The sequence below is a fragment of the Archocentrus centrarchus genome, chromosome 21 (assembly GCF_007364275.1).
Source record: "Archocentrus centrarchus isolate MPI-CPG fArcCen1 chromosome 21, fArcCen1, whole genome shotgun sequence".
Lineage (NCBI taxonomy): Eukaryota > Metazoa > Chordata > Actinopteri > Cichliformes > Cichlidae > Archocentrus > Archocentrus centrarchus.
The window spans coordinates 28,160,342-28,299,807 of NC_044366.1; the positions used below are offsets into that span (position 1 = coordinate 28,160,342).

Genomic DNA, 139,466 nt, shown 5'->3' on the forward strand with positions numbered 1-139,466 from the left:
AATTAAATTGAATTAAAAATGATTCAAACGCAGTACCTGAAAGTGTTGAAAAGAAACCTGGGGTTGTTCTTATTTTCTTCAATCAGTTATGAATGGTAAGATGTCTTAGCTTCACGGAGGACTTTTTTATAGAGCAATAAACTTTTTCCAGGCTAAATGAAGATCTTACTTTAACTTAGTTACAGCACTTTCAGAAATACTTCTACTATAATAAAATGCATTCCCCACTGCTGTGTAATCCATTAAAGTAAATGTAAATGTTATTAAGAAAGATCAGATACTGTTAAGTCTTCAATTTCTATGCCATATGTTAGGACAAGCTTGAGTATGATTAAAGTGGTGGGTGAGAGAAGCCAACTGAATCTAATAATAGCTTAAATGCAGTGTCTACACATCAGCATCTATATCTACCAGGGTTATTATAGTTAACGAAAACGAACGAAATAACGAAAACTTAAATTGAAAAAAACATTGTCGTTACCTGAAATAAATAAAAACTATAATTAAAAGGAAAAAACGATAACTAATTAAAACTGAATTGTGAGTTTACAAAACTAACTAAAACTAACTGAAATTATTTATAAACTGACTTTCATTTACTTGTTTTTTTTTTTTTTTTTTTTTTTTTTTTTTTTAAGCCTTGTGGATTGATATGAAATCATTTTTTCCGCTCTCCGAGTTTCAGCTGGGAGCGCCACAGGACAACTGTGTGAGTGCGCATGCGCGTGCGCTCACCGCGCTGGTCCGCAAAGTAATGGCTGCGGTCTGCCGAGAAAGCGGCAGAGTCCCGTATGGAGGTTCTTTGAGTACAAGAGCACAGATAGAATCGAAAGTCTTGTTGTGGATGATGAAAAATGTGCGGAACACCTCTCAGTCAGGAAAAACCAGCAACATCAAAGTCCACCTCAAACTGTTGCGTCCTTTTGCGTTTCCGGCTACTTTATCAGTGAGAGAATAACAATCAGGAATAATAATCAAAGCATAAATATAAGGACTCACAACTGTCAGCAAATTCCTGGTAGGAGACTGCTGAAACTATCGAAATGGACGTGAAGGAATGAAGAAAGTGAAAAAAAACAGGGACAAATATGTTTGCAGCCGATAAACTGAGCACAAAGAGCGAGGACCAAAAAAGAAGTCCCAGCCTGCACCACATATAAAACACCTGCACACGACCACAAGGTAATTAACACACACAACAGCTACACAAGCATAAATGTGGGCATGAGGTCGGACACTTCCGTAGGTTGTGTACAAAGACCCTGCAAGTTTAATTAGCAGCATCTAACAAGCTAGCTCCAAAAGAGAAGCAGCTTCAGGTGGTGAGAACATCAGGATGCAGCTGGATTTGAGCTTTGACTCCTTCAAAGAGTTTGTTTTTGTCAAACACCACATGTAGGTGTTGTTAATCTGCTGCAATGATGCTGAACTTTATTGTGGAGTTTATTGTAGAATTTATTGAGTTTGGGAATTTTGGGAGTTTTTCTTTGTTTCTCCCTGTTGATGCTCATGTGTGTCCTTAATATTACACACATTTAGCATGTCTTCTGAACAGGTGGTTGTTGAATATATTTCTTTAAACAGTATCTTTTTTCAAGTTTTCATTACACAATAGTCACTTTTGCGCCTTGAATCTTGCACCTGATTAGGTATGAAAATACTAAAACTAATACTGAAACTAACTGAAACTAAACTAAAACTAAGCATGAAACAAAAATAAAAACTAATAAAAACGAGAAAAAATACTCTGAAAACTAATTAAAACTAACTGAATTAGACAAAAAAAAGAAAAAACTAACTGAACCTAAACTATAATGTAAAATCCAAAACTATTATAACCCTGATATCTACAATCATAATTATCTTATCTAATAATGCATTTCAAAGCATTATTAGATAGCGCTTTTCAAAGTACTCAAAGACACTTAACAATTCATGCACACCCCAATTATACATGGTGGTGGTAAGCTACTAATGTAGCCACAGCTGCCCTGGGGTAGTCTGACAGAAGTGTGGCTGCCAATTGGCACCTACGGCCCCTCCAACCACATTCACTCTTGGGCAATGTGGGTTAAGTGTCTTGCTCAGGGACACAATGACAGCATGCACTCAGACGGGGACTTGAACCAGCAGCCCTCCGGTTGCAAGGGGAGCACATACCCACTATTCCACCCACAATTACTTGAACTGAGCACTAAATCAGATAAAAACTCTGAGTAAGGGGCAGGTGGATAATAGATAATAACAAATAAAATTTTTGAATTTTCCAATCAGGCTATACAAGGCTAAGAGTCAGGCTTTCAAATGAATTAAAACTCTGTCTGGGTCTATGGTTGACTAATAAGCTGGGGTGGAAGATTGCTGCTACTCCTCCTCCTCGACCTGTGCTTCGAGCATTCTGACAGTTACTGTGACCCAGGGGCATTGATTCATTCAAACTAGCATATTTATCCTGCTCTAAACAAGTTTCTGTAAGGCAGAATAAATCAGTATATGGATCAATTATTAAATTATTTACCAAAAGGGACTTAGAAGAGAGAGACCTAATGTTTACTCATCCACATTCAACTATGGTGCATTTGAGGATGTTATATTGTTCTTTTTTTGTGAATTTTGATAAATTAAATTTTTGTTGGTTTTTGGTTTGTTTTTTGGTGGTCTGGCAGCAGACAAAGTCTCTATGATGATGGGGATTTGGGGGGATGGCAGGAGGAGAGAAGGTACAGTGTGGTGTGTAAGACTGCAACTCTGCTTCATGGTCTCAATCCTGGATAGTCACGTTTTGGTGGGGATGGGGGGTTAATAAATTTGGCCATATTTCTAGAAATGAGAGCTGCTCCATCCAAAGTGGAATGGATGCTCGCTCTCCTAACAAGACCAGGTTTTCTCCAAAAACTTTCCCAATTACCTATAAAGCCCACGTTGTTATTTGGACACCACTCAGACAGACAGCAATTCAAGGCTAACCATGTCATGCCTGGTCCAATCAGACATGAGCCACGCTTTGTGTGAAAACAAAGCTAGCTGTGATTTGAAATGATTACAGATAAGGTTCCATTAAACGTCACTTGCTGCAATAAGATCTCTTACATGGTCTCTTCTGTAGTGCCCATGTAGCTGTTGACAGCATGTCATGCTTTTTCTTTTATCCCGGTGCTGTGTCCCTCTTCAGCAAAGCTAAAATACACAGAGGCAAAATGTCTACACACATTTGTTTAGTTTTTCCAATGGCCACTTGTTGCTAGGGGGACCAGATAAAAAAAAAAAAAAGAATTTTGTTTTTGTGGAAACATGACTGATTTGTAATTTAAATAAATTTAACTTAAAAAAATAAACACACACAATGCAAGTGTGCAAGTTACAGGGTGACACTGATTCCTAAAGCCCCTCCTAAATAAGTACAATAAGCATAAATGTAAGCTGACCTGTTAATGTAGGGAGTTGGGGTTGGGTGCCAGCTACCCTCACTGTATACATGCAGAAAAAGTCAGCCTATCTCTAACTAAAAGTTCAAGTCTATGAGCATCTCTAAAGCTCACTAAAACATTACATTATTCAAATATTAATAGAAGACAGAAAGATAAGACAGACTCTTTTAAAATTGCTTAAAATGTCATTGGTTGGAAACCTTTTGCATATTTTACACAATACCTTAAATGTGATAAGCCTAACCGATGCTTTATTTGCATGAACACTTTCTGCTCAGTCTTTTTTTAAAAAGCCCCTTTTTTCTTATCTTGGTCATTTTATCTGTCTGTACCTTTGGCATCCTGTGCTTGTGGTTTTTTGGGTGGTTGTTTTTGCCTATCATTTTCTCTGAAACCTCTGGATCGCTGATGTAACATTTTACTTGTTGCCTTCATTTTCTTACTGAGGAAACCAACTGTCTCATAATTTTCTGAGCACTGACAGCTATAAAGGGAAAGAAATGACACAGATCAAAAGCCTTACCACTGCTGAGCTACATGTGGACCGATGCATATCAGTCCACATGTACGTTGGCCATACAACACCTTTCTGGGAGATACCAAACATAAGTCTTCAAACATCAATCAACAAGCCCTTTGTCACTTTTAATTCCCCCATCAAAAATGGAACAGACAAAGTTAAAATTGTGTTCATCATATCAACTTGCTCTCACATAAGCAGTCATTGTGCTGTGCCAAAAGGAAGGCCTTATTCTGGCTATCACGTATTTCTCTGAAAACTGTAACCCATGTCTTAACCTGCTTGAGTGAAAACAGCAAAAACCCACTAAGAGTACTCTTATCTGAAAGAAGTGTTGCAACAGGATATTAACACGCTAAACAAATTAAATCTGCTTAGCATCAGCGTATTATCAGCGTGTGAATATGTTATCATTCTCATGATGGTGTTTAGCTCAAGTGTCCTGCTGTATAAACTTTCCACAACCTCAAAGAGCACAAGCTCAGAGCTGCTGTGTGGGCTGAACTTTATATGATATGCAAACACATTATTACCAGATATTAGAAACTGAGTGAAGACTGGTGAGAAAGTGAGATTAGACCATTATGCACAAATATTACTCATAAATGACTCTGTATGCATATTTAAGCAGGTCTTGTCTGTTGGTGGGATTATTGCTTGAACCAGAGAAAGTGTATTTACAATTTTGGGCGCTCTAATTAGTAAGCATTCAGTTAACACTAGTTGTATCAACTCATGTGACTAAGGAACGCTTACTTTTTATTTGATTATTTACTGCTAACACTGAGACACATTAGTTTCTCATAGCTGACTGGAACACCTGTAACCACTTAAATATAATCTGAGGTGAACAACAACAAATTTCTGTGTCATCATTTATTATTATTAAATGTGTTATGACGAACTAAGTACATTTTTACTGCTTCCATAGGATTTAAGAGGGTGAGTAACGGCCTGGTGCTGCTAATCTAATACACTTGATTACTTGTTAATCGGCAAGTGTGAGCACCTCTAAAAACAGAGGTTTTGGCAGTTTTCTGGGCTGGAGCATTTAGATATGTGTTCATGCCAAGGAGGAAGGTCATCAGCAATTACCTTAGAGTAGCAATTATTGCTGCCCATGAATCTGGGAAGGGTTATAAAGCCATCTCCTGTCCATCATTCGACAGTGGGAAGGATTATTCACAAGTGCAAAACATCAGACAATTTTCCAGTCTTCCCAGAAGTAGATGTCTCAGCTAATTTACCACAAGGACAGAGTGTGCAGTGCTTAGAAAAACTCTAAATAACCCAAGAGCTACAGCTCAGCATGTTTAGCATTAAAGTTCATGACAGTATACAATTAGAAGAATAATGGCTTGTTTGGAAGGGTTGCATGGAGAAAGCCTCTTCTCTCTAAAATGAACATGAGAGCGCAGCTTAGGTTTGCAAAGTTTCATCTAAACAAGACTTCTGGAAAAAATGAGAGGTTTGGCCAGAATCCTCAATGAGCTGAAGCAACGTTGTAAAGAAAAGTGGGCCAAACATGCCTGCCACTAATTCATACTACGTCTCCATGAAGCTGTGAATGTGATGTGTTGCTACAAAATATTTAAAATGATTGGAACTGCTTGATAAATACTGCTATCTAACAACAACAACAACAACAACAAAAATCTTTGTTATTGAGGCATAATCAAATATTCTTTTTTAAAACTTTGTTTTTCTGACCAGCAATTCATTATTAATTCATCTGTAAATTGAATTTACAAGTGTTATTATCCTGGCAACAACCCAGCCACAAGCCAGTGTACTCCTAGTGCTGGCCCTTACTGACTGTGAGTGGTGAACATCATATACAGTCATCTATTTAAGGAATCCTCTAAGTGGAAAGCACTCACAGACAGTGCATACTTGAAATGAATATTTGTCCACTGAGGGTAGTTTCCAGTCATGTAAAAATACCATTATAATTCCAGGAATAGCATAACCCAATAATCAAATGGCTTGTGTCTGTAATATCGGCAGAAATGTCGTCATGAGCAAATCCCGCTCAATTCCCAGGTTGTCAGATGTATTTCTGCACTTGATTTCTCTGCTATTTTTGCCTATATGGCATTTCTTTTTCATGCTATTCAGTATTCCTTGGAATGGTCTTTAAGTACACAGACATATATGTTGATGCCGCATTTCCTGTTGCTGTGATACGTGATACTGAACTTCATCCATCCACTTCCGCTCATCACGGGGGGGGGGGGGGGGGGGGGGGGGGGGGGCTGGAGCCTATCCCAGCTGTCATAGGGCAAGAGGCAGGGTACACCCTGAACAGGTCGCCAGCCTGTCACAGGGCCAACACAGAGAGACAGATAATATTTCACACTCACACACTATGGGCAATTTAGAGTAGCCAATTAACCTAACCCCAGTAAGTGCATGTCTTTGGAATGTGGGAGGAAGCCAGAGTACCCAGAGGAAGCCCTTGCAAGGACGGGGAGAACATGCAAACTCCACACAGAGAGAGGGAAAGGCCTGGGCCAAGGTGGAATTGAACCCAGATGTTATTCTAACTGTGAGGCAGCAGTGCTAACCACTGCACCACCGTGCTGCCCTGAATTTCATAAAGCTCCTATTTACTTAGTTATTTAAGTTAATGCCTCTCATTCACACATTCAAATATGCACCAATATATACTGGGAAACTGATAGGCACCAAAAATAATGTAACCTTCTCTGATAATTATCAATGTTAAATACTCCATGTATGTTAAGGTGCAGGCGTCAAACCAGTGTATGTATTTCTAATGTGTTTATGAATGAATACAGCTTGTAATATGCTTGTAATGCTGTTACTGTGATGATAAATGTCTACAATAACCAGATCCTGACATGTAAATATAACATCTGCAGGTTTCTGAATTAAAAAAAAAATGTATTAAGTGATTTTTATCAATTTAAGTAATGAAAAAAAAAAGAAAAGTTATTATGACAATCTTTAACACAAAAAAATGAGATTTTATGATTAAAAAGCAAAACAAAAAAAGGATCTATATCCAACCTTTGTAATGTGCTTCATAAATTAAATGTATTATTATTAATATTATTATTATTATTACACAAAAACAGCAGGCCAAGAAGAAGGTTTGGAAGATCAATCAGTCCTTATTTGTAGCAGAGTAGTTAAATTAGGCCGGTGTGGTTAAGTAAGAGTTCCACTGACATATGATTCAGCGCTCAGTGTGGCATCTATGTATATATATCTATGTTTGAGCATGTCTGTGTTTAAGGCGTGTGTATGGGCTCATGATCCTGTTGTAAAATGAATCCTGTTATTTACATAATTTTAATTAAGAATTATTGCAAAATACTTGCTGCTGGATCACAGAGTAAAACGCATAAAGAGTTACTGAGAAGCATCCTCTGGCTACAGACCTCTGCCAGTCATGATCCTGGGTCCACTGACTCGGCGTTTTCTGTTTGATTTTGATTTCAGTGTTCATTTCCTGCCCTTATGCCATGTTCATGTGTCCTAGTCCTGGTCGTTGTGTTTGGTTACTTCCAGTTTTATTTTGGTATGTTTTGGTTCTTGTGCTTTGGGTTTAGTTTTGCTTCCTGTCTTTCCCGCCCAGCTGTTTCCCATTTGTCTGTAATTTCACTTGTCGTGACGCCATCGTTGATTTTCCCCACTGTGTGCCTCTCTGTCTGAGTCAAGTTATCAAGTGTGTTTTCTAGTTTATGCTGCTGGCCCCGTCCAGTCCCGTCCTGTGTTCCAGTAATAAAGCTGAGTTGTTTGAGCTTACGTCTGTGTCCAGTGTCCTGCGCTGGAATCCTCAATCCTTCCTGCCACAGTGGTTGATGACACTGCCTCCTTTTTGGTTGCTGTGTTGACACACTCACCTTGTTTTGACCAATCTGTTACCTTGGAAATGACGTTTTTGGAAACAACACAGTGACATTGTTTTGGTTTTCTTTCATTGTTTTCTTTAGAAAATCCTGGCTCCAGGTTCAGACATCTGTTGCCATGGTGGCCATGATGTGTACAGACACAGTCATAAATTACACAGTTTTTTCTGTGAATCAGTCACAGCTGCAGGTGTGTCTCCGGCAGGTGTGGCTCCCACATTACACAGCAAAATCATCTTGAAAATGAACTTTTTGCAGTTTTTCATCTGCAAGAAATGATCCTGTTTATTCCTACGATGTAATGATTTGATAATTAGTTGTGTAACAGATGAGCCCATCTGGGATAAAACGTGTTTAAACTTGTATAAAAAGTAACATCAGTAGAACATTTGTAGATTAGATGACACCTAGCAATTGTTTCACTGCTATGTCATCTGCTACATCTTTAAATTATAATAAAAAAATATATATATTGCAAGTAGTTGTGACAAGACAATCTAACATGTGGGGATCATGCGTGTGACTCTAACATTACTAAGTCAGATTCTAACTTCTTGGGCTTACAACATTTAATGTACCAAATGTCCAAATGCCACAGAATCACACTGCCTTTGTTAATAAGGCAGAGCCGGTAAAAGCTGCAGGAAAGTCACAGCACTAAAATCATCTAGAGATAAGTGAGCTGTTACCTAATTGTCTCAGAATATCTTAAAAATCTATAGTAAATTCTCTTATGGCTCAAATACATTTAAATAAATAAATTGAAATTCGAGTGGCTTTTACTAATATTACTCAGTTGAATAAATAAATTCAGAATGAATAAACTAATCCAGACTCATATAAATCAGTAATCAATAATGGTAAAGGTAAATCATTCTTGGTGTCTTTTGTAAATATGTGATTATTTTTTCATTTCAGAATGCTACTTATATGCTACTTATTGTCAGAATTTGTAAAAAAAAAATATTGTCAGGGGGGCTGGAGTCTATCCCAGCTATCATAGGGCGCGGGGCAGGGTGCACCTTGTACAGGTCGCCAACCTGTCGCAGAGCTAACACAGAGAGACAAACAACCATTCACACCTATGGGCAATTTAGAGTGATCAATTAACCAAACCCCAGTAACTGCATATGTTTGGACTGTGGGAACAAACTGGAGCACCTGGAGGAATCCCACGCATGCAAACTCCACACAGCGAGAGGCCTGGGCCGAGGTCGAATCGAACCCAGACCATCTAGATGTTATTCCAGCTATGAGACAGCAGTGCTAACCACCATGCCACCATGCTGCCCTAATCAGTAATGGTAAAGGTAAATCATTCTTGGTGTCTTTTGTAAATATGTAATCATTTTTTTTACTTCAGAATGCTACTTATTGTCAGAAATTCTCTTCCACGGGTCAAAAAAGCACTTTGTCTTGCTTCATGTTGGATCATAAATTGTGAAGCACTTCTCTCACCTAAACGTAATGTAAGGAAAGGAACAGAAGTTATACAACATGCAAAGGTTACCCCAACACTCGTGTTTGAAGACCTTCACGAAGTCTTTGGCCACTCGTCTGAGCTGGGTGTGTTTTTACTGTCAGCAGGCTCTGAGACATCCGACCTCGGCCCATCCTTCACAGACTCTCTGTTGGACAACAAGACAGGAGAAAAACACACTAGTGGCAAAGTGTATGAGTGTGTGTGTGTGTGTGTGTGTGTGTGTGTGTGTGTGTGTGTGTGTGTGTGTGTGTGTGTGTGTGTGTGAGAGAGAGAGAGAGAGAGAGAGAGAGAGAGAGAGAGAGAGGGAGAGGGAAAGAGAATGAGCGAGAGAGAGATATAAAACCACGTAGGGGAGAAGAACAGCAGCGCAGGCAGACTTCAGCTGAATCCCTTCCAGCTGCCAGCACACACTTTTGTGAGGTAAGCAAATACTTTCATTGGTACTTTAACGATGTTTACTTAAAACTGCACTGTACTGCGAGGCTTTGGGACATGTTAAGACTCTAATAAGTATAGTCCAAGTTCAGTAGGTGCCAGAGTAACAGAAACTAACAAAAACTAGTGTGAGAAGATGATCTGTGATGCATTTTATTTCAGTCAGTGTTCATCAGCTTTCTTCCATAGTTATTGCCACAGCATCTACAAAAAGCTGTTACAGCACGGTTAAAGTATTTTAGATTCGTGGTGGATCAGATCAGTGTGTATAATGTAAAAACTGTGGCAATTTAACAAAGAATTCTTCAGCTTGCTTTGATTTGTTATCAGTTTCAGTGATACGAATGTGTGAATTTCCTGTGTAGCAGATTTCTTTGGACCTGTTTCTGTGGAATATCAGTTTCCTCAGTTAAAGAAGATGTTTGTCACTTCAAAGTGCACCTTGACTGAGCAGTTACACTGAAAATATCTGTGACTTCTGCTATGTGTTTGACTAATGCTTGATTGGTTGTGTGAACGGGTCTCTACTGAGGAAGTATGTGTGTCTCTGTTGCAGCACTGGGGATGACTGAGGTTATCCAAACATGATAGAGAAATGCTACAACAATAATTCTTCACAGGCAGATTATCATACTGTTGACACTGCAACACAAAATGACTTGTGTTTTAGAATCACTTGACCCCTTCTCTGTAGTTGTTGTTATTTCTTATTCTGCCACTGAGACTAAAGTAAAGTCAGAATTACTTGACAAAAAATCTAGTCAACTGATCAGTGTTCTATTCTGCAGTCAGTCACCAACTTCTCCTGTAAAGGCCTAATGGTAACTCCTTCCAGCCAGTTTGAATGTCATCAGTCCACAGAAAGGCTGTTATCACCAGATGGCAGCTTCCTCCACGTACTGGCAGACTCAGTGGGTAGATAGGCAAATGTGTATTCCTCTTAGTGAGTCATCTGCTTATTTCTTCTTTTTTTTCATATAAAATTATTTCTTTATAATATAGACCTGAACATGGGCCTGCCTTCTGAGGCCCAGCAACTCCAGACAGATATTGATAAATATAATATAAATGCTCAATGGGAAGCACCATTCAGAAGCAAAGATTTGTCTTACTGTGTTATCTGTTTATTTTTTCTGCCAGTTTCCGCGGTGCTCAGAATCAGAAATCTGAACTGATTTCACAACTGTCACAATATCTTTCTGTGGAACAGGAAGACACTCTGAGCCACTTTCATCTGTCTGCACTGTAGTAAAAGCTTTGGTGCAGGTCTGACGGTGTATGAGTTAGAGCAGTTAAACATGATTAAATATGAATTATTGCACAAGATTTCAAACTGTTTGGTTTGACGTTGAATGTTTTTTGTCTCTCTCAGATAATGGATGCTTTCCAACTTCTCTTCCTCGTTGCTGTGGTGACGTCCATATCAGTATGGAAATCAGGTATGTATAGTATACAGTACATGATGATGAAGAATATGATGAGAATGAATTCATCTGCTTGTGCAGATTAACCATGCAATGAACCCAGAGTGAAGCTGCACACTCAGTATCATTCAGGCCCACCTAAATGAAGAGCTACCACTGTAAAATGTATCAATCCAAAATAGAAGGCTGACCAGATTTATCCTCTTTATCCTCTTTCAGATTTATCCCCAGATACACAGAACATTTTTAAAGTAAATTATATTTATACTGTATTTTGACAGGAACGCTGACATGCTTACAGATCAAGGCTAAGTATGATAACTCATAGTTTGAAAGAGTGCACACACTTTAGATAAGTTTCAATATTTCTGTCTTCAGTAGGAACCAGGCCAGTCAGGAGGAGGGAGACTAACATTTTATTGGCTTTGCTGTAACATTTACAGATCATGTAAATGCTAATGAAAAGTGCATTTTCCATTCATGCCATAATCTGCTGATATGTTTGGAATTTTCAATAACAGACTGTTAAACCTACAGGTGAACTATGCACATGACACTGCTGAAATAAAAACGGCTTCTTGTTGAAGTATTATTGCTTTGCATGAAGAATGTACACTGCTCAAAAAATTAAAGGAACCCTTTAGAAACACATCAGATTTCACTGGGAAAAGACACCATGAGTTCATGCTCCTAATGAGATGACAGACGGTGTCTTAGGGGATCTCCTCGCGGATCTGAACCAGGGCATCACTGAGCTCCTGGACAGTCTGAGGTGCAACCTGGTGGTGCCAGATGGACTGAAACATAATGTCCCAGAGGTGTTCTTTTGGCTTTAGCTCAGGCGAGCATCCTGAATTGGATGGAAAAGCTCTCATTTCTAAAAATCTAGTGAAATGTATTAAACCCCCAAAATGTGGCTATTGAGATCTTGTTCTGACTTACTGCATAGAAAGTGAGCATTTAATAGTATTCCTGGAAAACCCTCTTTTGTCTGATCCTTTAGTGACAGTTAAATTTGCAATTATGGAGTACACAGCAGTTGGAAATAATTGTCATTACAGTAAAAGTGTTTCTGGAAGTGTGGTAACCATGGGGTATAATTTATCCACTGTTATAGCTTCAATGCTATGTGCCAACACAGTGCAGAGCACCTACCTAAATGCTACTCCCACAGAGGTTGATTATCTCATTAATAGTGTTACATCCTCACTGCATATGACTCTGAATACTGTGGCTCCTCGGAAACAAGAAAGCCTCAAATCAGAAGTGCATGACTCCCTAGTATACCTCACAAACAAGACAAGAGAATTCCTTTAACCTTAATTAGTAATGACTTCATGAATTTCTTAAAAGAAAAAAATATGCATTGGAGAAAGAAAAACATTCATAACCATCTTACAGATGAATTCTTACATACAGCTACTTTCACTACTACTGATATTTTAGACTCTGTCTCTGCTCTGAGTTAACTTCAGTAATTATTTCTTCCAAACTATCATGTATATTAAACCTGGTTCCTAAAAGACTGCTCAAAGAAGTCCTATTATTAATACTCCAATCTTAAATATGATCAAACTGTCTCTATTAATGGGCCAAGTACAGGCAGTGAGTAAACCATTACTTAAGAAGCCATCATTTGACCCAGCTGTCTTAACTAATTATAGGCCAATCTCCAACCTTCCTTTTATCTAAAAAAATCTTGAAAGAGTGACTGTAACAGCTAACTGATCATCCGCAGAGGAATTGTTTACTTGAAGAGTTTCAGTCAAGTTTCAGAGTCCATCACAGTACAGGTACTGCACTGCAGTGGTTTGAATCATGTTAATCTAACAGACTCCATTTTGCTCATGTAAATAGGAGTTTTCTTCTCACACTAAGGTTAACTATGGAGTTCCACAGGGTTCTGTGCTGGGTCCAGTTCTATTTACATCATACTTGCTTCCCTTGGGCAGTATTATTAGAAAGCACTGCATTTATTTTCTTTGCTATGCAGATGACACCCAGATTTATCTATTCATGAAACCAGATGGCACACATCAATTAGTTAAACTGCAGGAATGTCTTAAAGACATATAGGGCCTGGATGACCTCTAATTTCCTGCTTCTAAATTCAGATAAAACTGAATTTATTGTATTTGGCCCCACAAATCTTAGAAACATGGTGTCTTACCAGATACTTACTCTGGAGGGCATTCCCTTGGCCTCCAGTAACACTGTGAGACATCTTGGAGTCCTTCAATGCACATATTAAACAAATATGTAGAACTGCTTTTTTGCATTTGTGCAATATCTCTAAAATTAGAAACATCCTGTCTCAGAGTGATGCTGAAAAAACTAATTCATGCATTTATTACTTCTAGGCTGGACTATTGTAATTCATTATTATCAGGCTGTCCTAAAAGATCCCTGAAGAGCCTTCAGCTGATCCAAAATGCTGCAGCTAGAGTACTGACAGGGACTAGAAAGAGAGAGCAGATTTCTCCCATATTGGCTTCTCTTCATTGGCTCCCTGTTAAATCCAGAATAGAATTTAAAATCTTTCTTCTCACATACAAGGTCTTGAAAAATCAGGCCCTATCTTATCTCAAAGACCTCATAGTATTATATTACCGCTACCCAGACTACCCAGACACCCTCTCTATTTTTAATATTAGGTTCAGGTGACCCTGAACCAGCCCTTAGTTATTCTGCTACAGGCCTAAGGCTGCTGGGGGGTTCCCAAGATACACTGAGTGTTTCTTTTCATTCACCTCTTTTTGCTCTGTCTTTATACACCACTGTGCATTTAATGATCAGTTATTAATCATTTCTGTCTCTTTTCCAAGTGTCCTGTGTCCTGTCTCCCTCTCCTTACCCCTAACTGGTCACAGTAGGTGACTGCCCCTCCCTGAGCCTAGTTCTGTGGAGGTTTCTTCCTGTTAAAAGGGACTTTTTCCTTCCCACCAGCTGAAACTGATAAACAACCCTCTCTGCTACTTAACAGATTAATGTCCCAGACGTTTAATTGACTGATTCTATACTCTGATTAAAAAGTGTTCCTTTAATTTTGTAAGCACTGTATATAAGGACTCTTAATTAATTGTTAAATGAACAAAGTAAATTTAAGGTTTGCTGTAGTTCAGTTTGCATTAGTCATATTTGTTCCTGGATACATTCCTTGACATCATGACAATTTTCACCAAGGTCAAGGAAAAGTGATTAGAAAAAGGAGGTAGGAAGTAACTTTTAGATTATTTAACTACATCCAAAAATCTAATCAGACCCAAAAGGAAGAAGCCAAAAATGTTTGGCAAAAAACATAAAAGAAAAGAAACATTTTAAAAACTATTTCATTATATTGTTCATCATTTGTAGACTCTGTAACTCCGTCATTTACCAAGAATGATTTACCTTTCACATTTTCATTTGCATTCATCATCTATCGTCCTCTCCCTCAATTTCAGATTCCACCCAATCAGGATGTATAAACTTGGAGAACTTTAAAGTTTTTGAAGATGAATCTTTTTTTTTTGTGCCTTTAATTCTGGACCACCCACACTTCAACAGTAAAAATTTTACGTGGTATAAAAAGAGCACCCAAATTCAGAATATTTCCTCTGATGAGAAAGACAGGGTGCATTACAATGGTGGAGCACTGTTTCTTTTAAACGTCAGCACCGCTGATTCTGGTGATTACACTGCTCGGTAAGAATTATTTCTAAAAATGTTTTATTTTTAATTTCAGAAACTTGGAGAAGTTTTCTATCTGCATTATCTAACATCTAACATTAGTGATGCTCTGGTCTTTTGAACACTAAAAGAATTTGTTATCTCCTTATTTGTTAATATGTTCCTCACTTATTAATTCCCTTTAGGGAAATAAGGACTTCAGGACGACGTTTGAACCATTGTGTAAAAATCGAAGTCTTCAATGCAAGTTACAGGGGAAGCAAGATGCTCAACTATGGAGAAATCAAAAACTCTGATGAGAACAAAGAGGTCCCATGTCCAGATCCAGTCAAATACACATGTGACATGTTAAAGGGAAACATCACCTGGTACAAGGTGAGGCTACAAATCCCATTTGTTTGAGAAGTAAACTTGCGTTTTGAAATTTGCTGTTATTCTGGGTGTTTTGGTGCTGGGCTATGTTTGACTACATGTTTTTTCTGGATTTTCCAAACTTTACTGAAATTGTTTTGGATCAAAGACATTGGATTAATTGCTAGAAAACTATAGTATGACCCTGCCTGCTTTACAACTCTGGCTGCTGGACAAAAAAGGTAGCAGAGCAAGTTTCTGACCAGCACTCAGCTGCAAGACTAAAAGCTGACAGAACTAACAGTACTGACTACCGGTGCTTATTGGTTACATGGGACCAAAGAGGATTCCAATGGCCCAGGAAACTTGTAACATTAAAATGTTACTTGACTTCCTAACAGAAGAAATTTCTGCAATCAGGCTGCAGCACAAAAGTATCCTCGACCTTGTCATGGAGGTAAAGTTGCTCCTATGGGAGTGCCACGTATTATCAAGGATTATACAGGTATAAATTTCTCCATGATATAAAAGTGTTGTGTCACAATATCATTTCTCTAGCAATGCTATGCATTCAAGTTTCTGAGTGGGCACAACAGTGGCACAAACAAATGCATTTCTGAGAGTAAGAGCTGCATGTCAGAATCCAATTAAAATCAGTACTTTGTAAAATATGCAACAAATCTGTTCCTGCTAAAGGTAGAAACAATAAATTTGTTTCACCATTTTGGGCAAAAAACACTGTCTTGTACAACCATCCTATGAAGGATATTTACTAACAGTCTTGCTCATGCTGTAGGTGGCTTCACCCATGAAGCACATAGCTGATCAGACCTCCTAAAGGCCTCTGTCATTTGAATATAAATGCATAAAGCCCTCACTGGACAAAGAGCATGCAGGTGCTCGTTCTCAGGGGGAGGAAAAAGAAGGGGGATAAAAGATCTCTAACTCGATAGTAGTGCAATGAAGAGAAGAGTATTTGAGTGAAAAGGTCGCATTTGGCCTGAGTGTGACCCTTGAATTATTCTGTGAACTGGGTGGGCTGTTCATGAACTGTTGGTGTGTGAATATTGCTGAAGCGTTTTGCTGATGTAAGAGCGAGCAACAGCTCCATCTTTAAATGGAGAATTTTCAACTTGACTTAGTGTTTCAAACTGAGGCTGTGAAAATGTCTCCAATACCGGGGATAAATCCCGTCTAGGGATGAGCAGAGCCATTGTGCCCCTTTCATAGGACGACAGCGTAGCAGGTGTTGACTATCTGTGTAGCCCACATGGCGGACCAAAACGACTGCTAGATATACTGGAAAACGCCTTGTCCCGGCCTGCAGGCCACTTCTGGCCCTGCGCCGTACTTCTGGCCCGTGATTTGATGTTAAAAATACAAGACAATTTGGCCCTTTAAGACATTTTGCTTTTCCCTCCAATCAAGAGGAGTTAGAGTTCATCCAAGTGAGATCTTTAGTCTGAACTGAAGTTGAATCTGAAATGAAACATTACTCCCACTGTAAACACTGCATCCAGATAAACAGAATCATCTTTCTGGGGTGTAATCAGCTGTAGATGACAATGAAATGTCTTTAATTATAATTATTATATCTTCTGACTATAATGATCTTGAAAGTATTTTAAACCCTTTAATTTTTGCTGTGTTACTGAGGTTTATGTCGATAATGAAGCTGGAAAAATAATGACATATGGCAAAAGGGTGGGTGCACTTCTTCCAACTTATTTTCGGATCTATCAACTAAATCAGCAAATGTGAAGCAATATTGCAGTGTACTTTATTTGGTTTTTGTATAGCATTTTTCCCTAAATGACTCTGTGTACTGTTTAAATGTCCAGAATAAATTGAACAAAACAAAAAAACCCAAAAGAAGGTTACAGTGACACCTGCTGTTTATGGAAGTGAACATCAGTTCCACTTCTCATCTGATCCTGTCAGAGCTGATGCTGATTTTTTTTTGTTTTGTCCATTTCCTCCATTACCTTCACGCTACGACAAATCAAATTACATGGAGGTGGAAACCTTGTGCTTTTAAAAATTCACTTATCTTTCCCAACATGATTGAGCCTGCATAAATTCATAAGTACAAGGATGTTTTCAGGACTGAGAAACAAAATGTGTTACCACGTTTGGATTGCAACGCTTGGAGTGAGTGTACTTCAAGTGCTTTGAATGCCTGGAACACTGAGCAGTTTGCTAACGTTTGTGAGCTTCTTGTTGCAGAACTTTACTCTTCTTGAAGGTCGGCATGAAGCCAACCTGTGGGTGAATACTGCCACCAAAGACGACCAGGGCCTCTACACCTGCATTTGCACCTGGATGCACAATAACAGGGTGTACACCTCATCAGCTTCCAGGGAACTTATACTGCAAGGTGAGACAGCATTTCTAGGTGTTTAGTTCAGGATACCAACGTAGTTCATAACGTGGTAGGGAATTCATAAATTTGTTTAAAGGCACAGTCAGTCGTGTTTTAAGGTTATTTAATAAAAAAATACTGCACCAATAAATATACATGAATTAGTGTGTAAATACATTAGAAATTATTTAAACATTATGTAATTACATTATTAAAAACAGCAGCACTTTACTGCATAAAAGTTCAAGATATCCTCAGCGACTCACCTCAGTATCGCTGTCATCGATCAGAAGTTTGGTTCATCGAGTCGTATCAGGCTCCTTTCAAAGTTTTACAGCCTCTTCCAGAGGAAATAGACATTGATTCTTCTTATTCAGCATTTTAAAAGCTGAGAGAAACAGCAGACTGACAGCCTATCAGAGAGTGAAAGACTGTAGCTGATTCAGTCCAGAGTGACTATCTGGGTATACTCACTCCAGATGAACAGCAGCCAGAGGTTTTCAGGTGACCCAGGGGTAAAAATGTAAAATACTGTAAAATATTTAATTGACACATCCATTTTCTATTCCTGATTTATTGCTAAGTGTTGATATTATTTAAATATGTTAAAAAACTGTGTGTGCAAAAATGTTTTATTGCACAAATAGTAGTAGAAACACACCAGCCAGCTGCTGCTGTTGTTGTGGGTTACAGTCTAAATTTAATGTTTGTGAACTCTCTTGACTGACTAAAACCAAGAGTGATCATCACTACAGCAGTTAGGATTATGCACTTGAACTAGGAGGCGTAAGAAAACAGAATTCAGTTGACTACTGTCTGCAGTCTATTGACATCTGGTCATCATATTTGAGACTGCAACTTTAAGTATCATCATAATGGGTTGTACATTTAATGCATATTTATTAACAAGACAGAGGTAAAGATTTAAATTATCTACAACACCAATGTGTTAATTCATAGATGTACAGATTCTGCCACCACAACTGTCCCTGAGTTTCCAAAACAATACTTTTATTATAACATACAAAGTGTCCTATTAGAATGAAATATTGCTAACTCACCACTGTGTTTTATTTTTGTTTGCTTGCAGAAAACGCTGTGCACAAACTAGTAATTCTCAACCCAACTAACAAGTCGCGGGAGCAGTTTGCCGATGAAGGTAGAAAAGTTTGAACACAGAGCTGTCATAACACTGCAAATACACTTCCTGTAGCATTGAACATATTTGTTACTCTTTATTGTAGGAATTGCTAGAAAAGTGGTGCTTTTCACTGAAAGAATAAATGTTGGTACTTGGTTAATAACAAATAGTGATTCTTTGAAAGCGAGTTCTAAAATCAGAAAGTATTTATCAGGACCAAAGCTGCGTCCACACAGGGAGTGATTAGCTCGTCACGCATTGCTGTGAAGATGACGGTTGGTCAGTAGCAGATATTTCAGACTCCAGCTGCCTAGGTAAACATCTAATGTATTTACTAACCTGTCAGTTATTGGTTTCCTTCACTCTCTTTGGCAGTCGTATGAATCACTTCTGATTGAAGTCTTAAGAAATAATTGTTCATTTAACAACAGTACCACATGTAAGAACCATACACAGCCACAACAGCCCAGCAGCTCCTTCTCATGCTGGTCACCAGCTTGGTGACACACTGCCATGGGATGGCATCCATTCTTCAACCAGCTATAATCAGATCCAATAAATTACACCAAACAACAGTCAAATGTATAGTTTGTTTTGAGAAGATGGAAAAAGTAATTCCATCCATGTAGTAATTTCTTTCTTTCTTCCAGGCTCTACGATCAAGCTGAATTGCTCAGTTTCATGTGGGACTAATGTAAAACATGACTGCAATGCCACCTGGAAGATCAATGGAGCTCCTTTCAAAAACAAGGATGGGTACAGTCAAACTATCAAAATGTAAGTCTGTGTATAATGTTATTACACATTCACAATGTACAAACAGATACATGTGCTCTTATTCTTTAGTTCATAAGTGTTTTGATAATCCTTCTTTAGGTATTTTACAGAATAAGTTAACATTACAACCTTTTTGGGCACCATTTTTTCAAGACTCACACTTAAGAGAACCAGAAAAGTCTGTTGAAAACATGAGAAATGTAACTTTTGTGTATTTGCTATCCTTAGTTAGCTGATGCAGTGAACCTTCCCGTTGAACAATAACCTTGGTCTTCTTTCTTTAATAAAACAAACTCTTTTCTTTTTCTTTTTTTTAGAGAAATTGATGAACGGTCAAAGACTACCACTGCCAGAGCAATCCTGACCATTGAAAAAGTATCTGCAGAGGATTTTAAACATACGTTTGAGTGTTTTGGCATGGGCTATTACACAAAAGAGACTGCGCCTTTAATTCTTAAGCGGAAAGGTCGGTGGCAGGACCCCTAATTGTTGTCAATGAATATGATTGTGTCCAAACAAAGATGACACTTGTTTGTTTCCAATATGATGTACTGTCATTTTTAGTGAGTCTCATGGAATTTATTGATCAAAATGTTGAATATTGTTACTTTAACTGAGGCATTTTAGTTTAAACTCTAATTTTGTGTTTTCTAGAGTCCATAATTCCACTCGCCATTGGAGGATTATGTGTGTTGTTTATCGGTGCCTTAGTTGTTGGGCTGATCAAATACTTTGCTATTGACTTAGCTCTGTTATTACGACCCTACTTCCCAATAAGGAGCTGCAATAAAGGCAAGAAAGTAATAACTTTTCTTTGTGTTTTGTTATCTTAGTTTTGTACCAACAGTTAAAGGAATTAGGTACAATGTGTTAATCAGTCTTTAGCAGGGATGTTAGTACTGTATATATTTGAGCCTGTATGTATAACTTTGCTCCTGTGTTTATTAGAGAAAATCAAAAATAAATCCAAACTTGTACACGCAGTTCTTGTTTTTTAAAGTCATTACAGATGTTTGTTGTATAGTCATTCCACCCTGGAAAAAGAACTCTTCAAAGAAATCATTAAAAGCCCCAAATTACCATCAAATTCACGCCCACGATGAGTGGATGTAAACTTCTGACCACTACGGTACAACTTCAGATGACTCGGTTGTCACATCAGCTTCCATGGATTTTTTGTTTCTCAGATACAAGGATATATGATGCCTATGTGGTCTATCAGACGCAGAGCATAGACAAGGTCACGGAGGACACGCTCTCTCAGTTCATCACAAAGACTTTGCCCTCTGTCCTCGAGGATAAATGTGGATATCGACTCTTCATTCACGGGAGGGATGACGTACCAGGAGAAGGTCGATATTTTATCTGTTCTACTTGTAATTTTGGGCGTTTAAGACTAAACATATTGTATGTATTTGTGATTCTGATTTTACTGTCTCCAGTGTTCTTTGTAGACCACTTTATGTGCTGAAGAGATGCCATATTGTACTTTTTGTTGTGCCACAACAGACCGCCTGGAGTTGGTGGAGAAATGCATGAAGCAGAGCAGGAGGCTGATGGTCATCCTCACACCAGATTTGGGATCAGGGCCCGTGATCACAGACAGACGGCCCGCCTCACCCGAAACCTCAGTGGTGGGAGGGTTTGACTGGCAGGTGAGACTGGCGTTAGTTTCAATACCTTTAACTCTATTTACATAATAGTGAAAAATGTTGAGAAGGACTGAGTATGTGCCAGTAGTTGATGTCATGGCTAAACCAAAACCCAGATGCAAAACACAGACAATAACTTGTAAACTTAATCTGGAAGTTTATTCACACAGTTACTAGCAGCTGAGATAATAAGACTTGGATGAACTTAGGGGCAAACTCATAGCGAAAGAGCTGGGGTGTAGGGTGACTGATTAAGGGAAAGAAGCCAGAAACAGTGATTTAGGATAATTTTACTGGACTCAAGAACTGAGGCAGTTACTGCCTGAGTGGATGCTCATTGGTTAATGCGCTAATGTGTACTTTGTGTTTTGCTGGAGACTGGTCTTCAAGTTCACCCTCGCCTGCCTCTAAATGTCTGCATTTGGGTCCAAATCACAACTATCAGTCAGCACATGGTGGAACAGGAGTTTCTCATCATGGATGTGCAGCTGACTAATTTGTGTGATGCCTTCAAGTCCATATGGAACAAAATCTCTGAGGAATGTTTCCAGCATGTTGTTGAATCCATGCCACAAGGAATTAAGTCAGTTTTGATTGTGATAGGGGCTCCAACATGGTACTAGCATGGTGTAACTAATGAAGTGACCAGTAAATGTTAAATATTAATGCCTTAGCCCAAGATAATGAGATAATCAACTGTTAATCATTCTACAACTGTTTGATATCATGGCATAATGCTTCTGTACTTGATGGAAAGTACTTGTGTTAGTAAAACTCCAGTGTTCAGTAAAGGAGTGACCAGAGAGCTGTTGATCATTTACCAGGTGGGGCTCCACCATGCACTGGTCCAGAGGGAACTCAGTGTGATTCTGATCCAGCTGGGGGACATTGGGCCACAAGGATACGCACACCTTCCCCCTGCCCTGCAGCACCTGATTCGTAGGAGTGCCCCTCTAAGGTGGCCCGAGGGCTCTTGGAGCGCTGCAGCATGGAACTCGCGCTTCTGGAAGAGAGTGAGATACCTGATGCCTGCCAGACCTGCCAAAAATGTGCACAGTCTGCTATAACCTTTAAATGATTTACTTTTAATTAGCTGTACATATGTAAGGAAAGGGTGATCCCAATTTACATGCTTTGTAAATCACAAGCAGCCAGTAATTACAGACATTTTCATACATGATCATTCATTTGTTTTACTTCTAAGCCGGCTAGTGACAAATACACTTCTGGCGCTGTCTCTGAATCTTTTTTTGGTATTACTCAGCTTCAGCCTGACCTGTCAGAGGCTGCTTTTTGTTCACCAGTAATGGACCCAGTAGTCTTGCCCCCTCTGAGGTGAGGGAGGTCATGATTGATGCTGTAGAAATGTGATGTAATGAGTGGTTGATTGGGCCTTCTGAGGAGTATAAGGAAGGAGTTGTTGTCAAACTCCAAAGACTGGTTTCTGGCTTTCCTCAACTATTAGCTCTTTCATGCATGAATTATGAGAAACTGTGTGACAGGCAGGATTGGACCGCAATATGCAGACTCTGGAAACAGGAAAACGTCATTATATTAATAAAAGAGACACAAACTAGTACTGAAACTAATTTGATTATTATTAAAACTAAAGTGAAACTAAACATTTTCAAACAAAAGAAACTAAACTGAATGGAACAGAAAGGAAAAAATTGAAAATTAAATTTAAAAAAATGTAAAAAGTTCAAAATATTAAATTATGCACAAACTATTTAAATGTGTGCAACTGCTTGTTTGCTTATTTATATTCAAATAAAGCTGAGGCTGGTCATGTAGAAAGCCTAAATCCAAATACTTTTGACACAAAAAGCTTTTAACTGTGAAAATACATGAAAAACATTTGCAGCAATCTTTCAGTACAAGAGTAAGAAATACTTTATACTTGTTTCAAAAGCTGGGAAACGACTGTGTTGCAGCACTCATAACATGAAAAACAATTTAGCTCAATAAAATAACTTCACAGAAGAAAATGGTTTTGTTCAAGATTAATATAATAATCTATGAAATTTACTGTAATGGTTGCTTGTGATTCATGAAAGGTGAATACAGTGGGATCACCCTTTCCCTCAGTGATGGATATATGGAGCCTCATGAAGCTTTGAAGCTTTCCATCTAGTTGGTTCCAAAAAGAGTTGTTTCTCAAGGCTTCATGTGCACCCCCCCCTTTTTGCTGGTCAAAAGCTTTATTGCCTTCATTCAGCTACTGTATGTGTGATGGCCTCTTGGCTGTTTTGCAACAATGTCAGCATGGGAATAATTACTGTCAAGAACAGAAATAAAAACAACTTAACTTGATTTTGTGTGATTCATTCATCCATTCATCAGTTTCTGATTAATGTCTGGGTGATGGTAATAGATGTCAAAAACTTGTCAGTTTGATTTCAGTCAGTTAAGTAAATCCAATAGGACACAAGATGTTCATGTTACAACTGCTGCAGTTTTTTTTCAAAAGATGGGAGAGTAATTGCGTTTATAACTACTGGGGTGATGTTGATGTTATTAAGATATAATTTTTCAACTGTGCATGGACTCGGTCATTTTCTCTTTTTGGAAGTAATCCACTCAGTTATGAATCCTCCTCTTGGAGGCCACTCCAGCCTTAATCCCTGCCAAAAGTTGCTAGATCTAATGTAATTGCTAAGCAGTGATGGAATAGTTTCCTTGAAAAAGCAATCCAATTACTGATTACTCCTTTAAAAAGTAACTTACTTTACTGATTACTTAATTTTAGAAGTAACTAAGTTTGATTACAAGTTACTTTATTAGTTACATTCAACAGCTGCCAGTGTTGTGCCAAAAAGTGATCGTCTGTCATAAAGTGATTCTGATGTTTCTGTGTGCTTTTATGTGTAGTGTGAGGTGAGATGAAGCAAGCCACGGAGGTGTGCAGGTGGATAGCCAAATGACCAATTGGTAATATTCCACAAAAGCAGTGCTTCTCAAATAGTGGGGCGCGCCCTCTTGGGGGGACCAGGGGGGGCACGTCTGACCCCAGGGAACATGCTTTTTTTTTGTCGTACTAGAATAAAGTGTAATTGCACATCCACAACAGTAGGTGGAAGTGACGCTCTCATTGTCAGAGTGTGCGCAGTAAGTTTTTTTTTTTTTTTTGCTGTCCCACAGCATAGAGCAGACTCCATGGGGGGACGCAAAAGGTTTTCTTCTTCCTAGGGGGGCATGACAGAAAATAATTGAGAAGCACTGCACAAAAGGGTGGTTTATTCTGAACATCCAAAAAATACAGCACTGGCTTAAGCTATAGGTTACTGAGGAGCATACCATTCCACGCACACACAGAAGGTCTCTCTCTCTCTCTCTCTCTCTCTCTCCAGAACAACGAAGAAGGGTAACTTAACAGTCACAATAGACAAGAGGTGCCACCATGTGGTAGTACACAGCATTACAATAACAGTGACTGTTACATAGTCCCCCTGGTGAAAAAAAGGCTGCCCTAGCTGACCCCAACAAATCATACTTAACAGCACTTTATACATAGACAGTACAGCTAAGCTAGGTTTTTTTTTACACTTTAAAAAGAGAAACAAATCGCAACCTCCCCCCAACAAGGAACACTTGGAAAATGAGAGCAAACCAAACAGTTGCACGTACTCAATGCAACCTACAGTGTACTAACGCTGTCCGAATTTGTCCAAACGAAAGACGGCCAATTACAGGTCAAGCCTGGCAGTTTGAAAAGCATTAGTCCATCTGTTAAGATCCCAGCCAGATGTGATCCTAGGGTCACGGCTGGGCCTGAGGTTGCAACGACCAGCAGGAAATGAATCCGCCTCGGACCGGGGAAACGGATCACTGGCAACCATGTCAGCCATACTGGAGGGAGGGTTGACGACAAAGTCGATATCCGACACCCTCCCCCAATGGGAGAGGACACAGAATATTCATTCGAAGCGAGGGAGTCCCAAGTGTGAAACTGTTGCATATTCACAGCATGATAGACACCAGGATCCACGCCTGAGTCCACCCAAGTGAGCCTGTAGTTAACATCACCAAGCCTCTCAGATACACACAACGGTCCCTCAAACAAAGGTGTGAGCTTGGCGGTAAAATTAGCGTGTGAGTCAGACTTAGGGTGGGTCTTACTCCTAATGAGATTGCCAACACGAAAGGTAGCGTTTCGGCGTCTGAGGTCATAATAGCATTTTTGTGTGTCATGACTATAGTCAAGTGCTGCTCAAAGGAGGGAACATCCTCCAACCGAAAGCGAATCAAAACATCCATGTGTCCTTTGAGGCTCCTCCAGATAGCACTCGAGGACCGTGGTTCGGCAGCTTGACCATCTCCAGTCAGTGCTCTGAGGGCCACAGGCAGCCCTGCTCATGGGTCTATTACCTGAAGGGCCACTGCCCCGAGTTATCTTAAAGACATGTGGACATACAGAAGGACACAGAGGCCAACATGAAGATAAAGAAGTATTCAAGAAGTCAAGAATTCAGGCCTTGATTGCCAGATTTTATTTATGTTTATTTATTTAGTTATGTTTGTGTTGTCTATCTGAAGTCTGAACTCCAGAATATCTTGTTGTACATTTGTGTGATTAAAATACTGACAAACAAACCTGTTAGTAAATACTGAATAACTGACTGCAACAAAAACTTGCTCAGGCCTATCATTAGTACCACATGGGGGTGACTGTCAGGTGATTTGACCAGTTCTGGTCCTGATGGGTCCAGATGGCTAACATACCTGACTTTACTTTTTACCATCATGATAACCTGTAATCTTTCCACCATAACTGAATTCATCCAAACCAGCACATTGCAGGGAAGACTGCGGAAAGAGCAGAGCTGGGTTAGAGCTGTTGCATCACACATCATCCTCTAAGCTGTCATAGGACGAGAGGCAGGGTACACCTGGACAGGTTGCCAGCCCGTCACAGGGCTCTATTCACAGTTGTTGGTTCATCAGTCTTAAAGGAGTTACAGGACTGCTTCGGGCTGATTAAGATGAATATTCACTTTTTAACCTCAATTAAAACCAAAACACTTATGAATTATGGTCCATAAAAATTTCAGGGCCTCTAATTAGCACATAGTATGAGTATGTAACAGCACAAAGTAAATTACAATAAAGCATAATTTAGGTATGAATGACTTGTAAATTCAAGCTGGCGACCTGTACAGGGTCCACCCTGCCTCTCGCCCTGTGACAACTGGGATAGGCTCCAGCCACCCCGTGACCCTGAACAGGATAAGCGATGGATGGATGGATATAAAATACATATATAAATGAAATATGCCCATCTTTCCTTAAGACAAACAGCAGAACACATTTTGGTGTTGAATTAGAGGCAGAAACAAAAAGGTCTTCTCTGTTACATGAATGTGATGCCATGGTAGAAGCAGCAGACAGAGTTGGACCAGTGGACGTCTTCAATGACAGTGATGTTTTCATATGGCAGTTGCCCTTTGATGGTGTGCTTTATGACAGTTGTGTTTTAGTTAAGTGTACTATCAGTGAAGAGAATTTAATAGAAAGCGACCCTGACTGTATCAGGATGAGATCCTTGGACCCATTGTCAGATACTGGTGCAGTGGGCCCTGGGTTCCTCCTCACCCACCCAAGCCTCGTGTGGCAAAATTATGCAGGCGGTTCCTGGAGGATGCAGTTGATACCACAGACTCCACCCCAGTTGCACAGCTTTTGCGTCAAACTGTCCAGGAGCTCAGTGATGCCCTGATCCAGCTCTGGGAGGAGATCCTCCAGGTTCTGGACCATCTGTCGTCTCATTGAGAACATGCCCCAACATTGTCAGGCATGCATTCAAACACTTGAGAGCCATACAAATACTTTAAATACTTTGACCCACATTCAACCATTGATTCTTTGTTGCTTTTACTCATTTAGTGTTTAAATCAGAACTGAGGAGAATCACTTGTTGTGGAAACTATTTTTTTTAAGGCATTGAAACTAACAGGCATAATATAACCCCGAATGGCCGCAATATGTAACCAGGTAACAGCAGAAAAGATCATTAGCATTTATTCAGTCAAACTGAATTTGTGACGAGTATATGATGTAGTACTGCATGCAGTTTTGTAGTGGCAAGCAAAGACAGAGCAACTCTGACAACTCTTGATTCATAAATGCATACCTTTTATCATTAATTTAACTTATTTAATTTATAAAGAAACAAGGATCTGATCACAATTCCAGGGAAATTTATCACTTCACGTCCGAGTAAAACCTTTCACAAAGACATAAATAAAACAGCAAATTCTGTGACTTACTCTGTTTAGACAGAATCTGAAGCCTTTCCAGCTCTTTGGTCATTTCAGTGTAGTTGATACGCAGCTGGTCTCTTTCTGTTTCTCATGGCGGAGACATTTATAGCTGAATCGTGTACTGAAATAAATCACGACCAAGAGAAGGATGCTGTTGAAGACCTTCTTCCTTCATAGTTAGACTGTTTAGTTCAGACCAAAAACACCTGGAAAACCAAACTGCATTCACTGCATCAACTTCAGCAAAACAGAAGAGAAGGTTCAAATCTGATGATGTTCACCCCAATGACTGTATGAAAGATGTTTTCTACTGTTATTGGTGATAGATGACAGATCATTCTATAAAGGCTAAAGGCTAAGCTACCATATTAGATACAGTACCAGTCAAAAGTCTGAACACACTGGTACTGTACTGGAGTTTGCAGTCCAGAAGATTTTCTTTTGTCCACCTAAATGCAACATTTATTGTGACTGTACTGCTGTACTGTCCTCACTAATTTAATCAGCCATCAGACAAATTATGTTGATTTACAAAGAAGATGATTTTGGGCCAAATCTAGTTTAGTAGCAGGAGAAATCTTGCCCAGAGGGCAGCAGAAATCACAACAAATATAACATTAAAGTTCTACCAAGATATTTTAAGGGGCCAAAAAGGACTGGATTGATTATAATGACAGCACAATAACACAGTCATAACGATACCTGCAAAACAGCTAATTTCTTAATTTTATAAATCCTGTTGATTGCACTCTTTTTTACCAATATAAGCAAAGACATTACACATAAAAGCACATAGAAACATCTCAAATCACTTTATGGCATACTATCACTTTTTGGCACAACACCGGAAACAGGAGCGTAGGTCCAAAACAACAGGTCACAGCTGATGGAGCATTTTAACCAGTTTAAGCGCAAAGGCGGAGGCCCGGCACGACTTTGACACAATTGTAGTGGTCATCTGCAAAAGTGGGTTCAGGTTTCACTTCTGAAAAGATGTTTACTGGAACATTGTCCCCGGTGTAGCTGGAGCAGCTGTTACAGCACAGACTGCAGAAAGTCTGGGATTTACTGTTTTTTTGGCTTAAATCTGTTTCCATAAAGTTGTACTAACAAATTCCACTAAGTGGCAGTAAAGGCCAGCTTACTCAGCTTACAAAGATGGGTTGATAAATAAAAGCAAGTTGTGCAAAAATAGAATATTGTTTTCCATCTCCAGATGAGAGAAACTCTAAATGAGCTTGAAAGCCCTGCAGGCACACAGCAGAATCCTTCTTAAATACTTGCTGACGTCTCCACACAGGATGCAACTGAAGAAAACAGAAATATGTTGTGCTGAGGCAACAGGTAGATGCCTTAAAGCAAAAATAAATAAAGTCAAGAAATTCAGATTATCAGTCAGAATTTAGAAAGTCTAACTGCTGTTAAGACAAATTATGAAAAAAGTGTGTTACCAGCCAGAACAGCACTCTGCAGACGGAGCCTGAGGGGCTGCAGTCAAAGCTCATTAAAGAAGAAGCTTTGAAGCAGAAGAAAAATGAACTTAGAGCTGAGATCGAAGCCCTCAGCATGTCAGCTCCTGCTCTGCAAGCTGAAACCACAAAGTTTACATGTGTGAGTGTGTCACACTGTAACTTCCTGTTTTACTCTGGTGGTCTTTCATCTGTGGACTTTTGTGTCTAGTTTAACTTCCCTTGTCTCCTTATCTGTGATCAGTTTCAGCTGCTCTCCCACCTGTTACCTTGCTGTTCTGTGTGTGTGTGTGTGTGTGTGTGTGTGTGTGTGTGTGTGTGTGTGTGTGTGTGTGTGTGTGTGTGTGTGTGTGTGTGTGTGTGTGTGTGTACGCACTGTCTCAGTCTCCCCTCATCCTTTGTTGTGTGCTCCTTGCTGAGTTCTGTGTTACAGTCTACTGTTAGTGTTTCACTTTTGTTTGATTTTGTTTATTAGCTGTTTCAAAGGTTGACAAAAATATTATATTCATCTCAACAACATGAAAATGATGAAAGTGCTCAGAAGAAAAAAAAAGCCTAATAATGAAATAAATCCCAGGAATATTACAGAAGAGGGCGAGTAGTTGTTTATCCAGTAGAGGGAGACAAATCTCACTGTTAGTGTGTTCATCAAGGATTTCTTAAGACAACCTGGAGGAATCTGCCTGTTTGACAGCGGTGTCCTCACAAAATATATTTCCTAAAGAGCAAAGGGAGACTGAAAACATTCAACAGTTTGTTTGGAGAAAGCAGAGTACGTCCAGTTGATATTTTTTGTGTTATATTTATGAAGATATTGAAACACCAGTCCAGTTACAGTTACATTTTTAAGCACCTTACATTGAGATTATCACCGCAAAGTATAACACACCGTCACTAAGAATAGAATTATCCAGGCTCTAATGGGAAAACAACATGAAATCATTCAATGCTCAAACTGCAGGATAGCGACATATTTTATGCATGTGCTTTCCACACTAGACTGCTGTTTGCAGCAACAGCAGCAGGGAATAACTGTCCCTGCAGCAGCTGTAAGAAACCGACTCAAACAGATGCAGATCACCACCGCTAGGTGGCGACTGTCAGGCAGTAATGAGGAAACACACTGCTCTGCTGTTGCATAGATTTCCTCAATGACACACGAACTGCAGAGAGCAGCTGCTGCATGCACACCCTGCTTTAACTTTAGACTTTTACAGGCACACTTTTAGTAATACGCGATGGAGAATTAATTGAAGCCGGGGTGGATGCCGCGAAAAAAGTAAGTGATCATTTTAACATAATCAATGCTTGTTAATTAATATAGGCGGGAAAAAAAACACAAATTAACACCATGAAATACATTTAAGAAGAATTCTAAAAGACTGTCTGATTGACCAGTTTTATTACACTGCATCAACAAAAGTGCAACAAGAGAATTCTTACTGGTTGTTCTCGGTACAGTGTAGATTCAGGGAAACCAGAAGGTAATAATATTAATTAGACAAGTGATTAGTCTGTTAATACGTCTCAGTTCACTGCACTGTAAGAGCTGAAGCCAAGAATATAATATACACAGGACATATTTTAACTTCAGTTTAAAGGGATCATATATAATGATTGTGTTGGATGAACTGATGTTCAGTGTAGCTTATAGTCAATGCAATCAGTGCAATATGCAATATATTTAGTTAAAGTTGGAACATAATTTACTTCTTACTGAAATAATTCATCAGTGACTTTGTTCAGTTTGCTTTCTTATTTTTGAACACACACACACACACACACACACACACACACACACACACACACACACACACACACACACACACACACACACACACACACTTTTCCTCTAAGCCCTTTGTGTTCAAATTTGTAATTTAAGTTGGCAACAGGAACAAGAAAAGCTGATCTGCAGCATCATCCAGTGACACAAGGCAAACCACTGTACCGAGTTCATCAATTTAACACATTTTAAAGTATAATTTAAAGATGTTGATTTAAGCTTTAGTCTCATTCAATGAATGGGATTTTAGTCCATGCTGTGAATTTGCACCATACACCGCAAACGGTCATAGCTGCCTCAGTGTTTCGGTTTTTACCGCCGACATGTTTTTGCTAGAAGTGACTATATTTAGACCTTATCAACTACCCACCAAGTGTATTTACCAAGCTACAGCCATAAACTGTACAGTATATGTGCAACATCTGTGCAAAATATTATAATTTCACAAAAACTGAGTCGTCTGTACCACAGAGCATATCATTTTTCAGCTATTGCAATTAAAAATGCTCCAAAAGGCACAGACACCACAAAAATGATAAAGAGGTGCAGGTCATTTATTTGAATCAGTGGACATGATGCCTATCAAACAGCTACTGGCCACAGCTGCCTACCAATCGAAGCAGTGAGGCCCGTATTGTTAATGCTCAGCAAAATCCAAACAGGTGAGTTATATATTTGAAATAAATAAGTAAACAATAACTGTGAGTGAGATGATTTTTATAAAGGGGAACGTAGACTATAAAAGCTTTGATACCACACTGTAAGCATGGCTGATGCTGCACTATGAGGACTGGCTAGAATTTGGAGGCAGACTCTGGTAACTTTTAGAAAAACTGCAGTTTTTTGGTCCTTCAGCATCTGCTTCAGGTTTCAGCCCCGAAGGCTGATGCTTGATTTGCACCCATACACGCTCTGCATGGGTCTCCACATGACCTTTTACCTCCTTTGCCTGCTGCAGTGAGCTCCAGACATGGCTGTGGCCCGCCAGGCAGGACATGTGTGTGTCTGTGCGTGTAAATGTGCATGTGTTAGCAGAAGCAGGGCCGCGGCACGCTCCCATTGAAAAGGCGGGGTGACGGGAGGGGCAGAGGTTCCTGTCGATGACGTTTGGCCCGGCAGCTGGGAGCTGCTCCTCACTTTTGTTTCCCCTGTGACCCTTCTGACCCGGCACTCGCCCTGATGTCACACACACACTTTCACACACCTGCACATAGTCAGACACATGACCCCGCATACGCACACACATGCAGGGATGTGCAGGCACATATGTAAATTTGGATATTTACTGAAGCACCCTGTAGACACACACACACACACACACACACACACACACACACACACACACACACACACACACACACACACACACACACACACACACACACAAACTGTGCTCTGTGCTCCTGTGTGTCCTGTGGGGACAATCCATCATGACTTAATCAGAGAGCTGTGTGTGTGTGTGTGTGTGTGCGTGCGTGCGTGCGTGCGTGCGTGCGTGCGTGCGTGCGTGCGTGCGTGCCTGAGTCACTATATATAGTATTAAGAAAATCATAAACCAACACAACTTTTTAATTTCCTGGTTTGTCATGAGTTTAGATCATTCCCACATTTCGATTCTCACAAGGTGCTCAAAAGTTTTTACTTTTTAAAATCCCATTACCATAAAGATCAACATGTTTAGAGCTGAATATTTAAGACATTTGCTATACCTCTGCACGTAGCAGCACAAAGATTGCCACATCTAAACAGTCTCCTGATATCGGCCTGTTTGACATTAGCCTGTTGGTGGCATGCATCAGAGTCAGAGCTGAATTTGAGCTGGTTTACATGTTCAATCATGGCATGGTTAACACCTTAAATAAATTGCTTTATTTCCCTCTAACAATGGGGACAAACACAACATACCGATATCAGCATCTGTTACTTTAAACATTGGCATTGGCTCACAAGTTTCACAGTTAGTGAAATCCATGTTGGAGGCACTGCTAAACGAAGTTCACCACAATCTCTGATGGTAGCTGGGTTGTGTGTTGCACTATCCAGCATCTTTCATGTGTTAGTAGCTTCCCAGCAAACAGTTCAATCTAATGCTGAGAATCAGTTGGAACAATTATAGATTCATGGTGAATGTGCCATTTATCGCATGTAGAATTCACGGTGCTTCCTGTGAACTAGTGATGAAAACGTTTCGCTCTAGGCTGACAAACCCATAGAGAAAATTGCCCTTATTTGCGACCCTAATCTGCCTTTTGAAAACTGCAATTACAAAGATGCTGGCCAAGTTGCCATGGAGGTTTATGTGGCCTCAGTTATGTGGTAAATCTCAGTAATGTGTGGCTGCAGAATCACTCCATCTCCATTACACCAAATACAAGCCTGCAGGAAACAGCAGGTGGTGTGTGTGTGTGCTAACATGTTTTCATGCTGCCTCCTTAAGTGACCCAGAGGGCACTGGCCTGAAGGCCAACCTATTGTGCTTTCAAAGTCCTGAGTGACCCTGTCCCATCCCCCTCTATACACACACACACACACACACACACACAAACACACAAACTGGTTTGTTTGACTACCCTCTTCATAGGTGGGAGCATGTGTAGAGCCTGTTAGCATAGTATTATGTCCATGTGTGTGTGTGTGTGTGTGTGTGTGTGTGGTTGATACCAGCTGGACTACTTCTTCCTCTGCCTGTTTCCACCCCTCAGGCCTTGTTAAAGGCCTGGAGTAATCCTTGCAGCCTGGATCAGTGTTTATCGAGTGTACTGTTTGAAGATCTGCTGTAGCCCCTGACGCTCATCCTGCCCCCAGCAAGGATTACCTTTACACCCACACTTACTTGCATCCATTTTTTCCTGCCTTTATTTTTCCTCATTGCTTAGATGATTGATTTTAGAGTAAAAAAGGCTGCACTGGACATTCACCCTGTTGAAGCATGTTAAAATGATTTCCTGATGGAAATGCTCCATGCAGGTGGTTTAATGCATTTTTTAAAACTCTGTTGGGTAGTGTGGCTGTGATGCATGTGCTAAAATGGCTTTACATACAAAAATATAAATATAAATATGTACAGTCCTAGTCTTACAACAAGTAGTCTGGGATATGCTGGCACATAATTAAGTGGAGACATTGAGCAAAACTGTGTAGTTTTGAAGAGAAGCATTTAAAAGACATCCCCTGTAATAAAATGCTGGACATTTTAATATTTATTCACTCACCAGCTGGTATTATCAGGGTCATACATGCATTAACTTGTGCCTACATGGTCCTGCTGCACTGTTTTTATGTGGTAGTTTTCAGCATAGAGGTGGAGTGTGTCTGCATGCATTTCCTCATTTTTATGTTACCTGAACCAACATTTGTGTATTAGTTATCTGTTTAAGGTTCAGAAGACCCAGTGCAAACTAACCACAGAAGGAAAAAGGTGTCTGGGCTGAAACTAAAGTCCGATTGAGATCCTGTCCTGTAGTGGGTCACGAACACCACACAGCTGGGTATAATGTAGACAATATGAATCTGGATTTTCTGGATTACAGATGCAGTATAGGAAAAGCTTAATAAAACACAAGAACCTGTTTTAGGAAACATTTTAGGAGCAGATAAAAAAAAAAAGGAGCAGGTTTGCCTCAAACGTGCAGTAACAGGCTATCATGGCTGTGATTGTGCTGTCAGATTAGGTAGCACTTCCATATGCTTCCTCTTTTGTTCGAGGCAGAAATGCTGCTCAGGTCAAACAAAACTACTCCGATTTATCTTGTGTACACAGTGGCGGCGGCTACACCGCGCAGCACCGTGCCGCGCTACGTTTCGACAGGCTTGGTAAGGTGCAGGCAGGCGGCCGGGAGCAGGACACCTGTTCATCCTGCGACTAGAAGCAGATGGTCCACATGGTGCCTGCTTCCCCAAGGGGAAACACTGTCAGCTGAGCCCCAATTAAGGAGTCATAGGGGAGCGGGTGTGGGGGTGGATGATGGAGAGTCGAGAGGAAAATCAGTCTCATAATCAAATAACTGTGATGTGATAATTGAACAAATCAGACTTTGAAATTAAAAGACGGTTAAGCTAGTATCCCTTCTTTACTTGAATTTTTCAGAGGCTGAGTGCCCACACTGATCCACACAGAGACAGATGTATGATACGCTTCTTAAGGCCCTGCCTTTGCTGTAAAACCCTCTAAACTGTGGAATAAGATATCCTGAACTAAGTTTGTTCCAGCTCATTTCATTTGGCTTTTATTCAATTTATTTATTTTTTTTGTAAATTGGAAAAGCTTATGTGAGAAAAATGTGTGATATTAATGAATTTGGCATCATGAGTAAATGTGAGCAGTGGTTTTCAAACTTTGTGTATCCAAGGGAAAACAAAAGGATCAGTTCTGCTTTTGTTGCTTTTCTCTCAGCCCATTTGAGGCACTGCAACTCATCATTACTCTGCAATTTTTTTTTCTCATTTATTTATTTACTTATTTTTTGCTAGCACACATCAGGCTTCATTTGTCTTATCAAAGAGTTTCACACAATCCAGGATGAAGCTGTGCTGCCTTTTGTTCAGATGATGTAGGCCTGCTTCTCCTCTGAAGGGATGTTTGGTTTCCAAGTGCTTCTTTCACTTATTGTGAGGATTAGTATTAGCCAACGTTTCCCAAATGACCACAGAGAGCTTTGCATGTTGAAGCTGTGTGCGGTCACTCAGGGACAGTTTGGGAAACATGTGAAACAGCTGCTCTTGTCTGCTGTCGGTCTTTTAGCTTGTCACTTGTTGCAGAGAACACAGAAGTCATAACAGAAGAAAAAAACCTTGGCTGTAGTGAAGTGAAACCTTGTTAAAAAAACAATTAAGCCATTGTATGTGCTTGCCTTCAGTGGTTTCATTCTTTGGCTCCTTTCCCTGTACAGGCCAAACTTTCAGTCAATTTGCATTCAGAGTAATATTATTGCTCTTGGGCAATGTGCTTATTGGAGTAAGGCACACGTGCTCGTCTCCATAGCCTCTGCATTGGTCGAATTCTTATAATCCTTCTCTGAGTTATGCAAACAGACACAAATGTGGGAGCATAAATCTCATGTTTCCCGACCTGGGGAGTGTTGAACTTTAAGACAGGTAGTTTCTGTGATACTTTTTTCTGCTAGTGATTCATCGTGGCTTGCTCCGCACAAGATCCTCGCTGTCATTAAGGGCCTTTGATGTGTCACACTCTCGAACTTCCCATCATCCAGGAACCACGCAAAGGGACTGGGGTTCTCTTTGATAAAGTTTTTTTTTCTTTTCTTTTCTTTTTGAGGAAGTGTGTTCAAAGGATCGATACAGTAAATTAACAATTCACACCGTATGGGAACTATCGACTTAGACAATAGATAATACAATGCTGCATTATTTTAGCAGAAGAAGTCAACATTTCAGACTTTTTGACATCTAAATCATCATCGTGACCCCAACCTTAACTCTTCATAGGCAATGAGAATATATAATTTTTATCATGTTTTATCATGTAATTGACACACACCAAAAACAATGCACAAGTCTGTTTTGCCTTTGTCCAAAATATAGGGTTACGATGGGGTTATGGTGCAGTTATGGTAGGGTTACGCTGGGGTTATGGTAGGGTTAGGGGCAGAGTTACCACCTATGATCACTCAAAGCTTTCAGTGTTTGTAACTTTCAGAAACTCTAAAACATTTGCATCTTTTTAAATTCTTCCTTGTAGTCAGAGAATAGACTACAGAGGGAGTGACACCATAATTTGGCGGTGTTTATCGTAGGCGGAGGCAGAACAGGTATTACTGCTCGATGTGGCCAGATTTACATTTAAAGAGTCAGTGACATTTACTGTATAAACAAGGTGAGTGCTCAACCCTGAGGGATACATTCTGAGGTTTTAGACAAAAATGGGAACAGGAAGAATACCAGCACAACTGAAAAGGAAAGCAAAGAACAAAGATCACTGAGGCAAAGAACGAGGGGATGCATGCTGTAGATTGTGAGTTGAAGAAAAAGAGATGAAACAGAAATGGCTACGGGACAGCTTTGTGATAATGCTTTCTCGTAACTAACTAATAATAAAGACGAGGGAGTGCTGGGAGGCTTGAGCTTGCTAGGGGAATGGTAGTTCACCTTTTTTCCTAATTTTTCACAAAAACACTATTAGCATGAATAATCATTTCTGCAGCCATACAACCATGTGTCTAGTTTTTTTTATTTATTGTGATTCGTGTTGTGACTAAATAGAATTAAGAAAATTATTCAAATATAAAATAAGTTTTACCTTTGGGCAAAATAGTTCAAAATAGTCCTTATTTATCTTATATTGATATAGAGTGTTATGGACGAGGCTTCTTTAAGCCAGCTTTGTTCTGATTGGCTGTCCCACATAAATAGAAGGTGTAAACAGTAGGTTGGTGGTGTGCATCCACAGTGATAGTTGGGTGTCTGATCCAACCTTATTGCAGATATCTCCTCTCACTGATGTCATACAGAGCCAAGAGTTGGAAAAAACAACAGAGCATTTAGAGCAAGAGAAGTTTGAGCTTTTGGCTCAAAGCATTTGCTTGTACAGTAATATTTATGTGCTTTATTTGCATGTGTACTTGTGTAAAGATGTGTACATGCAGGCAAGTTTGATGTATATTGCACAGCTACAGTAGGTCAAGACTTAATTTGTAAAAACACCCTACACCATACAAGGTGTGCAGAAGCGGGTGCCACTTCTGTCAGCTAATAACAGAAAACTGAGTCTAGAGTTCACACGGGCTCATCAAAGTTGTACAGTAGAAAAATGCCTGATCTGATGAGTCCTGATTTAAGATAAGATAAGATAGTGTTTATTTGTCACATGCACAGTTATACACAGTACAATGCACAGTGAAATGTATTTTGTACCTGCAACCTAATAAACACACACATATAAATAAGAAGAATAAAAATAAAAAAAAGTAATTCACACTATACACTATACTCTATATACTATACACTATACACACTTTTTAAATTATAATATTTACACTGTGCAATAATGGTCCAGTTAGGGCTCAGAGTTGAGCAGACGGATGGCTTGTGGGTAAAAACTCTTCTTCAACCTTTCAGTCTTAGCCCTCAGGCAGCGGTAACGCCGGCCTGATGGGAGCAGGGAGAAGAGAGAGTGTCCAGGGTGGCTGGGCTGTTTTAGGATCTTCATGGCCCTCAGCCTGCACTGCTTGGTGTAAATGTCCTGCAGGTTGGGGAGGGTGGTTCTGATGGTCCGTTCAGCTGAACGAACCACCCTTTTTAGGGCCATGAAGTCCTGCTTGGTGCAGTTTCCCATCCAGGTGGTGATGCTCCCACGCATGATGCTCTCGATGGTGCAGGTGTAAAAGTTCCTGAGCACCTTGAGTGGGAGCTTGAAGTCTCTCAGCCGCCTGAGGAGGTAGAGACGCTGTCTGGCCTTCTTCACAGTGATGTTTATGTGATGAGTCCAGGACAGGTCCTGTGAGATGGTCACTCCCAGGTATTTGAAGGTGTCCACTCTTTCCACCTCAGCACCACTGATGACAAGTGGATGGTAGTCCCTCTGCTGCTTCCTGCTGAAGTCCACGATCAGTTCCTTTGTTTTGCTGACGTTGAGCAGGAGGTGGTTCTCCTGGCACCAGTTCTCCAGGCGGGAGACCTCTCTCCTGTAGGCTGTCTCCTCATTGTGAGAGATTAGTCCCACAACAGCAGTGTCGTCAGCAAACTTGATGATGACGTTGGACTCTGACGTGGCCTCGCAGTCATGGGTGTACAGTGAGTACAGCAGAGGGCTGAGCACACAGCCTTGGGGGGATCCAGTGTTGAGGGTGAGGGAGGATGAGGTGAGGTGACCCACTCGTACCACCTGTGGTCTGCTGGTCAGGAAGCTGTGAACCCACCTGCACAGGGATGGGCCCAGGCCCAGGTCCAGCAGCTTAGAGACCAGCCTGGAGGGAACTATGGTGTTGAATGCTGAGCTGTAATCTACAAACAGCACTCTCACATAGTTCCCCTTACCAGTGTCTATGTGTGAAAGGGTCTTGTGGAGGAGGAAGGATATGGCGTCGTCTGTGGATCTGTCTGGCCGGTATGCAAACTGTAGTGGGTCGAGGGTGGTGGGCAGTGAGGAGGTGATGAATGTCTTGATGAGTCTCTCAAAACACTTCATCACCACAGAGGTGAGTGCTATGGGCCTGAAGTCATTGGGGCTGCTGGGGTGTGGTTTCTTTGGGACAGGGACTATGATGGACTTTTTAAAGCAGGTGGGAATCACACACAGTTTCAGTGAGAGGTTGAATATCACTGTAAACACAGGTGCCAGCTGGTCAGCGCAGGTCTTAAGGACACGTCCACTAATACCGTCTGGTCCAGCCGCTTTCCTGGTGTTTACACGTCTAAACGCCCTCCTCACGTCGCGCTCCGTCACAGTGAGTGTCTCCGCCCCTCCGGCCGGGAGCGCAGCGGGCTGTCGGCGTCCCGACTCAAAGCGCGCAAAGAAGATGTTGAGTTCATCAGCCAGAGAAGCGTCGGCACTCACCGGGTGTGTGTGTGGTGCTTTGTAGTCCGTGATGGTGCGTAGTCCCTGCCACAGTCCCCTGGGGTCAGACTGTTGTAGTTGCTGTTCCAGTCTGCGGCCGTAGCGATGTTTTGCCTCTTTCACCGCTCTGCGGACGTTGTATGATGCAACCTTGTAGTCCTCCATGTTCCCAGAGGCGAGGCCGGAGTTGTAGGCAACGGTGCGGGACCTCAGGGCGTCGCGGACAGATTTATCCACCATTTATCCACCATTTCTGCTGTGACATTTAGATGGTAGGGTCAGAATTTGGTGTAATCAACATGAAAGCATGGATTCATCCTGTATCCTCGTATCTGTCATGTCCTGGGCCGTTGGCCCAGCGTTTTGTGTTAGTTTATTTCCTAGTGTTGTGATATGTCTGCGTCTCTGTCCTGAGTCTGTGCCTGTTCCCCGTGTTTAGTCAGTATGTTCCTTGGTTTGTCACTTCCTGTTTATTTTGACAGTCTGGTTTTCCTGTGCTTTGTGTTCAGCTTTGCTTCCCCTGTGTAATTAGTTTCATTTGCCTCACCTGTTGTTCCCTGCTGTTTCCTCTTGCCCTGATTACCCAGTGTGTATTTAAGCCCTCAGTTTTGTTTTGTTCTCTGTTGCGTCGTTGACGTTGTGTGTCCGTGTGTTCCTGTGTTCCCTGCGCCTGCCCTTCGTCTCCCTGTGCCTCCCTTCCAAGGTTTTTGTATTTGTGTTTCCCCGGTGGAATAAACGCCCTTTTAAGTTACCTCTGGAGTCCTGCGTTTTTGCCCTTCCTTGCCCGTTTCCTCCCCGGCCATGACAGAACGACGCAACCATAGTAAAGACCCTGCAAGCTCCGGCCGCTACAACGGCACTCGCCTGGCGCTGGGGGGACCAGCTTTTTTGAATGGTCCCCGGCGACGCCGCTCACCGCCCCCGCCTAAACCGCAGGTCTGCCGCGTGGGCGGACTGTTTTTGGCGCCGGCCGCTCCCTCACCTGCCTCTCCGTTCGCTCGCCCCTCTTCCCTCTCACAGACGGAGCAGCAAGGGAGGAGGAGGGTTTCCCGGCAGCTGCGGGAGGAGTTTTTTCCGGCGCCGCGTGGTATAACGCCACGGCTATCCCAGCCGTCTGCACAGGCGAGTCTTCAGCCTGCTTCCGTGGGGTGGAAGTTTGGCTCTCAGCAGCAGAAAGAGCAACTTCAGCCCGTCATGTACTCTGCTGCTTCCTCCCTCTCAGAGGAGAGCAGGAAAATTCTGATCCGAAGAGTGGACCGATTATGCTTGGACTTGTTATCTGACCCGTGTAAGGAGGAACAGGAAGCCATCACCACCAGGCTTCAAGACCTGATTGCCAGTTTCCCTTGGCTGTTGGACTCCTTGCACGGGTTAGTGAAAGACTTTGTAATCACCACCCTTCACCTACAGCCAGCACCACAGACCACTGCTGCAGCCTCTCAGCCACTCCTGTCAGTTCCCTTAGCTTCTTCCCAGTGTTCCCAGTCAGCTGTAGCTCCAGCTCCCCCTCAGTCGCAGTGTTCCCAGTCAGCTGTAGCTCCAGCTCCCCCTCAGTCGCAGTGTTCCCAGTCAGCTGTAGCTCCAGCTCCCCCTCAGTCGCAGTGTTCCCAGTCAGCTGTAGCTCCAGCTCCCCCTCAGTCGCAGTGTTCCCAGTCAGCTGTAGCTCCAGCTCCCCCTCAGTCGCAGTCCCAGACCCCTCAGTTAGCTCCAGCTCCCTCTGCTCACCCTGCTCCAGCTCCCTTAGCTCCAGCTTCCCCTGCACCCGTACCTGTTCCGCGGGTGGGGGCAGCCACGGACGGGCTGACCTCTGCACCCGTACCTGTTCCGCGGGTGGGGGCAGCCACGGACGGGCTGACCTCTGCACCCGTACCTGTTCCGCGGGTGGGGGCAGCCACGGACGGGCTGACCTCTGCACCCGTACCTGTTCCGCGGGTGGGGGCAGCCACGGACGGGCTGACCTCTGCACCCGTACCTGTTCCGCGGGTGGGGGCAGCCAGGTCCAAGCCTTCGCATCGGTCTTCTGTGTTAGCTGCAGCAGCAGGGTCTCAGTCAGCCTCAGTCGCTCTCTCTCGCCTTCAGTCAGCTCTAGCTCCAGTCGCTCTCTCTCGCCTTCAGTCAGCTCTAGCTCCAGTCGCTCTCTCTCGCCTTCAGTCAGCTCTAGCTCCAGTCGCTCTCCCTCGGTCCCCAGTGTCAGCTGTTTTAGTGCCCTCTCAGTCAGCTCCCTCTCAGGCCCCAGTGTCAGCTAGCTCTCACCTCTCTGTTTCCACGCAGCCAGATCTCCCTAGCCCTCAGGCTGCTCCCACGCAGCCAGCAGCGCTGTCTCGCACTCAGTCTGCTCCAGCCCCGGTAGCTCTCCCTCGCACTCAGTCTGCCCCAGCCCCTGTCGCTCTCCCTAGCACTCAGTCAGCCCCAGCTCCTGTCGCTCCCCCTAGCACTCAGTCAGCCCCAGCTCCTGTCGCTCCCCCTAGCACTCAGTCAGCCCCAGCTCCTGTCGCTCCCCCTAGCACTCAGTCAGCCCCAGCTCCTGTCGCTCCCTGTCCACTCCACTCTCAGTCAGTTCCAGTAGCTCTTCCTCGGTCCCCAGTGTCAGCTAGTTCCTGGCCTGCTTCCACGCAGCCAGTCGTCTCCCGGCCTGCTTCCACGCAGCCAGTCGTCTCCCGGCCTGCTTCCACGCAGCCAGTCGTCTCCCGGCCTGCTTCCACGCAGCCAGTCGTCTCCCGGCCTGCTTCCACGCAGCCAGTCGTCTCCCGGCCTGCTTCCACGCAGCCAGTCGTCTCCCGGCCTGCTTCCACGCAGCCAGTCGTCTCCCGGCCTGCTTCCACGCAGCCAGTCGTCTCCCGGCCTGCTTCCACGCAGCCAGTCGTCTCCCGGCCTGCTTCCACGCAGCCAGTCGTCTCCCGGCCTGCTTCCACGCAGCCAGTCGTCTCCCGGCCTGCTTCCCCGCAGCCCCCTGCACCTCGGCTATTCCCCGAGCAGCCCCTGCAGCTCAATAAAGCAGCAGTGTGTCCTGTTCCGCGGTCCCAGCCTACGCATCCGGTGCCTCACTATGTAGGCCCCGTTCAGCCCATGGGCCCCGCTCAGTCCGAGCCGGTGGGGGTCTCCGCTCAGTCCGAGCCAGGGGGTCCCGCTCAGTCCGAGCGCCCCGAGCCAGGGGGTCCCGCTCAGTCCGAGCCGATGGGGTCTCCGCTCAGTCCGAGCCAGGGGGTCCCGCTCAGTCCGAGCGCTCCGCGCCAGAGGGCCCCGCTCAGTCCGAGCCGGTGGGGGTCTCTGCTCAGTCCGAGCGCTCCACGTCGCCCGAGGGTTCCCCACCAGAGCCCGGGGTCGCCCGTCTCCGCCGCCGCATGCCCCGCGGTCGGCCTCCAGTGACCCCTCCTCGTCTCCGCCGCCGCATGCCCCGCGGTCGGCCTCCAGTGACCCCTCCTCGTCGCCGCCGCCGCATGCCCCGCGGTCGGCCTCCAGTGACCCCTCCTCGTCGCCGCCGCCGCATGCCCCGCGGTCGGCCTCCAGTGACCCCTCCTCGTCGCCGCCGCCGCTGGGAGCGCGGTCGGCCTCCAGTGACTCCTCCTCGCCGCCGCCGCTGGGAGTGCGGTCGGCCTCCAGTGACTCCCCCTCGTCGTCGCCGCCGCCGCTGGGAGGGCGGTCGGCCTCCAGTGACTCCCCCTCGTCGTCGCCGCCGCCGCCGCTGGGAGCGCGGTCGGCCTCCAGTGATTCCTCCTCGTCCTCGTCGCCGCCGCCGCCGCTGGGAGTGCGGTCGGCCTCCAGTGATTCCTCCTCGTCCTCGTCGCCGCCGCCACTGGGAGCGCGGTCGGCATCCCTCGTTGGGACTTTGCTTTGTGGCCCCTTGGCCCCTGCGGCCTCCTGAACTGTGTGTTTTTTGTTTTGATTTCCCACTGACTCCCCTGAACTGTGGACTGTTTTTTCCCCTGCTGTTTTTGTTTTGTCATAGGTCCTGAACTGTTCCTTGTTTTGACCCCCTGTTTTGGACATTGGAGCTCTCCGGCCTTGTGCTGTTGCTTTTTATTTCGTCCGGTTGTTTTTTGTTTTCTCATCCCCATGTTTTGCTCTGGGTTTTGGACTGTTATTCAGCTTGTGCCATTGCTTTTCTTTGTTCTGTTCCTTTTGCTTATTGTTTTTTGCCCTCGTGCTCTACCCTTGCTCCAGTGCTTCCTTGTGTTTTTGGGTTTGTTCCTGACTTTGTTTGCTCCCGGTCTGTTTTTGTTTCGGGCCCTCCTTCCTGGTCCCCCGCCTCCCTCCCTGGTCTGGTTTTGTTTCTTGTTTTGGCCGTCGGGAGCCGGCCTTTGAGGGGGGGGTACTGTCATGTCCTGGGCCGTTGGCCCAGCGTTTTGTGTTAGTTTATTTCCTAGTGTTGTGATATGTCTGCGTCTCTGTCCTGAGTCTGTGCCTGTTCCCCGTGTTTAGTCAGTATGTTCCTTGGTTTGTCACTTCCTGTTTATTTTGACAGTCTGGTTTTCCTGTGCTTTGTGTTCAGCTTTGCTTCCCCTGTGTAATTAGTTTCATTTGCCTCACCTGTTGTTCCCTGCTGTTTCCTCTTGCCCTGATTACCCAGTGTGTATTTAAGCCCTCAGTTTTGTTTTGTTCTCTGTTGCGTCGTTGACGTTGTGTGTCCGTGTGTTCCTGTGTTCCCTGCGCCTGCCCTTCGTCTCCCTGTGCCTCCCTTCCAAGGTTTTTGTATTTGTGTTTCCCCGGTGGAATAAACGCCCTTTTAAGTTACCTCTGGAGTCCTGCGTTTTTGCCCTTCCTTGCCCGTTTCCTCCCCGGCCATGACAGTATCAGGCTGGTGCTGGTGGTGAAATTGCCATGTGGGATATTTCTTAGCTCCCTTTGCTGCTCACTGCACTCAAATGACCTCCACAGTTACCAGATCTAAATCCATTAGAGCACCTTTGGGCTGTGGTGGAACAGGAGACTCTCATCGTGGATGTGCAGCTGTCACATCTGCAGCAACTGTGTGAACATTTAGATAAAAAATAAAATAAAATTGGATCTTCTGCTCAGGAAGGTAGAGTACGTTCTCCTTAGGTGTTTGACATGTCATGCATGAGTTGACAAGAATTCAATTTGCTGACTCATCAAGAATTAATGGATTCAAATGGTAAATTCGACCTAACAAAGTGTCCAGGGAGTGTGGATGTAATTTAAAGATGCTATACTCACATTTTCTATACTCTAGGCTTTATGAATGGCACTCCACATACATCACCTTTCAGCGACACTGTGTGGGTTTTGCTGGAACATCTTCCTGACCACGTCATTCGCAGGCAATACTGACTGTATTTCAAATGGAAACATGACACGCACACACATCACCCTCCATGAGACTGACTTTTGACCTTTAATGGTTCTCTCCCAGGATCAAACTGAGGATCTTTTGCTGCTCAGGCAAATGTTTAAACCACTAGACTATCAAATATAGAGCATGAGTTACAAAATGAACTTCATGCTTTATTGAATGTGACATAAAACAATTAAGCCTGTAAAAAGTTAAGGAAAGTTTTAACTGTGGTCTTTTTTGCAACCATGCAAATTTTGGTCTTCCACTCAGGAAGGAAGATATAATACAATCTTCCCAACAAAAATCCTTTTGTTCTGAAAGCAAAACGACCTGCTAACTGAAACTGTTTAAGTCCAGCCTGACGTCCTGTGAGACTGAAAGTAAAAATCCTTCTAGCAGTAAGGGCAGAGTTCCCTTTTTACTGTGTTAGTTTGATGTCTTTGGCTCACTGCAGCTTCCTTCCCCACCTGCTAACTTTCCATCAGACAGATACACACACACACACACACAGGCGCTCCCACTCTTGACACCCATTTTGGGAAGCACACACTGCTTTTAACATAATTGTCTCATTGTCTGAGTCAAGCCAGTCCCCCACCATGAAACAAAGATGTAGAAGGCAACAGCCGTCTCCACTGAGCCAGGTGTTACGCAGGGCTCAATTCTCTGTGCTGTTTCTTTCTTTCTTCTTTTTTTTTTTTAACTCATTCTTGTGTATCTGTATTTGTATGTGTGTGTGTGTGTGTGTTTGGGTGTAATGGCTCTAAGGACGGTGTGTCCGTGTGCAGCTGCCCGCTGAGGGCCCTCCTTTGTGTCCCCCTCCCCTCTATTGTCAACTCATGCCTTCTCGTCCATTCATGGCTGGAGCCGGCGGATGGTCTGGTGATGTGTGCGTGTGTCTGTGAGGTTTGGGAGGGGTTGGGAGATTGGGAGTGGGGGAGGGAGGGGGGGAGGGAGGGAGGGAAGGAGGTGGGAGTTATCCTACTATATCTCAAAATCCCTCTTTATTGGTGGAGAGGTAGGTGATTGGCATGTGTACAGAAGGAGCTTTGGTGAAGAGAGGAAAGTGAGATGTGTGTGCTCATTTCTGCATTCGTACTGGCAGGCAGACTCAGCGTGAGGAGGGGATAGTAGATGCCTTAAACTCCATCTGCTGTCAGTAACACTGCTAACCCTTCAGCTTCAGGACACAACACTCTGCTTCTCATCAACAACAAAAAAAAAGGAGAACTTCATGGTTGATCACTTAAGACTGCTGCTAAACTCGACCGGGAAGCTCATTTTTTTTGCTCAGCCCCACTTGTACTGACGGCTTTCTCCAGTTCTCTAGTGGATACGGGAGATTTTGATTTTTCATTAAAAAGGAACTGGGCCATACTCCTGGGCTTATTTTCTCAGCACCTTTATTGGAAAATTCTCTTTTTAGTTTTTCTCATGTTGCGCTTTGCTGCTGAAATGAGCAGCACGTCAGGAGACACTTTGTAGGAGTTGTTGGTTCTTCTCTGCTTTGCTGCCTTGCTGTTTTTCTTGGGACTGTTTGGTAAGTGTTATTATTTTTTTCTTGTCTTGTGATCATACTACCTAATAATGAATACATTCTGTATATGTGACAGTGAACGTATGTGTTGCCTTTGCATTTGCCTTTTTTATGTGTTTAAAGCTGCAAATTCTTCATTAATGTAACACTCAGACGCGTACATTTATAGACAAATAATGCCAGTTATTTACTGAGTGTGTTTTTTAGGGCTGTGTTATTCACTCTGGAAGGCTGTTGTGTACATTTGCAGTACAGCATGAGTTCACAGGTGAAATTAAGACAAGTTTTTTGTGGTTTTTAACCAGGGCTCTTTGGGGGATTCCTTGGGGTTCCCCCATCACACGATTAGTGGTTACATTTCTATCTGATTAAATTCATCTAAATAAATTATAGAATATTGATGATACTGATGTGAGTGTGTCCAGCCGTGAGCAACAGTTCTGGGTAACAGCTCTGGACCGCTACATCTCTCCATATGATGACCTTTTGGTTGGCAATGAGGAGGCAGAATCAGACATAACCGAGAGTCTGCACGGCTCAGAGGTGAAACTGAGTGCTACCCACTACCCCTACCTAAAAGGTCACACGACAGACAGTGGTGCTACGTATGATGAGGATGAATCTGGACACCACCAGTTGCAGTCAGGGAGGGTGTAAGAACAGGATGCTTTCAGGGAGGTCCCCTGTGGCTTCAGCAGGCATCTGTTGCCCCTCTGCCTATATGCACCCCCACCCCCATTCTCTGCACCCTCTTTGTCCCCCCCGCCCAGCCGGTCGCTGGCGTGGCAGACTGGTTCACTGCCGTACTGAGCCGGCAAATGGCAGCCGTGTGGTGGCCCTGAGGGACTAGTCAGGGTCTGTCCTCAAGGGAGCTCATCCTTCCACACACACCCAAGGGGGCTAACCCAGGATCACGACACATATAGTGATCCACACAGTGCACTCGCAGGATGGGCAGGATAGGTCACTGAAGTGCAGACTGCAGCATCTGCTCAGTGTGGCAGGACTCACAGCCTCCCCTCTATGAAACACAGACACGCAGAGTTCACAGTAGCTGGAAGTTTGTAAAAATCTTTCTCAAATGAGAAACTGATTATTTTATCTAAAGGGACTGAAAGGATCTTTATACAGTACCAGTCAAAAGTTTGGACATACTCACCCGAATGAGTAAACGTGTCCAAACTTTGGATCGGTACTGTAGTTCTTCTACATTTTGTAATACATTACTGTTTGGAGAATGAACAGCATAAACCAGGAATTTGGGAGAGTGCAATAATGAGAAAGGCCAGTGATTTGATATGTCGCTGTGGCAGAATAAGTAAAAATAAGTAAACAGTATATAAACTCTCCCAGTGCATATTAGCACTATACAGTCACCTGATTGGCAGACACTGTTGGTGCTGAACCTTCTTCTCTGCAGCCAAGTCCAGATTTAAGCAGGAGAGACTTCAAGAAGGTCTCTCGTATGAACAACAGTGAATCTTACAGAAGGTTCTATCACCACTAAAGATCAGCGTGTGATGGGATCTCGCCAGCTGTGAAACCAGTACGTTGCTGGAACGCATCCACCCTCCTTTTCATGTCGGCTGCACACCTGTAAATTATCGTGACTGCATCTTGCATTGTGGTGACGCTGCCATGTCAACAAAGACTGACAGATATATAAACACCTGCCAACGTACTCTAAATCTCCTTTGTAGCAGCTCTTTCTGCAGTATGCGCCTCTTCGACTGCATTGTTCCTTTATGATACACAGCCGCAGACAATAAAACAGTAGCAGCCGTGCTGGTAAATAATGTCGGTGTGTTACATTGCAGGTAAAGTATATCGAGAGGTTTCAGCACCAGGAAACTATACATATACTATTTTAAAACTACTTTATTAGGATTTATGAGTATAAGCATCAGCAGTTTGACACAGTAGATGCTTCTGTTTAGTTTTTCTTTTTTATGTTCTATGTTCAAGGCTTCAAACTTTAACTGCAAATTTTAAAATATTGGACAAATCCAACAGTGGTATTAATTATTTATTGAGCATATTTGACCTATGATGCACAAACTATGTAGCTTTAGTGTCATCCATGTCTTTGTGTAGTAATAAGTTATCAGCATTAAAACACAATTAAAATGTTTCATATAAGGAGAGGAAATTTCTGGATTACTTCTCAGCTTCTTAGAAAGAAAGGAACGAGTAAAGGCTTTCCTCAACATTTGTTGCTGTTCCTTTTTTTTTTTGCATAACGCTGTCTCTGACATGTCCTGGTTTTCCCAAACCGTTCATGTAAATACCTTTATTTATTTATGCACTTTCATATAGCCCGCATTGCCGGACTGCCCTTTGAGTGGATTTTCACACTCGCTGTGTCACTTTCATATTTCTGCTGACTCCTCAAACATTCCGTCTGCCAGCCTGCAAGTGAGATCTGTGCGGCTGATGCATTACCAGGCATGTTTTGCATGTTGGTGGAGGGTGAACGGGTTTAAAAAGCCCCAGCCTCCGTCTGTGCATGCTGCTTGGGCTGAGAGAACAATACTCCCATCACAGGAGGACAGATTGGGTGGCAGCTGCATTGTCGAAGGACAGCAAGCCAGACACACTTCTCTCTCCAACCCCCCCTCCTGATACACACAAACTCACTCTCGCGCCTTCCTATTGTGCCTCGTTTTTGGGGGGGGTGGTCTAAATTATTCCAACTCTCTTGTGGCATCCAGGATGACAAACAGCGACGGCGCAGCTTAGACGTCGGGGGGTCAGGGACATTAAGAGGCCCCCGCTTTCCGGTGCTTTAGCCTGAAATCAAAGAGGATTTTTCATTAAAACTGTGGCTCGAATATTTAACCACAAACAGGCGTGCATGCAGAGTGCAAAATGAACTCACTCGAATTGATTTGCAAACACTGGTGAAGAAAAAATGTCAGTTTTAATTAAAAAATAAGGTTAACCTTTGAATAAAGGAGCCTATTCTCTTTTGAAATCATTGCCCCTGCAGGTTCTAGTGTTCGAGCCCTCTCAGTCTTGTATGATGAGCAGCCTGCTTAAGCCTTCAGATATCATCGGGTTTATTTGTAATAACGTATTTAAAAAAGCTGTTTCAGTAATTAAAGAAACTATCAAATTAACAGTTTTTTAATAGTAACAAATTAACAGGACCTGCTGTTTAGCAAAAATCAAACTTATATAGTCTGTTTTATTTGTCCAGAGGAGCAGAACAGAGAACAGAAATCTTTCTTTCTTTTTACATCTGGGTTTTAAGAACAACACTTAAAGAAGACGCACAGAGGTTGTAAATAACATTCCAATTTACTTCTCACAGACCTCAGGGTAGTTTCACGCAAGTGGAAGTACCCTACGTGGGTATTTCCACAGATAAACAGCCCTGCTTAAAAACACAGTTACTGATATTTGTTTGTGATGTGAAGTGTTGTCACTGAAAACCAAAGCAGGCCCACTCCGTCCACATCATACCAGCTACAGGTGGGGTGTTGAATCAAGTCATCGTATGACTGGTTTTTAACTGTCACTTCCTTTTTGTCTGTCTCTTTTTGAAGAGAATGTTTTTGTACTGAGCAAAAACTGCAAGCAGAGGTACCCAGAAGAATGATCTGATTTATGCACAAAGCCAACTAAACTAAACTCAAACTAAAGGGAATCTTTATAAAAGAGACTGATTATAGTTTTTCTTATTTTTGACCATGTACGTATATATTGTTAAAATGGTGAATTAAATAGGATCATATTAAATATGAGACAAACATTAGGCTCCACACTCTGATTCACATTGATTTTTCTTTTTCTGCTCTTGGATCTGTATGTCAGTGAGAGTGGATTTTATCATCATGATTTTGTCATCTCAGGTGTGCAGCTCACCTGGTGTGCAACCCTGCTGTTTACAAGGGACAGCCAATCAGAAGAAAGCTAGCTTAAAGGGAACAGGAACTAAAACCACTTGTTTCAGGCAGAAGATGGATTGAGGAGCTAGCCCCAGTATAGTATTTAGTATAATATAGTATTTTGCTAATTCTGATTTTAGGAGAACTGTAACTGACAGGATATACAAAAAAAAATCAACTTTTCTTTAATGCAAAATATTATTTTCATAATAAAAGAACGTGTTAAACTTTACAGTTTCCCCCAAACTGCAGGAAGTTACAGGATCTTCTCTTCAACATCTCTGCTACTGGAAAGCAGTACAAACAATTCACTGAAAATGAGTTGCTGTACGCACACCTTTACCTGACACATTTGAACTTACTAAATAAAAGCAGGTGAAGCAGATTTAGTTAACAAAACTAATGTCAAGTACGCATCATTTTCCAACATGTTTATAAATTCATCAGATACCAGGACATTGACCCTTTTCTCTTTCTCACTCGTCTCCATGATTTTCTTCTTGCCTTCTTTGCTCGTACCGAGGCTGCTGCTGCTGCTGCTTGTGGCTGGCTCTGAACATTGGATAGCTTTAGCTTTAGCCGCTTTGCCTTTTTTAGTGTCCTTAAAATGTCCATGTTTAGCTGGCTGAGGGTGATTCAGGTGTGCAATTAGGTGTGGTGGTGGTCCTCCTGCATTCACTGTGAGTGAAGATACAAAGTAAATAACTTCCATGCTAATGGCACATTAGCATCTGCCTCTGAGTGCACTCATGTATGTGTGTGTGTGTTTGACTGTGTTGCTGTGCGTATGCTGCACATCCATAAAACAGACATATGTGAGTCTGATGGGTGGGACACTGATCAGGGCTGATAACAACTAGGGAGGACTTTTTCGTAAATTGCCTAGATTTTAGGGTTTTATAACCTGCCTTAGAATGTGTAGCAATTGCATTTTGCTTCCAAGTGCATGAAAAAATGAAAATGTGTGCCCATGAAAACAAATGAATTATTTACATTTCACAGACTGTGTTGGAAAAGTACACGCATGCAAAACAGTTCAAACTGCTGCAGCTCATTGACTCTCACACTGGTCCAAATCTTAAAATCACATTTAAAAAAAAAAAAAAGGAAATGCACACTCCTCTGCAGTTTCTGTCACAAAACTGTCGTAGGTAAAGATCCAGCACACCAAGTGCTGACTCAACATTTGATACAAGTAGCCACATCACCGCATGTTGTTTCTGTAAATAAGAAAATGACATGGTGTTAAATATAGTATAGGCTTGAGTTTTGCCTGTACCTTCCCTTGAAGTGCATTTAAGCTTTTAAAAGACAAACATGCCAAACAGCTATGCCAAACATAGCTGCTAACAGTAAAATCAGCTTAAACCCTGAAGCTTACAGTGTTTTTTTTTTTTTTTTCATTTACTAATGAGACAGGAAGTTAACACAGGAGTTATCATCGAATGTGTGCCCAGCGACTGGCCACAAACTTTGTACATCTTTGTACTTACTGTACCATCAGTACAGTATTGCTCATATTTATTTATAAATATGAGGAAATATTTTCCTCAAAAAGAAGTGCTTTTCTTTGTTTAAGTCTGGAGTCAATGCACCACAATGACCCAACCTAGACATTAACAGTGAGGCATGAATGCATGCGTAGATCAGGTAACCGGAGAGTCTGTCTGCAGGCCACACAAGCTGAAAGAAGGCATTTATTTTACTGATGTGAAGCATCTCAGAAATGACACTTTCATGTGGCAATATAGTTGGCTTATTTTCATGCAGCTGTTATTTCACAATGTAAAATGTTTTGCAAAAATTATATATATATATATATATATATATATATATATATATATATATATATATATATATATATATATATATATATATATATATATATATATATATACTCAGCCCTCTACTTAAGGCAATGCTTTAGACAGCACTGCTGTCTAAAACATTACAGTTCTCAACTTCTTCCTTTTTAAAGCTTAAGCTTCATAAAGCGTGCCAATCGAGGTACGCATTCTTCTTCTTATTGGAATCCTGCAGTAAGATCTTAATACGCAAATTAGCTAAATGGAGCAGGCAGACTTTGTCAAGACACATCCCAGGGCAGTGGAAGTGCTGCTGCTTTGTGCCCTGCATTTTTTTTCTTTTGCTGAAGAAGAGACTGCCTGTTAGCTTTTGCAGGGCATGCTTGAGATGCCAGGAAGAAGCAGAATAAAAGGACCTTTCAGCTGCTGGGGAGATTTTTTTTTTCCATTACTGCATACTTTAGATAAACAGATTTTTATTTTTAATTTAGAAATTAATGGAGCCACTAGAATTGACCGTATTTAATCAGAAATACAGTGTAATGGCTGTATAATAAAAACTGGGCATAATTTTGAGCCTCATGTCCAACCCTGTGTCATCATAGGATGGTTGTTTGTCTTTTTAAATCCAAAGTCAACTGCCACTGCATGTCCCCACATAGTCGCCAGGAATTTAACCAGTTGCTTTTTATGTTTTTAATTTCCAGGTACTCTCTCAGGACCAGTCAGTGAGCAGTTGAGTATCAGCAGAAACAGTGGGGTCAGTCAGGTGCGGAGCTGGATGTATGAGAAGGATTCATGGGCCTGAAGGACCATCTGGAGGATGGGACAGGCCACATCCTCAGCCCGGGGCTGGATCTGGACTACCTACATGTGGAAGGTGCTGAGCGGCAGGCTGGGAATTTAGGAGCAGGTGCCACAGTTAAAAGCAGTAATACTGCTGGTAGCAGAAGCATTAGCTGTAGCATTCATTCAAGCAGCAGCAGCAGTTGCAGTAACTTTTCTGAGGAGAGTGCCATCTCTGACAGTGAAGATGAACGGCTCCAGACTGGGTCTGGTTCTGAATTTAAAACCCCGCACCACGATCAGCCTCGCCTACACCAAAGGGAGTCCTCCTCAGTCTGTCAGCCAGTCAGGCTGGACCTGACGCCAAATCAATCCCCTGGAGACCCCTCAGAAACAGCTTTGACTGACCCCATCACAGACTGCCGCACAAAGGTGGAGTTTGCTCTCAAGCTAGGCTACTCTGAAGAACTGGTGTTGCTGGTCCTGAGGAAACTTGGCCCTGACGCGCTTATCAATGATATGCTAGGAGAGCTGGTGAAACTGGGAACCAAAACAGAGATGGATCAGCAAGGAGGTCCAACTGTCTCTCAGTCTCCCTCCTCCTCTTTGTCCTCCACAACGGCCTCGTCCTCCTCCAACTCCTGTCTGGATTCTTCTCGGCCGCTGTGTCCATCCCACCTGCTGGAAGACAAAGAAAACCTTCGTCCCGTCGTTGTGGATGGAAGCAACGTAGCAATGAGGTGAGGAAGAGAAGTTCTGGAAAAATACTGTTTTTTGTTGTTGTTAACAGAAAAGAAAAGTCATTGTTTTAGAAAATTAAAAATAGTGGACGTTCATGACTGTTTTATACCTTTAGCTATTATCTGGCTGTTAAGAGGCTGACAGCTGGTAGCCATATAAGACACACTGGAGCTTTGCTTGCTGTGTGCTGGAAACATGCATTGTTTGGCTTTCTCATTGCAGCTGGTTGTGTGTGTGTGTGTGTGTGTGTGTGAACTGCTTTAATGAAAACAGTTGAAGTATACAGTACGTGTGTGTGTGTGCATGCGCGTGTGGGGGTCCAATTTTTGTCAAAAACATTTATGTTGAACTTTTGCAGATTTTGGATTTAAACCACTTAGTTTAAAAATATGAGCTTGAATTCTTACATCCTATACATGTTGAGGAGCAGCAAGACCCCCTGCATAGAACAGAGCGGGCATCACTAAAAACAGATTCAATAAATCAGACATGGATTTAAGAGTTAGGATAGAGGTGGCTTGCAAAGTGGCTTGTATGAGATTTGCCAGTTGGATCAGCTAACTCTAAGTGAGTTTGAGATCGTGGCCTGCATGAACTAATTTGGGTTACTGTTACCAACTTAAACCTCATTTCTTTGCTACTTGATTATAATTCAAAATACATGCATAACCTGCTGTATTATAATTATAAAAAGCAAACAGGCAGATGTTTAATTGTTGTGGGGCTACAATTCTGTTTGCATCACTGATTGTGTCCTTAACATTTCCTTTTGTTTGTGCAGTCATGGGAATAAGGAAGTGTTTTCCTGCCAAGGCATCCAGCTGGCAGTTGATTGGTTCTTGGAGCGAGGTCACCGTGACATCACTGTTTTTGTCCCTGCCTGGAGAAAGGAGCAGTCGCGTCCTGATGCTCTTATCACAGGTAACCGCTACAGTAGCTGTTACAATTTAAAGTCCCAGTAAAACAACCGTGTAAAGGATGTGTTTAAATGTTCAGCTTTTGGAAAGAGCAAGTCCTTTTCTCCATGTTTAAATATTGCACCCTCTCCTCGTTCAGACCAAGAGATCCTGCGGCGTCTAGAGAAAGAGAAGATCCTGGTTTTCACTCCATCTCGACGTGTGCAAGGACGTCGCGTGGTTTGCTATGATGACAGATTCATCGTCAAACTGGCCTACGAGTCAGACGGCATAATTGTTTCGAACGACAACTACCGCGATTTAGCCAATGAGAAGCCAGAGTGGAAGAAATTCATTGATGAACGCCTGCTGATGTACTCGTTTGTAAATGACAAGTAAGCAAACTGCGCGAACATGAGAAGTAAATCTGCTGGATTCTTTTGACCTTTAGTATTTCCCTGCACCTTTGTGCCACTGAGAATATGTTTTTGCATTTTTTTTTCTTGTATTGCTTGACTTATTTATTGTAAGAAGGGAGAATTTCAAGTTGTCTACATTTGGAAGAACTCTTAATTTGGATCTAATTTGAGTCCGGTAAATGCATATTTAGATTCATGCCCCCTGATGACCCACTGGGACGCCATGGACCTAGTCTTGAGAATTTCCTGAGGAAGAGGCCTGTTATTCCTGAACACAGAAAACAGCCATGTCCTTACGGTAACACATGCACTTAAAAAGGCATCGAAAATGTTTGCATATCCAATTATGATCAATGTTTTTCACAATTGCATAGTAAAATTAGATAAAGATTGTATGAGGATGTACAAAAACTAGTTGTTTTTCATTCCAGTATAGTTGTGAAACATGTTCTTATTTTTTCTTCCATTAGGAAAAAAGTGCACATATGGCCATAAGTGCAAGTTCTATCACCCTGAAAGGGGTAGTCAGCCCCAGCGAGCTGTGGCAGATGAGCTCCGTGCCAGTGCCAAAATTTCATCAGTATCTTCCAGAGGCCTGCTGGAACATGCCCTGATGGCAAAGAGCCAAAAAAATGGTCAACCAGAAGGAATGGCTGAGGCCCAGCTAAGTCGGGACACTGGGAAAAAAAAGCCAAATCAGAGCCCTCGGAGCTCTTTCAGTGAGCACAAGCAGGACAAATTCCAGGTCTATTCCAAAGCAGAAGAACAGAGGGGTGGGAGCAGTAGTAGCAACATTGTAGGGCATCCTGCTCCGGGGGGGCCGCCTTCATCAGGACATCTGGAAAGATGGGAGCACCCTGAGGGAAGTAGTGGAGGCAGCTCCAGTGTTGTTGAGGCTTCAGGATCAAGAAAAGCAGACTCTTATCACAGATGCAGCTCTCCGGAGGTGGGCTACAACTCACTAGTAAAGGCTTATTCAGGTCTCAGTCTTGTAGTGCCACAGACTCCTGAACGCTTCTTTACAGGCGATCTACGCACAAGTTCATTGGCTTCAGACTGTAGCAGTGACAGCAGTGTCAGCTCAGATTCTTTTTCTCCTGACCCCGTGTTAGATGATAGCCCCAAGTGTCATCACCATCATCCTCGCCACCATCATCATCACTACTCTGGTCAGTACCCCTACCAGGCAAGACTTGTTTCTCCTAGACTGAGCCAGCATTCTCCTCGTAGCCATGTCCTTCCTCAAGGACTTTGGAGACCACATGGTTTTGGCATAGAAGACCTTCCATCTTCTATTACCTCTCATGCCTCGCCACAGCATGTCAAGGCCCGTTCAGTCTACATCCCACCCCAGCAACATGTTCAGTTGCTGGGCAATTGCCCAGGGGAACCATCTCGTCCACAACATCCACCCCAAACTCCCACTGCTCACTCCCACTCTCAGAGCTTCCCTCACAGCCACAATCCAATGGGCTCCCTCTGGCAGGAACACAGGCTTCAGGACGCCCGAGTGTGTGAAGGATCACCAATTCACCCTATAAGAAACTACTTGGGGCTAAACCAACAACCTCAGCACCAGATGAACTGGGACCCTAATTATGAGCCACCCCCTAAGCCTTCCTATGATCTGTTTTCCTCCAAGAGTCTTCCACAAGTCCATGGCAAGACTTGGCACTCTCCTTGGGGCCAGCAAGTTCATTCATCACCCCATGGCCTTTTAATATCAGGTCTTTCATCACTCCCACAGCAGTCTCTTCCACCTGCACCTACCCACAAGAGCCACATGCCCTCAGCAACCCATCACCCAAAGTCAACTGCCTTGGGTCAATACCAAGACCTTAGGGAGAGGGTGTTTGTTAACTTGTGTGGGATCTTCCCTCCAGATTTGGTGAGGATGGTAATGACTAGGAATCCACATGTGACAGATGCTCAGGAGCTTGCAGCTGCAATTTTAATGGAGAAATCACAGCAGAGTTCTTGAATAAAGACAGAAGTTGAAGGAAAGTCTTCATCCTAACTAAACTCATATTTGCAGGATTATTCGCTGTAAGCTTAATAATAAAGTCAGGTTGGACATAATTACAAAATATGAGACTCCTTAAGCTCACTCACTTTTTTTTAAGTCATTTTAATGATATTTTTGTAAAGGGAAATACCAAAATTGACATACTTTTTTTTCTAGAAATATGCCTGCTATTTCAGAACCTAAGACTGGGAAAGGTAAAGGTGTATTTGCAAGTTCCAGCTATTTTTAATTATGAGTCAAAACACCAGTGTGCTTAGGAAGGCTTTTAAGGTGTTTCAAGGTTGGCAGTATAGCTCATTTTAAAATTAAATTATTTGTTACATTTTAAGTTATTTGTATAGTTTTAAAATCAATTTTGTCTTTTGTTTTTTTTTTTTTTTTTGGCACTTTTTGTTCATTTTTTCCTGATCTTTTCTTTTGGCAATCATTTCAGGGTATATTTAGAGCTGTTTGTGCTGTTTATCCTTTTTTTTTTTTTTTTTAGTAACGGAGATGGCAACGGGGCTATGCAACTCTAGCATTTTCAGCATTATTATGGCACGCGTGTATTTGCCGCATTGCAAATACAGTCCTACTATATTTAACGCTCAAGTAGGCTTAACAAACGGATCAAGGGTTTCTTTCAGTGCAGACAGGTGGCAGATCAGTGGTTGCGAGATTTTGTGGATTTCCCCCAACAAGGAAGTGAAACTCAAACGGCACCCACAAAAGAAGATAGCAAAAACTCCACTTGAAAACCCCAAGCTGTTGTTCACTTCTGAATGAGAGTTATTTCCTCTGCTAGGATAGCCCTGTCAGCTGACTGCACGGTTCATCACGCGCTGTACCTTTCCATCGCTAAACCATTATCAATGTTCTAAATCAGGCTGAAAGTATGTTAACTGGAAATGTTTAAGTAGAACAAAGATTGTTGGTATTATATTGATTTAAATTATGTGTTAATTTATTATTTTTAATGTTTGTGAATGTCTGTGGTGTGTGAGACCCTTTATCAGTGGTGTCACCACCACAGAGGCTTTATCTGCCTCTAACTCTTTGTAAACCATTGTTAACTATACACAGATCCGCAGTTTATAGGAAGTTGGAAACAGACTGGTTAAAAATCAAAACCTCAAAATCACTACATTGCCCCTAGCAGTTGTTGGACCATGGTAGTTTTTTGTTTTACAAATTCAGGCTCAATTTCAAACTCTGGTTTTGTAAAGACAGCTAATTTTAAAAAAGGGTTCAAATAACTTTAAATGATTTTCGACCATCACATCACATCACTGCTTAAATAACAGCAATGGGTGTGTATAGATTTCCAGTAATTGTTCAGCTTTCAAAGCATCATTTTAAATATATATCAATTATCATTAAATAAATGTGTGCATGTAAATAAATTATAATATATATGAATTCCCCCACTCGCCCTATGGGTGGTCTTTGTCCTCCAAGCTCGGGTCCTATACCGGAGGTCTGGGAGCTTGAGGGTCTTGTGCAGTATCTTAGCTGTTCCCAGGACTGCACTCTTCTGGACAGAGATCTCAGATGTTGTTCCTGGAATCTGCTGGAGCCAGTCACCCAGTTTGGGGGTCACTACCCCCGAGTGTTCTGATTACCACAGGGACCACTGTTACCTTCATCTTCCACATCCTCTCTAGTTCTTCTCTGAGCCCTTGGTATTTATCCAGCTTCTCGTGTTCCTTCTTCTTGATGTTGCCATCACTTGGTATTGCAACATCCACCACTACAATGTGCGGTTGGTTAGCCATCACAAGTTTGCCTGTCTGTATCTGGAAGTCCTACAGGATCTTAGCTCAGTCATTCTCGATCACCCATGGGGTGTATTCCATTTGACCTCGAGACTTCCAGGTCATACTCGGCACTATGGTATGCCGGCCACTTGATTATGGTGTTCCATGTATGCCCTGCTTGCTAGCATCTTGCACCCTGCTGTTATGTGCTGGAATGTCTCAGGGGCATCTCAACATATATATATATATATATATATATATATATATATATATATATATATATATATATATATATATATATATATATATATATATATATATATATAATTTGAATTGCCTGCCCCCCATCCCACAAAAGGGGGGGGGGGGCTTTTAAATATATTTTTAGTATTTTAAAAGTATTTTTAGGTTGTGTTTTCTCAATGCAGCTTGCTTGGAGCTGTGTGTGTTTTTGAATGAAATTATGATAATTTATTTTTTACTATCTCTGCCAGTGAGGTTATTTTAATACCTGAGGAACTGTTTGGAAAGCTAACTCTCTTGCCTGGTTAGCTTAAGTTCATGTAACCCGATGACACCTCTCTTAGTTGATACAAATTGTATCCTATAAACTTTTTTATAAAAAAAACAAAAACAAAAGAAAACATTGTTTTATATGAAAATGTGTGGTGAACAAAAATATTTCTAGTTGAATATTTTTATGTGGCAAAACATCCCATGGTACAGCCCATGGTACTTAGGCTTTTATATTACAGGGATCCTCGTTCCCTGTTTCCGAGTGCAGTAAAGTCTCAAATGCACTTTTTGGATATAGTTATTGTGTGTACTGTCAGTGAACTACCCACAGTGTAACTCAAAAATGATGAAACCTCTAACACTGGTTGGGTAGTTGGCATGAGCTCATAAAACAGTAAATAGTAAAATAATCAGGGTGAAAGGTGTAAAGGGCTTGTTAATGTTTTGAGATTGACCGTTATCCCTGGCATCACACTCCATGGCAGAAACAAACACTGGAGCCAGCAAAAACACAAGAGGTTTTAATGTTGAACACTTTCCATGAAATGTATTTTTTGTTTCTGTTTTTCCATATTTCTCAAAACCTGGACAGTAATATGCAAGGCATGAACAAATGTGAGTAACAGTCTTACATTGTCATCTGCTGAAGGTAAATGCTAAGGGTGTCATAACCCTGCAGGTCTGGCACTGTGTGCTAATGTTTGCTAAGCTGGTCGAGACGCTGCAGTATAATTTAACAAACTTTTAAAGTTATTGTGTTTACATTCTGATGAATATTAACTTTATCCAGTGTAGAAGGACAAACATATTTTTCTATTACTGCAAACTTTTTTAAAAAGGTATTTTTCTAAATATATATTTTTTTCCTCATAAAAATATTGGGAGAAGTCATCGCTAACTGTGCTAACATCATACTTTGAATGGATTTCTTCTTAAATGTTGCTTTAAAAAGTGAGTTCAGACTTAACATGAAGCAAATTTCTGTCTTGCATTATATACTTAAATTTAAGTGCATCTAATGTGGTGACTATAGATATAAATGTTCATTAGCTAGCAGAATGAACCATCTTGGTGTTTTCAAACTGGACTCGAAAAGCTAGTGAAAAGATACCCTAGATTTTTTCAAAGGGGTCATCACAGCAAATAGAGCCACATGTTCAGTTTAGTACAGATTATATGCCAGATGCCCCAGTAACACAGACCTACAAACTGGTCTGCAACCATCAGGCAACCACTGGTTGTAAGGGGAAAATTTAGTATTCTTTGACCGGTTGGTGAGTAGTTTCTGGAGGCTGATGGAAATAGACTGCTAAAGCCTGAGTCACACAGGCCTCAGGACCAGTAAGTGAGCCCTGGCACGCACCGGTTGCTCGGGAAAAATATGTACTCCTCTACTGGCTGATAAAAACCTCCTTGCGATTGCTTTGGTTGCTAGAAGATTGTCTGTAGTTTGCATGGAACACACTGACTCGTCTGTAGCGCTGAGGTACAACTTTTACTTTAAAAGCAAACATTCTTCATTTAGGGTTTGTATTACATTTTTTCCAAGTTTTACTACAACTTAGGCAGTATTTAGCAAGTGTTTGCAGACAGGTAGGCAGCTTCCATGCAAACTACAGATGGTAGAATAGCTGAAAAAAGAGCCTTAAGATATGTTTAATTTGAACAAAGTCATACAATACTTTCTTTCCCAAACTACATACATTTTTTTCCTAATCATTATTAAACTCTTACAGGCAAATCATCACAGAGCTTTTGAGCAGATAATATGTATATCAACTCGAGGTAAACACGTGCATGAATAGAAGTGATATATCACATAGTGACCTTACATTTGGCGTCTAAAATTTGCCTCCAGTTCAGTCTGAATGCACTTTTAAGGATTTGCATATGGGGTTTATCTGCAGAGAGCCAGTTGTTATTTGTTGCTCATTTGACTAAAATCCGGATGTGTATTTGTATTTTATTAGGTGTTTTATCGATAGGAAAATTGTAAAATGCCAACAGTCCCTGTTTATCACAGTTTATTCACATGTTTATTTTTAATGTGCTTTAACACAGCTTCATTTCTGCAACAGAAATAAGTGCCATCTCTTCAGGGACCAAAGCCAAGGAAAAGGCTGTTTATTCCTTATCTCTCAGGCCAGTCGAGCTTATATTAAACCAAAATTAACAAAATAAATAAATATCAAGTATTTGACCGTTGCTGCTGTTTCACTGTACATCCTGATAGGAAATAAAAAGATTCATTCGAAAATATGATCCAGGGCTGTGGTGCCAAATAAGTGTTGAGATTTATATATATATATATATATATATATATATATATATTGAGGTGACAAAGGGAAAAACCTAAAAGTCTGACCCCTCAATGAGGGGTTCTTGCTGTGGGGTGGAATTTTTTGGGGTGCACTTCTCCCCTTTGAGGAATGTGTCATGGCAAATAAATAAAAAGTTGTCCTGTGATGGAACGTTTCACTTTTTGGTTTAATGTACAGTACATAACAAACCTCCTGAACTGGCTGACAAGCTTTTCCCTGTATGAGTTTTACTGTTCATCTTTTTCCTTTGGTTCTACAAATCCATCATTGTGGAGTAGCGTTCTACTCGATTAAGCTTTAGAGATTGAAACCCAAAACAAAAGCAGATAAAACAAATGTGACATACCTACAGGATCAGGGAAAATGTGGCTGAATAAGACTTGTTGACTGTTCTTGTGAGTGATGTAAAAGTGACTAATAAAAGCCTCAATAAAGCTTTCACATGTTGCTTGGTCCATGTACTGGGTATATTTTGCTATAGGACTTGTAATTTACCTCTATGAACATTTTTTTGTATTAAATAAAGCACTGAACCACAGATGTCACCAAAGAAACTTCCATGATCAAAAAATGGTTGTGTTTTGAATAAAACGCTGATTTTAGAAGAGATTTTTTTGACACAGTAAGTGAAGCGACACCACTGCTCCACTGCAGTTACTGTTCTTCCTGTTTTGTTTTTTTCTTTGAAGATTTAGCTGCTGTAGCAGGAAGCAATGAAAAGTGCTGCAGAATGAAAACATTTCCGTTACATCTTGTGAAGTTACTTAAAAATATAGTTATGTGAAAAAAACAAAATTTCCACTGGGCTCTTTGCAGTCCTGTGAAAAACTTAAGTACATTCCATGATTCAATAACACGAAGCACCTTTAGCAGCAATAACTTTTCTGCATGACTTTCAGTCATATCGTGGAGGAATTTTACTCTTCTTTACACCATTGCTTCAGTTCATTGTGGTTTGCAGGCATTCATGCCCTCTTAACCCTAGAACACCAACACTGGGGGATTTTCACCTGCATGAAAATGAGCGACTGTTATAAAACTCAGTGTTCTATCTAAGGCACAGCGATCCAGTCAGGTTGAGTTCTAGACTTGGACTGGGCTATTGCAAAACCATTTCATTGTGCATTTGCTGCTGTGCGTCCTGTTGCATGACCCAGTTTGACATTTGACTCTACAATACTTTGGTATACAGAGGAGTTCATGATCAACTCGATGACTGCAACATGCCCCGGCCCTGTGGCTGCAAAACAACCCCAAATCATGACACCTCCACCACCGTGCTTCACAGTTGGTGAGAGGTTTTTGTGGCAATATGTCGTGTTTGGTTTCTGTTCATTGTTCTTTTAGAGAAAAGATCCTTTCTCCTGGCAACACTTGCAGGAGAAAAACCTGTCATGAACTTTAACATTTCACTGAGGCCTGTGGAGCCTTGGGTTTTTGCAGTTTCTCTAAACATTGCATGGTCTGACCTCGGGGTGAATTTGCGGGGATATCCACTGCCACAAAGATTGTATCAGCACACAGCTGAAGGCTCCAGAGCAGCAAACTGCCAACACTTCTGCTTTTATAGTGGTGCACAAACTTTATGATGATCAATTAATCAACTGATTAGCAGCACCTGGCCGCTACTTACCCTTGTAATTCCTATGGAGGCAGTAAGGGCGTACTTAGTTTTTCACATGAATGCATGTTGCTGTCTACTTTGAATCTAGTGAAAAGTCATACATGACACATGAGCTTCAAGTAGCAAATTCAGCAGTCCTTGAGTTTAATGACAACAGTATCTTTGAAGGTGCATATCTGGCACTCATTCTGTCTGACAACTGAGTCAGCACTAAGATGATTCTATATTATTGGAAATATAAATTCATTCTTTATTGTGGGACAAAATATATACTGAAACAAATGCCTCAATAGACAGAATGCCAAGCAAATGTAGTTTGCTTATCTGCCTGCTCACAGCTCTTTGCGGGCATTTGCGAGCTGACAGCCATTCAAGAACATAAGTTCACTGCTGAACGTCACAGACAGCATAACTGTACCAAAACAAAATGACAGTAGTGAACGGGAAAGAAATAACACGAGTAAGACAGCTTAAAAAAATTTAAATTGTTCAGCTGAAGACAAAATAAGTAAAGGTACAGATTAAAGCGTGCTCCCAACATCAATAAGCTATAGCTACAAATGATCATTTTATTTTTGTTGAATAAAAGAAACCAATTCTGTCCAGTCACATTTTCTCTAAAGGTTGTGATATTGTTTAATTATCAAACATGCAAGCATTTTAATTGATAGAAATGTACAGGGGAGGATATGTTGCTTGCTATTTGTCCAGACTGATTAAAAGACGTGTGCTTCATTGGGGTGAGGGCAGAGCTCTAAAAAGCAGATAGCTGAGTGTGTGGCTGGCCAACCGCTGCGAGGCAGAGCTTTGGCGAGGCGGAAGCTACGAAGCCCGGTATCCCGTCTTTCTCCTGGGTAGAAAAAAAAAGGTAAGATATCCTGCAGGGGCAGCAGGTTTTGGGCTTTACAAGGAGAACGAGGCGTTGGCATGGCAATGAGACAAACTAGTTTGTCTCTTCATCTTTTCGTGTCCATCCACGTTTCCGGCTCACATGGACTCAAACTCATCTATGCGCTGCTTGGTGTTGCCCTGGCGGATCTGCCGTAGGGTTTTGTACTTGTCTCTGCCCGCTCTGACATTTTCAGCGTGGAGCATGTCGTTCTGTGTTTTCTTGGTATCATCCCGAGCCTCGGCCAACTCTGAACTCAGAGCCTGGACAGAAGACAGAGAAGAAGGTGATGAGGAAGCGTTCACTTAAGTCCAAATGTGTCTTTGCTCGCATGAAAAACATTTGCATGACTTTGGTTACATTTCCATCAGTTCCTACAGGAAATTTTGGCTTTTGTCTATTCAGTCAGCTTTTAAGAACCAGGAACATAAAAATACTTCACTGTAAAGATCATCAAAGTGACTCATGACTTGTGTACATACATTACTCCACTCCTGTGACTGCCCAGTAACGTTGAAATAAATATTTATCATGTACGCAAAATTACATAAAAACCATACTGCACAACTCCAGTAAGATTCAAGGCTCACTACCCTTCCCAGAATGCCTCATCGCTGACATACAGTCACCAGATCTCAATCCGATACAGCGCCGTTGGGATGTGGTGGAACGGGAGATCCTCCTCACTCACATACGGCCAAGAAATTCTGCCAGCTGTCAGCTTGTGTTTGCTATCATGTCATAATAAGCATCTTCTTTGAAAAGCGTTTCACTGTTACTGTGCAACAGGACATCGGTACATCTGAGTCATCTAAGAAAGCAAGGTGCCAGCCTGTCTCATGCTCCAAATGATTTGAAGATAAAGGTGGTTTTAATGTAGTGTTCACAGCTGCTTTGAAGGCAGATAAACTGTCACTGTAACCAAATCTGCTATCAGATCTCTGCTGCACATTCAAATGAATGACAGTAAAATATACAAGCTTTCACCACACAGAAGGTGCTTGAACGGGCAAGTTTCTGTGAATTTAACTACAAAATTTAGACAAATTTTCACCATCTTTAATTTTCAAAACGGATGCAGCCCTTCCACCAACTCTCCACTTTAACAAAGACATACAGATCGTAAAATGTAAGAGAGTGCAAACTTTGTTTTTCCAATAAATGCACATGTTGAGAAACATGTACAGTAGTTCCTCACTTTACTCACTGAAAACATTAGAAATTTTTGGAGAAATAGAAAAAAATATTTTGATGTATATTTGTACCAAAAAAAACCTGTCAAATTGTTCTTGAGTTTTGCTAATAAACTAAGTAAATACTGTACTTTTATTTTGTCCTTTAGCATTATGATAGTTGCAAATGATTCCAAATATACAGATTTTTGTTTGTTTGTTTGTTTTTTAAAAGGCAGAAATTCACCATAACTTCAATATTTATTGTGATGCCTTAAGAGGAAGGGTACAATAACTCTTTGTGGAGGTTCCGACCTTGCATTTGCACTAACACTCAGCTTTAAAGCCTTGGCACCATAAACACACAGATCTGTTCTCTCACAGGTGGTGCTTCCATAGCAGCAAACTGGCAGGGAGTGTATACGTGCCTGCCAGATTCTGTGCTTCAAGTTTGATGATGTTTGATGATCTCATTAAATTGCAGGAAAAAAAATACCTACAATTTATGTTGAGTGCTTCTAAATCTTCTCTTTATAAAGCATATGTACACTCACTGGACACTTTATTAGGTAAATCTGCTCAACTTCTCTTAATGTCTAATCAGCCAAACGCATCTCAGCAACTCGCTGCATTTAGGCACATAGACAGGATCAAGATCACCTGCTAAAGTTCAAACTGAGCATCAGAATTGAGAAGAAAGGTGATTTAAGTGACTTTGAATGTGGCATGGTTGTTGGTCTGAGTTCGTCAGAAACTGCTGATCTACTGGGATTTTCCCCACACAGCCATCTCTAAGGTTTACAGACAATGGTCTGAAAGAGAGGAAATATCCTGTGAGCAGCAGTTCTCTGGGGTAATGTCAGAGGACAATGGCTAGACTGCTTTGAACTGCTAGAAAAGGCAACAGTCACTCAAATGACCACTTGTTATAACCAAGGTACGCAGAAGAGCTTCTCTGAAGGCAACCATGTCAAACTTTGAAGCAGCACACTGAGCAGCAGTCCTGTCAGCTAAGAACAAAAAAGTGACAGTGACCATAACAATGAGTTCACTGCACTCAAATGGCCCCCACAGCCACCAGATATCAATCCAATAGAGCACCTTTGGGATGTGGTAGAATGAAATTCTCATCATGAATGTGCAGCGGGCAAATCTGCAGCAACTTGATGCCAATCTGTCAACATGGACCAAAATCTCTGAGGAATGTTTCTATCACCCTGCTGAATCTGTGCCATGAAGAATTAAAGCAGTTCTGCCCTGGTAGTAGCAAGGTGTACATAATAAAGTAGCCAGCGAGCGTGGATCTCTGGATGGATCAGATTTCTCCCCCCCCCAATAAAAACTCTAGGCTCACTTCTACCTGTAGCTGTTTTTTTACGCGCTCGTTCTTCTGCGCCTCAGTGATTCGTTCCTCTTCGCTGCGGTGGCTCGTGACGCCGTCGCTGAGAAGCTCGGCGCTGGCCTCGGCATTCGTTTCGTCCTCCTCATCGTGTTCTGGCGCCGGTGGAGATGTCATGGCTGTCTTAAGTTCTTCCCTTGTTTTCTCCAAGTCCTCTTGTGCTGACAGAGCCTGGAAAAAAAATACACATGCATACTTACAGAGATGGAAACCAGTACAGACACTAAACATTAATAGATTCATATTCTTTGCTGCTCCATGGTTTGGTTATTGTTCAAGTACCAAATTTTTGTTGAACTGTTTCTACTCTTGGCTCTGTGTGATGTCAAAGAGGCAAGAGAGCTGCAAATTAGAATAGCAGGCCTATTTTAAAGCATAAAAAAAAACACCTTTTAAAAAGAAACACACATATGGAGGGGTTACGTTACTTTGTGTTGCCATTCTGTTGCTTCCTCTTCTTTTTTCCTCTTTGCGTCCTCAAGCAGAGCAATTTTGGCAGTGAACTCTGCTAACTCAGCAGCCTGTTGAGAATAAAGGAAAACCAACAGTCCAAACATGCAAAGCTGATTACAATTTAAAATAATATGAAGCAGAGATAATGAGCCAGTTGTCATATTTCAGGGTAAGTATAGTTCTGCTTGTTAAATTCTGCCTTAGCCTCATGCTTTATGGTTTTAAGAGATTTCACAGGTGGATTTAAAAGTAAGAGTTGTATAATTTGTGGCACCTAAACTTATATCTGTTTTTTAATCTGCTGGCTTTTGCATCAACCATTAGTTACAGTAGAAGTAGAAAAATGAGAGAAAATCTGAATAAAAGGTGGAACATAATGAATAGTCACTGAACTGGTTAAATATGAACCGACATCCTTCACAGTCCTTGTATCTCAGAATGACTTTTATTCTATAACAAAAAAAAATATTACATGGTTTTTCACAGATATGGTGGCATCTTCACCTGACCAGCAGCACCAAAGTAGGTGTGTGTGTGTGTGTGTGTGTGTGTGTGTGTGTGTGTGTGTGTGTAGGTACCAGTTGTTCCTGGGTCTTCATCTGGTCAGCAGCCTGTTGAGCCAGTGTTGCCTTGGCCTCCTCCGCCGCCTGCCTCTCCCTCTCCAGCCGCTCTGCTTCTTCCTTCGCTCGCTTCCTCTCCTGCTCCAACTCCAGGGCTCTGCGGGTCTGCTCCTCCAGCTCTGCAGGTACACACACACACACACACACACACACACACACACACACACACACACACACACACACACACACACACACATGATCATCTAAATATACACTGCTGACTAAAAAATCCAATAAGATTATCATAAAGGCACCTTAAGTGACCACGGGACCACTTGTTGCTCCAGTACAGGTGAGACAACTTTAACATGTGAGAGCACAGCGTCAGAGGATGCAGCCACAGGCTTTAGCATTAGGTTTTATATTGTTTTGAGTTTTTCCTTTTCTATTCGCTTTAGTTTCAGTTAGCCTTTAATGTCTGGAAATATTTCATTTTTATTACTTGCAGTTTTTTCATTTTCAAAATTATTATAAAATGGAAGTTTGTTTTTTTTTAAGCTTGTAGGCATCTCAAGTCTCAATACAGAAATGCATCAAAGCCACCTCCGACAGGTTGTGATACAAAAAAAACCCCCAAAAAAACAAAATTTAAATGACCTAGTTTTTATTATTTTTATTTTAGTTAACTTAAATGTTATTCCAGTAACTTCTGTTGGTTGAGTGAAAATGAAGCCTGTTCCTGCCTGCTGTCTGCACTGGAGCCTCTATGTTATATCATGTTACACAATTTACATGACTTGTAAATAATATTAATTATAACTTCACTGTTAAAAGTGAAGCAGCTGCTTATCAAAGTTTAATTCACAAATCAATTTCCTATTTATTGATGATGGCTAATATAAACTGTTACCAAACATTTTATGGTTTAAATCAACTTGAGTCCAGTCAGTTTTTGATGTGATCCTTTGCTTTTATGTTCAGTAACTTTAGAGGGAATAATCCAGCATTAAAAAATGTGAAAAACAAAATTATACAAATATATAATATAAATAAAGATAAATATAAACATTTATGGAAGCAATATGAGTGCAAACACCACCTGACTTTGTTTTTTGCTTGTTTTTGGACCTTTCATTTAAACAATATGGATCCCCCACCCAAACAAAACAAAAAAAACCCCCAAAAATTCAATAAACCAGTAAAAACTGGAAAAAGAAAGCATCACTCAGTGGCAGCTTGTGTTTTCATTACTTGTCTGAGCATAAAGGGTCGCACCGGTGCCAAAGGAAGCGTGGGCCGAGTCCAGACTTGTGCAACAACGTTGTTACTTAAGTGAGTTTTTTTTTTTTAGTGAAAGCGAAAGACAGTTTTCTTTCATTGCTCACATGTTGAGCCAACAATCAGTCATCAGTGTTGAGTACTAGCTCACCATAACTTCAAGAACTGATTGTCGTTGCTCAGAGTGAAACAGGTTAAACTTAAATGTTTTATTCATGCTTTAAGCCTCTAATGACTCCCAGCAGTGACGACAGGAGAGAAAGAAACATCTACGCCTCACAGGCAGCCGATCAGACGGGCGTACTACGAAGTGAGATTAATGACTTAACGAGCTTCACCTGGCAAAATCACTGTGGTAACTTGTGCTGAGTGCACAACCTGGTCAGAAGCAGGTCATGTTTAGAGTCTTGGTTTAAAATCAGCTGGAAGTGCCGCACTGTCACTTTTACTTACAGCAGTAATATAGAGACTCTGTGCCAGTTGTTAATCTGTATCTCACTAAAACCACAGAACGAAACACAAACTGTGCACATATGCATTCTCTGAATATGCATGTATTCAGAGAATGCATAAATGTTGTATTTTTTTATGTTCATTATAGATTGTTAATCACCATCATCATCATCAGATAATGTTTCTAATTGGAGTTGGAGGACCCATGAAATGCCCACAGAGCCTGAGGCAGAAAGCTTAACAGAGAAAGTTGCTAACCATGATATCGATCATCTCCGAGTGAGGTTTTAGGCTTTGCTGAGGCAGCTAAAGCAAACAAAGCCTGGCTGTGTTGAACTTCATGTGCAGTATACCCCTCTGTTGCACACAGAGGGGTATACTGCGTGCACACATACACTGCATGAGTGAGCTGCAGGGTGCAGTCCTACCTTTCTGAGCTCTCTGCGTTTGCTCTTCTATCTGCCTCAGCCTCTCGATCAGCTCATCCTTCTCTCGCTCTATTCGCTCCTTCTCTTTCTCTGCAAGCTCTCGCTTTTTCTTCTCATTCTCCAGCTGTGCTCTGTCCATACCACAAAGAAAGCAAACGACACACAATACAGGTAGTGAGCAAATCATCAGCAGATGACTTTGTGCGGAGAAAATTCAAGAAGAAAAGTTCTGAATCTTTGGGTTGAGTCTGGCTTCCTGCTGCTGTGTGGCTCTTGAGTACATGTGAAGCCACATTTTTCCCCCAGGTTTTGTATGGACAGTCAGACCAACTGACTACTCAGCTTACATCATATTTCAGTGTTATACTGCAATATGATGCCAAATTTACCAGTTTATTCATAATAACCACATAATATTGCCACACACAGAAAACAATGTTTTAGAATAAAACTAGAATTTAAAAAAAAAACAAAAAAAAAACTTAGCATTTTGTTTTTTTTGAAGTGAAACTAAACCCACCAACTGCCTGCCTACATACAGCTGCACACACTTCAGTACAAACTGAAACTAGCGCTGGACACACTGAGGGCAGTTATGAAAATCACCACATCACTTACTAACAAATAGAAATCTGTGGAATTTTCCAGTTAACAGAATAAATCTATGCTGTGTTTATTCTAACAGTCACAGGGTCAGCCCTGCAAGACTATGATTTTCGTTCACAGCAGCACTGACCCCTATTGCTCACAAAGTGTTACTAGTGCACAGTCACTGCTGTAGCCATTAAAACAGGAAAACTCTTTTTTTTCCCCAGGTGGGATAAATGGAAGCACGCATACTAATTAAGATCATAAAAATGGAAAAACAAGCTGTACCTCTCCATCTGTTTGTGGTGCTTCTCCTCCCTGGCCTGAGCTTTCATCTGCTGCACCTCTATGGTATCAGGCTTCCTCCTCCTCATGTACAGCTCATGGTTTCCCATACATAACGCTAGAATACGCTTGTTGATCCGCAACCGAGGGGCGTAGAACACAAAGTCCTGGAGGAAGCACAGATGGCATAAGAGAGGATTATTGAGTAGAAATTAGATTCCCCTGTGGGGTGGGGGACCCCCAAAAAAAACAGTCATACATGAATTCATCAGCACTTACTGGAGCCTTCTTGTCGATGGGCTTGATGACAAATTTCTTGTCGTTGAAGGAAATGTTTCTGATCTCGCTCCACGGGAAGCCGATCTTTGGTGACAACCTGAGGCAGCAGACACACGGTTTTCCATATTTTTAAGTTAAAGCCAAACATTTTAGTAACTTAAAAAACAGCAACAGTGGCTTTCAGAAGTTGGGTGCCATTGTTTGTATGTTAGCTGTGTGCACCACTTATAACCACCAGGGGGCACTCCAGAGCCACATAAAGAGCTGGTAAATTCCCTCATTTACTCATTTATTCTTTAACCTAACATGATAAAAGTAGAAGTATGACGATTTAGAGAGCTGGAAAATAAGTGAATAAAGTTTTCTTGTGTGATTAAGTTCTAAACTGTATTAGCACATCAGCCTCATCCTCTCTCTTCTACCTTTTCCTAAATCAGATCAAAGATGCCTGTCCAACACATACTGTGACCTGTGTTACTGATCATTGTGAAATAAAGATCATATCCACAGGACAGCACACAGTATACATCCACATAAGTGTGTAGATGCGTTACTTGTCTTCATGCTCGTAGATGTTGAGTCCCAGGGCGTCGACCCCGAGCCACAGCTCTGTGCCCTTCTTGTTTTTAATTTCAAAGTAGTTGACGCCGTACATCTCCAGGTCCTGAGCGATCTTCAAATACTCCATCATGGCGTCCTCCCTGCACACACAATAGCAGGTGACAGTTAACAGAGGCTCATGCAGGTGCCAGTGTCTTAAAAACCTTAAAACTCACCTGAACACTCACCTGAGCATGCTTCTGTGCTCCTCGTGCCACGTCTGTATTCTGTCCTCCCACTGCTCCTTTGTCAACTTGTGCTGCTCCAGAACTCTACAGGAAACCGAGGGAAAAGGACACACAGGACAAAAAGCAAGAGTTAACAGTATAAATAATAATGCAATCATAAGTTATCCTGGTGTTTTAACCAGGCTAAGAGTTGCATGTTTTTATTCTTAACATAAATAGGAGGCACTAGAATCAGAGATTTCAGTGAGGGTCCTCATTAGTGTAGTTTAGTTTATTAAGACCCTCATTAGCTGCAGCAATGCAGCAGCTATTCTTCCTGGGGCCATAATCTTTACACTTTCACAGAGTACACACACACACACACACACACACACACACAAACACACACACACACACACACACACACACACACACCATATAACAAAACAAAACAAAACAACAAAAACAGCTCATAACAATAATTATGCCCCATATCAGGGTAAGCATTGAAAACATGACATTTAAATTAACCATAATTACTGGAGCACATGAAACAAAAGAAAACAAACAAAAGACAAAAAAAAAAAAAAAAATCTAAATAATTAGTAACTGTGGTCAAAATTCATGGCAAACAAATATTGTTTTAAAAGGTTTTTAAATCCAGTTTTATCAGTTTCTTGTGTTATCTGCACTGAACTCCATTCCTTCACATCCTGTATAAAACTCTTCTTTTAATTCAATTAGTTCTTGCTATGAGTAACAGAAATAGTCCTCCTGTAGTCTGTCTGCTAAAATATTCATGTCAATATACACTGAAATACAAATTTTAATAAATAATAATATTTCCCATAAATAGTAGTGTAGTATATTGTGTAATTGTGTACATGTCTCCGTTTTACCTCTGTGGCAGTAGCCGGTCAGATGCCAGGTATCCAGGCTTGTGAACATCTTTGTTGTAATCTCCGTATTTGGCCTGGACGGCGTAAGAGGCCAGCAGCACAGCTGTCTCTGGAGGACAGTAGTTCTCATCATTCAGAATGGCCTCCTTCACCTGCAGAGGACACACACACACACACGTCAAGAGTTTCTGACTCAACCATTCATGGGTAAAAACAGAAATGCTGTTTTTCCAGCAGAGATGAGGTGAACTGCTGTTCTACAAGAGCTTACAGCAGTGGTGTGTTTAGAGTATTCCAGCACTGGGTGGGTGTACATCGAGAGAATGGGTGTAGTAGGGTGAGGTCTAAAGTCCGAAGTCTGACTTGTTGAGTTCCATTAGAATTTTTAACTGGAGCACCACCTCAAGTGAGACTTAAAACTCAGAAAGTTGGTACACCCCCACCAACCGCGACTTAACAATACAAGATGGCGGGGGTGTAATTTTGTAATCTGCACTACTCCTTTTATGTATTTATGACTCACTAAATAAGCTCTATGCAGAGCACTGACCAGGTTCTCCTGTATCAATGAATGTGCTGCATTAGTAGCTCTACCTTCACCTTCACCAAGGACCAAAACAAATCCTGTTTATCCTCGCTTTTCTGACCTTACTACTGGTCACTCCCAGCTCCAACACCGGACTTCTGAGGCAAATGGGACACAGCACTAGTTGTACGGAAATATCACAGCTGAGTAATCATTCCCGTTTAACCTGGATGGAAGTACACCACCATAGTTGGTGCATTGTAATGTAAAGTCTCGGCAGATACACGTGGACATCCCCAGAGTCCCCTCACTCTCACATCTGATGATGAAATTTACATCATCCATAGAGCAAATTACAGTGCACCAACTAAGCATGCACCCCAGGCTGCGGACTTCAAGCACACTTCAGAGAATAACAGGAATGACGACTCAGCCGTATAATCGAAGCCTCGTACTGATATATAAGAGAACTGGAGGTGACAACAATCAGTTGGTGAAGTACAGTTATAGGACGGTGTTAAACAGAACAAACCCAACAAGGGTCTGGAAGACAACAATGACAAGAATAAAGATCAAAGGGGTGACGGGATAACCGATCAAACACTCCGGGAGGTAGTGTTTGAAAAGGTAGGTTCATAAACAAAATTTTCATTGCATTTTTTTTCTTGCCTAAAGAGAAATAAAAACATTCAGAAAAAAAAAAATCTTGACTAAGGTTCTCATAATTCATGCATGAAAGGGCTAACATAAAATTTAGCTGACAGTCAATACAGATAGGGAATAAATAAACACACAAAATGGAAACATTCAGCTCTTCAAACATTGAATATTCAGCCAGGGAAAAAAAAAAAAAAAGATATCATCCATAAATACTCATATTTGATGATCTGCTGATAGGTCCATATTAAGCTAATATTTGGTCCTTCTACTGACACAATGAAGGGGGAGAGCAAATGTTAGCATGATCTATATTAGCCACAACAGCCACATTAACAGGCCATACGTCAGGTTAAAAAAGGCCATAATTACTCTCGGAGATCAGAAAGGCTCCTTAGTCATCCAGACCATGGCTGTAAATCACAGCTCAGGTCTCATGTAGGTCTCGCTTTGGCGAACTCTACCCCCAGATGAACTTGGCAGCCTCGGGGGTTCACAGTACCTGCAGGAAGAAAAGTTTCTGTGTGATCTCCTGGATGAGCTCCTCAGAAACATCCTCGGGGAAGAACTTTGCTCTGAACTTGAACTGCAGAGGATTCTCCTTCTTGACATCCTGCTGGGTCACCTGGAGAGAACACCCAAACACTGCACTTCACCGTCTGCCCTTTATAGAAAAGCATATATAGTAATATGAAAGTCTGGGGAAAAAAAACCCCTTTGATTCTCCACTTTAAAAAAAAAAAAAAAAGGTAAAAATCTTCTACATATTATAAAGGATTAACAACATGAGGATGACTGGTTACTATTTACAGGCAGTCATAAGCTTAAAATAATCATGATTTCTTGATGTGAGAATAAATTTATCTTCATAAATGATATAAACATAAGCTTACTTAAGCTATGACAAGTGACAGATTACTTCCCGTGGGGCTGATTGAAGTGTTTTGAGGAGATGTGCTTGGTGTCTCTCACCTTCTTGTTGAGTTTGAGCCACGTCACGTAGCCTTTGCTGTCTGTGTACTGCAGGCCGAAGAACCAGACTTCCCTCAGACCTACTGTTTTCACCACCTGAAACCACAGAAATACCTTTTGTTTTTCCCCTCTTCAAAATTTCCGACACCTGTACTGGGTATGACTGTTATCTGAACTTGCAGTTTCAGTTCTTTTACAATTTGAAACCACAAATTGTACATATTGCACCAGATAAAGAGCTGCATCATCTCAACAGTATCGTGTACTGACAGCAATCCTACCAGGGCAATATAGCATTTAAAAGTTAAATGTTGAAAATTAAAAGTCATTTTTCTTGGTGAGGCCTCCGATAATCCGCTTTCTCCCTCACTGAATATTTTTCCTTCACTTCAGACCTCATCTTTCCTCCCTATTCACCAACACGCTTATGTTTGCCATTCACCAACTACTGTCCCATGTACACACACACACACACACACACACACACACACACACACACACACACACATACACACACACACACACACACACACACACACACACACACACACACACACACACACACACACACACACACACAAAGTGTGAGAGAGACAGACAATCCCAGAGGGGATGTAGACACTGAGATGTAATGGTGATTTACACAGTCAATACTTCGGCACTTATACCATATAATTAACTCTCTCTCACACACAGAGAATGAAAGCGATGCTGACATAAACAAGTTAAATACCCATGTGTACCAAACAGTCACACGCATAAACAAATGCCAAAACACACTGTTGCCATGGTAATGGTAAAATCAATTACATTTGCGTGCGCACACACACACACACACACACACACACACACACACACACACACACACACACACACACACACGCAGACAGAGCGGGCCTCCAGTGGGACTGCGGTACGAGGAGACATATTTGCATGCCGAGCTTCTTGGCATGCAAATTTAGAAGGAAAACCTCAGAATTTGGATAAAAGGTTTCAGGATGACAGAGAAGGAATAATGAGTGGAACAGAGAAGAGCAAAGATATAAAAGGCCGCTCAAGCTGACTGGACCCCTGAACAGGACTCTCATAATTTCATATTAGATAAAAGACTTCTGCTGTAAAGCAATTCAACAAGCGAGTGTGATTCTCACCCATCAGAGAGCTCGTGTTCAGAGGCTCACATGTTTGGTTTAGTTTGATCATTGTGTGTGTGTGTGTGTTTTGTTTATATTGAGCTCTGCAGCCTCTTTATCAATAAGGACCTTATTTCATTCATGTGAATCCGGACCACTGAAACAACATTCAGGCCTGAGTGTGGTTTCACGTACTATAGATAACGTAGCCTCACTGCAGTTAAAGGATCTCAGGAAGACTCGACTGTTTTCATACCACAAGATTATAAAGGATGCTGAAGAAATACAGCTCACTGAAGCACTGACAGTTTGTGCTATGAATGTGTTTACCGCAGACAGACGTGGTTTAAAAAGAACTACATCTGAGTACTGCAAAGAGACAACTACATCAGTGTCTCCATGTATGAGATCAGTTTACGGAGATCAGGTGGTGCAAAATTTTGAAGGAAAATTGGAATGTGGGAACTAAGAATCTATACCAGCTGATCGCTGCTGACAGTTCTCCAGTCTGGAGCACGGCCTATAACACGGTACAATACTACGGACAGTGGACGGATGAGGATCAGAGGTAACGCAGTGAGTGTAGACTGATGTTCTTCATGAAGCTAAACATTGCTGCACTCACACTTCCATGACCACAGTGTGGCTTCAGAACTTCTCGGGAATGTTAACTTCTAGCTGTGACTGAAAAGTAGTTTAACGTGTTACTGTGAAGAAACATTTCTGTGGCCCAAATAATGGCCCGCTAGCTGTCAGACTGCATCCATATCGCTCTCTGAGGGACTTTGTGATTGCCGTTACGGTTCCAGTTCAGTCTGAATCAACACACTGTTTGGATTCCTCTGTCACGACTGAATAATAACTGGATACAGACCACGCTCCGCACCTCTACAACATGCAGCTGCCACAAGGACAGATACAGAAAGTCTTTTCCAACTCATACCAAAGTACCCACATTCATTTTAGATTTAAGATCCTTACTGTATCACATTCAGAGTTTCATTCATAGAATCACTTAATTCCATTTAACTGAGCTCTTTTTTTTTTTTTTAACATTATCAGTGCTATTTTGTTCTGTGATGTGATTTTCTGTTTATGGAGCCGACTTGTTTTTGATGCTTTGGCTACTTGGGATGAATAAAGTATTACTTATTAACCTGAGCAAAGACTTTGGAAGCAAATGAAAATACATTTTTACATCTATGGTTGTTTCTAAATGAGACAAAGTTACAACAATCAGTGCCATGTTTAGCTTTGAAACTGGACCAGAAAGCTGGTTAGATAAAATAGGTTCCAGAGATGTTTCTAAAAATCTGACAGCACATCGGCTAAAGGGATACGCGTGTAAATAACAGCTTTGGTCTTTCACAGATCACTCAGAGAAGGGTTTTTCTCACATTTTTCTGATTTAGTGTTCTGCCTTCTTAGGAATCAGTCAGGTTAACAACTGATTCATTAAGCGTGTGCTAATAACAATTGGCAGTTGTTGGTTTGAGGCCTTCTTCAGTTTTGCTCTACTGAAATGGTGAATATCACCACAAGGTGGTGCCACCTCCTTTTTTGTGCATTAGGTAGAGTTGAAATTGGCTGCACAGACAATAAGGAGCTTCTTATCAGTATGACTGCTGAATGTAGTCCTGTGGAGACCTGTCATTGTTTCAGCTATGTTGAGTCATGCAGAACAAAGAACCAGTGTGGTACTCAAGAGCTTGAAGAAAAAAGCAACTGGACATTACATTTCTGAAGGCGTTCATCTCTCATCCAGGAGGCTTCATCTGTTCTAAAACCAAAAAGGTGGAGAGTCCCAGGTATTTAAGCCCTAGTGGGGGGGGCTGTCCCCTTTAGAGCTGGCTGTTGACCCACTAAGAAGACGCCTCTTGAATAAGATAAAATTAAAGTCGCCTTTTTTTCCGAGCTCTTGAGACGACCTTGACCTGGATGACTGAGAAACGACAGACGGTGTTGTAGTCTTCATTCACATGTTTGAAAACTGTCAGTATATCCCAGACCACTGCGGCGTGAGCTACTCACATGTTGCTAGATCTGATCAATTAAATGCTCGTTATCCTCACCGGTATGTTCATTTAGAAGAGTCCGGTCTACTGCTTCCTTTCGGTCCAGATTAAAATCAAAACAATAAGAGAATATTTGGTTTTCTTTTTTAGAGAGAGTGAATATAACACAAAACACAAATACCCGTGTATGCTGACTGTAAACAAGCGTGCTTTTGGCAGATTCACTTGTACTATGCAGCACGAGCGTGTGCGCACACACGCACACACATCACTGGGCATTTGACAGTTTGTTGCTATGGCGATGCATAGGCACGAGCAGCTGAAACATTGAGATTTGGTGAGTCAGCTGCCCTGTGTGTGCTTCACAGATAGGAGATATCAGAGAGTAAGGGATGAGGAGAGTTAGTGACGATATTCTGATTGGTCACAAAAGACGCAAATTCATGTTAATTACAAAAAAAACCCTGGATTTGGTCTTATAAAAAGGTTTTGTTTCTCAAATAATGTGTTAACATGCCAAAGGCACGCAGCTGTAGACCTGCAGTCCTGTGTTCTGCAAGATAAAAGCGAAAAAAAAATCCTGTGGCTTTCTACTTTCATATATTTAGGATTGTGTTGTTGTTGTTTATCTGTCAAAGTACCCTGTAAAATGTGCTATATGAATAAAGTTATCATGATTATTACTACACGTTCTTTGTTTCCTGACATATTTATTTTGTTTTTCCATCATTAGTCTCACTATTATTTTGCCATTTGGCAAGAAAAGTATTTATTTGTCCAGCAAACACAACACTTAAGTTGAAGCTGAATGTGGCAGATATAGCTGGATGGCTCAGAAAGAAAAACCCAGAAACCAAGAGGAGGTCAGCAGCACATGTGTGATCACGTGAGAGATGGTGTTAAAGAGAAAAAAACTGACAGAGCTTCACATTATTGTGCGAGTGTGTGTGCTGAGCTGATGAGAAAGCCGCAGTCGAGCAGCAGCATCAACGCATACAGCTGTAAGTTTATATGTGCAGGTATAAGGCAGGAGTTATATCAGTGTTTAATGGTAAATAAAAATGTTTAAGCCATCAATTTAAATTATGACTTCTCTTCTGTCACATTAGAGTGTAGAAACAAAAACCTAGCACTCTTGGTGATGCTTATGGATCCTGGTGGCCAAAGGGTAAAGACAGGTTTAGGGATAGCGTGACCCCATGTGTGACCCCTGGCAATGTTTTCTCAGCTCTCCACAGCAGGTAGCAAAACACACAAAAGTACAATAGCAATACCATAGTTTCACTGACTATGTATATCACACAAGTACTACAGATATGATCTGGTCTTTACATGGCAACAAGTCTTCATTTATGCTGGGAAGACAGATGTATTATAACACAGAGCGGTACTCAACTCATGCTGTACAGAACATGGACACAAGAGCGACAACAAAAGCAGAAAGCAAAGGAGTCTCTTTTGCATTTTGTCTTCCTCCTATACCACCACAACCCCAACAACCCTTTGTAGTCTGACATGAAACAACACTGAAAGCTGCCCTTTTACTTCCCAGACAGTCTATACACGTACACAGTCATGCACGACATCCAACCAGTGCTACCACCCATCTGCTGACTCCTGAAAGCTCCTCTTTTTTTAACAAAGAGTGCTTTGTTTGCCTTCTTTGTACAGAACCAGCACCAACCCGAACCCAGCCAAGCACCCCCTGGTACATGCACACATGCATACGCTTAGCTTGAGTGTTGCATTTCATTAGTAATACATAACAGACAGCCAATGTGAATTTTTCAGTAGGTCACAGACTTCAAAATATCTGAAGTGTATATTCAGTAGAAGTCATTTTGAACCCTTGTAGCTGCCACAGAAGATTTGGTCCTCACAAATCTGAGCTCAAGGTTCGTATCGGAACAAGACTGTGTACAGTATGAGAGTCTTACCTGATCGAAGAGCTGTTTGCCTGTTGTGTTGGGCTGGATGGCAAACTCCAGCTCAGCGTCCATGGTGGTGACGCGCACATTGATCTGTGAAACACAAATAACTAAATTAGTGGAGCAGTAAATGGGAAAAAAAAAGGGTTAAAGGCTGCATAGATTACTCAAATACCTGGTTCAGTGTGTCTGCATGCCAACACTTGTTATTTAGCAACAAATACAAATGTGTGAGTAAGAGCTGATAAAATTAGAAAGAGCGGAAAATGACAGGTCAAATGAAATGTAATGTGAAAATGTTATTCATATAGTCCATTTAAAATAAAAATTTTAAAAAAGGGAACCATAAGGGCAAATTTAAAAATGAATTAATAAATGTGTGAAGGAAGTGGCGTTGGGGGAAAAAAAAAAAAAAAAAAGGAGGATGTGAAAGCGCCTCACAATGTGTGAAAATCTAAAAGCTGTATTGAAAGAAAGCAAATAAGAAACAGGGAAAGAAGTTAACTGAACTAATGTGAGACTCTACTGTCTGCTGGTGGGACCATCTGTGCCAGCTGTGTGTGTCCTAGTGTCAGACTTCTATAAATATTCTCAACACACAGTGACCACACACACAAACACGTACCATCACCGTTGCAGCCAGCTTCCATATTAGGTGCAGCCTGTTTATGCTGCTTATCCTTCTGCCAGTAAACTGAAGGGAGGAAGTTTTCACTTCACTCCACTTTTACTTGTCAGTGTTTTGTCATCACTATCGGTAAATAGTGACATTGGATAGGTTTCAGACTTAATGGGATGCAAATAAATAAATATGTAGTAATGTTAAATACACTTTGGTCAAATAATTACCATGTCAATTCAGCGTGCAGATATGTGAAGAACCACTGAGGGACCTCAGTGAAAACTACAAAGACAATGACTCAAACTGCAGTAAGAACCATTTCTACTGGCTCTTTGGGGTTCACAGGCCATCTGTGCTCCAGCGTGGAAGAGTGGAAGTTTGCACGAGAAACAACCGCAACAATTTGGAGAATTCGTCACTTCCTCTTTGCCACAAAAAAGGTGGCAGTGATTTGCAATGGAGTGCTTCTCAGCAGCAAAAACAAGTAAGTCTTAAGAAAAAAAAATCCAGTAGAGACTGTTTGACCTTCAGAGCCAGAAATGAGCATCTAGAATTCAGGAAACTTCACTCACAGAGTAAGAAGCCTTCACAACCACACCACTGCCCTACAGTAGTCCTTTCTGGACCCTTTTTAGAGTAACGAACACACACACACACACACACACACACACACACACACACACACACACACACACACACAGTACATAAGTATGCATTCATACATCTGTCTATGTATTCCTCTCGCTTCCCACTGGAGGTGCAATACATTATGCCCTGTGCTGCAGTAAGAACACCCCTCTCTGCAGTGAAACCAACCACCAACTGGCACTGTCCTCAAGTAACCCCAGCAGGGGGGGGGGAAGGAGATGAGAACACAGTAGAAACTTATTACCAGCCTTATGCTTGATTTATAATGAAATACATGCCATAGCTTTACTTTTACCTTCCCAGAAATCTAAATCTTGTAGCAACTTCAACAACTGAGATAAGTGTGCTTGGCAGTAGCCTCTGTGAAACTAAATGTAATAGCTTGTAACTGTATCTGGCATGCTCACTGTGCTATGCAGTAACTAGTATTCTGCCAGCGTGGACATATGGAGTTTTTCTTATTTTCATAGTTCTGTCAATCCCTGCATCACTTCTGAAGTATAAATGCAAAGATGTTGACTGAGACAGCAAGAATTTAGTGTACGTCAGGGATAAAACTGCTGCATCAGGAACTAATAAGGGGTGTGTGTGTGTGAGATTTGCTGAGATAGACACACAAAGACACACAGATGATGCCCACAGTGAACTGAGTGCATCACTCCAGAAAAAAAATAAATAAAATTATCAGACAGCTCTACTGACCTGAAAAATAAACAGGAGACAATGGGTTCTTTCTCACACACACACACACACACACACACACACACACACGCACACACACACGCACACACACACACGCACACACACACACACACACACACGCACACACACTTGTTCTGCAGACAAAAGCAAAGGCACTCTACCCCCAACCTCCATCTCACATATACAGATTCTAAAGTGCCTTTATTATTCTTTTGGCATTATTTCTCTAGTCCTTTAATCTGTTATATCTTTTTGTCTTTTTGTAAAAATCTTTTTGTAAAAAGTTTGAAAAGCTGCAAAACCCCAACAAATCCACACCAAAGGGAGTTCCTCTCTCCTAAAGAAAACACTGCTGCTAAACTGATTATGACTGAACCACAGTCCAGGCTTCTTTCTGACTCCTCTGTGCCAGCATGGACCGTACTCTAGGAGGTATTATAGCAAACAAAGACTGTGCAGCTGCATTACAGTATGCTTTTTTTTTTTTTTTTTTTGACCCACCTCCATCTCCTCTCCTGTCATCTGAACAACTTTTATTTTTGATAGTAATTCCTCCACCAAAAACAGGAAAATCCTTTTGGATAATGCTGCACGGTCACAGTGTGTAACACTCATCCACATATTGTACTTTTTAATTAATTCACACTATTCAGTCTTCTTGGGTAGGAGTCTATCAGCATGGCACATTTTGACTTGCCAATATTTGCCTGCTCTTCCTTGCAAAAATGCTCCAAATCTGTCAGATTGTGAGGGCACAGGATACGCCCTCAGGTCACCACACAGATCCTCTATCAGATTTAGGTCTGCGCTCTGGCTGAGCCATTCCAAAACTTTAATTTTCTTCTGGTGAAGCCATTCTTTTAGTGATTTAGATGCATGCATGAGATTGTTGTGATATTGAAAGCTGAAATCCCTCTTCATCTTCAACTTTCTAGCTGACACCTGAAGATTTTAGGCCAAGAGTGACTGGTATTTGGAACTGATCATAATTCCCTCCACCTTAACTAAAGCCACAGCAGCAGCTGAAGAAAAGAAACCTCAAAACACAATCCTGCCACCACCATGCTACACTGTGTGTATGGTATTCTTTTGGTGATGTGAAGTGTTGTTTTTGACCAAACTTGCATTTTGTAATTGTGGCCAAAAAGTTCAGCCTTGGTCTGAAATTTCTGCGGTTCCTTCAGTGAGTGTCACTGTAGGCCTCAAAGCAGCGTCCCTGACCACCTTTTGTCGTCTAGTCATTTCATCAATTGTTGGGTGGACGTCCAGTTCTTTGCAATGTGACTGTTGTCCTAAATTTGCTTTTTGATGTCTGTCTTCACTGTGCCCCATGGTATATCAAATACTGTGGAAATTAATTTTGCACCCTTATCCTGAATGATACTTTTCAACAACAAGAGCCCTCGGATGCTCAGAAGCACTGTGAACTACACCATTTGCTGTAGCAGGTAACTGAGTAAATGTCAGGAAAATCCTACTAGGACAACTGAGCTTTATTTGGGGTTAATCTGAGTCTCTTTAATTGACGGCTGGTGTGTTTTGTTTTTTTTTAATTAATCTAGAAGTTACTTTTGAAAAAAAAAAAAGTGTTGAATGAGGGAGAGACATTTCTTTAGTTTGGCTTTGACAGAGTTTCAAGTGTGAAGAGGGAACAGTGTTGTACAGTAGATGCTGGGAAAGTATGGGAACACTACCATATGGTGGTGTGTGTGTGTGTGTTTTTTCACAATGAGACTGGCATCTGTGGGTATGTATGGGAGTGCAGCCATGTGGCAGTATCAGCATCTGTCAGAATTCGAGTTTTCTGTGCACGCATCACCGCACTAGTCCACCTGATAATGCCTCCATAGCAACGTCCTAGTGGCTGATTTTAATGTAATTTTCTAAAAAGCCATGTGGGCGTCCTAATGAGGGATTTCAAAACTTGATAGGGTGGCCTAGAAAGGATTGACCTCGAGCTGAAAGAAAAGCTCATCAGTTCAGCAGAGAGGCAACAGGAAAAGGAGAAAACACTGAACCGAAGCTAAATCAGTCAGGCTAAAAGTGTTGCTTATCTTATTGTTACTTCAATACATTGTATTAATACACTGTAAAGATAGATTACAGTGTACTGCAGGCTTAGATGATGTTTTTAAATGGTTTAAATAACCTGACCAACAGTCCAAAATCCAAAGATATTCAGTTACAGTGAAAAGCAGCAAATTCCCACAGGCTGAGTTACAGAGAAATCTCAGTGTTTTTGATTCTCATTTTTAGATGCCAAGACAAAACATTGGCAGCTTTTACTGTCTAGAAGCACAACATCAAGAAGATATCAGAGAAGATTAAATAACATTTCCAAATCCCATGCTCATAATAATGTAAAGAAGATATAAACATACTGCACATAATGAATCCTTATTAGCACTTTATTGTACATGACCGCCAACTGTGGTCTACTGTTGTGTGCATGTGAGCATAAGCTGTTTTAGTGTATGTGTGTGTGTGTGCGTGTGTGTGTGTGTGCGTGCAGGAGAGAGACTGATGAAGAACCATGACAGAGGACCAACATGTCTTCATGCTGATAGGCACATTAACAGATAAAGTAGGTGGTCTCAGCCTGTTTACTGACCACAATCTATCCTGTTCCTGCTGACTCACTGCAACTGATAAAACTTTGCATTCAAATGCTAGAGGCGTATTTAACATCTTTATGTTACACATACTCTACATGTAGCGGCAACAACAACAATGCTAATCTCAAGGCTTCAAAGCAGGATTTCGGTGACATCATGGCAGTGACATCCAACTTTTACACTGCAAGTACACACAAATGTGTATTCCAACGGTCACACAGCTTGTTGTAGTCACACAACAAGTTAAAACACAGATTAGACTTGTTGTAACTCCAGCTGTGAAAAAGTATTTGATCCCTTTCTGATTTCTTAGCTTTTCATCACACTTAAATTTTTCAGATCAAGTTCATTTTAATATTAGGCAAAGACAACCTGAGTAAATACAAAACACGGTTTTTAAATGTTAATTAAGAGAAAAAGCTATCCGAACCTTCCCGGCCCTGTCTGAAAAAAGTAATTGGCTCCCTCGTTAAATCATGATTTAACTGATAATCCACATTTTTTGGAAAGAGTTCAATTTCACTAGCCACACCCAGGCCTGATTAATGCCAGACCTGCTGAATCAATAAACCCCTTAAATAGCACCTGTCTGACACAGTGAAGCAGGCCGCCAGTTTGTTTCTTGAAGCTCAAGCGCACTTGGGTTATGCAGCAGGACAATGATCTGAAACACATCAGCAAGTCCACCTCTGAATGGCTCAACAACAACCAAAATGAAGGTTCTGGAGTGGCCTAAAGAAAATCTGGACTTATATTCGACTGAGATGCTTTGGCAGGACCTTAAAGAGGCTGTTTATGCTAGAAAACCCTCCAATGTGGCTGAACTAAAACAACTGTGCGAAGAAGCGTGGGCCAAAATTCCTCCACAGCAATGTAAAAGACTTATTATCACAAACTCCTGACTGCAGTTCTTAACAACACAACCAGTTATTAGTTTTAGGGGGTAGCAACTTTTCCACATAGGGACAGGCAGGTTTGGATAACTATTTTTCCTCTAATAAATTAAATCTATCCATCCTCATTTAAAAACATTACAAGAAACCTTTCAATGTGCTAAATATACATAACGTAAGAAATCAGGAAGGGGGCAAATACTTTTTCACGGCACTAAATCTAAGTTGAATGAGTGCATGATATTATTAATCTAAACATTATAAATCAGAATTCACAAGTAAATTCCACTTTAAGTGATGGTACAGGAAGATCTCCTTGGTTTTACATGCTGGCAACAAAAGTAGCTCTTTGTTAAAATCATGCTTGACTGCAATATAACGACTCATTGACATAACTGTGTGGTCATATATTAATGATATTACGCGTAGGACTTTATTCTGTATGATAAGCATGTTCTTGGTGATCGCTTTCCACACATGAACTCTGGACAGTACCTGAACAATCAGGTCTGATCAGTGCCCAAAGCTGGACATTTGCAAATGTAGCACACACCAGGACAGAGCCAACATCCGACTGCACTAAGGCTGAGCAATTATTTAAAAATGAATAAAACTCAATTCAGAACCTCTAAACCACTGAAATTTTTACCTCAAGAGCATGGAGGAGATTCCAGGAGATCGGCCGGGGGTATTCAACTCCAGGCCTCGTGGGCCGGTGTCCTGCAGGTTTTAAATGTGTTTCTGCTTCAACACACCTGAATCAAATGGCTGAATTACCTCCTCAGTATGCAGTCAAGTTCTCCAGAGTCCTGCTAATGGCTTCTATATTTGACTCAGGTGTGCTGAAGCAGAAACACATCTAAAACCTGCAGGACACCGGCCCACGAGGCCTGGAGTTGAATACCCCTGAGATAGGCAGTTACCCTAGGACTGAAATCTGCTCCTTTGTGCAAGGAGGAACAGGATAAGCACTGCCAGAGCTACAAAATGACCTCAAGCAGGACACTGGTGTGAATGTCTCTGACCAAACAATCAAACCAGACAACCTAGTGGACCCTGTGTTGACTGCCTGGCACCATGAAGCCCAATTGGCATTTGCCATACAATACCAGAATTGGCAGGTCCACCACTGTCACCCTGTGCTTTTCAGAGATGAGAGCAGGTTCACCATGAGCACATGTGACAGATGTGAAATGGTAAAAGCTGTGGAGAGCATTATACTGCCTGTAACATCGTTCAGTATGACCGGTTTGGTGGTGGGTCAATGATGGTCTGGGAAAGCATAGCCATAGAGGGACTCACAGACCTCTACAGGCTAGGTAACTGCACCATGACTGCCGTTAAGTATCGGGATGAAATCCTTCAAACCACTGTCAGACCCTTCACTGGTGTAGTGGGTCCTGGGTTCCTCCTGGTGCACAACAATGCCCGGCCTTATATGGCAAGAGTACGCAGGCAGTTCCAGGAGGATGAAGGGAGTGATACCACTGACTGCCCCCCACAGTCGCCTGACCTAAATCCAACATAACACCTCTGGGACATTATGTTTATTAAATATTCAAGTAATCATGATTTTGATTTGAGGTCATATCACCCAGCCCTAACCTGGACTTTACTTAAAATGAAGTGGCTTTTTAAAGGAGGTCCAAGGTGGGGCATTTGTCGTCTCATGGGCATCTCTATCAGGTACGGCACAGAGAAGTCCAGGACTGCAGGGCATATGTGAAAACTGCTACAGAGAGGAGGGTGGACCTACCATGGGCATAAGAAAGCAGAAACATTATTTGTGTCGCAGAACACTTTAATTTAGAACATATGAAAAGCATTTGGATTTTAGCTGTTAAAACTGCCGCGTTCTACTGAAACACTATATCTCATTTTTTGTTTTAAGATTCCATCTGAGGACGCTCTGGGGAAACAGAGCCTGTGTGCCTGTAGCTGCCTGTGTTTATCAGCATCTTCCAGCGCCTCCATGTTATTCATAACAAGTAGTGACAGCTAAATAGTAGGCTAGTGTGTACAGGCTCAGGCTGCCCACGCAATACAGCCCACCTGTTGACTGTTTGTGTGTGAGGGAGGAACACTCTCAGACAGCCATAATTAAAAGCTGTTGGTAGCTAAGCTGGTTAACAGAGGCTTTAAAGGCAACTGGGGCTGTGCTGCCACCTTCAACTCTTCATCATCATTCATGATCTTTCCACTCATCTCGTCTAACACATGTCCTCTGACGCCCTTCATGTCCTCACCTCTACCTCTCCTCTTTTCCATTCATAGTTTTGCTTTTCTAAACCCATTTTCCTCCCTTCCACACCTCTTTTGTTCTGCCACTTCTCCACCCCTCCTTTCTAGTCCAGTGTGTTTAGTGACATTAATGACTAGTGTGTTTTCCTCCAGGCTTGTTCAAATGGCTGTTTGTATTTTCAGACTCAAAGCCATGTATTGAGGATTCACAGTAAAAATCCATACATAAGCACAGTGAAATTACACAGTAATCCGAGAGCTGATTTGGTCTTTAGTGGGAGAAGATAGCCTGGCAGACACCACTTTGCCTGCAGCAATGGAGAAAAAAATAAAAAATGTGTAAGCAAGAATAAAGCCTAAAGGGCAGCACAAATCTAATCTCAAGGGACAAGCAAGAAAATAGAAGCTAGGTGGACTGTTCTTCTTTTTCCTCCAATTATTATTTTAAATAAATCCATCCGTCCATTTTCTTCCACTTATCCAATTCAGGGTCACGCGGGGGCTGGAGCCTATCCCCTATCTGCCATAGGGTAAGAGGCAGGGTACACCCTGGACAGGTCAGCAGACTGTTGCAGGGCCAATCACACTCACACCTATGGGCAATTTGGAATCAACAATTAACCTAACCCCACTGACTGCATGTCTTTGGATTCAAACCCAGGACCTTCTTGCTGTGAGGCAACAGGGCTAACCACCATGCACCACAACACACAATTTTTTTTTTTTTTTAACATCCCTGATATATCCTCTATAGGGCCATGCCACATCATATCATCCGTGATAATACCATTATAAATTTACACATGATATAGAAGTGTCGTAAAACTGAAGTGTTAAGCAGTTATTTTATGCTTCTATTTAAAATTTCCAGGAAAAACACACCCTATTTTTTCCTGTATTGTCAGAAATATCATCATAGCAAAATTTCTTGAAATATTGTGATATAACGTTGAGGCTATACTGCCCACCCATAATCTTTTTCTTTTTAAAAACTGATTCACTGGTCCTGCAGTAAGTTTCTATAGTCTAAGGTACCTCAATTTTTTTTTTTTTTTTAAATCAGCGAACAGTCCAAAACCTTTTAAAGATATTTAACCAAAACATCAGCAGCTCATCTGGCTCGTGATCAATCACAGTTGGCAGGATATTGTATAATAGGAATAGCATAATAGGGATTGGAACACCCCACCACTCCTCCCTAATGTGGCATTCAGCCAACAAGACTGAGTCCTCCAAGATCATGATCATCATACAACAGGATACAAGCACATACAACACATCTGGTAAAGCTATATTTCAATGATATCATTTGGCATTTCATGCAGTCCTTTCTCATTTTGTGCATGCAAAATTTATCAATATTGAGAACGTTAACGACTTGTCTAAACAGTCTGAACAGAGTGTTGTTTGGCACGCCGGCAGAGGGAATTTGCAGAAACTGTAAGTAGTATGCCTGAAGGTTAAGTTGTGAAAATGGAAAACTGCCTGTAAAAATGACAAATGTGACCTTGAGCACAATTTGGATGAAGACCCATTAGGTGATCATTGTGTGCAAGTTTGATGGAATTCTGACCAATACCAATACCAATTCTTCTGAACTGCGAACAGACGTCTTGCTGTAACATGAGCTCATCGATCTCATATTTGAAACTGTTAGAAGCATCACTTATAGTTCATTTTAGTTGATGGACAGCTATTTACTTTTTGTTTAGTGACTGTATTTATACCAGTCCCTTTTCAGTTCAGCTCTTTTTACCAGCCCAGAAGAGAGAATCTGCCACTGATATCAGTCAGCAGGTATCAGCCAAAACAGATATATCTGTGCATCCCTTATTGTGACCAACAATATGGTGCCATCCCACCACAGTCTACAGGATTTCCAAACTTTGGAACCTGGTTGCAGAGATTTCCTCTCATTAAGTCACAACAATATTAGTGATGTCCTTTAGATGGAATATTTCCTTATACAAAAAAAAAAAAAAAAAAAAAAATCTGGATGGGTAAATCTGTCCATATGATTTTTTTTCTATAAATCACTATGTAGTAAATCAACATGAATACAGCTTTATAATTTAATGTTTTATCCATAAACCTTGAAAACATAGCTGTTAAATACATTACACTAAAACAGTGACTGAATGTAGGCTGGGGTGGAAGTAGTGCTGATCTTCACACCCTTCCTCTAATTAGATTTAGTGACTTGATAATTCCCATTATATAATGAAAGTAGCCATCTAAAATATTTATAGCCTCCAGCGACGGCTCACTTCCCCATCTCTACAAGCCCCTGGCCCACAGGGACACCCATGCCAGGAGGGGCAACATGTGCAAAACGCAGCAATAAATCAATAATGTACGATGCCCCACCGCTTCTCACACCCTCGATTAAAAAGGTCTGATGCTCATTCCTACAAACACACACAGCAAACAAACACATCCTGCACTCACCCAGGCAGACATGTTGCTCAAAGTCAGGTTGGTTCCTAATATTAGACGTGTCACAGTGGCTCCAGTCTAACCTGTCAACCCGTACTGTTTTTTTTTTTTTTTGGTTTGTTTTTGCTTTACTCTAAACTTGAATACAAGATTAAAACAGCAAAGAAGATAATCTGCAAGGGCTCAACAAAGCATCACTGTGAACTCTGACCTCTCTATGGGCAACAAAGTTAACTAGAGTGCTTGCTGTGTAAAAATGCAAGAGATGTGTGACTCCCAGCTTCATTATAAAACTAAACTTAAAGCACTGTTTGCTCATGTCATAAATGATGACATATACACAGTGTATCAAGACAAGTCAAGCCCCACATGTCATGTCCCGGGCCGGTGGCCCAGTGTTTTATGTTTTCTTGGTATGGTTTCCGTTTTCTCAGGTTGTTTTGTCTGTTATAGTTGCCCTCAGTTATTTCTAGTTCCTTGTGTCTCCCTGTATTCTGTGTCAGGTTTGCGTCTCTGTTCCCTTGTCATACTTCCTGTTTTATTTTGATATTCGTCCAGCCCCTGTCTGTTGTATTCAGTTTTGCTTCCCTCTGGTCTCGTCTTAGTTATCAGTGTCACCTGTGTTCCCACCGGTTTCCTCTTCCCTCATCAGCCCTTCTGTGTATTTAAGTCCTGCGTTTTCTCTGCCTGTTGTTGCGTCGTTGATGTTTTGTGCCCGCGTGTTCCTGTGCTCCCTGTGTCTGCCCTTCGTCTCCCTTCCAAGGTTTTTATATTCGTTTTTTCCCCAATCTAAATAAATACCTTTATGTTATGCCAATCTCTGGAGTCCTGCGTGTTTGCCCTTCCTCGCCCGTTTCCTCCCCGGTCATGACACCACACATTTTAAGCAATTAAAAATTTGTCAAATTCTATTGAATGTTGCATTCAAGTTCTTGAGTTATGGACAGTAATGTTGCGTGATGTATGGTCACAATCACGTTGATCTTTGACCAACAAACCTGAATGAGATCTTCCTTTAGTCCAAGTGTCCTTAAATTCAAAATTCAATCAAATCCAAGCTCTTAAGATTTTTGTGAAGGGGAGTTCAGCTACTGTGTTTCATTATCAAGCTTATATGATAAAAGTTAGGACAGAGGGAATATAAAATTCTCTCAGTGAGAGTACAACATGGAAAATGTGAGGAAATTTCATGGTATAAACTATTTTTGCAGCAATCCCTTTCTGGATACTGACACAGACCCATTTTGTACAACCCCAACTTTGAATTACATGAAAGAAGTACGTAGCAGGGGTCGCCCATGTTGGGTTAGGGGTGTGTACTCACAAAAACACCATTAAAAACACTGCTTTGGGGAGGGTTATGGTCCAGGGCAAACTTGCTTTTTAATGGCTTGCCTGAGGCTAACTAGCTTAGCCTGCCTTGCCTTTCAGAGGGTCAACAGGGCTCACCAAGACAAACACTACAAATCTTTTGGGTCATCTCAGCTGATGTGTTTTTCATGTCTACAGTTTCTTCTTTTGTTGTTCATTAGCTTTGAGCTAATGGAGTCAGGCTACTTATGTGGTCGATGGCTATCAGGCATGCCTGCAGGAGGAACTCAGCTTCAGCTTGTAATGTGAAGTGACATTTAAGCATTTTCAGGAAAGCCGAATGCATAGATGAAGCAGTGAAAGGGCTGATGTGTTTACTATTCAACGGCTAGGCTTAATGTCAAACTGCAGTCTAATGTAACCGGAGTGGGAGTTCCCCTCAAGGGTAGCTTGGGTGTCGTTTTTCTAGACTGGACGTGAACAAAGTGCCTGTCACTCAGTCCTCCCCCAAATCCTCTTTTATCCCTTTGTTTTCCCTCCCTATGGTGAGTTTCAATAATCTAAGCTTTCATTACAAATTTCTCTTTCACTTCTGCATTTTCCCCCCTCCTGTCCATCAACATATATGTCTCTCACCCCAAGCATCATCCCTGAGCTAACCTCTTTACACAGGTATTCATCTTTGTTGTTAAAAACCTGTTAAACTGCCTCAAATTATTTTCATATCAAAAATTCTCCCTTATAGACAGGGACATTTTATCTGCTCTTCTCTCATTTTCTTCCTCTTTCTTATGAACCGTTTCATCTTTTTTGCATCTCTTCATCATCTCTCTATTCTATCACCTTCTGTCTCATGCTTCACCTCCCATCCTCTTGCTGATTTTTTTTTTTTCCCCCTCCGATCCCTATCTCTTTCCAGGAATTGTGTCTGGCCTAATTCTCCATTACTGAGACTGATGAGCCAAGGGCTCAGTTCAATTGCTCTCTGGCTCTGGAAAACTGTGTAAGCAGCCAGCATGTACATGCAGCAGGATCATAAAAGCCCTACGACGTCCAGCTTCCTGTCCTTGCTTTAGTTTTTACTGATCTCTATCTGCTCCATCTGTAATCTGCTTTGAACCTATTGTTAGAATTTACTTGAGGTTCATAATCATGCATGAGTTGCTTAACCAATCTATAGTTGTCCACGATGTTGTTTAATTTAAACAACTTTGATCGTCTAACAAACTTCTGTTAACTTAGCTGTATAGCTTAGGTAGTAGTATAATACTGCACAGACAGCATCTGAATATGCAACAAACAGGCAAAGGGAAAATGTCACCCATAATTTTTATATCAAATTATTAATTCTATCATCCAGAAACATAACACTTAAGTCCCACATTAAGTTAAAACTACATCGAGGTCCAGGCCATATTTGGTGAGGAGGAGGTTACAATGTGTTTCTAAAGAAATATTAAAATGACTGCTAGAAAATGCATCACAGCCATGAAAGTGTAATCCTGTTATTTAAGCTGCAGTGCAATCTCAGCCTCTACGTGTTTGTGTCACAGCACCATGAAAGTTCCCAGTGTCCTTCAGTCTAAATATAGAGCAGAGAAAGCCCTCTTTGTGTTTTTTTTCCCCCTTCAACAGACAGGACAATCCCACAAAGTGGCTGACTGTTGTGCCTCTGTGCGTGCCTGCATGTTATCCCAAAAACTCTGTGTCTGTGTCCTCTAAAGCACCACTTCTGACTAGTAGAGCTGAAGAGAAAATCTGGACTTATGTAGTTCATGTCACAAGTGCTACTGCCTCAAGCTACACTTTAAGAAGAAAAAAAAAAAGAAAAAAAAGAACAATGCCCCCCCCCACCCATTTCTTATCAGAGCCTAAAACCCATCCTGGGTTCCAATCAGCCTCTTTTCTCAGCCAGAAGCTTTAACCTCTACAGCACCATTCAATGGAGGAAAACCAGAGCTGCTGTACATAAACTGATGATCCTCATCTCATGCGCTGCTAACTCGAGGAATATTGTTTGAATGTTGTAAAAAAAGGCAATTTAACTACTGCAGCTGTGATATTCAATTCAATTTTATTTATATTGCACAAATCACAACAAACAGTCGCCTCAAGGCACTTATATAAAAACTGGTATTTGTGTGTAAACAATCCTGAGAAAAGCTTTGTTTGTGTGTTTTAGCGTTTGGTGATCCTACATAATGTTTGACAGAAAACCCCAGTTTTACATTGTATTTATAAGTGCAAGGGAAAAATCACTTAATTTAGTACACTGATGCAGATTTTATTAAGTGTGAAACTGCCCATACAAACCCATGAAGGCTTGTTGCACTAACTGGATGGGCTGCCATCTTTGAACTTAATACACCCGAGGTCAGTGTTAATTTCGTTGATGAAATTTTTTCATCATAGTTTTCGTTGACGAACCTTTTTTTCATGACAATAACTAAATAAAAACTACCTAAAAAGGATAAAAACGATAACAAAATCAATTGACACTTTCGTCAACGAATGAAAACGAGACAGAAATGCTTGGCGGGGACGAAAACCAATCAGAACTTGTTTAATTTTGTGACAGGGCAGGGGAAGTTAGGAAAACATCCAATCAAACGCACAGTTGCGCAAATTTGCTCTAAACCCAGGAAGGACAAACTAGCCTGTGAGTTTTCTTTACTTCCGATGAGCTAAGTTATGTAAACAACGTCAGCAGGGAGAAAGAGAAGAGCCGATGTATGGACACATTTGTCCTTTGACGTTGTGACAAATGAAACAATGTGTAAACCATGTAGGGCGACTATCGCGGGTAAAAACACGACAAATCTTAAACAACATCTGCAAACCAGTCACCCAGATCTCCATGCAAAGGTCAGCACTTTAATGTCATGCAGGGTAAAGTGTTTTCCCAGTTTGGCGTTTGTGTTTAGAGAAAATCTCCACACGGCGGTGGATTAGCCTTTCCTAATCTTAGTCCTGAACACTGCCTGTACCTTTCAGAGCGTCCTGCTGTAAACGCTCATATTATCTCAGTAAGGTGGTGTTAATGATCAGGTGTGTGGAAAGCAGTTGAAACGCTAATGTTAATATTAATAGTATTACATATTTTTAATAAATGTTTAATTTTGTGTAAGTGTGTATAATGACTAATTCGAGGGAACTGAAGAAAAAGCATTTACATTTTACACCCTTTATATTTTAGTCGACTAAATCGACTGTAGATTTAGTCGACTATATTCTTATGATAATTTCGGCGACTAAAACTAGACTAAAATAAAAACTATTCAGATGACTAAATTATGATTAAAACTAAAATTACATTTTCGTCAAAAGACTATGACTAAAACTAAATCAAAATTTGCTGTCAAAATTAACACTGCCCGAGGTTGCAGTCAGTGAAGGTAGAAATTGAGTCTTAAGACTTCATGTGTGATATGAATTTAGATTTCAGCTTTAATGTGTTAAGAACCTCAAGTCATTTATTGTTGTTGTTTTTTGTTTTTTTTAATTACATGCAAAATGCAAATCCAAACTTGTGGTACCCTTACATACTGCAGAAAACAATTAGCAAAGATTAGCCTTCCAACTGCAATTCTAACCAGAGAATTAAAAGAAAATTAATAAATAAATAAATTAATTAATGCAACAACGCCCTAAAACTCTGCAATCTGATAACTGGGAAAATCTCGCAGTGCATAACAATAGCAGTTTAGCCAGTATCTCTATATGACGGGGCAAGTGAACCATTAATTCCCAATATAGGTACTAACCGGTTTGGGCATCTTTCTCCTCTCTCCGCCTGTCCCCTGTTGATGATCAAACAGGAAGAAGTCGTCCTCCGTTATCCTGCCTCGCTATGGGCACCAGCGCCTAAGACACAGAGTGACAAAAAAAACAAATGTCAACAAATAACAAAAACATAAAGTAGGTATAGCCCCAGGGGTACGCTGTGGTGCATTTTTTTTCCCTGTATCTCTCTGTTTTTACAGTACAATTATACATTGTCTTGAAGCTAGAATAGTGCCACTATTAGAAGAGACAAAGATGAGAAACAAAGAATCCACTGACAACAATGCGTAATTCATTTCCCTTCATCGTACCGACCTCTTCCTTACGTGGTAATGTTTCTAATAATCATTTCACAGCCCTATGACAGCTGGGATAGACTCCAGCTTCCCCATGAGCCTAAATTGGATAAGTGGAAGAAGATGGACATATGGATGGATAGATTTCACAGCATCTGCTGGAACAGATAAACTTCACATTTTAGTCACACTGCGCATACCTAAACTAACTGGATTCATATTGCCATGCTGTAAGTAACTGTAACTACAGTGATTTTTAACTACAAAAAAAAACTGCCGACCATAACTGATCAATATAGAGGTCTAGTTCTGCCATCCTTCAGCAAACCGAGTTCTGGGTTCAAATCCCCTGGCCTGCTGAGGGGGGCTTTCTGCGTGGAGTCTGCATGCTCTCTTCGTGCCTGCATGGGTTTCCACCAACTCAGGAGTCAAGAATTTTTTGCTCTCTAAAACTCCGCATCTGAAGAAGAGGGTATGCAGAGATGGGAATCACCAGACACTTCACGGCACGGTATATCACAGTGCTTCACTTGCTGGAAAATATTATTGTGATATGCTGAGTATTGCAATAACATGTATTGAGATTTACTGTATCACATTTTTTTCAACTGCATATCCTCAGAGTTAAAAAAAAATCTTGGTCACAAAGTGTTCGCTTTGATGCTTTGTTTAATCACATTTCTGACTTAAAATGGACCTGCAATAGAAACGTATTTAGGAGCACGCATGTGAATAAAAGCATTACAACATTATGTCCATGTAGTCCCCATTTTTTCAGCAAACCTGATAACACAACCACAGCAGTGACAATGATGTCACAGTTTAACGTGGAGCCAGAGTCTGTCTGCGCACACACGGTGAAACACAAAGAGACAGAGCTGTTACTGAGACGGTGAGCTCAGGTGGAGCGAAAAAACATTTTCCAAGCATCCAAAACAGCAGCGCTTGTTCCTGTAAATCACCATTAAAACCATTACTGGAAAAAGCTGGAGGAGCCCTTCATCCAACCACCTGATCAACAAGTGCCAACATGAAGAGCAGTGAACTTTGTAGCTGGTCCACCCACCACCGTTTTTTCTACACCACGAAAATCTCCAATAAAGTTACAGAAGTTAAAATAAAAGTGTATGTATACAGATTAACTGTTAGCTTAGTTTAACACAATGTTTAAATCAGAAGGATGACAGCAGCAGTCCTTATATAGCAACGATACCTGCAGCAAGCAGAGGTGAGGCTAAAGGGGGAACATGTCCTGAGACGCATAGTGCACAGAGGTCACCAGCTTTCTGCAAAGTCAATCTCTACAGCCCTCCATGTGGCCTTCAGATTAGCTCAAGAACAGTGTGTAGAGAGCTTCATGAAATGGGTTTCCACGGCCGAGCAGCTGCATCCAAGCCTTACATCACCTAGTACAATGCAAAGTGTTGGATGCAGGGGTGCAAAGCACGCTGCTACTGGACTCTAGAGCAGTGGAGACATGTTCTCTGGAGTGAGGAATCACGCTTCTCTGTCTGGCAATGCAATGGATGAGTCTGGGTTTGGTGGTTGCCAGAAGAACGAAACTTGTCTGACTACATTGTGCCAAGTGTAAAATAGGGCTCCCAATTTTACACAGTTGGAACTAGTCCATTCCTGTTCCAACATGACTAATATATATAAGTTTGGTGTGGAAGAACCTTGACTGGCCTGCACAGAGTCCTGACCTCAACCTGATAGAACACCTTTGGGATGAATTAGAGCAGAGACTGTAAGTAGGCCTTCTCATCCAACATCAGTGTCTGACCTCACAATGCACTTCCGGAAGAATGGTCATAAATGCCCATAAACACTCCTAAACCTTCCCAGGAGAGTTGAAGCTGTTATAGCTGCAAAGGGTGGGCCGACATCTTATTAAACCCTCTGGATTAAGAATGGGATGTCACTCAAGTTCATATGTGTGTGAAGGCAGACGAGCAAAACCGTTTGGCAATATAGTGTATACATGTAAAACACTGAGCCACTGACCTGGGGCTGTTGGGTTGGACACTGAATTATCATTAACGTTCATTTTTACATGTACACTATCAGAACTTCTGTTTTCTGCAGCAGGAAGTGTTGCATCAAAGCACAGGACAAACGTCAGTTCTGAGAACGCTGATGTGCTCACTTTTCTTCATGATCCTTTAAAAGACACACATACTGACTCATTCACTAACACACTTAAACATGCAGACACACATACACACACCAATCTACCCCATCCAGGAGATACAACACTGTCAGAACTCTACTGATGTAGAAAGTCTTCCAAGAGGACAAAGTAAAGGCTATTTTATGCCTTAGTTTAGATTGTATGTATACCTTACTGTATTTGACATTGCTGTGCTTGTGATTTCTTATTTTTGCATTTAGAAAATGTTTTTAATATGGCACATAAATACAATGAAAGGGTTAGTATTTTTGACAGATGTACGCAGTTAAACTATTAAAAAAAGCTGCAATTTCCTAAATGGAAAACGAGCAGTTCATTTTAAAAGACGTGTTTTTTTCTCTTTTGATTATTTATTATTGCTCATTAGTAAGAAAAGTATCTTTTCCAATTACTCAATTAATCGATGTAATAATTAATAGAATACTCGATTACTAGAATAACTGATACCTGCAGCCCTACAGGCAGCCACAGATTTTTTGTAAATGTGAGGTCCTTCTTTGACTCGTGTGACTGAGCCATTAGCTTCCTCACAATTATGAGATCGCTTGTCAAGCTAAGTGTGTCCAATGTTGGATGGTTTTTCAGTTGAGCTGATTTAATGTAAGTTTGCTTGGCTAATGTTATCTCAGGATGGTGGTGCATCTTGTTTGTAATATTCCCAGCGTACTTTAATGTATTTAATAAAATGTCAAGATTTGGTGTCCCTGTATTGATATAATATCGCAACACAAAATATTGCGATACTGTGCTGAATCTATTTTTTTTCATGTATCCTGCGTGTACCCAGGGTTATCAGTGCATTCTCCATTCCTCCCAGCACGGATGCGTGAGAGATATGTGAGAACGCTGCCGAATGAGAAATCCTTAGCGTCACTCTCGATATCAGTTGCAGTTACACAGCTGTATCACCTGCCAAACTGTCTATACATACAGCAGGCATGCCAGTGTTCTAAGTCTAAGAACTCATGCACAGATCAGTGTTCATAAGGATTTCCTCGGCTATTTATGACTTGAACTATTATCTGGACAACTATGTAAGCCACATATCTGCATAACAATGTATCAAACAGCAGCTGCTTAACGTGACGTTAGAAATCTTTTATCACCATTATATATAATATATATATATATATATATATATATATATATATATATATATATATATATATATATCTATATATATATATATATATATATATATATATATATATATATATATATATATATGTTGAGTGGTTAGGCTTTGGAGACGTTTCTTTATACTGCAACAGTCAGAGATCAGTACCACAATGTAAATGTTATATTAACTGTGTTTGTAAAGGTGGGATTAGCCCTCTTAAATAATCCTTTACCTACATGCCTCTGACTGAACCATGTCTACACTGACTGAAAATAGCACTGACAACACAGATTTACTTCTGGCAAATAAGGGAACATGGACACCTTTCCAAACAGAAAACTGCTGAGGTGAGCACAGTGTCAAAATAAGATAAACGGGCCATTCGATATGATTATAAGGTTCAATCACAAACTCAGTGAAGCACTATTAACTGCATGCTTTACTACCAAAACAGAACAAGAAGAAAGGAGCAGACTAAAGCAGCAATATTTTTGATTGGGAGTCAGCCTAATAAGCACACATACACACATATGCAGATGCTGCTGAGATCCTTTGACTACTGCAGAATATTCCCCATTGTTCAGATGAAGCTAAACAGAGGAGCAGTCCTCGACTCATACTGTACCACCATTAAACTCAGCGTGCTGAACTGCATAAAGAACAAATGAGAACCGGAGGGTAGGAGAGAAAACAGTGGTTAGTTACAGAGAGATTCAGGGAAAGAATGAAGAATAGAAACAAACAGCAGACAGAAAAAATGAAGTCATTTGCATGAGCTCCATCATGGCTCTGGACTTGCTTACTGAGAGTTGTGATGCTATCTGTACAGTGTGGGTTTATCTAGTACATCTTGTTACCTAAAATGATTAGAATGTAAAGAGAGCAGTTAGTAGGTGTCCCGTAGGTGCCAGATCTTTGTGATGTGTGAGGCCAGAAATAGACATTCCTCAAGTGTCAGCACAAAGCATTAAACCAGGCTCAGACACAAGCTTAGGCTGGGTCTGAGAAGAAAACAAACCAACACTGAAAGATTTGGTTCTCTCTAAATATCTCAGTTACTGGAAAGGTTTTGCGCTACTTAACATGACCGTAACAAACCATCCAAGAACATTTACTCAACATTTATTATGTTTTCAGTTCCAAAATAATTGAAGCAAACTGGGTTTGCTTTGTGAACTGGCACACTTAAAATATTCAGTATGTCACAAAAGAAACTGCTTTCAAATCGACTCAGTGCTGTGTAAAGCACTTGCTGTGCATTGTTAGAAGTCACAGTTTCTGTTACCCCTGACTGCCAGGTTTGTATGAGTGATGTCTTCCCATTAATCATTCCATTTAAACAGACCTATACCTCCAAGACTGGAAAACATCATTGTGAGGCTGAGGCTGAGAACTAGCATGTCTCTGCATAAAGCAGGCTTTACAATAATCACACACAAATGATTAGGCTATAGATACGTTCACTGAATAGAAAACAGTACTTGATTAGTTAATAAAACTAATTAACTTAGACATCTAACTTCAGTTGAGTAGTTTGCAGAAGTCAGTGTAGATCCATTTTCTTAATGTGCTAAATAACTGTCCTACATATTTCCATCCCCAGTACAATTCTGGCAAATGGATTATTACATATTTGAATATTCTTGAGGCAAACTGAAAATTTTATAATCACATCTGAGAGCATTGTACACACGTCCTAATTTTCTCTCTTTTACACCTAACCCTAAATTCTCTCTTTTACATTAGTCTGTTAGAAATTCCTTTTGATGTGCCACATGACTGTGGGCTATGACCTGCAAATCAATGCACCGCTCAGTCTCAGTCAGGCCTTCTATCATCACATCAGCATCCTTTGGGGGCCAAATCCTAAAGGTATCCAAGGCCCGGAATACATTTTTGTTCAAAGGGAGCTTTGGCAGTCAGATGAGCTTCTTTCTTGAGGTGCAGAAGCATCTCAACTAAGCCAAGATTATAATATGAGTGACCTCTAGACCACTTCTTGAACTAAAACTAGTTAAAATAATAAGTGAAGGACAGCAGAATCATGTTTTAATCATTATTCCGGAAGCATGAGCAAAACTACTGTCTGAAACACTGGAGACTTCAGAGGGAAGTTAAAGGTTTAGGACTGCTAAAGCTTGATTTTACTCTCAGCAGTACTGGGGTGGTAATATTACTGACAACAACAGAAGTATCCAAATCTGCTCCCAAGCCAAAGTTTTGTATCACAAAAAAAAAGCTAAAACCATCTATTCTTCTATTGTAACAGTACCAGTTTCAACTTTATATACTACTGAATTAGGTTTTCTTCTAGTAGTTGAACAGATTGAAACAGCATCATTTATAAACGGTGCCACAAAAACACAGGCCCAGACACAATCTGACAATCTCCAGTCGTGAGGGGAAAAATTTGTATTCCTCAAAAATTGTCAAATGGTTGATGGTAGTCGGTGTGAAATCAAGTGCAAAAGCCCCCTTCATGCAGGCCTAGAGACAGGTCAGTGACCCCCTGGTTAACACGCAAATCAGAAAAGGAGACCGTCCACCTTCAATGTAAAAGTTGTGACTTACTGCTGCAACCAACAAATTTCAAAAGGTGCAACTTTTACTTTGAAGGTGAATGATCTGTTTCCGGTCTTCGTTGCACTTTTTCAACTTACCATTTACCCTCCGAGCTGTAGTGCGAGTTTGCATGGAAGTTGGTGTCTTCCATTACTGATCAGTCTTTAAGCCTGTGTGACTGAGGCCTAAAGGAGGCTGACAGATGTATTGGTTGGCTGTTATCAGCTGATATTTGCCTATCAAAGATACATCAGTATTGCCATACAGGTTTTCCAGTTTGTGCAGAAACAATATATTTTTGTAATGGAAAAAAAAAAATTATTGTTGTAGTTAAGAAATTGTCATTTCATAATTTTCCCCAGACGAGAGGGTTCAACTCCACCGTCTATAATACTGCACTATTTATTATTATAATATATGATATCAAGGGTTGCCAGAACAGCAACTTGACCACAGAGCCAGGAAAAACACAAGATAGGAAATACTGCTGATAACTATCTGCCAAATAAACATGGGCAGCCGTTAACAAGCGCTGCACAACAGCTCCAGCTGACAAATATATGTTATAATGAATTAAAAAAAATAAAAATAAAAACTAGTATCTGTATCAGCACCAAAAATGCATAATGAGTCAGATCCTTTTTCACTGGAAACCCAGGGTTCTAGTAAGCATATCCAAAATGATTTCACCCCAAAATTACTAACAGCCACACGCACAAGTCAAGACATTGAAATACTATCAGTTTAAGTCCCTTGGCTGAATAACTTAAATTTAAAGTAGGAAGACTGCAAAATATAAAGCCTGTAATGAGTTTATCAGCTGGGTCACCCTGTTCAATTTTCTTCCAACCCTGCATCTCCAACTGCTTGCACTGTGTCTTTCTATTTCACATCATTAAGGTTGAGCGACAGTAAGGGAGGAGTACAATAGTGCACTGATGGGAGAAAAAAAAAAAAAAAGTCAGCAACACATAAGAATTCAAAGCTTCACTTGACCCATATACCTGCAGCCAGGAGATAGATAATGACACTGAATGCTAAGAGTCTTGAAGTGGCTGCACTGCTTTCTGTTGAAACCAGGAGTGTAGCACACCTAAAGGTGAGCTGCACAGTGCTCTGCAAAACAGTATAAAGCAAGCCTTTAAGAAAAAAAAAAAAAAGGTCTCAAAAAACATATGATATATGTTTTCAGGGTGTGTGTGTATGTGTGTCTCCATTCAGTGAAACCAGAGGGTCACTCCCAAGCGGACATAGCTTCCAGGTCACCATTCATGCAGAAAGAAGCCCTTCTCTCAGTGCACATTACTTTCTTTCATCTGTCTCATTTTCTCAAGCTGAACACCAACACGGTTGCATTTTACACACACTTTTATAGATCTTCCTGTTGCCTCACTTTAGAAATCCCTCTCGCTTGTCTTCCTCCTTTCCCATTTAACACTTCGCGTTAAGCTGAGCTGGCAATCATATGTGGAGATACTGTCGTGACTTTCTTTACAAATTCAGCCTATGGTTTTGATTTATTTGAACAAGCAAAAACAACAAAATTATGTTGGAAAAATGATTTTGTTTTTGCGTCTGCAAAAAAGTAACTGCCAAAGAAAAAAAAAAAAAAAAAAAAAAGAATCCCCACTCATAAATTTGGAGTTGGATCTGTTTCAGCCGCTGCCGTGCTCGCTCATTGTCGACTGCCCAACAACTTCACATGCTTCCTTTACCCAGTCCATTTCCATAGTGATAACTTAAATATAAAAAACTGCCTGCTTGACTGACAAAAGTGACTGCTGCTGTTGGTAAAACTCTGTCATTACATGTGTGTTTGCAGAGGCTACAAAATGTCCTGCTGTTAAGTGCCACAGTTCACACACACACACACACACACACACACACACACACACACATGCATGCACGCTTAACTTCCAGCAGCTGTTACAACAGCAGGAATCTGCGCCAACTGCTTAGAAAACAAAGCTTTAGTTAAATAAATAGCCAATTGACTCCTCGGTGAGTGTTGGAGGGGGAGACTGTGATTCAACACAAATGGCCTGTGCAGGGTGTGACCTCTGAAACTCAACACAAACTGCCTTTTAGCCACTGAAAAGGTGTGAGTTTTGATCAGGTCCTCAAATATAACAAAGAATATGCAGTGAATAGTGGCTTCTATGCGACCACCTCCGAGCATTAAACTTAGACACTGAACTTTTTTTTTTTTTTTTTTTTTAAATTGGTGGAAACAGAACACACAGAGTGGGTAGGATGGGGGGGGAGACATGGAGTATGACGGTGAATCTTGACAGTCAACTGCAGAAGATGAAGTTAATCAACTAAAAACAAACGCACGCTCAAGATGCAGGTGTAATGACTGCGGCTGAGTGTGAAAGCAGCCTGTTTAATTTACGGAGATGCACAAAGGGCGTCTGCATTTGTGGCCCCTCCTAAACCATGACCTCTATGCCAGAATTCTTCATACACCAAGTTACTAAAGCCAATTTTAAAGAGCACAGGAAAGAGAGGGGCGGACACAGGCAAAGAAAGTGAAAGAGAAGGCATGGCGTCGAGGTGCTATAAGTAAGAGAGACATGAGAGAAACTAGATAGTATCTGTCTGTGATCAGGCCTCTGCAGCTGAAGTATTGGCTCCCTGTTCCCAGTTTATGCTGACCAAGTAAAACATCTACAACATATGCTTTAGTGCTATAACTGATTACAGTACGATTTGGAAGAAAAAAAATCTAAAGCAACAAATGTTACTAATATATAACACAGAAAGGCATAAACATTAAGATGCTGCAACCAGTCAGCCTTATGTCTGAATATCATAATAACTCATTGTGGGTTTGTATTTTTTATCTGTTTTTCCACTTGAATAGTCAGAGATTTACGATTATTTTTGTTTAGTGTTCAACCCAAATTCCAACTGCAATGCAGAGCACCTTTTGAACTTGTTACTAATGCATGCATGCACCTTTACAATGCAGCGAATGGCTATAATAGATATTTCTGGCACATTCATTTTGGCTTCATCCATTGTTTTCAATTAAACTGGACTTGGCACGCATCCAAAAACAGGACAAATGAAAGCACCAAATATTAAAGCACTAGTGTGAACCCCAGTATGAGACACTGAAAACAGCAACAAAACACCAGAAACTGCACCAGTTTTCTCTAACAAGGCTGATAAGCGAAAACTTCACTCAGCGTGGACACAGCCAATACCATAACATAGTAGAGCAGTTTCACATTGGCAGGTGGTGTGTGAATACTCTAAATCGTTCCAGCTGGCAAATTGTTTTATTATTAACATTCTTCTGGTTGGTTTAAATTGCTTTAGAATAAAGAAAACCCTGACCTATTTTGCTTCCTAACATAGCAGAGAGATACAGCTGTTATTGCCATTTTTGGAGTGTCTTTACTGTACATGCCTCTCTTGGTACAATAAGGGCTCATTTTAAAATAATAAGTTCAGCCAGTGGGTAGGCAGTTACTTTCTATCCTGTCTGTTAATAGAGTATATTTTTCAGAAATTAGCACATATGTGTGTTAAGAACAAGACAAGACATTCTCCTTTTCTGGCCTCGTGCCATGGGATTATTCAACAGGTTACCCGAAAAAAAAAAACAAAAAAAACAGTACAGCTGAGAGAAATCTAAAACCAGCAGTCAAAGGTATCTGATGTCACGGTGCGCAGAGCCTCCTTCTCAAATGAGTTGTAACTCGGTCCCAGGAGTGGGCGGGACGGGAGCAACAGGAGAATTTTGAGCGACAGGAAGACTGGCCAATAAATTCCCTCGCTGTGGTGTAATGAGGCCAATCAGCAGCTCGTAATTTGCCTGACGCCGACGGAGCATCTGTTTGTGCCAGATGGACCGCGAGCGCTGCGTGTGCGCGCGCTAACGTGACTGAATTAAAGACCGTTATTTCTGTGCGAAAGCCAGACCTGTCCGTCCAACTCTGTGTGATTTACACTTAAACTCACTGAAATTGTATAAACGGAGACCAAGCTTGCTACCCTGAACATGTGCGTATCTTGCTGACAGAGGGGGAAAAAAGTGATACTTAAAGCAAAGTTTTTGTTTTTTTGGCTTAATGTTTAAAGCTTTGAGGCAGCGCAAAAACAGCGGGGATTTAAATCGGCCGCAAGTATTCCAAAGTGCCCTGACCACAAGAAACGAGTCCCCGAACAGCACCTGCCAACAGCTTCAGCATAACGACGTGCTAATCTCGTTTCAGCAGCGCCTGTTTTCGACATTGTCGCAGAAAGAAAGGCGCGTTGTCAGCGCCCGCGGCAGTCGCTACAAAAGTTGCAAACAGCAGCAAGAAACATTGTTTCCGCTCGCAGCTTTTCAGCACAGCATCATTGCCTTCCTGCACACAAACAGCTCGATTTCAGCAGCAAAGGTGGGCACGCTCCAGCTCGCCTGTGCGGCTGATAAAATAATTAGTCAAGCGCTCCGAGGAACTCATGATAGCTGAAATGTATTCCGTTTGAATCTCCAAATAGATATGCAACTAATGACCATGACTGCTCAACACTGGCTGACACTGGGTCACTCACCCGTCCTCCCGTCCTGAAACGTGCAAGGAGCCGGTTAGAACTGAGGTGAAGCAAAACCTGAGCCACGGCCGCCTTTAACCTGCCTGTCAAATTGCGCTAGGAAATAAGTTGTGCTCCTCGTCAGCGGTCAGTGTTAAAAAAAGAAAGAAAAAAAGGACACAGTTGCCGTTCTCCAGCCCAGGGAAGAAAATAAATCCCTCCTCATTTGGACGGCTTAAAGGAAAGGAAGGGCAGGCAGAGATGAAGACGGTCAAACTCACCTCTAACGCCTAGCTGCGCCGAGGATGTGTCCCAACTGTCACCCCCCTCCAGCAGGCAGCAGTACTTTATATATCCACAGCGATTAAAAATAGACCGTTTCACGTTCCCGTTATCTGCGCAGGTTCCCGGACACGCTGCGTATTGGGAGTGTAGCTATAGTGATACAGGCTTCATTGGAGGAGACTCCTCCGCCAGTCTCCCACGACCGGAGAAGAGGTAGTCAATATGGCTGACGAACTCACCGTACCGAGGCGTGGTGAGCCGAGTCCTGCAGATTCACTCCCTCCCTCACCCACCCTGCGACTGAAACTCTGCAGAGCAGCCTGCTGTGGGGTGCAGAGCTGGGGTTCCAAAGCTCATCATACCCAAAAAGGAGACGTTTTACACCCCGCAGCCTCTTCTGGTGACTGTATTGGGTCACATTTTATTTTGACAAGCCCCCCCCCCGCTGCTATTTAACGTGTCAGCAAAGTTTACAGACGTGTGATTGAAAAGTGTTGAGGGTAAATTGCTGTTTTGGATGGACTTTAAGCTAAAAGGACCAAAGCAAGCCAAGGTTTGCTGAATGTAGTCTCTCTCTTTCTTCTTTCTTTTTTTTTTTTTTAATTTGATTGCTTGATTTTGCTGCAAATATGATGATAATTTGCACTGGGACCTTTCACGTTAGAAGTCAACATTTGTGCAAATCTTGCGGGCACAGTCAAACATTAAGTTAGGAACATCAACGGAACAGTGAGCATGCAGCTCTAACTCCTTTGCTGTGCTCCAGATCTGTTCGATATCAGCTTCAGTGTGAGGCGGCGGCAGTGTCATGGCAAAGTGGAAAAAGGACAGTGTGGCACACAGTGTTTCTGGTAGTTGCAGTGTGCCCAGTTGACCCTTGTTAGTGAGCTAAAGTGATCAAAAAGCCACTTTTAGGCATATCTGTTGGAGCGACAGACAGAGGGCATAACAGGAATGTAATTCTTATACATACTTCACTCTAACAGGTGTGTTTTTTTTTACAGCAATAACTGTAAGATGTTAACATGGGAAGAACAAAGCGTCTCACTGAGGGAGATCCATTCATTTACCCCAAACAGAAGATAAACACTACTTAGTGTCATAAAGAGTTGTGTAAATGCTGCACAAATGCTGGGTTCATCTTGAATGTGTTAAAGTAAGGCACAAAGCAGACCACGGGGAGGCATGTGTGTTTTATAACACACATGCCTCCCCGTGCCCTGATGGGAAAACAAACAAAAGTCTTATATTACCCACATCAAACAGCAGATATCACTGACACTGTCGGAACCTTTACTTCAGTAAAAAAAAAAAACCAAAATACTTGTCTGTCGAGTTTCTTTCCACCTCACCAGGCGGTAGTTCCCATCTGCATCTCCTGAAAAAGCTCACCATTCATCGCAGCCTGTAAATGAAGGCTTCATGAAAATAGCCGTGTTGTGAAACAGTCCATGTGGTTATGAAGAGGAGAGATGTGTCATCTTTGAGCTGTGAGTCACTGGCACACTCGCTTGCCTATACTTGAACCAGTGTACATTTTTACTATTAGGAGGCCTCTGATGTGATAGACTTTTACCATTTATCTTTCCTCCATTTTGCTCACGCAACATTTGGGAATATTCCACCCAGCAAGTATGTGTAAGTATGTCCGGAGCGGGTGTCAAATATCATTGCAGCATGCAGGGTGCAGCAATTGAAAGGTATGTGCGATATCACTGCTGTGTCAGATGTCAGCCTCAAGGAGAAAGTGAAAGAAAGCACTTGAATATAGAGGCCAGATTATAATGGCATATCTCCAGGGGGGCTGATTCATCAGTTTGCATCTCTGGCCTATTTTAATATCCCTGACAAAAATGGGCAGTCAGAAATAGAGTATATGAGGAGAAATGATCTTTGTTTCTTCTGCTGTTAGTTGGAAAGAAGGGCTCGAGTCAGCCCTGCAGAAGCTGATTTTGATCAGCAGCTCTGATATTTTGCTCATAAACTCTCCGCAGGAAAAGGTCAGCTTGGTACTTTTAATGTTCTGTATTGTTCTCATTCCTCCACACATGGTTCCTCTTTCGCACTCTCACTTCTTCAAGGCCGCGTCCTCTCACTTTCACGCGCCACCATTTTTTTTCACTTGGCAGTTTTAGGAAGTAATGTAGTACATTAAATGGGATTACGGTAATCTCATGAGTGCGCTCCATGACACAGTCGTGTGATTCTCTTCCAGTGACGTGAATTAAAGCCTTCTGCAAACTGAGCTAATGACTCTGGAACTCAGTTAATCAAACTGTCATCAAAACTGCTGTAAGCTGCCCATAAATACCTGATATTCAGCTATATTCTATCCAAAATCAGTTCATGACTCATCTCTATTTATGGGCCAAAGGTTTGCTGGCAAAATTAATGCTTCAGTTTCTACTCATTGAGATCTACTTTGCTTTCAGAGTTGAAATCCTTTACTTTTTTTTTTTTAAATTTAATGCACCCACAGCACCCAGCCTGCGTTTAAGATGCATTGTACAACTTAAGTAAATATCATTTCCTTGATTGATTATTTAAAATGTAATTTATGTTACAAATTGTTTTTGTAATTGTTATTTAATTGTTTGCTTGACTGAATAATTTAAATGTGCTTGACTTAAGACTTTAAGAGAAGATTAAGGTTTTTTGTTGTTGTTGTACAACACTGACACCTTATGGCTGCCTGCTTTATGAGAGCAATTTGTTAGTCTCCAGGGCAACATCTGATTCAAAGGGTGCTCCTGTTGCTATAGAGCATCTTCCTGACAGACAAAGCCAGTGTAAATGACCCTTCTGCTGTCCTTGAGAAGGATAGTAGAAACTTGTGTTCTTTATATAATTTTGATCTCCATATGAAGGCGGCAAAGAAATGAAACACACTTAACATAATGGAAAAATGAACAGATTGTAGCTCTGCTGAGAGCTTTATATACAATCTACAATCTTATATACACTGGTAGATTAAGATTAAATAAAAAAAAAAAAAAAAAAAAAAAAGATTTGAGTAAATCCTCTTTTTGGCAAAATTTTGCAAATGTGCAACCACTAGAGGGCGCAGGTTGGCACTTTCCCTTCCCGTGACATAAAGTTCAGGGGTCAGGTGTAGATTCATGTGTGGGAGAAGTGAAGAAAAAAAAAAAAAAGGAAACTCGCCTCACTCCTGGAAGAACAAAGAGAAGAGAAATTAGTAAGTAAACATGGAAAAATGTGCATGATTCACACAATGAAAGCAGCCCTCAGTTAATTATACCATCCACAAGTAGCTACCTGTAATAAAAACATGTCTGATCAAATTGAGTACACATTACATTATTTGCAGTGAAGTTTATGAAATTATGCACTTATTAATACAGGTAGGTGAGTGTTTGTAAACAGAGAATGATACATAATGAATTTCAAACTCTGTTTTAGGTCGAATTCTGTTCTCCTCGTGTGTGTTACACATTTCCATAGGCTACATCTGGCCCCGAGTTTGCTCACACACTATAAATAATCCCAGAATATCAAATGAATTAATGATTGTCTCAATCCTGAGTTAAAACTGCTGTGTTAGATATCTGCACTGGCCTCTGGTTTTACTTAACTTATGTACCTGTATGAACTGTTCTCTTGCATCACTAAGCCAACAGAAGAGGTTCCACGGCATCAAGAACCTAATTTTCCCATGTGAGGATCATTGGCGAGAACGTGCAGGAAACTTGCATGCCTGAAAAAAATCAGAGCAAGAGCCACAGGCACCGATTCCTCCCTCATACCTGTCTGTTCAGTAACGCTATCACAGAAGAACAAAGTTAAATCCTGCTCGAATATTTAACTCCCGCTGAGCTTGCAAATGGCTTTTTTAAAGCATGACTGATTAACAAGGCAGCAACACTAAAGCACATAGTGGGACCTTATATCTTTACTCAAACGCAATCACACAGACAGGACTGCGCATGGAGAGCGCAATCATTCATATCAGCACTTCAGAGACAAGTTAAATGTGTTTCAAAGGCTGAAGTCCAGTTTACATTATAACCGGTCTGCCTTCTACTGATGAGCGCACATTCACCAGCAGCCTTGTTGCTTGATTTGATGCCCCAATCAAGCAAAAAATATCAGATATGTTCTTCTTATATTTGACTGTTGTCTCCAAATGTTATTGCATTTTGAAATGACTCTAATGCCAAGCAGAGAGTCACAGAGCAGGGGGTCTGGTCTGTACCCAAACTGAATGTGTTTCCTCTCTCTGTCAGCTCCTGCTCCTCTGCTTTTTCCACCTACAATTCCCATGATGCAGAAATTTACATGGGTGGTCTTGGAATGTGTGCATCTTTCCTGCTCCAGTGCTCACTAGTGTTTGATCAGTGGCTATAATACAGGCTTTAGACCAGGCCACAATATTTTACCTTATTGGACTTAATTATTGTTGGGACAAAACTTTGTCCTGGGCAGGGGCTGTGGACAGTTATGCTCTTCTGCTTTTTTTTTTTTTTTCTAGGTAAAAAGATATCTGACGATCCCATTCAAGGCTAGCTAAGCAGCTCCTTTGAGCAAAGCTTCCTGTAGTGCACTGAAATATTCCATCAGGTTCAGAACGTTTACTGCTGACTTTGTGAGGAAAGATGACGCCCTGCAGACAGTCTGCTTCAAAGAGTGCATATATCGTGGTGATATGTCCCATTCAGCCAAAAGATTAGAACTCTCTTCATCTTAAACTCCCCAGCTTAGCACGCATTCCCTAGCTTCCTTGTGTTTTGATCATCAACTCTTGTCCTCGTTAGTTCTGCAGATGTGGTGCAGATGAGTATTCATGATACTAATAAACATGTTGCATTGCTTCACATTTCTACCTGATGTTACTCATAGCGGTTGGGAAGCGCCTGCTATGAGTATTCATTCATTTTGGTTTTAGGCTACCCCTTTTTCAATCAACATGAATACCCACAGAGACTGATCTGTTGGAAGATTGATGATGTTCTTGTCATTCCCATGTCCCTCTGAGTAATAAAATCTGTGTCCTGATCCTGGGTCTGCTGAGCCAGTGTTTTTGTTTTGAGCCTTGACTCTTATTTATGTTAAGAAGTGTTTATTGTGGTTTTGCAAATTTGAGTTTTGTTTTCCTTAAGAGATTCCTTATCGGTACGTTTTCTAGTTTTGCCTTGTTCTGGGTTTTTGTTCTCAGTTTATTTGGACCTTCAGGCTTTCTTGGTTTAGTTACTCGAGTCTTGTGCATATTTTAGTTGTTTTGATTCCCTGTGTGCCTGCTTCCTCATGTGTCAAGTCTGCATTTCTGTGTTCCTGTTTATTTACTTCCTGTTTTATTTTCCTAGTCTCGTGTTTCCCTGCGTGTTGTGTTCAGTTTAGTTTCCCCTTGTCTCATTATCGTCATTCTGTGCACCTGCCCCTCCCAGCTGTTCCCACTTGTCTCGTCACACTGATGTGTTTATATTGTCTGCAGTTTTTCCCTTGTCCTTTGTTCATCCTCCTGTGTGCTCTCATAATCAGGTGGAAGTTAAGTTTTCAGGTGCATTAGTATCGTGTGCTGCTGGCACCTGTCCAGCTTTGTTTATGTATTGCGTTCAAGTTAATAAAGCTGAATTCTGGGTTTAGCTCTTGTCCAGAGGGTGTGAGTGTTAGATAGAAAGCACTTAGGCGTAGGAAGAACTGCTTGTGTGAATGGGTGAATGAAGCAAAGCACTCTGAGTGTTCAGTGTAGGGTAGAAAAGCCCTGGTTCGTCTAAAGCAGAGGTGGCCAATTCCAGGCCTCGAGAGCCGGTGTCCTGCAGGTTTTAGATGTCTCTGCTTCAACACACCTGAGTCAAATATAGAAGTCATTAGCAGGACTCTGAAGATGTTGACTGAATACTGAGGAGGTGATTCAGCCATTTGATTCAGGTGTGTTGGATCAGGGACACATCTAAAAGCTGCAGGACACCGGCTCTCGAGGCCTGGAGTTGGCCACCCCTGCTTTAGACGAACCAGCCCATTGACAACTTGTGAGTGGGTGGGGTTTGCAAATACCTCTGCAGGCAATTAGCAGAGGGGTGGAGGATGGATAACTTGCATATTCAGAGCTTGACATTCTAAATGAGATGAACAGAAAAAAAATGTTCAAAGGGCAAATGTGTTTAACAGGGTTTAACTCATCACGTGAGACTTCATTTAAACCCTCAAACTAAACACAGGCTAGATTTACTGGGATCATAAATGCACTGGAAAACTGAATGTGTTTGTTAAAACCGGGCTACATATAGCGCTGTGAAAAAGTATTTGCCCTCGTCCTGATTTTTTTTTTTTTCTTGCATATTTCTCACACTTTTTGAAAATGTGTTTATAGGATAATGTGAGTGAATGCAAAATTTGTTTAAGCTGAAACATGTGTGACAAATATGCAACAAACTAAGAAATCAGGAAGGGGGCAAATATTTGTTCACAGCACTGTGGTTTTACATAAAAAAAAATGTTTTAGATTTCACTAGTATTTTGGTTCTCTATGTGAAACATTTCAGAAGGAAAAACTGGTTTGAAGTCTTGCTGGAAATTTCTCCTGTGACCACTTGAGAGCAGCATATCACCACCTGATGTCACAACCAGTATTGCTGTCTGCCTGATCTTCCTGCCACATAGAATATCAACCAAATGGTGCTGAGCAGTTTACTTTTGATGTTTGCACTTGGCATTCCCTGTCTATTGATTTTATAAAGTTTAAAGCAAACACAGGTTTCACTTGTTTGGTATGAGAGTCAACACAGCATACAGTTCCATCATGTCCTCAATATGTTACTTAATGGTACAGTACAACTCACAATAGCCAGTGTGTTTACACATGGAGGTGGTTTGCCATTGTATGTCGGTGTGACCACAACTGATCTTTCTGGCATTTATACAGCAGGTAAAGTTTACAGGAACCTAAAACACTGTGAATGATTAGTAGCTTCTTATAACCTCAGAAACCTCAAGAAAAAAAAAATGTATTGTAATGCTTAATGTCCTACTTTCATGTTTCTCTATTCGGTAGCTTTACTAGCATAAATGCTGAAATAATTTAAAATTTTGCTAGAGAAATTTACCTTAAGGTGTATGTTTTTCTAAATGCAGTTGACTGTGGGGGAAAAAACAGAATTATGTAGCACATCCAGTCTCAGGGAGGACAGCCATCTGCCTCGATCGTTTGAGGTAAGGGAAGAGCGAACAGAGAAAACACGAGCGCTGACAAACAACAGGCAGAATATTAAGCGGGTTGTTAAGTCCACTGCACTCAGATCAGATGTGCAGAAAGGTACATGGAGACAGCGATAAATGCTTTGAGAATGAAAGAGTGCTCATTTTGAAAGCATTTATTTCAGTCCATTTCATTAAATTAAGAAAAGGGTCTCCCAGCAGCCCAGCCCTATTTATTTGTGAGATAAAGGATAGAAATAGTTTCCTCACAGTAGACCTGGAGGTCACGGTTATGGCATCCACTCTAACTATAAATTACATAAACTGTTTATTGAGCCAAATACACATTTCTAATCATAGAAGCATTTATATCCTTATTATTACCTCCGCCAAGGAGGTTATGTTTTTGGTCGCGTTGGTTTGTTTGTTTGTTTGTCAGCAGGATTACTCCAAAAGTTATGAACGGACTTCGATGAAATTTTGTGGAGTGGTTGGAACTGACAAGAGGAAGAAGTGATTAAATTTTGGCGGTGATCCGGATCACGATCTGGATCCAGGAATTTTTTTAAGGATTCTTCACTATTGCGGGATTAGGGGTTATTGTTGTCTGGGAAAGATGAAAGATTATTTCACGGTATTTAGATACATGTATTACAGCATCAGTGACCCTATGGTCTTGGCGGAGGTTTGTGATCTGGCCAAAAAAAAAAAAGTATTGGTCCTAGTGCAGAACCATGTGGAACTCCATAAGTAACTTTTGTGTTCATGGAAGATTGTTTACCTGAATAAACTGGAATTAATCTGATGAATACGAACTAATGAGTGGAGAAATGGTGATTAAAAGAAAATAAATGTTTTAAAAAATGCACAAAACAAAATAATTTGAAGTGCATTCATGTATGAACACTGTTGCCTTTGAACATGGGCAGCATGTCTCACAACTCGCCAAATAACGCTGCTTGGTCGGGGCCTCTTGGCATCACTTTTGAGCAAACTGGGTGCCCACTTAGCAGCATTTTTAAATGTGCAGATTTGTCTGACAGACTTCAGTAGCAGTATCTGAGTTAGAGAGCATTGACACTGTAAACAAATGCACTCAGCTGGTATCACTGTTGAAGGACTTGTCCGGTAATAAAGAAGATTGTGGACAAGTTTGTTAAAGATTGAAGTTTGCCGTGTCCGTAATGTCCTTCACACTTACTTTTCTACACTTTAAGAGTCACAAACTAAAACATAAAATTTAAAAAACAAAAAAATGCACTGCAACAGAAACAAACCTGTAAGTGAGCATCCTGTGATTTATGCCACTGACACCTGTCCACAATCCTAATACCTTCTTTTGAAATGTTGTATATTTTCTCATCTGGCAAGATACTATTTTGGAGTACTGCTCTCAATGTCAAAAAAAATTACACTAAATTCATGCTTTAAATTTTTAAAACAAGGGGTCCTGACAAAGGATCGGTATGTGACAGGTTGGAAGTGAGAAGAAGAAGAAGAAGAAGAAGAAACAGCCTTTATTGTCCCACAGAGGGGAAATTTGGGTGTAACAGCAGCCGCAGTTATTATAAATATAAGTAAAAATATAATAATTCACACTAAGAAAAGAATATAAATATATATAAAATCAACAAACAATATTAACCTTAATACTACTAATAATAACACTATATACAATGTACATGATGTGCCTGTGTGTTGAACCTTAACAGGCCGGACTATTTACAGTATATTATATATTATCCTACATTGTGTAGGTTATTGTGGTTTTTGTTGGGAGCAGTGATGATTATAAAGTCTTACAGCTGCTGGGAGGAAGGATCTACGGTAACGCTCCTTTGTGCATTTAGGATGCAGCAGTCTGTCACTGAAGGAGCTCTCCAGCTCAGCAACAGTTTCATGCATGGGATGGGAGACCTTGTCCAGAATGTGTTAATCTTCTATAATAGACCTACTGAAGTACATTCATTTAAGTAACACAACAGGACCACGTTATACTTGCTGGAGGCCGCCCAGTTTCTTACTCTGTGTATCGTCTTTTTACAACCTCATAACTCATGTTCCAGCATTTTAGCTGCTAGTTGCTGTAGACCACAACACCATGCACCTCTTCATAAATTTATTTTCTTACTTTCCCCCGACTCTCATCAGATATCCACTGCTAAATATATACGATGTTTAATTTATTTGGGGTGTTGAGCTCTGGCAACCAGGTCAACATAGACTTGGATACTCAACACAGAGTTTGACTTTGCCAGCAAGTGTTTTCAGCAGTTTGGAGATAAATGCCAAAAGAAATATTATGCTGGTGGAATAATGTGCTGCTGGCTGGAAATGCGCTTTAACTGTAATAAGAATAAGTACTATACTTTTATACTCAGACTGTATCTCCTAGAAACAGCAAATTAAAAGTTGATTTGAAACACGGGGACTTCAAAAACATGACAGAACAGTCGGCCATAATTGGCTGTTTATAAGAACATACTGTATACTAAAACTCTAAGAGGGGGAGAGACAGTTGTGTCACTCCTGGGAAACCAACCATCCACCGCTGGCACACCGGCAGTAAAAATTAATAAGACCAGGGGGGTTGCCACAGAGGATCACCTGCCTCCACCTCACCCTATCCTTTGCATCATCTTCTGTCACACCAACCCTCTGCATTGTCCTCCTTCACTGCATCCAAACCCTCCCCGTGGTCTTCCTCTTTTCTTCCTGCCTGGCAGCTCTCTTGCTGCCTCTGAGCATGCCTTTCCCCTCTCCTGTGCCCAACAGTAGCATAGTTTCCACCAGCACCCATTTTTATACCATAAACAGCAAAATGAGCAATAATATAAGAAATTATTATAAATAGGTAAATAAGGCTTAAATTAAGTGTATCAAAACACATACTAAAATAAGCCCTCCCTGTAGATAAAGTGGTTTTAAAAATCTGCTACAATCAGCTTTAATAATACTAAAGCCATATCTCACATGCCTTGCACTAGCTGGCCATTTCTCTTTTCTTAACCTGCACTTAAAGTTATGGCACACACATTTTATCCTAATGATTAAAAAGTAAAATAGCTGTTATATTTGAGAAGAGAACAAATGTTAAACCTTTAATACTACTGATCATTAAAAAGCACAGGCCACACTTATAAACTCTATGGACACTACAATTGTTGCACCTTGCTTGGTACTGCGTTGGATCCCCTCTTGCCTTCAGAATTGTTTTAATTCTCCATGGCAAAAATTCAACAGTGCATCTTATTTTACTTCTTTTACTCCTTTCAGAGTTTTTGGTCCATATCAACATGACAGCATCACACAGTGGCTGCAGATTTGTCGGCTGCACATCCATGATGCAAATTTCCTGTTCCACCACATCCCAAATGTGCTCTGTTGGATTGAGATCTGGTGACTGTGGAGGCCATTTGAGTGCAGTGAACTCACTGTCATGTTCAAGAAGCCAGATCGAGATGATCTGAACTTTGTGACACGGCACGCTATCCTGCTGGAAGCAGCCATCAGATGATCGTTACACTGTAGTCATGAAGGGATGGACATAGTCGGCAACAATACTCAGGTAGGCTGTCGTGTTTAAATGACGCTCATTTGGTACTAAGAGGCCAAGAGTGTGCCAAGAAAATGTCCCCCACACCATCACACCACCACCAGCCTGAACCATTGATCCAAAGCAGGATGGAACCATGCTGTTCTTTATTACTTCTGACCCTTCCTTCTGAATCTAGCATGGTCTAATATTGTCTAATACTGTATTGTCTAATTTTGGTGAGCTTGTGCAAATTACAGCCTCTGTTTCCTGGTCTTTAGCTGATAGGAGTGGCACCGGTCTTCTCCTGTTGTATCCCATCTGCTTAAAGGTTTGACGTATTGTACACTGTAACTGGGTGGTTATTTGAGTTACTGTTGCCTTTCTACCCGTTCAAAGCAGTCTGGTTATTCTCCTCTGACTTCTGGCATCAACAAGGCATTTACATCCAGAGAACTGCCACTCACTGGATATTTTCTTCTGCACTTTTCTTCCCCTTTCTGATGCTTACTTTGAACTTCAGGAGCTCAACTTGACTGTGTCTACATGCCTAAATGCATTAAGTTGCTACCATGTGATTGGCGGATTTGATATTTGCATTAACGAGCAGTTGAACAAGCATGTCTAATGAAGTGGCCAGTGAGTCATTATGAAAGTAGCATCTTTTCTGACTCAGAACTGTGATCTGATCTGATATCTGAAAGCTAATGAGCGCTTCACTTTTAGCTTTTGTATGTCGCTAAAGCTGCTGAGCGGGTACTTGTTGATGTGGCTCCTGTCCCATAATGGTGCCTATTATAATGTAGAATAAGGACAGAAAGTGGCTTGATGAAGATGTTCCTTGTATTTCTCAGCACTCAGCATGTGGAAAGGATTACAAAACTAATTAATTTACCACTACTACTGCCACTTTTACTATTTTCATTTTTTATTAATTAAAAATATTATAATAAAAATAAATATATTGCATCCTGTTGGTGTGAAGTGCACCATGGGGCCAACATACAGTATTGGTATAGCAAGGTTACACCAACGTAGCAGACTGCAGCCAGTCACAGTGACAGGTGGCATGTGTCATCATCAGCCCAGGACCCTCAGTGTTTCCATTGCTTTATATGGTGGAATGAGAACATCAAAGAGTGTATGCCAGAAACTGAGAAGAGGAGTGAGGGGGCTGAGTAGTGGGCTGTGAGAATGAAGATAAAATGAGGATAAAATAAAAGTTCCCAGTGACAAGAAGCAGGGGAGAAGAGAAACAGATAGCAGCAGAGTGAGATAGACTCAGAAATAAGCAAGCAGGGAAGAGGAGAAATAATTCAACAGCATGACTCTTTAAGCTTTTTGAGAGATGTAACTCAGAGTTTCCCTACTAAGGAAGAAGCTTGAGAGGAAACTTTGTCTTTCAGTAGATAACAACATAACAACAACATGAGCATTATGACCTGACAAACTTGTGAAGTTTGAGAGCTTTAAGAGGAATTTAAAAATGGGAGACAAACAGTCTGAAATCAGTTCAGCGAGATATTTTAAAGTTGTATATGAGCAACTTTAGGAAGCATCAGTGTAGCATGGGAATAATGATATAGAATCTTTAGATACTTTGGGTGTTCCTTTGCTCTCTGTTTTTTCTTCACGTTAATTTGGCAAACCTGGCGCTTTGAGTAAAGCCTGTTTTGCTCTACTTGCTTGACCAGACTTCTTGGTAAGAGTGTAACTCAGTCTGGACTTCAATAACTAACTCAGTGAGTACCCTGAACCATATACCAAAGTGTACCTTCTAAGTTAAACAAATCTGGAAGTGCCCCAAACTATTTATTTTAATAGCCACCAGGGGGCGACTCTTCTAGTTGCATAGAAGGCTGCCCTTCATCTCCATTGACATGCTACCCCAGTAAACACGTTCCTGTCTCAGATGCCCATTTTATGTCTTGTTTAATAAAACATTCTGTTCATTTTGCAAATTATTGTCCACATTTGAGTCCAAAAGGGCAACAAAGCAGAGTGTGTTTTATTACTGATAAGCTGCTGCCTTATGAGTATGCAGTTATCCTCAATTACTCAGTGCCTAACAGCAAAACACCAAAATCTTCACTCTCAGACCGAGGCATCAAGACAGAATTTCACTGACTAGTCACAGATGTCCATCTCTTATATACAGTCTGTGGCTAGTAGAACATTAGCATTACTGATAGGAGCAATGTCAAAGACTACATCTGGACCCAGGCTGCCTAGAGTTACCCTCTGAAGACCTGACAATGAGTTTAGTTTGTTTTAAGATCCAGATCTCCAAAAGAATGAATATATTAAACTTGTTACTGTGAAAATAGTTCAGATGAAACATGGCCCCATTTTCAATATTTGACTGCCTGTCATGCTCACACGTTACTCATCCTCACTGTCCTGAATCCCTGACCTATTTTGGTATTGCAGCGTTAGCATCTTCTTTTCTGGGAATCTTCAGACGGGTTTTGTGTGTGTGTGTGTGTGTGTGTGTGTGTGTGTGTGTGTGTGTGTGTGTGTGTGTGTGTGTGTGTGTGTGTTTGTGTGTGTGTGTGTGTGTTTCCCTGTCAGGGTCAGCATTTTGCTTGAACTGTGTGAAAGGGTTTGTGTATATGAATATCAGACAGAGGCAGAAACACACTGTCATACTGCCCAGATGTAGGTGAATAAAGTGCCTAAAACTATAATCTGTTCCCCAGTGTTAACTGACAACAGATCAGCTATTTAAAAAAAATGCAAAATGTCCACATTATTCACTTCTCTGTGACATTTTAGAGAGAGATTTAAATTATTAGTGACTTTTAATTGAATAGATTTAAAACTGTTGTCATTGGCAATGAGTGTGTTTTAGCTATGTTGTGCCCCCGTTTTGATTAAATTATTGTCTTTGTTGATTTTTGTTAGCAGGGATAGTCATGCTCACAGTATGAGGATGTAAACAAGTGTACACAACTTGAAAGATAATATTTCACTCTTGTAAACACACCCTTTAACACGTTGATTGTGAGCTCAGACTGCCAGTAAACCTCTTCAGAATTGTGACTGCAGATGTAAACAAAAGTATTTTTGTTTAGAGTTGCATTAAAATAGCATTATGGTGGAAACATTTGTAAGTGGAGATCGCTAAAGTCCGATCACATTTCATGTCATTGTTTGTATTTTTCCTAAGCTACTTCCTGCTAAACAGATATCAAAGAAGAGAACCTGATTTTAATTCCAGTGATTTAAAACTATCGGTCATTGTCACAGTAATTACAGTCAGAGCCAGAGTTGAGCACACATTTTCCTTTTCCCTTTTTTTTTTACTGTTTTTCTTCTAGGTTTGTCATCCCCCTCATGGACCCCCTTTGGTCTGCAGACCTGTATTCCTTCAGAGATTTTAATAAATATTAACATGAGAGCATCATCCAGTTTGTCGGCTGCACATCCGTGATGTGAATCTCTTTTTTTTCACCACATCCCAAAGGTGCTCTGCTGGATCTATTGACTGTGGAGGCCATTTGGGTACAGTGAACTCACTGTCACGTTTAAGAAGCAGTCTGGCCATTCTCCTCTGACCTCTGGCATCAGCGAGGCCTTTTCCCCCCAGAGAACTGCAGCTCACTGGATGTTTTCTCTTTTTCAGACTGTTCTCTGAAAACCCTAGAGATGTTTGTGTAGAAAACTTCCAGTAAATCAGCAGTTTCAGAAACACTCAGACCGGCCCATTGAGCATCAACAACTATGCCATGTTCAAAGCCACTTAAATTACCTTTCTTCCTTATTCTGATGCTCAGTTTGAACTTCAGCAGGTTGTCTTGACTATATCCATCCATCCATCCATCCATCCATCCATCCATTCCATGCTTGACTATTTGCATGTATCTCATAAAGCATCTGGAGGATGAATTTCATGGAATGTTAAATTTACCTTGAAACTGCTTTGTCTCATTTTTCCATTATTTTTTAACATGCTATCCAATTTAATTCATGAGAGTGAAGCAGGTGGATCTGCTCTTGTTAGGTTTAGGCGCTTAACTCGCCTCCATATTTGCAGTAGGAAATTGAAACTGATTAGGAAATGGATTTGTGTGTGTGTTGGTTTCACTATTGCTCTGAGCCAATGGGCTGGATTAATTGAAGACAAGTGTATCTGATTGTGCTTCTACACTGCAAACACTGTCACATTTTCTTGTTTCTTTGTGCAGGCTAGGACCTATTACACGCTGCAGCCTGAAGGCAGAGTTGGCTTACTGAGGCTGAGGTGATCCACACTGGGTGTTGGGTCTGGGAGGACAATCGCTGATCTTGGTTGAAGCTGTCAGTATTCTGTAATATCTGTTTCTGTAGTATTATGTGCCTCAACACTTGGCAGCTTTACATGGTCTCCCACTATGTGGCTGAGTTGCTGTGGTTCCTAAACACTTCCGCTTTGCAATAATACCACTCACAGGTGATCGTGGAATATCTGGGAGGGAAGAAATTTCACCAGTTGACTTGTTGCAATGGTGACATCCAATTGCACTCAAAGTCAGTGAGCTCTTTAGGGTAAAGGACATATCCTGGTGGAAAACAGCTTCAGCTTTACTTACAGTAATGTATTTCTGATAATTATATGGTCTAATATGATTACTTATTTAGAAGTAAAGTTATGTCATCCAAGCCTTTATGTTGTTAAGACATGTCTGTAGCTTAACCAACTGATTTGTCTCATCTGAGTCTACAAATATCAACATTTATGCAGTGATTTATCTTAATATTGCCTAAAGGAAGCATGTATAATGTGAAAACCATTGGTCCTAGCACAGAACCCTGCTGAACTCCATGACTCACTTTTGTGTGTGAAAGACTCATCATTTAATATGAAAAATATTGCTTTGAGCAGTCTAGTGCCATTCCTTTCAGCCCAGTGATACCTTCCAATCTATGTAATAAAATGCTGTCAAATAAAACACCGATATCTAGCAGGACAAATAAAGAGACAAATTGTCTCAGGAGATGAAGATTGCTGGTGACTGGTTCTGGGCTGTGTTGTGCTCAGAAACTTTTCAAACAAATCACAGAATGAATTGAACTGGCTGCAACAGCCTTTTCAGGTATTTTACAGATAGAAGGAAAGTTGGATATCGAGTAGGTCTATAACAGGCTGAAACACCGGGATCAGCTGTGGGATTTTTAATTAGAGGTTTAATAACCGCAAACTCAGAAATCTGTGGTGACTGATCAGATTTAACATGAAAGCGGTAATTCAGGTGAAAAAAAAAAAATCACTGAGCATTCCAGTTGGTCAAGTGAGGTCAGAGAAATTTTGGGTAGTCTACATATAAATCAGGTCTTACAGTCTTTTCTAAAGCTGCTGTCATCCCTTCATTCCAAAACTGTCACAGCTTTGGGATGAAGGGATGACTTGTCTTCTGTTAAAGTTTTATTTGTAGAAGAGGTTATTTAGTCATTACTAGTAAGGAATGCAAAGCTGAGCAGAGCTCTGACTCACTGTCAGCCTGGCTTCAGTGCTTAAAAGAAATCTGGGGTTGTTCCCGTTTTCCACTAACATTTATGAATATTATGTGGATCCAGCTTTACAGAAGGCTTTTTTATGCCTCCATGCTTGCAGCAGCAACAACCAGAGGCACTATGATCTGGTGACTGTGATATATTAGGGACACCTTGAGGGGATTTCTTCAAAAACATTCACTTGGACTGAGTATGACCTTTTTAAATTTAGCTTGTTAAATGTTAATATTCCATCTTACTGTGACCTTACAAAATATATTTTTGGCTTTAATACAAGCATTATGTTCCAATTATACCTCCAATTGTCTAATAGCAGAGACTTAGATGATAGAGTGTCTTGTTTTTTGGTTCTGTTGGAGCAGTTCCTTATGAATAGCTCCATTTTCCACAGCAGATGCTTCTTTGTTTTTAAATTTTGCGGTGGCTTTTTAATATGTTACTTTTGAGTCCTGCAGCATCACAGAATGGAAAACAAACACATAAAAACAGTAATATAAACAAATACATGAAGCATTTCCATCCACATGTCACAGTTCAGAAAACATTCCAAAACAATCAATTACAAACAAAAACACACGTAATACAAAAAAATACAAATATAAATGCAGAAATGTTGGAGGTTTTATACAACACAAATCTGAGCTTTTCTAAAGTTGTCAGAAATAAACAGTCCCCACTCCAGGCAATCTCACCACTGTGTGGAAACCTATGACCATTGTTCTGTCAGCCAGAGACAACATTTGTTTTCAGATGGATTGATTCCCTCTCTGGCTCTGTTCTTAAAGCAGAATCTAATCATCATCACCATTAAGCCTGTTACCTCTGTTTACTCTGTTTGCTCGGTTTTGTCTTTGTCTTCCCCTTTTGCTTCTTTACTAAAAGCTTTTCAGCTGAGGAGTCTGTTTCCAAAACACTGCTAATACATGTTTGAAAATTAATCTTCATCGTCTCATTTTAATTTGATCGCATTATGAGAGGCTAAACATTCAAAGTAAACAATGGTATTTTCCCCTCAAATGGAAATATAATTTTAACTTCACCCTCGGTCCAAAGATGCAACTTCACCCTACGGCCTCAATGAAAGGAGTCTCATTCTTCATGCTTTTACCAAAAGCAAGTGTAGAACTTTTTGATCTTGGCAGCTCTTCCGCTGTATGTCTTCATTTACACCCTCTGTCCTCGCGCCGTCCTCCTCCTCCTCCTCATGTTTTGTTTTGCTTACTTTGAGTCCTCAGTGGCCATTCTGATTTTTCCTCAAATATAACAGGTGCCACAATTAATCAGAAATGTGTTTCATGGAATGTTGAATTTGTCATTTTGCCTTGAGCTGCTTTGTCTTGTTTTTTTCCATTTTGTAACACAATATCCAATTTTATGTCACAACAGTGAAGGAGAAGGCAATGCATACGGCATGTGCGTCTATCAGATCCAAGATGGCAGATGTTTAGCAGCGATAGATACTGTTGAAGGGGGCCTCATTTGGCTCCTTACACCAACACGTGTGCTGGATATAAAACAAGTGATGTGAGCTGCATTCTAGTCGCAGGCCAGACGATTTGCATAACTGGAACAAAGATTTATCTTTGCCAGTGACCTCTGAGAGTGACTGGCTGCTGCAAATCTAGGAAACAACATGTGATCTCTCCACTAAAACTTCTCATTAACTGCTAAAATATCTCCAATCTGTCATTCTTCACACATGGTCAAACTTTCCAGATCCTCAAAATCTATGAATCTATGGAACATCATTGCCGTGTCTTAAAGCCAAACATTTATATCAGCACTGTCTCTAATGACTGCTTTAGGTTTCATTTCTGGAGAAAAATGAATACTTATGCAGAATAATCATAACACTGTAATACAGTAACAGATTTAAAGACAACACACATATCAACAAATCTGAATGTTGCACTAAATGGACATAAAAGAGGACACCTTAAGATTCGAGACAAACTGAGCTTAAAGTTGAGGTAGATCACATTTTTTATCCATCCATCCATCCATCCATCCATCCATCCATCCAACCTATGTTTTTTAGGCTTTAGAAAATCAGTGGCAGGAGGCCAAAGAGGTCTTTCAGATCAGATCAAAAGGGCTATAAAGTGGTATAAAGAGCAGTCCACAAGATGTGATATAATAGGCTAAGCAGTCACCTGGAAATATGTAAAATCTTTTGTGAAAAGTCAGCATAGTTTTAGTGCATATGAGAGGCGGGCATGCCTCTGTTCGCTGGGTGGGGCTTAGAACAGAGAGGGCAGAGGGACTGAAGGAAAGCTGTTTGTTTTTTATTTGCTTTTCAGATTATTGCACACTGCATCTTTAAGTAGGAGAACAACATGTCATGTCTGTTAAGCATATACCCCAAATAAGACTGATTTAACACAGGACAGATTATCATAATTGTACATAACACTTTAATGTCCATTATGTGGACTTATAAAAAGGGAAGAAATACAGTTGTTTGGAGCAGAACCCACATTTGGAATCTATTTTTCTCATTATTGGGGGGAATTTGCCTGTATTCTCTATCCACTGCAAAACCCACTGAACCAAATCTCTCATGCATGATATAAAAAAACTGTCCTGACTTCACTGATTAGAACATATTATACACATAACACTGAACTGAACATGCCTAGTAGTCAATATAAAGTGCTGTGCAAAAGTCTTGATTTCCTCAATAAAACAGGAAATAGGTGCAGCTGTTTATTGAAACATGTGCAAACATGCATGGAAATACAATCTACAGGTCATAAAATTAGAATATCATGAAAAAGTTGATTTATTCCAGTAATCCCATTCAAAAAGTGAAACTTGTTTATTATATTCATTCATTACACACAGGCTGATATATTTCAAATGTTTGTTTCTTTTCATTTTTTTTTTTTGATGATTATAACTGACAACTAATGAAAACCCCTATAACCCTATAACCCCTATAACTATTGCTCAAGACCACTTTAAAAATTACCAAAAAAAAAAAAGTCTGACTCCTTGGAAAGAAAATCTAAAGAAATGAAATATGAAGAATATACAGAAATTTTTGTATGCTTTAGTAAATTCTAGCTGCACATGGATGAATGGATGTTAAAGTTTTTCATTACTGGGTGTATACTGCATAGCTGCCGTACCTACAAATTGCATTTAGACTTTTAGATTTAAGGTGAGTTGTAACTTTTTGATATAACTTGTCAAGATTCATATTTGGAAAAAATACACACACACACACACACGCACACACACACACACACACACACATACACACACACACACACACACACACACACACACACACACACACACACACACACACACACACACACATTTCCATTAATTTAGTAGACATTACATTGACTCACATTAATTATATTAATTGACTTAACCTATACTTAACCTTTATCTCAGCCTTAGCCTGGTGCTAACCTTAAACAAAGTCTTCACACTAAAATTTTATAAGGACAGATTTATGTGCCTACAAAAAAGTATTATGAGGGATAAGCCTCCTGATAATCTGAACTGTGTCCCAGCAAACACGCCGCTGAATGACAGCTGGTGAACTCTGCCTCCCCTAACAACTGCTGGGCTGTGAGCCAATAGAAATACGAAAAGCAGAAAGTGGGTCAGCATGGTAGATTATGCTCCCATCAGTGATGGATATACGCCTGAATATTAGTTTTCCTTCTTTTATTTTTCAGCTTGTCATATAAACCAAATTGGGCCAAAGCCTCTCAGGGCCACTTAATGATGATTATATTAATCAGATATGAATATATTTTTTGTATATTGTAAAACAAACCCCTCTGAGGGATTTAACGAACTCCCGAAAACTCAAATTCATTCCTTTTATTGCGGTAGCTGCTGAATATTTCACTGTTATTGAACACACAGTGTAAATGTGTGCCTAAACTGGGAAAGCTGTAAGAAAGTAATAAATCAATATACTGATACGCACTGACATTTTGATAAATAAACATAAAATAACATTACATTATGTGATGTAAACAGTAGAAGCACAGACAGTTCTGATAAGATAAGCATGTTATTGCAATAAACTAAACTGTGTTGTGTGTTTTGCCACTAAAAATACTGAACGACTACCAAAACAATTCAGTCCGTATTTTTTCTCCCCTCTGGCACGTTGGGAAAGACACTGATACTTAATATTTTCTCAGGTATTACACAGAGTGAGTCTCAGTTTAAATACTATGGTAAGTTTTTTGTCTTCTTCTTAATTTACTTTTTGTTATTGACCTAACCTTTTTGGTCATCATTTGATTAATTCACTTATGTAAGAATAAGAATAACTTTATTGATCCCAGAGGGAAATTCATATGTCTGACAGCTCATCAGCCTGATGGCTGTGGGTACAACGGATTTTCTGTATCTCTGTGTTGTCTGATTTTTTTGTTTTTTTTGTTCCATAAAGATGTTACTGTATAAAGTGGGTAATCAGAGTTGTTCAGGATGGCTTCTTACATCTTTACTGTGCATTTTTCCACCACCTCTCCCAGTGTGTCCATTATGGCTCCAATTATAGAGCCAGCTTTCCTCACCAGTTTGTCCAGCCTCCTTGTTTCTGCAGCAGAGAAGAGCGCAGTTACCACCACAGACTGATGGAACAGCTTCAGCATTTTACTGCGGATGTTAAGAGATCTTAGTTTTCTTAACAAACTGAGATGCTCTGCCCCTCTTTGCATAGTTCATCTGTATTCAGGGGCCAGTCTAGTTTGTTATCTACGTGCAAACCTAGACATTTATATTTTGTTACCGCCTTTATGTCCGCCGCACAAACTTTTACAGGCTGGAGAGCGGGCCTTAATCTCCGGATATCTACTATCATTTCCTTTGACTTAGATGTGTTCAGTATGACGTGGTTTTTGTGATGCCACAATGGCAGCGTCATCCAAGTATTTCTGGATGTGACAGGACTCAGAATTGTATTTGAAATCTGCTGTTTACAGTGTGAAAAGGAGTGGAGCGAGGACAGTCCCCTGTGGAGCACCCATGCTGCTCATTAATGTCCTAGAAACACAGTCCCCCAACCTGTGTCATGTGGTTAGGTAACAAAATTATTTGGATAAGAGAAAGGGGATACTAATACAATAATACAATGTGCTGCTCTTATACTGATTAAAAGTGCAGCTTTGACAGTGGACTTCCCCCCTTATATGCCTCACAGTGGTTTGGTCCACTGCTGATGATTCACTAATTTCTTTACTTTGTAAATGTGAACTTAAGACAATGGATGCTGGACAATGTCCTTTTTTTTACTCAGCAGGATGAAACATATAATTGTAGATAGTTGTTATAATTACAGTCTTGATTGTACAGGCATGATTGTGGATGCAGGAGGTCTGTTCACAATTAAAACCATTATAACGGAAGATTTTGAGAAAACCTGGAACCGCTCCTGAAAATATGTGATTAGATTTAGAAAATGAATTGTGGTTGTGCTTACGACAAACATTCTACAATGTTAAACACACATTAAAGGTCAAATTTCTCCAACAACACCCAGGGTCCTGATTGTTGTTGAGTAACAACTTGGGAGTGAGACCAAGCACTAAGAAAATCATGTTTTCAACATACTGCCAACAACCAGTGTATACTGATCGGGCTCAGCAGCTTTTAAGTATACTGACTGGTGTGATGAATGGACCCCAGCATGGACTGACAAACAGCTTTGGTTGCACAATCATCTTCCCCTTTGTGCTGCCATGATACCAAACACAGACTATTGTTACACAACTATGATGTAATCTATACTGGTTACTACAAATGCTGGTGACCTTATGACTTTAGTGGAGCTGTGCGCACTGCAGTTATGTATGTAATGTACGATTGGGCTGGAGCTGTCTAGTATGTTACATGGCGTATGGTATTTACACTGTACCAGAGGCAACATTTAGGCAGCGACAGCATGCCAGGATTGGCTCCACTGTTGACAAAATCCTGGCAGAAGATCCTTCTGTTAATTGTAGATAACGAAAAACAGGCAAGTCTATGACTAACTTTCCTGTGTGTGATCCTCATGGGAGGACAATGGACAGTGAAGCAAAGCTCACAAGGGATACTCTGAAGCTGAAAGGTGCAGCGAACATAAGAGTGAGGACATCAAACTTAAGAAAATCGCAGTGTTGGATGGGATTTTTGTCCTCATTAAAAATGAGTCACTGTATAACACCCAGGATGTCTGAAAAGTGAATAAATGCAGTACAGTTCTATTTTCTTTGACTCTGATTATAAATAAAACACTCAAGTGGGAAAGAAAAAAAGCACTAAGTGAACAGCTTCAGTGCTTCTTGGAATCAATTCTTCCAAAATATATTTCCCTATTTGGTGTTTTGACGATGGTTGTCAGAGCACTATCTAACACTGTCATCCTGGAAGAGACCACTTCTGTAAAAATACAAAATGTTTGATCCTAGGATAAAAAAGAAAAAAGAAATCTCAGGATTTGTACTGATTTGTAGTGACCCCTCCCTCAAGTACATCCAAACCCTGCCAGAAAAATGCTTCACAAAGGAACCGCAGGATCCTCTGACATGGAGAGTAAGAGTTTCAGCTTTTTTTCTTTTGATTTTTCACCCATCTGCATATACCCTTTCCTCTATTCCCTTTTATAAAATTGGAAATGCTGGAAATTTGGATGCGGAGAAAGAGAAGAAACGGTGAAGTCATCATCCAGGCATCGGGTGATGCTACAAATAAGGGCTCAGTTTAGTCTGAACATAAATTTTATTTCACTATGAAGAGACCGTCTCTAAAACATCATTCCACCAGGTGCTGAGCATGATCAAACCCCGGGCTTTATTCTGCTCTTTTATCAGCCCCAGCTTTTTAGGTGTGAGGATTTCAAGAGGAGTTGGTGAGGTCTAACACTAATGTTGAGTGATGAAGTCTGCGTTCGGCCTAAAGGTGATGTCAGGACTCTGTGCAAACCAGTCAAGTTCTTGCACACAGAACTGGGAAAACTTGTGTTTGAGGCTCTGGCTTCATAAACAGGAGTGATGTCATGTTGAAACATGGTGTTTATGGGAATTTTTGACCATTCTTCCAGAAGCGTATTTGTGAGGTCAGACACTGATGTTGGAGAGAAGGCCTGGCTCACAGTCTCTGCTCTTGGATGCAGCTGCTTGGCCATGGAAACACTCTATGCTGATATGATTGGGTGAGTGAATACTTTTGGCAGTTATAGTGCATATGCTGTCTACCTTTATAAGTTATGTTTTTCTGCTTTACTATGAACTTTTGCTCCCTTTTCAATTCAGATGATGGTCAAAACTTAACAGTTATGACTTTGGGTGATGTTGGAGATTCTTAAACTCAATTACCTGTACAAAAACACTGTTGCAAAAGTGTTGAAGAACTCCAAGAAGGTTTCAGAAGGTGCGTTATGTCACCTTAAAGCCAGCTCTGAATCACTTTTTGGGAGGTATCCTGAAGCACATTCATATTTTGGCCATATCAAAGTCTGTGTGGAGTCATGCTAGGGAACTGTAAAAAGTCCTGAGTGCAGTAAACAAGAAGGTTTATGTAAGAGGGTTGTAGGTCATGAATATAATGGCCACCCGTGGCCAGGTAATGGGATGGAAAACACACACACACACACACACACACACACACACACACACACACACACACACACACACACACACACACACACACACACACACACACACACACACACACACTCACTCACACACACACACACACACACACGCGCGCGCTTCCACTGTACCTTACCTGACTGCCAAGTTCTCTGAGGTGATGCTGCTTCCACACAAAAACACACACTCACACTCTCAGCCACGCACACACATACATAATGTGGCAGTTTTCCCTTGTTTGTTATATAACTTTGAAATCTGTCTATATAGTCATCATATCATTGCAAATGCAAATCGTTTGGTCCAATCTGTCATCTTATGTTTCATATTATGGCCTTAATTAGCATATTTATATTATACAACAGTACATGAGTACATGAGGCTGATTGTGAGACTTCACAAACATGAAAATGTTTCAGGAAGCTCAATGATTAACTTAAGAAAACTTATTACTGCAATAAGGAAGCATAGAATGAGTCATACCACCATTCAGGCTGTCTTTCTAACATGACACCATGTACATTATGCTGTACGCACAACCTAGTGCTTTAGTGCTATCAACTGACATCAGAGTTTCTGTGACACATCAGACAGTCTGAAGGACATTGCATAATATCAACCTCTATGGATGGGATAAAAGAGAAAAAAATTTCTGTGCTAAAAACTGAAAGATTAAACTTTGATTAATTGATTGATCGATGACTACCTTCAGGTAGATTAGATACAGTAGTTCAGCTCAAGTGTGGGTCAGCATGGCCAGGATGACTGCAGTCAATGCATAATCCTGTCAGTGACAGAAGGAGGTGACAGCGGGATGATATGGAACTGTATTCATGCAACAACAAAAAAAAGCTGGGTAAATGACAGTTCAGTTTTCAGAAGCTTTGCACATAAATAATATTCTGGTGTGATGGTGATACAAACTATGCAGCTTAATCACCTAAGAGTTTCCAGAGAAACAGGCCAATTGTTGCTCCATCTGCCAGTAATAATGATAATAAAAGTGCAAAAATCAAGACAAGTGGGAACATTTTGAAAAGCTGTTGTAAATGCCTGAATCAAAGTGAAACGTAATAAGTGTGATTTCCAGCGAGTTATGAACCTGATCTTTGTGCACATGAACTGTTTTTGTCAAAAAAGGCAAGGACGAAACCTTTCAGCAGCTCGATTTGTGGCTCCGCATGGGGCAACATTTATCACGCACTGGAGGAGTGTATGGAAGAAGAAGAGGAACAAAAAGAAATGAAAAAATGGATTTTTTTTTTTTTTTATTTTCATCCTCAAGAACTACAGTTAGGTCTTTAGTTTCTTGTACAACCACAATGTATTTTAAATCAAACCATAAAGATGTGATTGACATTCAGATTTTTAATTCAAGTTTTGCATTAACTGTTAAGGAATTACAGCCATGAATCTGTATTTTAAAGCTTTTCTGTCATTTTAAATATGAGACAAAATAGATGTCAAGGCAAGTGAGCGAGGCCATCATTAAAAACCACAACAAGCCTATTGGAGCGAAAGCTAAATCAGCAACCTGGTACTGTACATAAAAAGGAGGAATGCACCAGCCAGCCCAGCAACACCAAAAACCCCGAAAGACCACATAAGACAACAAAAGTGCACAATGACAGAATTATTACCGTGGTTACGAAAAACAACTTCACGGCAAGTCAAGAACGCTCTCGAGAAGGTGGTCATCTTATTGCCAAAGTCTGCAATCAAGAGACACCTTCATGAATGGAAATACAGCGAGTGCTCCAGTCACCTGATCTCAACCCAGCAGAGCAGCTTTTCACTTATTAAATACAAAACTGAATGCAGTGAGACCCACAAACATGCAGCAACTGAAGGCGGCTGCAGTAAAGGCCCAGCAGAGCATCTCAAGGGAGGAAACAGCTTTTGGTGATGTCCATGAGTTCTCGACTTCAGGCAACCATTGACTGCAAAGGAGTTTCATCCAAGTATTAGAAATGATCCTTATATTTAAACTGATTTTAGTTTGTTCGCTGAAGTTTGAGCCTCTGTAAATGGGGGACTATGTAAAAAATGGCTGTAAATCCTAAACAGTTTTTATAAAATCCCTCAAATGAAAGCTAGAAATCTGCACAGCAATCACAACATTATTGTTTGATTTAAAATCCACTGTGGTGGTGGTGTGCACAAAGGCCAAACTATAAAAATGATGGAGCTAATTGTAAGTCATTTGTTAACTCACGCACCAGCCTTAAAAGCAGAGACTCTCTACGGTCTGTTACTCGATGACCAGAATCAAAAAAGCAAGATGGGTAATGCATGCAGTGACTCTATAACAGCACACTTTATACCTTCAACATGAACCAACAAACACGAGTCACGTGCGTGTCAGTCATCAGAGGGGAACATGGGGTGTAGGTGTTGAAGAGGGGAGGACCGTGTGCTTTTAAGACCTTGATGTTTGGCAGGAGATATCAGTGGTTCCTGAGGTGTTCAGTTTTACTCATAGGTCATTGCAGCACCCCCACCTCACCTGCCCTTTTTCTCCCCCTCTCATGTTACCACCCATGTTTTACTGCTTGCTGCCAACCATAACAAAGACTGTATATTTGAAGGATTAATTAAGAGTTAGAAATAGAGCTGTACTGAAAACAAAGTGAGCAAGCACTGAATCAAGTATGACTTCATTATTAAAAGGAGATAGCTGCTGTCCTTTGCAAAGATTTTGTGAAATAAGTAAGCTGTGAAATAAGTAAAAGCTATAAAAACATGATGGAAAGCGTGGCATGATGATTTAACAAAGATGCTGACAATAACAAACTAATCCTAAAGTTGGTTTGAGTGTTTATTTTTGGTCAGTATCAAAATGGTTTGCATAATATGTTATTTTATATATATTATTTTACATTTGTTTCATATGAGGTTGAAAAGGCAAATAAATAGTTTCCCTCAAGGTGTGCTTTAAGATGCAAAATGTGAGTATTATGTTGTGTCCACTTGTAACATGCAGATGTTTCATTTCAAAGGTTTTTCCCTACATCACTAATCAAACCATTCTCAGTGTATGTGCATTGAAGGCCTCAGGTTTCCACACAGGGGCAGACTAAAACAATAATTAAGGCTGGGAATTTGAGTCCATCCCAGGCCACCCTGTTCATGCAAACCACTGGACCGCTAATTTTTTTTTTTAGGCTAACCCTACGTGTTGATGTAACTGGTGCCAGGCTGACTTACAGGTTTGACTACTATGTTCTTCTGAGGGCAAAGTTATCCAGAATTTGGGACTAAGTAGTATATCTGAATACTGAGTTTTTAATGCATTCTATGGCTCCTTTAAAATCTCAGTAGGAATGCAGCAGGTACAGTGCATGAAAACGTAAGAAAGGCTGGTCTGGTAAGGTCTAGAAAGGTAGATACATGAAACGATTACCCTGAAAGGCACATAAGAGAGAAAGTGAGCTAAAATATTCAAAAGGCTACCTTCATAGTCACACATTTCAAAGGTTTAAAAAAGCTTCACATACATCTTCATTGAAATAAACTGCAATAATTTAAGTAGGTTACAAATATGTAGGTGTGTGTGTTTTGGGATTTTTTTAATTACCTTACCTGTAGCTTATTTTAAAGCTGCATCTAAATTTATAAAGAGGGCCGTTCTCATTTTTTCCCCTCTTGTCCACCTTTCCTTTCCTTTGATTGGTCCAGGGGAACTTATCTCTGATCTAACTGCTTCTCTGCAGATAAATGCTATCAGTAGAGAAGCAGTTAGGAGACTGCTGCGCTTAGACTGACACTCTTTGTGGCATGTGTGCATGTGTGGCCAGAGTAACAGTGATGCCTGATATTGAGTCAAGTCAGCTGTTCACATCTGACCAAAACAGCCCTCAGGCCACGGGGAAATGTCCTGGTTTATGATTGCTATTGCAGTTGAATACTTACAGTAGAACAATTGTTCTCTTTAGGCAGACACATTGGTGTCATTCTCCTAATGTTTCTGTAATGTTTGACTACAGTAACTGTGACTTTCACATTCACAGTGTTTCTGTGAAGAACAAATTATCTGTTTCACGCCCCTCATTTTACAGCCATCAAAATGCTCCATGTCTCAGTCTGCAAAAGGAAAACTTTAGCATTTCTGTAGGCTATTTTTAAGATATAAGATCACTTATAGAGGGGTTCCCAAGGGATATTCTGGGGTTTCCCCTTCAACAGTGGTTAAAAAAAGCCTTCAAAGCATTTTTGGTGGGGGGTGACAAAGAGGTAGATGAAAGTTGAGCTTAATCCATTTCTTTTAATGCCAGCAAAGGTCAGACTCATGTACCTTCCCACCCACCTCCACTGGCACCCACATGAAGGGTACAGAAGTACACAAATGCATACCCCAGCATGTGGAGAACAGCATGGGAGCTGTCCTGAGGTTTCTGCATATCACCGGCACGTGCCAGATCTACCGAATGCGTCTTTAAGAACGTGCCATTTTTTTTGCAGAGTTGGGAAAAGTGTTAATTATCAGTGAGTAGACACGCGTGTGTTTCCAAAAGAATAGGAAGAGGAGAGAAGGAGGGGATGAGGATTGCTTGTTTAAAGGGAGCTGTAGACTCTACCCTTTGTAGATGAAAGTGAAAATGATGCAGGGTCATTTTTAGCCATTTAATGATGGAGCTTTTATCCAAGGTGCATCACAGCAATGTGCAGGTGTACAGTCAATGTCATGGTCAATATAATATTATTCAATATAATATTATTCTTGGTCAATATAATATTATTCTTGGTTCTTAGTTAAGATTTTCTCATTTATGTTTTCCTGTGATTTCCTAGACGTACTGTAGAAGCAATTCAGGACCAAACATTTATAGATTTTCTGTGTGATGAACTGAAGAGGCTGCAGATTCCAGTGAGAACGCGACATACACTTTGCACTGCTGTAACTTGCTTGTAGCATTGTAATTAGGGGTGGGACTTTAACGCGTTAATTTCGATTAATTAATTACGGGGAAATTAACGCGTTAAAAATTTTAACGCATTTTAATCGCACTTTGCACCGTGGAACGTTTCTCAGTGCGCGAGTTCCCGACATACAGATTATATCGACGCACAATGTCCAAATTAGGGGCCGCATCCTGCGAAGGACCCGGCCCACGTCTTTCGCAGCCCACGAACACCACAAAGGCCGGAAGTGAGCGGCTAGCCTTCATATCAGCAACCATGAGTGCGAAGCACAGCTGTGTAAAAGCAGCTGGTTAAACAGAGAACAAACCTTTTCTCCTTTTTGTGGTTTAATTTTAAGTCTTTAATTCAAAATAAGCTGTTAAAACAAGCATGACACATTTCAACATCAAGGAATACAGCTGAGAGAATGATTAATTTCCAACTATAACAAGTGAGACATTAATGTTGAATAAATCTATCCAGTTATGATGTTTAACTTTAATTTCAGGAGTTTGCTTATCACAGGAGCACTTCCACCCTTCATTGGTCTGTGTAGTAGACTGGTGGGAAAAAAAACAACATTTTGAAGTTTAAGCTTATGTATATTGATTTATTCATCAACTAAACTTAAATTAATATTTCTCATGTCAAATATTGAAATGCGATTAAAATGCGATTAAAATGCGATTAATTTCGATTAATTAATTACAAAGCTTGTAATTAATTCGATTAATTTTTTTAATCGAGTCCCACCCCTAATTGTAATTAAAATAATCAGCCAAAATGTGGCACTTGCAGCTGATTTTACAGACTCTGAACATAGGCTGCTTCATACCAGGTTATGTGTTCAGCATAATTTGCTTTGGTGATCTACCCAGGTAAAAGGAGAGCCACCTTCTTCGCACTGAAAACTGACTTTTAGCTCATCATAGCTAGCTAACCCCTTTACTCTCCCCCTCTTTGTTCACCCCTTTTAGAGTCTTTGTCCATTTTTTTATACACAGTTTATGGGCTCGTATTAGGCCACAGTTTGGGAAATAGCTTCTTTTACAGTATTTGAATGTGAATACACACTAATATGCACAAATACCTTCACACATGCAGTCTTTCTTCCTCAATGACTCCTTACCTGGTGTCTTTACCAGGCTGTCTTGACCACATTCCTTCAGTCCTCCTATACTAACACACAAATCTTCTCTCCTATTATGTAACTGCACTTTGTCGGAGGTCTTACATTCTTCTGAGCTGCGCCTATAATTTGCGGTATTTATATGCACAAATGTCAAACAAAAATTTGATGTGTTTTTCTGTGCTTGTGTATCTCGACCGAGTCCCATAAACCACCACACAATCTTATTTTATGGGTTTCAACTTGGGAGAAACAATGCGATAACACGCTTGGTTCTTTCACAGCAGCCTCCATCATACGGGATTGTAAAACAGGATGGAGGTTGTTTGCAGTTGTATTGCTCTGTTAGTGCAGTCGTGTTGCGATCCTGTATTTTGCATGTAGAAAACTAAACAACATCAGATGCAGGGTCCAGTGGAGCTTAGAGAGTGGGAGTTCACTCACGCCCGCTTTTCACTGCAGCATTACTGCTTCACCAAAAGTGGAGAATGTGTGTCAGAAAAACAATATGTGGGAATATCACCAGGGTTACTGCCCAGGGAGTTGCATGCTTTTCAGAGTGGGTCAGCAGTATAGCAAAGGGAGGGAAACGATACTGATTGCTGTTTTGTCTTAAATTCATGACTGGGATCAGGCGTGACCTCACTGTGCATCGAGTTTGCTTTGGCTGAGGAATCTCATGGAGAAGCCAAGCACCTATTAAACAACCTTATCATCCTTCTGAAAATCAAAACAAATCTTTCTGTTGCTACGGGAGCAGCTGCAGGTCCAAGAGTGTGAGCTGCACCTGTAAAATCAGCAACAAGCCTAAAATAGAGTAAAGAAACTGAAGAAACTGGTTTGAGTGTTTCGTGCTGTTTTGGGGCTTGAATTCTTGCCCTTAATCGTTTTCAGCCTCCATTATGGAGAACAACAGCGAAACGTAAAAATATGAAGCAGGTATGACCAAAAAAAAAAACGGGGGGGGGCACAAAGGCAGCTTCAAATGTTGCTCCTAGAGATGGTTTTTGTGTGTGATTATGAGGATGAAGGTTCATTGTGTAGGTCGTTAAACAATGTTACCTCCTTTTGCGTGTGATAGAAGTACATTTTAGTTTCCCAAACAGCTATTAACTAAAATCTTGGCTTGTCTAAGGATGGTGTGAAGTGTGTCCTTAAAGAACTGGGGAAAAAGAAGACGTGACGCGCCTAAAAAACTATCTCCAGCAAATGAACAATATCTGAAAGTCATGTCCGTAAGAAACAGGAGAAAAAAATCCAGCAAAGACCTGACACAGAACCTGAGAGATGCAACTGGACCTTCAGTTGGTCCGTCTGCTGTTCACTGAAGTCTCATCAGAAATGGTCTCAGTGGAAGGGTGCCTGTCAAGAAGTCATTCTTAAGGAAGGGAAACAGGGAGAAAAGGCTGAGGTATGCCATGTTAGACGAGAGCTGTACTGAAAATCTGTGGCAACAGGTCTGATGGAGTGATGAAACAAAAATTGTGTCAATATGTGTGGAGGTCAGGGCTGCATTTCAGCCAGTGGTGCTGGATATCCTGTCAAAATTGATGAATTATGAACACAGAAAAGTACCATCAAATTTTGATCCACCATGAAATGCCATCTAGAAACTGTCTGATTGGCAGTGACTTCATTTTTCATAAGGACAATGATTCCAAACCCACTGCTGGTGCAGTAAAGAGCATACTTGGATAGAAAAACACACCTGGACATCGACATTACTGAAGGAGTAATGGAAAATGGAACAAATGCAGCCAACATCCAAAGAAGAGCTTGGAATGTCCTTCAGGAAGCCTGGAGAAATATTCCTGAAGACTACTTAAAGAAATTACAAGAAAGCTGCCTTAGAGAGTTGTTGAAGAAGAGGTGGCCACGCGCAATTAATTGAACTGTTTTTGCCTTAAATGCTGTATTTGCACACGTTTCAATAAATGGGATAAATGCACCAATTTCCCATCTTCCTAGACTTTTGCAGAGCACTGCAAGGTGATTCATTATATCCTTGGAAGATTTTTGTGCTCTGATTTGCTACTGCACATTTCCCTGTGATAGTTCCTCTAACACTCAAACTCCACAACGCAGCTTTGTGAAGAAACTTTGGGGTTTTATGTGACACTGTGTGACGAAGCTGTGTTTGTTTCTCCTAACCTGCTGAGCAGCCTGTCTCCCTGAGCAACATGAGGCCAGTGGCGACACATCAATTTGTACCTGTATGTCTCAGTGTCATGCGCTAGTGGCACATATGAGGACAGTAAGTGTGCGGATGTGAAGGGTTTTGAAGATTCCGTCTATATTTCTGTTGATGATGACATCTCAGAAAGTTTTCTTGTAAATATATGAGTCCGCCCTGGCTGCTGGTGTTCTGTTTCTTGTTGAAATATGAGGTGAATTCTTTCACAAAAGCTGATAAACAAAGGTTAAAGAAACAATCACAGAACCCCACTTAATTCTTCCTCTGCCGTTGTGTGGGAATCAATCGCACTGGGATTTGTGGCAGAATCCCTCCATGATTTATGAGCTTTGATTATGTAAGGATGTAGCTAAGGATTGCTCACAAAATATATTTATTTCAAGCTATCAAAGAGATTCAAAGACGTCCAAACAGAAGAAAGGCTCAGATTTATGAGGAGGAATGATAAAGAAAAAGAAGAACAAAGCTTTTATTGCAGCCTTTTGTAGTTTCAGCACAAGGAAATCCAGTTATAGAATGGAAAAATATCCACTGGCTCCCTTCCTCTTTGGCCTCGCGATGCTCATGATGACTTTGAACTCTTATTAAAAACAACTTCATGTTCACTTTGCACATTATGCTCCCCAGTGAGTCAAAAAGGACTGCATAGGTTATGCTGTAGGGAGGTCTGCTGTTGCGTGTCCAGTGTTCCTCGGTTCCTCAGTTAGAGGTATCACTCAGCTCAAGCCTTCACAAAGGGACTTCACTAACCAGCAGGTGACGTCATGGTTGCTGTGATGGTCGTATCCACAACCAAACACTTGAAATGAGTTTGGTGATATTCATCCACTCTCTGCACTCACATTAATCACACGTACAGGTTTAAAAGTTTCTCCTTCTCCCACATATTTGCCACATTTAATTTCCTTTTTGTTGAAGTCACGAGAGTTACACAGCACACAGTTTATTTGGTAATTTGTTTCAATGTTGGTACACTATATTCTAAGTGATAGTGAGTGCATTTGGTTTATTTTGTTTTGCCACTGATTATTTCAATCATTCATTTATGTAAAATGCATTAATTACTTTAATTAATTCTCTGTCTCTTGCATTTCCTGGGCTGCTCTGGTCCTCCCCTTATACACAAAAGAACAACCTTTAGATTCAATTCATTTTTATTTATATAGCACCAAATCACAACAAACAGTCACCTCAAGGTGCTTTATATTGTAGGTAAAGACCCTACAATAATACAGAGAAAACCCAACAGCCGGATGACCCCCTATGAGTAAGCACTTGGCAACAGTGGGAAGGAAAAACTCCCTTTTCACAGGAAGAAACCTCCAGCAGAACCAGGCTAGACAGGACAAAACACACACACTATGGAAGAGAGCCAGAGATAATAATAGCCTAGAAGTAATAAATGCATGAACTAGTTTTTCACACTGGCCACTGTATTAGGTACACCTGGTACCAGTTTCTCTTGTGACATTCAGATGGTAGGCTCAGAATTTGGCATGAACAGCATGAGTGCATGGATCCATCCTGCTGTGTATCAACGGTTCAGGCTGGTGCCTGGTTCAAATCAACTCAAATTGGTTTCTTGAAGATGACAGTGAGCTCCACAGTTATCATGTCTCACTCCAGCAGAGCACCTTTGGGCTGTGATGATATGGGAAATTCACATTATGGACGTCAACATGGACCAACATCTCTGTGGAGTATCACAAAAACTTAAGGCAGTTCTGAAGGCAAAAGGGGGCCCAAAGTGTTACAAAGCAGCCAGTGACTTTGTATGGTAGTATACCCTATTTAATAT

At 41.0% G+C, this 139,466-nt stretch overlaps 3 protein-coding genes across 4 annotated transcripts; 2 read left to right on the forward strand and 1 right to left on the reverse strand.

Annotated features, from left to right (window-relative positions):
* Positions 1-9,624: 9,624 nt before the first annotated feature.
* LOC115800865 (interleukin-1 receptor-like 1) lies at positions 9,625-23,403 on the forward strand. The gene is made up of 12 exons (XM_030758452.1): positions 9,625-9,729; positions 11,117-11,183; positions 14,612-14,852; positions 15,023-15,212; positions 17,415-17,565; positions 18,641-18,709; positions 19,342-19,468; positions 19,786-19,934; positions 20,123-20,260; positions 20,656-20,820; positions 20,978-21,123; positions 21,945-23,403. Exons 2-12 carry the CDS (start codon positions 11,120-11,122, stop codon positions 22,185-22,187), a joined length of 1,683 nt encoding a protein of 560 aa, XP_030614312.1. The 5' UTR covers positions 9,625-9,729; positions 11,117-11,119; the 3' UTR covers positions 22,188-23,403.
* Positions 23,404-45,870: 22,467 nt separating this feature from the next.
* LOC115800989 (probable ribonuclease ZC3H12C) lies at positions 45,871-56,810 on the forward strand. Its single transcript, XM_030758662.1, has 6 exons — positions 45,871-45,980; positions 52,380-53,198; positions 53,981-54,120; positions 54,256-54,490; positions 54,706-54,812; positions 54,985-56,810. Exons 2-6 carry the CDS (start codon positions 52,471-52,473, stop codon positions 56,493-56,495), a joined length of 2,721 nt encoding a protein of 906 aa, XP_030614522.1. The 5' UTR covers positions 45,871-45,980; positions 52,380-52,470; the 3' UTR covers positions 56,496-56,810.
* A 4,450-nt stretch (positions 56,811-61,260) lies between these two features.
* Positions 61,261-105,931, reverse strand: LOC115800426 (radixin). 2 transcript variants are annotated; one of them, XM_030757778.1, is made up of 15 exons: positions 105,650-105,931; positions 94,651-94,750; positions 79,428-79,511; positions 74,343-74,438; positions 73,873-73,995; positions 72,188-72,339; positions 71,310-71,393; positions 71,076-71,222; positions 70,522-70,618; positions 70,246-70,409; positions 69,370-69,500; positions 67,229-67,389; positions 66,626-66,718; positions 66,159-66,368; positions 61,261-63,889 (listed from the first exon to the last, which is right to left on the reverse strand). In XM_030757778.1, the coding sequence occupies exons 2-15, from the start codon at positions 94,660-94,662 to the stop codon at positions 63,725-63,727; spliced, it is 1,719 nt and encodes a 572-aa protein (XP_030613638.1). In that variant the 5' UTR covers positions 94,663-94,750; positions 105,650-105,931; the 3' UTR covers positions 61,261-63,724. The 2 variants fall into 2 exon arrangements, with proteins under 2 accessions (XP_030613638.1, XP_030613639.1); XM_030757779.1 differs by lacking the exon at positions 105,650-105,931 and adding an exon at positions 105,390-105,627.
* Positions 105,932-139,466: the final 33,535 nt, after the last annotated feature.

Coding starts and splice junctions, on each gene's coding strand:
- LOC115800865 (XM_030758452.1), top strand. CDS start 11,120: ATGGATGCTTTCCAACTTCTCTTCCTCGTTGCTGTGGTGACGTCCATA. Junction 17,566..18,640: donor CAGGGAACTTATACTGCAAG/GTGAGACAGCAT, acceptor GTTTGCTTGCAG/AAAACGCTGTGCACAAACTA. Junction 19,935..20,122: donor TTTAATTCTTAAGCGGAAAG/GTCGGTGGCAGG, acceptor TGTGTTTTCTAG/AGTCCATAATTCCACTCGCC.
- LOC115800989 (XM_030758662.1), top strand. CDS start 52,471: ATGGGCCTGAAGGACCATCTGGAGGATGGGACAGGCCACATCCTCAGC. Junction 53,199..53,980: donor GGAAGCAACGTAGCAATGAG/GTGAGGAAGAGA, acceptor TTGTTTGTGCAG/TCATGGGAATAAGGAAGTGT. Junction 54,121..54,255: donor TCCTGATGCTCTTATCACAG/GTAACCGCTACA, acceptor CTCCTCGTTCAG/ACCAAGAGATCCTGCGGCGT.
- LOC115800426 (XM_030757778.1), bottom strand. Junction 72,340..73,872: donor AGAAACTTTTCTTCCTGCAG/GTACTGTGAACC, acceptor TGTCCTCTGCAG/GTGAAGGAGGCCATTCTGAA. Junction 66,369..66,625: donor CAACAGAATGGCAACACAAA/GTAACGTAACCC, acceptor TTTTTTTTCCAG/GCTCTGTCAGCACAAGAGGA.